Source organism: Ochotona princeps, chromosome 9 (assembly GCF_030435755.1).
Source record: "Ochotona princeps isolate mOchPri1 chromosome 9, mOchPri1.hap1, whole genome shotgun sequence".
NCBI classification, from domain to species: domain Eukaryota; kingdom Metazoa; phylum Chordata; class Mammalia; order Lagomorpha; family Ochotonidae; genus Ochotona; species Ochotona princeps.
This window is the reverse complement of record NC_080840.1, coordinates 858,611-980,525: the sequence shown is the minus strand read 5'-3', so window position 1 is coordinate 980,525 and position 121,915 is coordinate 858,611. Positions and strand designations below refer to the sequence as shown.

General features: G+C 60.4%; 2 protein-coding genes across 5 annotated transcripts; one reads left to right on the top strand and one right to left on the bottom strand.

The window, feature by feature from the left end:
* Window positions 1-919: 919 nt before the first annotated feature.
* On the top strand, window positions 920-37,335 carry DENND3 (DENN domain containing 3). 3 transcript variants are annotated; one of them, XM_058668431.1, is made up of 23 exons: window positions 936-1,192; window positions 5,430-5,712; window positions 5,973-6,088; window positions 7,099-7,238; window positions 10,103-10,214; window positions 11,944-12,063; window positions 12,487-12,705; window positions 14,933-15,054; window positions 18,901-19,056; window positions 20,361-20,457; window positions 21,540-21,643; window positions 21,810-22,030; window positions 23,332-23,853; window positions 28,240-28,499; window positions 30,055-30,225; window positions 30,314-30,443; window positions 32,041-32,148; window positions 32,576-32,715; window positions 34,837-34,997; window positions 35,403-35,536; window positions 35,969-36,087; window positions 36,162-36,299; window positions 36,839-37,335. In XM_058668431.1, the coding sequence occupies exons 1-23, from the start codon at window positions 1,091-1,093 to the stop codon at window positions 37,037-37,039; spliced, it is 3,876 nt and encodes a 1,291-aa protein (XP_058524414.1). In that variant the 5' UTR covers window positions 936-1,090; the 3' UTR covers window positions 37,040-37,335. The 3 variants fall into 3 exon arrangements, 2 of the variants coding, with proteins under 2 accessions (XP_058524414.1, XP_058524415.1); XM_058668432.1 differs by having other exon boundaries at window positions 35,969-36,088; window positions 36,166-36,299; XR_009246045.1 differs by lacking the exons at window positions 12,487-12,705; window positions 14,933-15,054; window positions 18,901-19,056; ... (12 more) ...; window positions 36,162-36,299; window positions 36,839-37,335 and having other exon boundaries at window positions 920-1,192; window positions 5,973-6,084.
* A 5,451-nt stretch (window positions 37,336-42,786) lies between these two features.
* On the bottom strand, window positions 42,787-95,896 carry SLC45A4 (solute carrier family 45 member 4). 2 transcript variants are annotated; one of them, XM_058668429.1, is made up of 9 exons: window positions 95,667-95,896; window positions 69,049-69,143; window positions 65,805-66,463; window positions 50,227-50,415; window positions 49,317-49,496; window positions 47,640-48,637; window positions 47,186-47,285; window positions 45,068-45,279; window positions 42,787-44,170 (listed from the first exon to the last, which is right to left on the bottom strand). In XM_058668429.1, the coding sequence occupies exons 3-9, from the start codon at window positions 66,046-66,048 to the stop codon at window positions 43,802-43,804; spliced, it is 2,292 nt and encodes a 763-aa protein (XP_058524412.1). In that variant the 5' UTR covers window positions 66,049-66,463; window positions 69,049-69,143; window positions 95,667-95,896; the 3' UTR covers window positions 42,787-43,801. The 2 variants fall into 2 exon arrangements, with proteins under 2 accessions (XP_058524412.1, XP_058524413.1); XM_058668430.1 differs by lacking the exon at window positions 69,049-69,143.
* Between the last annotated feature and the right edge of the window lie 26,019 nt (window positions 95,897-121,915).

Here is a 121,915-nt window from a genome sequence, read left to right as displayed (position 1 = left end):
CTGCCAAGCTCTGACTACCCCTGCACGGTCCCTGTGGGGCCAGGGCAAACAGGAAGCTGTGGCTTGGGGCCGAGAGCCTGCCTGTCACACGGCTAGCACACGGGGGCCACACACCAGCCCTGGGGTCTCCTGCTGGCTGGGGCTTCCCGGGTCACTGGCTCAGGTCCTGCCCTCAGACAAGTCGGGGCCGAGGCGTCCAGTCTCAAAGCCGTACAAGTGGCCTGGTCACTGCTCAGCAGCTGTGGAGGTCGAGGCAGCCCCGAGGGGGAGGGAGAGAGGCAGCCGGGACCCAGCCCCACAGGAGCCAGGGCCACGGCGGCCTCACCGGCTCCACCCGGGGATGTGGGACTCTCCTCACCCCCTGGGAATCCCTTGGAATCCCGGCTCCCCGGCTTCCCAGGTGGCCAGCAGGCAACTGTCTGACGTCACTGCAGTCGGCATTTCCGGCAATCGACTGAGGCCTACAGTCCTCTGCTTTCTCCTGCTTGTCTTAGAGCAAGGACCTCAGCTGGGACGCAGGGCTGGGTCCACTCCAGACGCCCGGGCAAGCTTCCAGGGCGTGCTCGGGTCCCCCAGGCCTCTTCCCCGCCGCTTAAGTACTCCACCTCTAACTCGACGCAGCCAGCTTTGGGTCTCGCAGGCCTGGCACAGGAGGGCTTCCTGGAGACGGTGGCTTTTGCTCCTCCCCCCCGCAGGAAACGGCTAGGGCAGAAAACCTTTGCGACCCCGAGCCCCGGCGACTGCATGACGTCACCGGGCACTTGGGGACCCCGCCCATTCCTTCCTCTGCTCTCCAGGAGGGGGGCCAGCGAACTGGACCCCGCGCAGCGCACGAAGCCTGCCTGCCCGGCCGCTTCGGAAATGACGCCCACCCGCGCCCCGCCCCGGCTCCGCCCCGCGAGCTCCGGCCCCCGCCCCCGGGGCCGAACCCGCCACTTCCAGGTGCCTGCCGGCCGGGCAGAGGGCAGCGGCGCGGTGGGCGCGGCGGGCGCGGGCGGCCCCCGGCAGGTGGCACGGCCTGGGCGCCGGGTCGGGGTCGGGTGGCCCGAGGCTCCCGAGAGCGCCGCGCCCAACGTGCTGCGGAGCCGCCATGGCGGAGACTGCGCCGCAGCACCTGTCGCTGCCCTCGGGGCTGCTGGAGCTGTGCGCTCTGCTGGGCGCCCCCCGGGAAGGCCTCCGCGGCCTGGAGCAGGTGAGGGGCCGGCTGGGAAACGGAGGCGAGGCGCTTCCTGGGCGGGGGCGTCCCGGTGGGTGCCGGGGGCCGGCGGGGCAGACGCGGGCGGTCCGCGCCCCTGGGGCTCCCCAGAGGGCCTCCTGCGCGCGGCTGTGTCCCGGGACCCGCCCGGCGTCCCGGCCTGCTGGGTCAGGGCGGCGCGCTCCGGGTCTAGGCAGGTCTGCTTGGCCCGGCGGGGGCCGAGGCCAGCAGCTGTTTCCCCAAACGTTGTCCCAAGGGGCTCCTTCCTGTGGTCGCTGGGCGCCTTTCAGCGGGCAACGCTTCTGGGTTTGCGCCCAGCGAGCCTAGCGATGCTAAAAGCGCTGGGGTCCCAGGGGCCTTACAGTGTGCTCCCTGCGGCCGCTCTGGTGCTGGGACCGAGGTGCAAGCAAGCGCCGTCACCGGAACCTGCCGACCAGAGCTAGGTGAGGAGCGGTAGTGGATCGCGTTTCGTGGCGTTCAGGTTTGCTGTCTCCCAGCCGGTGAAGTTCGGAGTCCTTGGGCTTCCCCCAGCCTCCGGGCGTTTGGCCGGGAACCTTCGTTGTTTGTCTGCCTCGAGTCCCCACCTCCACTCGCAGCCGGGTGACAAGTTAATCCGCGGGGCTGGGGACAGTAGCAGTCTTGCGTGGGTTTCATGTCTGTTGACCTTGGGTGGGATTCATGTCCGTTGAGTTTCCCCCCTTCCCCCGGGGTGGTCTGGCCAGGTCTTCCCTCTCTTTACAATGGATGGCATTGGAGACAACCCAGTGCGTGGAAATCACCACCAGCAGTTCCAAGTTGCTAAAATTAGCCCGGTGGATGTGTGCCCGGCTGGCTAGCTGGGCTTTGGCACGAAGCCGGCGCTGACGCCAGCGGGACAAGCAGCACCCGGTTTGCCTGCCACCTCTCCGTCTCACACCTCCTGCCAGCCCCTACTGGACAGTGGCTTCCATCTCCAGGATTCCCAGCCTGGGTTTGCTGGCTGCCTCCCTCTGCCCGGTGCTGAGGCCGCTCAGGAAATGACCTGGTTGGGTTGTGGTCCTCCTGCTGCTGAACTCGGCGCTAACCCGGCCATTACAACACTGCCTGAGCAGCGGGTGGCAGAGTGGCAGAGGCGTCTGGGGCTGGTGAATAGCTGAGTGTGGCTGGTGGTGCTTTCCAGAGCGGGTGAGTGCCTGCTGCCTGCTCTGCTCTGATTGGGGGGTTGGCAGGAGTGAAGCGGTCAAGGATTAGGGGGAGAGGAGTGCGTGGATGCACCGGGGGAGGTGCCTCCGTGACCAGCAATGACTTTGGAGGGCTGGGGTGAACCCAACAGCTGGGTGACACCGAGATCTTCCATCTGCTGGTTCACTCCCCACATGGTCCCCTCACAGCCGGAGCTGGACTGATGTGAAGCCAGAGGCCAGGAGCTTCCTCTGGGTCTTGCGTGTGGGTGCAGGGGCCCAAGCACTTGGGTCACCCTTCACCGTTTTCTCAGGTGCGTTAGCAGAAACTGGATGGGAAGTGGAAGAGCAGCCGGGACTTGAACCAGTGACCCGGATGGGATGCTGGCATTGCAGGCGGGAGCTTTAGCTACTGCACCACAGTGCCAGCCTCCTGTAAGCCGTCTTTGAGAGTCAGCACTGAGGTTGCAGCCAGCCAAACAGGATCTTCTTTACGGGGTTTTGTGTTTGGAATGGCCAAGGCTGTTTGCAGTGTTCTCAATGTGCTGTTTGAACCATCTTTGTTCAGGCAAGTCTCCTTGGGGATTCGAGAGGGAAAAACCCTGTCAGCAGGCGAGATCTGCGTGCCTGCCATCCCGCCATAGCCCGTGTTCCCCTTTTTTTTTTTTTAAGATTTATTTGTCCAAAGCCAGGGGCGTCTTCCTGGTCTCCCATGCACGTGCAGGGTCCTAAGGCTTTCAGCCATCCTCTGCTGCTTTCCCAGGCCACCAGCAGGGAGCTGGAAGGAAAGCGGAGTTGCTGGGACATGAACCAGCGTCCACATGGGATGCCAGCACTTGCAAGGGGAGGACTAGCTAGCTGAGTTATCAAGCCAGGGGCAGGACCAGGGCCTGTGTTTCATTTCTTAGGTGGGCTTGCCAATGGCTTTGTTGAGAATGTCCACCAAAAAGGCCATGCCATGGAGTACCTGGGGGAGGGCCAATTGTCATTGGGTGTTGTGGGGACTCAGCCTGGGCCCCCACCCTGGCCTGGTGGGAAGTGCTGGAGGCCTGGTTGCTGGGGTGGGTGATGCGTACTGTGGATCTGTGGGTTTTGGTGGAGAGCATCCGGGCTTTCAAATTCCAGGGCAGTACCACACGACACAACTTCCTGGACAGTGTCAGTCTGTGTCCCCTGGGGGCACTGGCCACTCACGGCTGCTGAGTGTGTGCAGGATGGTTTGGGTGGTTGAAAAGTTGATTTCATGTTTTAAGAACTTAAATTTCGGGGTTGGCGTGATTGCTTTTAATGGCTAAACCCTCACCTTGCAAGCTCTGGGCTCCTATAGGGCTGCCAGCTGCTCCAGTTCCCATCCAGCTCACTCACTATGGCCTGGGAAAGCAGTTGAGGATGGCCGAAAGCCTTGGGACCCTGCACCCGTGTGGGAGACCAGGCAGAGGCTCCTGGCTCCTGGTTTAGGATCAGCTCAGTTCTGGCTGATGTGGCCACTTGGGGAGTGAACCGATGAATGGGAGATATTTGTCTCTCCTTTTCTTTCTAAATCTGCCTTCCCGATAGAAATGAAAAGCACTTAAATTCTGCCGGTTACAGGTGCCTAGTGGCCTAAAACAAAACAAAAGCATCTTCTCTGGTTTATTTCCTTAGCATTGCCAGCCGCAGAGTAAAGGTGTAAGATGCCGGGTGAGCAAACAGGGACAGACTTCTGGCTCCTGGAACCTGTGCCGGGTTGAGATTTTACGTTCAAGTTAACTCTTGGGGAAAACATGAGTGATGGTTGTTGGGTGGAGGTTAATAAGTTAGCGTTTAGGAGAGGCATGCAGGAGCTGACTCAGTCACCGGCCCAGGATGGCCTCCGTAGTGTCCATGTCGGCAGAACCCGGGGCTGCACCTCACAGAGGTGATCTCCCAGGGTGCCCCTCTCTGGGAGCTTCTGCTACCTAAGGAATGGTTGTTGGGAGCAGGTGCACCTGAGATGGTGTTTGCCACTTCCTGCTGGGAGACTTTTGGAAGGGGAGTATGCACAGGTTCCTGGAGGGCCACAGGAAGTCAGCCCCGCCCTCCAGGTCCGGAGGCTCATAGGGGCTGCCAGTTACATGTGCTGGAAGTAGGCTGTTGCCCGCATGTCAAAGGGTGTGATCCTTGAGTCATGGGACCGTGGCAGGGCCTGCCCTTCCTGCCGTTTCCTCTTTTATTTCTATTGAAACGAGTCTGCATCGATCAGCTTGGGCGACGGGTTTCCAAGCTAAACCCCAGGTGTCGTGGGACTGCAGGTAGGCAGGGGGATGACCGAGCCTGCCTCTGAGGCCACTCATGGACCCGCTAGGGTCACAGGGACCCTAGCACTGCCTGTGCCATCCCTACCGGGACCCGGTGGGGTGTGGGTGTCTCCTCCAGGCTCAGTCCTGCTCACAGAGCTTTCTTCATGGTGCTGTTACTGAGGTGTTTCAGGGTTAGGGTTAGCACTTCCTTTTTTTTTTTGCTATATCTTTTTTTATTCATTGGAAAGGCATAACTGCAGAGAGAGCGAGCTTCCATCTGCTTGTTCATGCCCCAGATAGCCAGAGCTGAACCAGGCTGAAGCCAGGAGCCAGGCTTTCGCCAGGTCTCCCACATAGGCGCAGGGGACCAAGGACTTGGGCCGTCCTCTGCTGCTTTCCCAGGTGCATTTGCAGGGAACTGGATGGGAAGTGGAGTAGCTGGGACTTGAACCAGCGTCCACAGGGGCTGCTGGCTGAACCTGCTATACCCTAGTGCCAGCCCAATGCTTGCTAATTGCTTAGGTCTCCTGCCTCTTGGTGGCAGGGCCGTCCTTGCTGGGGAAGTTCCCTCAGGGACCCTTGGCCATCCCTCCTGCCCAGCTGAACGCCATTTTCTGGACTCCAAGTCCTAGAGAGCCTGCTTTTGGTTTTCCCTGCCCACTTCTCTCCCTTGGGCACTTGTCTGCCTGGATGGGCTAGGTGTGCTCAGCCCAGCTCGGGAGGAAGGCTGGTGTCCCAAGGCGTCGCAGACTAAAGCGGGGACGGGGCGGGACGCAGGTGGCCCTTTGAGGTGATGTTCATCTTCCTCTCTTTTAGGCTGCCCAGAGAAAGGGTGTCAAAAGGCAGTCCCTCCTCAGCCCCGAGGTCCTATCCGTCTTTGTGCCGCCCTTCGTCAGCAAGGAGGAGAGCACGACGGCGGGTGCCAGCTGTGCCAGCCTGGGGAGAGGCAGGAGGCGCTCCTTCAGGAAGCGGCGCGAGAAGCCCCGGGCAGAGCCTGGCAGGGGCCCTGCAGTTGAGCCCGGAGCGCCCACCGAGCCCGAGGACGTGAGCATCCCCGGGGGCGTGGACCTGCTCGCCCTGCCCCAGCTCTGCTTCCCAGGTGCGTCCCTGCGCACGCGGGGCTCAGCTGGCCCGCCCTGGGCCCTCCAGGTCCGCCTGGCTCCGTGATCCTTGGCTCAGAGAGGGGGCGGGTGGCGAGATCTGCCGAGAGCAGGAGCTGGGACGCAGAGATGGCCTGGACGCCCCGTGGCTGCTTCTGACCACAGGCCAGACTCCTTCCTGAGGAGTCGGCGAGGCGAGCAGGGAGCCTTTGGGGACCTGGTGTGGATGGAGTGAGCTGCCACCTTGTGTCCCCCACAGGGGGTCTTTGCGTGGCCACGGAGCCGCAGGAGGACGCAGTGCACTTCCTGGTGCTGACCGACGTGGGCGGGAATCGGAGCTACGGTGTGGTCGCCCAGTACTACCGGCCGCTGCACGTGCGTGCCTTTGCCTCTGCTTTCGCTGTGGGGTAGCACATGGGCCCTGCCTCCATCAGGGTCCAGGCGAGAAGGGACCGCACCTGCGCATGGGGTGACTGGGGGGGTACTCATGGAAGTGTAGTCACCACGGGCGTGGGAGAGCATGCACAACCCACCCCCATGCACCGCTGGTGGCTGTTCCAATTGCTGTGGGTCTCTGCCTTGCCTCCCGCTGGCTGGGTGGGCTTGGCAGTTCTTGGCCTTCTCCCCCCACGCTCCCGCACGCTGCTGGCTGTCATGTCTGTGTAGCTACTTCAGCCCTTGCTGTCGCCATGGGACCTGAGCGTGTGTGGGTGACCCCAGCCCCTACCTGGTACCAAGTGGGCTCCTGAGCCCTTGCTGTGTGTTACGGGTTTAATCCTCCCCGCTGCGAGCTATTGGTGGAACCACTGGTGTGGTAGTCCTGGGAGCTGCAGCCAGAGTTAGACCTCCCGTGAATGGCCTAAAAGCAGGCATGGGGTGGGGGTTGTGGGGGGTGCTGAGGCTTGGGCCACTACGCATCTGGGCTTCTTTCTGCACCTGACTCCTGTGAGAACCCCCACCCAAGTAGACCCCATTGCATGCCCCTCCAAGCCTCTCCCAACAACCCAGCCCCTGGGCCATTGGAGCCCCACAGCCCAGGCTGGGTGTGAGCCCTGTGGCGGGTGGCGCCTCTGGAACCTGTTGCTGTGTCTGGGCCCGGCCCACTGCTCCCTTGGGGCCTCGTGGTTTCCTTGGTTCCCAGTGGCCTGGTCTGTCTTGGGTCCTGTGGGTTCTGACTGTGGCCACTTCTCACCCCAGTGGCCGGCTCCTGTCACCTTTGCAGGCACTGCTGGAGGCTGTGTGTGTATGTGTGCATGTCCAGTGTGATTGTGTGTCTGGTGTGTTTGTGTGTGTGCTTGTATGTGGCTCTGCAGGCCCAGGTCTCCCCAGCGCAGGCCAGTGTGGGGAGCGGGCAGGAGCTGACCGCCACCCTGCTCTCCTTGCAGGACGAGTACTGCTTCTATAACGGCAAGGTGCATTGGGAGCCATCGGGGCCAACCGGGGGCGCCAGCTGCTTCGTGCCCTTTGCCGTGTGCGTGGTATCCAGGTTTCCCTATTACAACGCCTTCAAGGACTGCCTGTCCTGGTGAGCTGCGGTGGCCAGAGCGGGGCTGGCAGTATCAGGCTTCTGGGAAAAATCCGGAATCTTCTATAGATGGGCATGTGGGACGGGTGGAGCCCGACTGTGGCAAGGGAGGTGAGTGGGGGCTGCCTGTGTTTGCCCAGTGAGACAGAGCGCTCGGCTCCTGTTAGCATTCACTGGCCAGACGCCTGCAGAGGCGGGCTTGGGGCAGCCTGAAGCCACCCTTTACCGTCCCAGCTCTTCCTGGGCGTGTGGGCAGGAAACAGCGGGCAGGGGCTGCAGCTGGAAACCCTGCCCAGACCTTCAATAGGGATCCTGCTGGGTGCCTCGGCCCAAGGCTGACTGCCCCCTTCCGGGGAGTTAGTGGGAGTGGGAGTGGGTGTTTGTGTTCAGCAGTGAGGCACCAACATTCTCCCTCGGAATATCTGGGTTCAAGTCCCGGCTGTGCTTCTGAGTCTGGCTTCCTGCCAGTGTGTGCCCTGAGGGGCCGTGGTGCCCCAGGCACTTGGTGCCTGCCCCAGGCTGCGGCGCCCTGGTCCCAGCCCTGACTGGCATTTTGGGAGTGAGCCAGCAGATGAGAGCTCCCTGTCTTGGTCTGTCTCTGCCTTTGGAATGGAAAAGAAAAAAAATAAAATAAATAATTTATATAGATGGAAAACCAGGAAGCTGCTGGGCCTTCTAGTGAATTCTAATGACATTTAAAGAATGACCATTTTTGGGGTGGAACCTACAGCCATGTCACTGGTGGTACTGAGTACAAAGAATCCTGGACAAAGCCAGAAAGTGTCATACAGCGGGTCCTGGAATCCGAGGATGCCCTGTGGCGTGGGCCGCCGCACCCCCGGCGTGCGTGGCTCGAGCCATTTCCTGCTGTATCTCATGAAGTTAGGCCCTGGCGCCCGTCCTTGGTTTTGGACAACTGGGAGTGGGGCGTGCACCGAGATGGTCCTGCAGACCAAGCTGTGGCGGGGCATGGCTGTGGGGACGGACCTGTGTGTTCCCTGCCCGATGGCCAGGTATGTCGCCGCCCTGCAGCGACACTAAAATGACGAGGAATATTCTTGGGAGGGCCGGGAAAAACTGGCAAAAGCGGCTGCGTTTAAAACCTTTCTCCGCTGCTCCTGTCCCCGTCTGTCTAAGCTTTCCTACCTGCTTCTTCGCCACCCTTCCTCCCGTCTTCCACCACCCTTCTTCCCCATTCTTCCCGTTTCTGTGTCCCTCCCTTCCCCACGTAAGAGCCACAGAATGTCACGAACCAAAGAGAGCTTTATTGCTGAAAGCGAGCTGCTTAAATATAGTTCTTCCACCAATCACTTCTGCACGTGGTCCACGGGGCGCTATCTGATAGGCCAGTAATCGCAGCGAGGGAGAATTAGCCTATCCTTGTGACTTCCTGCCTGCCTCCTGGCGGGAACAAGTCCCGCCTCCTGGCACTCAGCCAGCCGCCATCTCGAAGCCCCTCATCCGTGTGGGGTCAGCTGCTCCCCACACAGGTAACCCATGGAGGTCTGAAGTTAACATTGGCAATGAACCTGACTCAAGTCCTGGCACTTCAGTGCGTTGCTTGCTGGAAGGGGGCCGGTAGGGGCCCAGCGCAGGTCGGGGCTGCATTTAGCTGCTGAGCTCTCACTTGTACTTGGTGAGGCGTCCGCAGGTTCAGATGCCCGGATATGTTCCCAGAAGCCAGGATGAAAGAGACAGGCAAGGTAGGGCCCCCTCCTTGGTTCTGGTTGCTAATCTCCTGGCTTCAAGGGAGGCAGCTCTGGCCTGCCCTCCAGGGGCCGCTAGGAGGCCATCCTCTCCCGCCTGCCTCAGCAGGTTTGGCCAGGCATGGGCCTGACAGGTGCGGCTCAGGACAGGTGCCCGCCGGGTGGACAGAGGCGGCTGTTAGGGGCCTCACACCTCCTCTCCCATTTTCCCATGTGACCGGAACTAGAAAACATGGCTCAGGAGGAGCACCTGTTAGATTTCAAACCAGGGCGACATCTGCATTAACATGAAAGAGAGACCCACATGGATCCAGTTTAAGATGCTTGCAGTGCAGGGGCCGGGCTGGGCCGGAGCTGGCGGCGGGCATCTCCATGCAGCTGTCCCATGTGGGTGTTGGAGCTGGGATCTATCTTAGTCACCATGTCAGGTGCCCGTAGCCCATCTTGGCATCCCGTCCTCTGGTTGCTTACTCATAGGTGGCGTCACAGCTGGGCTCGTTCGCAGTCACGCCCTTGGCCCGGGTCAGCGCAGGGGCTGGCACTTCGTCCCCCACGGAGTTCATAGGGTCGGGCGCTGGGAGTGCTTACAACGCTGCTTACGACACACATACCACATATATCAGAATTCCTGGTTCAAGTCTTGCCTCCTCTGCTTCCAATCCGGTTTCCTGCCCAGTGGGCAGTGTGGCTCAGGTGGCTGGGTCCCTGGGAGCCATAGGAGAGCTGAACTGAGTTCCTTGCTCCTAGGCAGTTGGAGGATGGACCAGCAGGTGGGCGGTCTCGCTCTCTGCCATGTATATGTTTAGGTGAAGTTGGTGGTTTGCGGGACAGGCTTGCCTCAGGACATTTGGTGGGCTGTCCACTCCTGTGAGCAGTCCTCGTTTGCAAGCCCAACAGCTGCCTCTCGGGGTGGTGTTGACGTCCCGTGATGAAGGTTGAGATGTGGGCACAGGTGGATTAGCCCCAGGTGGTATAGGTGCCCCCTCCTGCCGCTGCCTTGCTGCTGCGAGCTTGTGGGAGCAATGGGGGACCTCAGGGGACCCTGGCGGGAGTGGGACCACTTGGGCCGGCTAAGGGGACCCCAGCGGGAGCGGGAATGCTCGGGGCAGCTGCGGGATCTCCCACGGTCATGCTACAGACTCCGCTTTCTGCTTGCAGCTTGCTGGCGCACCTGAAGCTCTGTAAGGACTTCGAGGTGGACAACCACATCAGGGACTTCGCCGCGAGGCTGTCACTGGTCCCCGCCCCACCCCCGGGGCCGCTGCACCTGGTGAGTGTGTCCGAGATGACGCAGCATGCACGGAAGCCCTTTAATTACTCTTTTTATAGATTTTATTTTTATTACAGAGGCAAATATACAGAGAGGAGGAGAGACAGAGAGGAAGATCTTCTGTCCGACGATTCACTCCCCAAATGAGCCGCAACAGGCCGGTGCTAGGCCGATCCGAAGCCGGGAACCAGGAACCTCTTCCGGGTCTCCCACGCGGGTGCAGTGTCCCAATGCATTGGGCCGTCCTCAACTGCTTTCCCAGACCACAAGCAGGGAGCAGGATGGGAAGTGGGGCTGCCGGGGTTAGAATCGGCGCCCCTATAGGATCCTGGGGCGTTCAAGGCGAGGACTTTAGCCGCTAGGCCACGCCGCCGGGCCCTAATTACTCTTTTTAAAAGTTATTGGAAAGGCAGAGAGAGGATCTTCCGTCCACCGGTTCCCGCTCCAGATGGCTGCAAAGGCCAGGTTTGACCCGGTGCCTCTATGGGACGCTGGCATTGCAGGTGGAGGAGGCTTGGCTTCCAGTGTCCCACGCACTTGAGCGTCAGCCGAGTGGAGTTGTGTGAAGAGGCCCCTGCAGCAGCCCCAGCGCCCTCTCAGCCATGCAGAGAATTCACGGCGACGCCACTCCTCGTCTCGAGCACCATGTGCTTGTCTGGGAGTGAGTTCTCGCACACGCTGTCCTTGAAAGTGCCCGCTGTGTAGACTGTTGGTGGCTCCGGCCGGTGCCAGCGTGTGCTGTAACGGGCACGCTGGTCTGAGGGGCGTGCGTGCTGGCTGCCTCGAGGTTCCGGGGTTGGGAAAGCTCTCGGGTTGGGTAACTCCTGAGACGGCCGAGTGAGGCCGCTGGGCTCGGCACCTCTCACCTCACGCCACCATGCACGAGGCACTTCCTTTTTTTCTAATGGCACCCAGTAAACATTTTGAAATGTTTGGTAACTGTCAAGTCAGTTTTACTTTGCTTGTCCTTTCTGAAAGGTTATACAGATGAATCTGAGTCCTTCATATTAAAACAATTTATCTGTGCATTTAGAACCAGAGAGATTGATATAGAAGGAGGACCTGGTATGGTGGCTCAATTGGCTAATCCTCTGCCTTCAAGCACTGGGATCCCATATGGGTGCTGGTTCTAATCCTGGTGGCCCCACTTCCCATCCAGCTCTCTGCTTGTGGCCTGGGAAAGCAGTCAAGGACGGCCCAAAGCCTTGGGACCCTGCACCCGTGTGGGAGACCTGGAAGAGGCTTCTGACTTCGGATAGGCTCAGCTCCACCCGTTGTGGTCACTTGGGGAGTGAATCATCGGACGGAAGATCTTCCTCTCTGTCTGTCCTCCTCTCTGTGTATCTTCCTTTCCAATAAAAATAAATAAATCTTTAAAAAAAAAAAATGAGGCCGCTTCCAGAAGTTAGCAGCAAAGTGCAGCCATTTGCTAAGCTTGGTGCACCAGGCTTTCCCAACCCAGGCATAAGAGGGTTCTCCACGGAGAATCCCAGCTCTGTGCCCCAGAGGAGCTGCTGTGTCGGCTCTGTTTCTGCGGGACGAGGGTCTGAGTTGTTGGCTGGGTGAGCTGTGAGCTGTGCTGGTGCTCTGGCGGCCTTGCAGAAGGATGCTGTCCGACTCATTTATCCATGAGCGCTGATGTGCTGGGCGAAGGGCTCTGGCCCGTTCCGCCCGAGGCCTGCGGTGTGGGAGCCCGGCCTGCGCCACTGGTGACCCCCACCCTCCGCAGGTGCTGCACGCAAAGCCACTGCAGGTCGTGTTTCCCGCGCGCGCCGACCCTGACAGCCCCGTCATCGACCTTGACCTCCACCTGCCCTTGTTGTGCTTCCGGCCGGAGAAGGTCCTGCAGGTGGGTTTGTCCCTGGGAGGTGAGGAAATGGGCGTTGGCCCGTGGCCCTGAGCAGTCCGCACTCACTGCTGGGAGGATCACACGGAGAGCTCTTACGGGAGATTCATTCACCTGCACCCAGCTGTCCTTGTGGAAGGCACTGACACAGAGGGTCGGGGGTCAGAAAGAAGTCTTCCATTGTTGAGTCACTCCCCAAATGGCTGCCGTGGTGGGGGCCTGACCTGGGACTCTGCCCCCATCTCCCAGGCACGTGGGCCCCCTTCCGCAGCCTTCCCAAGGTGCCTGAGCAGGGAGCTGGAGGGAGGCAGAGCAGCCTGACTCAAGCTGGCGCTTGCATATGGGGGTGGCCCCGCCTGCTGGCCCGGGTGCCGTGTGGGGACCCCTGGTAGAGGAGGTGCCCCCGGCCTCTGGCTTCTCTCACAGATCCTCACGGGCATCCTGACGGAGCAGCGGATCGTGTTCTTCTCGTCCGACTGGGCGCTGCTGACGCTGGTGGCCGAGTGTTTCATGGTCTACCTGTACCCGCTGCAGTGGCAGCATACCTTCGTGCCCATCCTGTCAGGCCAGATGCTCGACTTCATCATGGCGCCCACCTCCTTCCTCATGGGCTGTCACCTTGACCACTTCGAGGAAGTCAGCAAGGTTAGGGGGCCGGGCTGTGCGGGTGCCGTGTGCTCGGTGGAAAGCTGCTCCCCGGGCGGATCTGTGCAGGAGGGGCCCCTGCCCCCCGCACCTGCACAGTCACCTCTGGGTGCCGCACATGTGGAGACACACACACACATTGACACACACACACACACTCACTGTGTACTGTCCTCTGGGTGCTGACGCACACACACACACACACACACACACCGTAGGATGTCTCCCTGTTCTCACCCTCCCACCACAGACCACAGGATGTGTCCGAGGCCAAGGCCGGTGCTGCCTGCCAGCCCACCTCGGGTCTGAGCAGTGCAAGTGTCTGTCGCTGACTTTCCAAGGGCAGGCCCCGGAGCAGGTGGGCTCGGCCTCCTTTGCTGCCTGCCCGCCTGCTTGGCCAGGTACCAGGGCCTTCCCCGTGGGCATGGTGGCTAAGTGTCCATGGTAGGGGCCAGGGCTTGGGGTGCGGGGAGTGTGGCTCCTGGGGCAAGACTGGGCTGGTCAGCCTCACAGTGATCACATTTCTTGATGTCTCTGATTTGGTTCCCATGGAAATGTGCATCTGTATGGGGCTGCGTGTCAGTCGACACTCCCATGAGTTCCTGCAGCCCTGCGAACACGGGCAGTTACACCCACCCTGGCCCTGGGGTCCGGACAGCCTCTCTATCTACTTCCTGTCTGGCTGTGTGCTTGCTCTGAACACTTTCCTTTATGGGGAGGTAGGGACCATCTGGCCACGGCTGCAGGAGGCCCTGGGTCGAAATCCCATGATGGGGCCCTGCCAAGGCAGCGGCCAGTGGGACTCGAGACCCCAGCAGTGTCCCGCAGGCTGATGTGTAGGTGAACCTTGCAGAAGTGGGGTCCTTAGCCCAGGCTCAGCTGGGGGCAGCCAGCCTGTTCACCAACAGTGCAGCTGGCACTGGGCAGGAAGGTCGCGTGGTGGATGTGTCCCGGGGGTGTCTGCAGACGGTGCTGGCAGGCCTTCAAGGCCAGGAAGGGAGTGCTGTGTGCACGTATCTTAGGGCCCTGAGTGGGAGGACAGGAGGCAGGGGCAGGCGGCCCCTGGACCTTGTCCGGCCGGCTATGTCTGGGACTCTGGCACATTCCTGGTGCTTGGTGTTTGGTTGCAGATCAGGCTTCCTGGGTGACACTCAGGTGCATGGCGGACATTCCAGGAGCGTGTGGTCACCTCGTCTGACATTCTGCCCAAGTGCTGGCCCCTGGGTTGGGCATGGGCTGTGGGGTTCTGGAATGTTCCCCCGGGACTCTGTGAAGTGGCACTTGGGGTGTTTGTACCAAGGTGGGTGAAAATTTAACAGCCGTTCTGTAGTCTGACGCCCACAGGAAGGCTGCCGGGTGACCCAGGGAGATCTCCGTGTTGTGGGCCTTTCTGCCCGGCCACTAAAGGGAGTGGCGTCCCAGACTCACAGTGACCGATCCTCATGGCATTATTCGGAGCAAAGCCAGCCAGGCAAGGGAGACAGGGCCATTCTAGCAGGTCCTCGGAGCAGCCTAGTTCTGAAAAGGAGAGGTGACCACCAGGGGCTGGGGTGGAGCGTGTGGGCCTGAGTCTGGTGCTGTGCAGCTTCTTGTGGGAGGTGAGAAGGTTCTGGAGATGATGGAGGACGTGGCCACACAACACTGCCCAGTGCCTGGGGACACTGCCCAATGCTTGGGGACACTGCCCAAAGCCTCATGACACTGCCCAGTGCCTGGGGACACTGCCCAATGCTTGAGGACACTGCCCAGTGCCTGGGGACAGTGTTCTGTGCTTGGGGACACTGTCCAGTGCCTGGGGACAGTGTTCTGTGCTTGGGGACACTGTCCAGTGCCTGGGGACACTGCCCAGTGCCTGGGGACAGTGTTCTGTGCTTGGGGACACTGTCCAGTGCCTCATGACACTGCCCAATGCTTGGGGACACTGCTGCATGCTGGGAACAGTGCCCCCGTGCCTGGTGACGGTACCTGGGGCTTAGTGCTGTGGGGCAAGGCTCAGTCCGTTGTAACATGTGTTTCACTTGTGATCAAGAAAACCCCCACTTTGGCCCATGTGCCTCAACTCTTAAGGCACACCGACTTGTGGAGACAGCAGGAACGCATGACTTCTGTGAAGGGCCGTTTCTCTGGGGAGCTGCCACCGTGGCGGGTGGGCCCGGATGCCGTGGCTGTTTTCCGCAGTGTCCCTGGCCTGCAGGGCCTCACGCTGCTCCTCGCACTTGCCTCCTAGGAAGCCGATGGCCTGCTGCTCGTCAACATCGACCAGGGCAGCGTCATGTACTCAGGGTCCCCCAGCCAGGGTGCGGCGCTCCCCGATGTTCCGCTTCTCGCGGCCCAGGCCTTCATCCAGAGGTAACGGGGCGTGTCTGCGTCACCCACACCTTCTCCCTGGCTGCTCAGTCCTCCTCCTCATCTGAGGTGACTCAGAGGTGTTTTGTGTATTTCTGGGCTGCAGGTTACCCAGCAGCGTGCAGCTGACAGTGGCTTGCCGCTGTCCCGTGCTGTGTGTGGCCGCGGGTCCTGCCCATGCCCCCGTTCAGTCATTCACGGGGTGTGTGCCCGACGCCTGCTATGGGCCTGCAGCGCACAGGGGTGTCTGAGCTGGCAGAGCAGGGGTGGAACTTGACCCCAGGGGTTCCAGTGGCTGTGACTTGCCACCCTGAGCGTGGCGCCACCTGCTTCTTGTCTGCCTCTCCTGGATTTGGTTTCATCCCTTCCACTGACCGTCACTGCCCAGGTCAGGCACCCACAGACCTCCTCCACTGACCATCACTGCCCAGGTCAGGCACCCACAGACCTCCTCCACTGACCGTCACTGCCCAGGTCAGGCACCCACAGACCTCCTCCACTGACCGTCACTGCCCAGGTCAGGCACCCACAGACCTCCTCCACAGGGCCTCACTGCCCAGGTCAGGTACCCACAGACCTCCTCCACAGGGCCTCACTGCCCTGGTCAGGTACCCACCTCCTCCACTGACCGTCACTGCCCAGGTCAGGCACCCACAGACCTCCTCCACTGACCATCACTGCCCAAGTCAGGTACCCACAGACCTCCTCCACTGACCATCACTGCCCAGGTCAGGCACCCACAGACCTCCTCCACTGACCGTCACTGCCCAGGTCAGGCACCCACAGACCTCCTCCACAGGGCCTCACTGCCCAGGTCAGGTACCCACAGACCTCCTCCACAGGGCCTCACTGCCCTGGTCAGGTACCCACCTCCTCCACTGACCATCACTGCCCAGGTCAGGCACCCACAGACCTCCTCCACTGACCGTCACTGCCCAGGTCAGGCACCCACAGACCTCCTCCACAGGGCCTCACTGCCCAGGTCAGGCACCCACAGACCTCCTCCACTTACCATCACTGCCCAGGTCAGGTACCCACAGTCCTCCTCCACTGACCGTCACTGCCCAGGTCAGGCACCCACAGACCTCCTCCACAGGGCCTCACTGCCCAGGTCAGGTACCCACAGACCTCCTCCACAGGGCCTCACTGCCCTGGTCAGGTACCCACCTCCTCCACTGACCATCACTGCCCAGGTCAGGCACCCACAGACCTCTTCCACTGACCATCACTGCCCAAGTCAGGCACCCACAGACCTCCTCCACTGACCATCACTGCCCAAGTCTGGTACCCACAGACCTCCTCCACTGACCATCACTGCCCAGGTCAGGCACCCACAGACCTCCACAGGGCCTCAGTGGCACCTTTTGAGCATGGGGCCCCAGGACCCACCTTCCATCAGCTGTCTCGGGTAGCTGGCAGGACACTGGGGCGAGGCCTGCTGAGCAGGGTGCCAGGGGTGATCCTGAACCTTGGCCCTCATGTGATTTAGCACTCGTGTTGGACTTCAGAGGTGTGGGAGCTGACAGCCAGGCCATGCAGTTCTTGGTTCCTGGCTTTGCCCGTGGTGATCACCAGACCTTCCCTTCCCATGATTTCTGCAGAAGCAGAGTTCAAGATACCCTAATCTGAAACATGAAAACCTGAGAAATCTAGAACTTTCTGGGCACCGGAATGGTGTTAACAGAGTAGAATGTCACATCTGGCCGCAGATGCTGGGTGAAGTCAAAATGCATGTGCGCCACCTGCAGGCACACAAGAAAAGTGTGTGGAACATCCCTGCAGTGCTGTCCCTGTGGCTGTGGTCCTGCGCCCCAGACACAATTATATCCACGTAGGTAGTCCTCCTTCCTCCCCCATCACCTCCCGTTTTAAAGATTCATTTATTTTTATTGGAAAGTCAGATATACAGAGAGAAGGAGATATATAGAGAAAGATCTTCATCTGCTGGTTCACTCCCCAAGTGGCTGCAGTGACCGGTGCTGGGCCGATCTGAAGCCAGGAACCAGGAGCTTTTTCTGGGTCTCCCACACGGGTGCAGGGTCCCAAGGCTTAGGGCCGTCCTCGACTGTTTTCCCAGGCCACAAGCAGGGAGCTGGATGGGAAGTGGAGCTGCCGGGATTAGAACCAACACCCATATGGGATCCCAGTCTGGGCAAGGCGAGGACTTTAGCCACCAGGCCCTCCTTCCACATTTTTATGTAAAGATGTATTTATTGTTACTTGAAAAGCAAAGTTACAGAGAAGGAACAAAGAGAGATCTTGCATGCATTGGTTTACTCCCCATTTGGCCACAAAGGAGCTGAGCTGATCTGAGGCCAGGATCATTTCCCAGGTCTTCCATGTGGGCACAGAGGCCCAAGGTCCTGGTCCATCCTCTGCTGCTTTTCTAAGCCACTCTCGGAGAGCTGGATGAGTAGTGGAGCAGTTGGGATGCGAACCAGTGCCCATAAGGGATGCTGGCCCCATAGGCAGAGGCATAGCTTGTATACCATGGCACCAGCCTACTCCCTCCTTGTAAAAAACCAAACTGTAAGGCCCCGGAGTGAGACTGTGTCCAGGGCTGGCCAAGCGTCTACTCCCTGGGTCACTGTGGTGGTATGGAGACACGTGGGGACCAGAGCCGTTTCCCTGTGGGATGGGCACTCTGGGCTACCCTGTTCCTCCTGGGAGCAACAGCTGCTTCTCCTGAGCTTGGAGTGCCATGGTGGCGGAGGGGTAGGTGCTGTGTGCCCGGGGGGCTGGCTGCACGAGGCTCAGCCTGCAATCCAGGTGTAGAGCAGCTCTCAGGACCCCAGCTCGGCGAGGGGCTGGCTGGGAAGGGGGCTGCCTTGCGGTGGTGCCCATGCTCCGAGCTGTTCTCTCTGCTGCACCACCTGTCACTTTGATGTGCAGTGTGCATCTGCTGGGGTCCCCCGCCACTGCCCCACACTCCGGGCTCAGTAAGTACTGGGAAGGTGTCTAGTTCCTGGTGTGAGCTAGCAGCCTGGTCCTCCAGGTCCAGCTGACATGGGAGAGGCCATGTCACTGCTTTTCTACCCTGTGTCTTGGCTCTGGGTTCTGTCCATGCCAGGCCAGTCTGGTGCAACCCAGCCCAATCTAGTCGGCTGTTTCCCTGAGCCTGGCCAGTCAGGGCTGCAGCCGCTACCATCCAGCTGCATTTGTGGCAAGCCAGGGTCCCCCGCTGCCCACATGGACCTGGGCTGGAGCATGTGGGATGCGTGCAGCAAGTCCACGCCATCGTGCACCCCATCCCCCTGCGCTCAGCTGTGGGCCTCTCGAATTTGCTGTCCCAGCTTTCAGGCTCTCTCGTGCCCCGTCATGGCTCCAGCTGGTGGTTCTGTCTCCTGCTGCTCTCTGCTGGGCTCAGGGGCGTGGTGTCTGGTGAGCAGTGGGTGCTCAAGGTGTTCGGGGACTTGTGGACTTCCTCAGAGTGTCCAGGGTCCCTCCCGGATCACAGCCTGGGTCGCCCCGGGAGGCCGGTGGTGTGACTGATGGCAGTTCAGTTCTGCCGGAGGCAGCTGTGGGTCCTGGCCCTGAGACAGACCCTCCCGCTGCTTCCCTGGCTGGCCCAGCAGCTTCGAGGCATAACACCTGCACTGTCTAGTGCCTGACTCCACGGCCCTCCGACCCTGTGGTGAGAAGCTGGGTGGGTCAGGAGGCAGCCTGCTCTCGGTACCCTGGCCATGATGGAGGGAGTGCACGCTGCCCAGGGCTGGCAGCAGGCATGGACCGACATGGAGGCTTCCTAGGGTTATGCCTGGGGTAGCCCCCCACTGACCTTCAGCCAAGGTACCATGGCGTGTGCGTTTGCGTGGTGACAGCAGGGCCACCCTGTCTGCTTCCTTGCAGGGTGCAGGGCCTCCAGCTGCATCATGAGCTGCACCTGGCTCACCTGGCCTCCCCCACAGACCTGAACGCCGGCCGTGCCTGCAGACGGAGCTGGCAGCAGGCGCTCAACTGCCAGATCCAGCACATCGCCTTGCAGTTGCTCGTGGCCATCTTCAGGTAGCTTCTGGAACATTCTGGCACCTGTGGGGAAGGTGGGTGAGCCAGGGGTCAGCCACACAGTGCCGGTGGGCCTACAGCTCAGGCTGGTGGGCCGAGTTGATGGATGGTCCCAGCCGGCGGGCTCGCTGGGGGTGGTCACTCCGGAGCCTGTGCATGCCTCCTGGGAGGCCACGGACCTTGTCTGTGCTGGCCTGTGCCTGGGCGGGGTGAGCGCACGCCCTCCAGCCCCGCTGGCCTCAGCCCTGTCTCTGCTTCTCTTGCAGCTGTCCATCTCTGCTTCTGCTTTCTCCCCGGCCTGCTAGCTGAGAAGGGCGCCTGGTGCCAGCCTCCTGGCTCGGTGTGGTTCTCAGATTTCATTACCTTCTTTTGATGTGCTTATTTATTTCTTAGAACAGAAACAGTGTGGCCCTGGTCCCCTCATCTCTTCTGTAAGCAGAACGATGGGTGTGGTCCCGAATAGCTCGTCTTCCTGGTCTTTTCTATTTTTAAGCTTTATTTATTTGACAGGCAGAGCTGGGGCAGGCATGAGAGGGAGGAGCCGGAGAGCTGCCCTCCGCTGATTCACTCCCCAAGTGGCTGCGGGGACAGGCTGAAGCCAGGAAGCCAGGCGGGTCTCCCGGGTGGGTGCAGGGACCCAGCATCCAGGCCATTAACAGGAGCTGGGGCGGAGTGGAGCAGCTGGGACCTGAATCAGTGCCCGTATGGGGCAGGGGACAGCTTAATATGCCATGCCACACAATGGGCCCTTTCCTTTTGTTCTTTAAAGAGGAGATCTTTCATGAGCAATGAATTTTAAAAAAAGATTTATTATTATTATATTTTCAAGGCAGAGAAAAAAGGAGAGACATTGTCCAGCCACCATTGCCCCAGTGGCCACAGCAGCTAGCGCTGGGTCAGACCTCAGCCAGGCCCCAGGATCTGCCATGCAGGTGCAGGGACCCAGCCCTCGAGCCATGCGCTGCTGCTTTCCCAGGCCATTAGCAGGGAATTGGATTGGAAGTGGAGCATCTGGGACTTGAACAGACACCCACATGGGATGCCAGTGCTGCAGGCAGAGGCACAGCACACTATGCCACAGCGCTGGCCCCAGGCTGGATTTTTGAAGATGCTTGGGGAGTTGAGACGGCAGCGGAAAGCATGGTTTCCAGGGGAAACACGTGACTTCTGAGATGAAGCAGTGAAGGGCCCTGGGCCTAGCCCGTAGCGAGGCTGCCAGCGTGCCCTGCCAGGTTGGGGGTTCTCTTTGGGGGACGACCACTGGCTGAGCCCCTCGGCCCTCAGACCATCTTCCTCCTCACCAGGGAAGTGAAGAATCACCTCAACTATGAACACAGGGTGTTCAACAGCGAAGAGTTCCTCAAAACCCGAGCGCCTGGAGACCAGCACTTCTATAAGCAGGTGGGCGTGGCGGGGATGTGCCTGCACAGCCACAGTCCTCCTCACTGGGCTGCCCCCGCACCTGTCTGGCCTGCAGCATCCCAGGGCCCCTGCTATCCCTCATTTGCTTGCTGGCAGGATGCTATGCCTGGGACGGTGCCGTAGCGGGGGCGGTTCTGTGGCTGACAGGATGCCGTGGCTGGGGAGGTTCTGTGGCTGACAGGATGCTGTGGCTGGGGAGGTTCTGTGGCTGACAGGATGCCGTGGCTGGGGAGGTTCTGTGGCTGACAGGATGCTGTGGCTGGGGCGTTGCTGTATCTGGCAGGATGCTGTGGCTGGGGCAGTGCTGTGCCTGGGGCAGTGCCGTGGCTGGGTTGGTGCTGTGCCTGGGGCATTGCTGCGGCTGGCAGGATGCCGTGGCTGGGGTGGACCTTGTGGCTTTCCCGTGTACCTGCTGCTGAGCTCTGGTTTTGTTTCAGGTTTGGCTTTCAGGTTTGTTCTGGCCTGCTGGGTCCCCTGGCCTGGTCAGTGTTGGCTTTTGCGTTCTCCAGTGGCTCCAGGGCAGCCTTGGACAGGCATCTGCTGGGTGTCCCCCAGCCTCTGGCGGTGACTTGCTGGGTCTGGCTTCCGGCCAGGATGCTCCACCGGCAGCACGTGGGTGCCCCACCGTGTGTGAGCTGAGATTGGCTCCTGGCTTCCCCAGGCCCTCTGCCCCATCTTGGGCAGTTTCATGCCTGTATGGGCCCTTGGGGCTTAGCAAGGTGTTTGGGGGCTGTCTGTCAGCCCGCTCCCTGCCCCTGGCTGCCCCACCTCTCGTCCAGGCTGCTTGTTGGTGTACCCTGTGTTTCTGCCCCTGTGGGGAGACCCTGGGGCATGCTGGGCTCCTGGCTTCGGCTTGGCTCAGCTCTGGCTGACTGGGGTGTGGACCAGCAGATCTCTCTTTTCACGTAAATAAGTGAATCCTGGAAGTGCTGCTGAGAATGGGAAGGCCATCTTAGGGGATGGAGCACTCTGGGCAAGCGCTGTGCCAGGGGGAGCTCGTGCTGGAGGGGCTGGGGCGGTTTAAAGGCCTGGTGTGACCCCTCTCTGTCTGCCCGCCGCAGGTCCTGGACACCTACATGTTCCATTCCTTCCTGAAGGCCCGGCTCAGCAGGAGGATGGATGCCTTCACGCAGCTGGACCTCAGCACCCAGTCGGAGGAAGACAGGTGCTCTGCCTGCAGGGCGGCGAGCGCTGGGAGGGAGGCAGGTCCCCAGGCAGCGCCCCAGTCACGCTTGACCACGTACATCCACTCCTCCCCTTCCCCACGGCTCAGATCACCACTGCCCTCCCCTCCCCACTGCCTCCGTGACCTCTCGGCCTCTCCTGCCCAGGATAAACGGGATGCTGGCGAGTCCCAGGAGGCCAACGGTGGAGAAGATGGCTTCGCGCAGGGTGTCGCCCCTGCAGGCCGCCCACAGGCGCATGGTGGTCAGCATGCCCAACCTACAGGACATCACACTCCCCGAGCTGCCGCCCAGGAACTCCTCTCTGCGCATTGTGGATAGTGCCTCTGCCAGCTGCAGGAGTGGCGTGGGCAGTGGGGCAGGGGCAGGTGCGGGACTGTCCACGGAGGGAGAGGAAGCTTGCGGGTGGGCGCACCGCGTTTCCCACACAGGGCCTGTGCTTGGCAAGCTTGTCTGCTAAATGTATATTGTTGGAGCAGAGAGAGAGGAAGAGAGAGGGCAGCTGGCTCACTTCCCAGGTGGCTTCCAGAGGCCAGGAGCTGGGGGGCAGCTACCCAGGCTAGGCCTGGGCCCCTGGCCTGCTGCCTCCTCCTCTGAGGGCACGTGGCCAGGATTGGAGCCCAGGGGCTGTGGCATGGGATGTGGATGGGCATTCTAAGTGGTGGCTTAGTTGCCATGCCCATTGTCTACTCTTCATTGGCATAATTTTGTTGAATTATTTGAAACATTTTTAGAAGATCCTAGAGGTTTTTTTTTTTTTAATTTCTTTATTTGAACATCAGAGTTACAGAGAGAACATGAGAGAGTGACCTTGGGTGACCGGCGGCAGGGCTGGGCCCAGCCAGGTGCCTCCGGGGCTGTCACATGGTGCAGGGGCCCAGCACTGGACCGTCCTCTGCTGCCTTCCTGGGCCATTAGCGGGGAGCTAGACATGGAGTAGGCAGGGCTAGAAAAGCAGTGCCCGCCTGGGATGCTGGTGCCACAAGTGGGCCGTGGTGCCATGGTGCCGTGGTGCCATGGTGTGGGTCCCGCAGGGTGGTCTGTATTTCCCATCGCCGCTGGTGCTCACAGGCATGCAGTTCTGGTGTCTTCAATGTGTATGTCATATGTATGTCCTGAGCTGGGGATTGTGGGAGACACACAGGGTCCCCCTGGCCCTGGGTCTCCATCTTTGCAAAGTGGCACAGTAGCATGCCCAGTTGCCTAGAATTGTGAAAGTAAAGGGAATGCCTTAACGCTGCCCGGCAAGCATGCCCTGGCTCGACTTAGCTGAATCCTGCGAGAAACCTCAGAAACAAATGTGTCCACCTGGTGTTGACAGTTTTCTTAAAAAAAATATGTATTATTTATGTTTTATTTACAAGACAGATTTACAGAAAGAAGGGGAGAGAGGGAGAAGAAAGAGGGGGCGTTTGCATCTGTTGGTTCAACAGGCAGAGGTGGGGTGATGCGGAGCCAGGAGCAAGGAGGTTCTTTCTGGCCCCGAGGACTGGGGCCGTCCTCCCAGGACATTAGCAGGGAGCTGGATCAGAAATGAGGCAGCCGGGGCACAAACCAGAACCTATATGGGCTGCTGTTGCTGCAGCTTAGCACCCTACACCATGGCACAGGCCCTACGGGTTCCCTTTTAAGGACTGCTAACCCTGCCCGTGTCCTCTTGGCCATTTAGCTCTCAACGTGACGCTCAAACCGACGTACACGTTCAAGATCCCAGAAATCCACTTCCCGCTGGTGGGCCAGTGCGTGCAGGCCTATTATGCTGACTTTGTGGCCCTGCTGAGCAAGGCCATGAGCTTCCTGGCCCCTGAGAACTCGCTGCTCTCGGCCAGGTACTTCTACCTGCGTGGCCTGGTCCATCTGATGCAGGGACAGCTGCTGAGTGCGCTGCTGGACTTCCAGAACCTGTACAAGACGGACATCCGTATCTTCCCCGCGGAGCTGGTCCGGGGCGTGCTGGAGTCCATGTCGGCGCCGCAGCGCGCCCAGGCTGAGCGCACGCCCGAGCTCAGGAGGCTCATCGGCGAGGTGCTGGCCAAACCCGGCGACGGGCCCAAGGCCGACGACGCTGTGAAAAACTTCGAGCTGCCCCGCACGCACCTGCAGCTGGACGAGTTCGTGAAGCGGGTCCAGGAGTCGGGCATCGTGAAGGACACCAGTGTCATCCACCGGCTCTTCGAGGCGCTGACCGTGGGTGAGCGTGCCACAGGGTCAAGTGGCGGGGCAGGAGGGGCAGTGGCATAGCGGGTGTTCCTGCGCCGTGGCATCGTCCCTTTGGCTGGGGCCTTTTCCTGGCCAAGGGCCATGAGGGCCATCCACACTGACCAGCTTCAAAGCCGGCTGCAGGTGGATTGATTTCAGGTCCCACTTGCCGAAGCCTTGGCCAGGCCAGATGAGGTGATTCCATGGGCTTCATGCGGCTGGGGGGCTAGACGTTCCCCACGCCAGTGGAACTGTGGTGCGGCTCAGTGTCTCAGCATCGGTGAGAGGCCCACAGCGGCTGAACGTTATAAAGCAGCAGGGTCTGTCCTGCCACACAGTTCCTGCATTTCACTGTCCGAGATGGAGCGGACCCCGGTCCTCTGGTCTCAGGGTGCCAGGGCATTGCATGGCCGATCCACGCACGATGCCTGCCCCCTGTGGGCACCTGTGAGGACGGGGACAGTCTCTCCCTGAGCCTGAGCTGTACGCTGCAGAGTGCACCTGCGCCTCTGGGGACAGGCGTGGCCGCCCGTGTGCCCTGCACTCTGCATGGACTCAGCACAGCAGTGTGGAGCCTGGGGCTGGGCCCTGGGTATTCATGGATTCCACCACCTCTGGGGAGGGTCGCTGTGCAGGGAGATGCTGCTACATGTGTGGTCTCTTCCCTGACCCAACACAGTGTGACAGCGTCAGGCCAGGTGGTTCCCAAAGTTCATGAGAAAGTGGAGTTCAGAGGTGACGCAGGGGCCCGCTCCATGGCACAGCAAGCTAAGCTGTTGCTAGCAGTATGAATCCCATTTCACAGAGCTGCTTGAAGTCCTGGCTGCTCTGATTCCAACTTAGTTCCCTTGTGATTCAAGCACTTGAGTCCCTGCCGCCCACGTGGGAGACCCAGTGGATTCCTGGCTGCTGGCTTCAGCCTGGCCCAGGTGTGCCTGTCGCAGGCATCTGAGGACTGAGCCAGTGAGTAGATCTCTCTCTCTCTCTCTGCCTTTGAAGTAAAACAAATACATAAAGCTGTGAACAATCAGAAAGTGGAAGGAGGTGCACCTGCTCCATACAGGGACCACCCTTTCTTCTGGGAGGGGCTCGAGTAGAGCTGGCTCTGGTGGCCACAGGGGTCTCTGGCCCCTGGGCTTGGCAGTTACTTCCCTAGCCCACAGCCCCAGGTGGGCAGAGCCAAGCTGCTTTGGAGTCACGGGGCAGGTGGGACAGTGTGCGGGGTGGACAAGAGGGCCGTCGCAGGTCTGTATGTGGCCTCAGCTGCCCCTCAGGACACCTGGGTCAGCCCTTCTGTGCAGCCTTCCCAAGGAGGCTAATCCCGGCCCCGTGGTTCAGCAGTGAGGTTGCAGTGCCGCAGCAGGTGCCTGATGTCAGACAGCCAGTGCCTGCCCCAGGGCACCTCTGTATTTGGCACTAAGGGAGCCCCGCCTCTGCAGGTGCATGCCTGAGGGCAGGGCCGTGTGTGTGGGGATGGAGGATGAGCCCCGGGTGTGGGGCCAAGGCCAGCCCCCAGGGAGAGGTTGTCCAGGGGCTGCAGTGAGCTGATGCTGCTGAGAGCACCCCCAGTGGCTCTGGTGTGATGTTTTCTTTCATTGTGGGCTGTGGTCTTGAGTCCGGGATCGGGTAGGCCTGAAGTCGTGTAAAGCGGCGCCAGAATACGCGTTAGCCACAGGGCCTTGGGCTGAAAAGCTGAAACCGTGGCCAGAGCTGAATCTTTATTTTAAAGATTTGTCTTCATTTGAAAGGCAGTTGCACAACAGGGAGAAGGAGAGTGCTAGCAAGACAGAGGTCTTCCATCTGCTGGTTCACTCCCCAAATGACCACAATGGCTGGAGCTGGGCCAGTACAAAGCCAGGAGCCAGGGGCTGCTTCTCGGCCTCCCGTGTGGGTACTTGCGCTTCTTCTGCCACTTTTCCAGGCCGTAAGCTGTAAACTGGTTGGGAAGAAGAGCAGCCTGGATTTGAATTGAGTTGGGATGCTGGCTTCAGAGGCAGAGGGTTAGTGTGCTGTGCCATCGTGCTGGTCCCTGAATGGCACTAAATCAAGATGAAGTTATGTGCTTATACAAACACACCTGAAGTTTGATTCAGAAACAGTTCCCGGCTTGTCACACGTTGTTGTTTTAAGAACTGTCAAGGCTGCTGGGGGTGCTGTGAGCACAGCTGGCAGGCATTGGGGCTGCGCTGTCCTAGGACTGGCACTGATGGGGAGCCCTCCTGTCTGCAGCCGAGCCAAGCTAGGTCATGGTGGGCTGGAGGGGTGTGGGCAGAGGGGAGCAGTGAAGTGGACATTTCTGTCGGGAACTAGAGGCAGCTCAGGCTGCGCATTGTGTGCGGGGCAGCCGTGTGGGGGTCAGGTGTGCCTAGGGAGGGAGTGCGTGGTGTCTGTACCCTGGTGCGCTGGAACCCTGCAGCGGTGAGCATGCATGCTGCTTCCTGCTGAGGGGGTGCCCTTGGCCTTGCTGTTCCTCTGCAGGGGGCTGGTTGGTGTCCACAGTCCAGGTCCCAGAGCCCTCTGCTGCTCCTGTTCCAGGTCAGTGCCTGCAGGCCGTCAGGCACAGCCATTCTTTCGGCTCTAGGTGGCAGGCAGCATTGCCATGAGCCTGATGCCTAGGGGCTGTGTCTGCAGAGTGGCTCCTGGCTCCGCCCCAGCACTGTGCTCCCTGCTCTCCCGTCCCCTCCCTCGTTGTCCTGTCTCAGAACTTCCTGAGCCCAAAGCTTGTGGCGTCTGGGTCAGCTCCCAAGTGGGCAGCTGCACTGAGGGCGGGTCTCCAGTCACCTCTGCCGTTGGACGTGACCCCCCTGCACAGTCCACCTGGTTGTGCCCCACCCTGCCCCATCCTCATTCTTCGGTGACTCCTGCCTATCCAAGAGTAGGGAGACCTCTTACCATTGTACCTTTTTTCCCCTGTTTGAATCTTTTGTCTTTGAAACATAAGTCTGTATTTAGTAGCCACTGTGACATGTTGGTCACAAGGAAAGAGCTCAGAGCAGCGCCCCTGCTGGCGGCTCTCACAGCCTGGTGCAGCGCCCCCTGCTGGCGGCTTTCACAGCCTGGTGCAGCGCCCCCTGCTGGCAGCTCTCACAGCCTGGTGCAGCGCCCCCTGCTGGCAGCTCTCACAGCCTGGTGCAGCGCCCCTGCTGGCAGCTCTCACAGCCTGGTGCAGCGCCCCCTGCTGGCAGCTCTCACAGCCTGGTGCAGCGCCCCCTGCTGGCAGCTCTCACAGCTTAGCACAGCGCCCCTGCTGGCGGCTTTCATAGCGTCCTGGTGCTGACACTATGGGGATGGGGACTGACTCCCCATGTGGGGTGAGGGACTCACCATGTGGAGTGAAGGGCAGGGCACTGCCTTCCAAACTCAACATGCCCTTGGTTGTCTTCATGTTGATCCCTGGTGACAGTTAGCAGGGGTGTGGCTGTACTGCCCACTGTTTGGGATCCCAGATTCTCGCCAGGCAGAGGGTAAGGATGTGGGTTCTGTTAGGGACCCCAAAAACCTTCTGCCTGACCCGGCCCTGCCTCTGAGGAGCTTTCCTTGCTGTGTGCCTCCATTTCCTGATGGATGGCACCTGCCTTGTGAGGTGCCCAGGCAGGGTTGGGAACATACTGAACACAGGGAATGCTCACAGATGCCATCCCTGGGGGTTCACCCAGCTGTTGGGGAAGAGCATGGGGTCTGGGGGCTTGAGGAGTGTGTGCAGAGCCGTCGGGTAACTTATTGTGGCAGGAATGGAAGTAGAGAGCCAGTGGGCAGGTGTCCAGGCAGGGAATGGGTGACAGGCGAGCCCCGCCAGGCAGGGCAGGGCTTAGCTGAGTGGGAGCTGAGGACCGAGCCCCCTGCCCAGAGCAGGGGCAGGCAGGTGCATGCATTGCCAACAGCATCAGCCTCACTTTGACACCAGAGCCTGGGATAATCGGCAACTGGGAAGGTAGCTGTCTCCACTACATTGGTTTTGGTTGCAAACAATCAGCAAATTCCTGTTCATGTCAACTGAGTGGTTGTCTTGAGCAAAGACAAGTGGACTGGGTTTAAGATGGATGGGCTTGGGGACAAATGGGGGCACCAACCGGATTTTTCAGGTTAGCTTCATGCTAGGATCAGATCCCCTCATGGCCCCAAGCTTCAGCAGTGACAAAGAACTTTGGTGCTGTGAGACGAGTGTGCTTGTCTCCGGACCCGAGAGCTTGTGGGAATGATCTGGTGTAGCCAGGACCATGCCGGGAACGTGGGTGCAGGCAGGGCGCCTGCAGAGGGGAGGTGGCCGTGGGTCTCCCGTCCAGGAGCCTGGGAGGCAGCGCCACCTGCTGGTGTGGTCGGATGGTGCCCCCATTCTCCACGGCTGTAAGCAGTCCCTCTCCTGCCCTGTGCCATCAAGGACACCAGAAACAAATCGACCCCGACACGTTCAGGGACTTCTATAACTGCTGGAAGGAGACGGAGGCTGAGGCGCAGCAGGTGAGCCTGCCTGCTGTGGTGATGCCGCACCTGGACAAGAGCGAGTGTGTCTACAAGCTGTCGAGTGCCGTCAAGACCAGCCGCGGCGTGGGCAAGATCGCCATGACGCAGAAGCGCCTGTTCCTGCTGACGGAGGGCCGGCCGGGCTACGTGGAGATCTCCACCTTCAGGGACATAGAGGTGAACTGCCCCTTGCCCCACTGCACCTCAGGGGCTCGGCGCTGAGCCTGGGGAGGGGTGCCCACCTCGTGGCGCGGGTGAGGGCTCAGAGGGTGAAATAGGGCATGAGCTCACACCGCACCTGTTCATCCACAGCTGGTCTTCCGCTTCCTCCTCTTCCTCGTCCTTCAAGATTTATTTCTGTAAGAGGCAGATTTTATAAAGAGGTCTTTTATAAAGATTTTATAAAGAGGTCTTCCATCCACTGGTTCACTCTCCAAATGGCTGCATCGGCCAGAGCTGAGCTGAACTGAAGGCAGGAGCTTCTGGGTCTCCCACATGGGTGCCACGTCCCAAGGCTTTGGGCCGTCCTCCACTGCTCTCCTAGGCCCCAGGCAGGGAGCTGGGTGGGAAGCAGGGCAGCTGGGACACGAACTGACGCCCATGTGGGATGCCAGGGCCACAGGGTAGAAGATCCACTTGCAGCACCAGCCCCTGTGCCAGCCCCCTGCCCTGCGCTCATAGTATTTGAATAACCACAGAATGTTTCTTTTCCCCCCTGAGGAAATCTGCTTTGGGATTGTAAGTCCTCACGTGCCATCCTGTGCTGCTCTGGGCGGCTGTGTGTGTCCCGGGGCTAGGGAGGGGCCAGCACCGGGGCAGAGCAGCTACTGCTGCCTGCGACACTGGCACCCTACAGGAGTGCTGGTTCGAGTCCCAGCTGCTCCGCTCTCAGTCCAGCTCCCTGCTGCTGGCCCTGGCATGGCAGCTTGGACCCTGTGTCCCGTGTAGGGGACCCTGCAGAACCTCCTGGTTCCTGGTTTGGCCTGACCATTCTGCCCATCTGGGGAGAAAGCCAGCAGGTGGAAGAGCTCTTTGTCTCTTGCTCTGTAGCTGGCTTCAAATGAATCAATAAGTAGATATCAAAAATAACTCGTGAGCCCACAGTGGTGGCCTGCCGCCAGCAGGAGGTCAGTTTTTCTCCCATTTCTTTTTCTTTTTACAAAGAGACTTACTCATTTATAAGGCAGCGTGACAAAGTGAGAATGTGGGAGGAATACCTCTTCCATCTGGGGATCCACTCCCCATGTGCTCATGTGAGCAGGCCTGGGCTGGGCTGAAACCAGGGGCCTTGGAGCTCCTGCTGGGGCTCCCGCCTGGGGCGCAGGGGCTAGGGACTTGGGCCGGTTGCTGGATGAGAAGCGGGGCAACCGGGGTGCAAGCTGGTGTTTCTCCAGCGCTGCTGGCCGGCCTCACAGGCAGCCGCGTCCCGTGCCACCACGCGAGGCCCTTTGGTGTTTATCCTCCTGTACTGTTTGCCAGGTTTCCTTCTAGAACTGTAGCATCAGGGACACTTGCCACGTGTCTGGCACTGTGGGCAAGCCTCTGGGCTTAGGGGAGCCTTGAGCTGCAGCTGCCCCTCACAGGTGCTGGCGGGAGCTCGCAGGTGTCAGACCGGGGCCTCTGCCCACGGCTCTTGGGGTGCTGGGAGGCTGCGCATTCATGCCCCATGGCTCTGGGGTGCCAGGAGGCCGCGCGCTCACCGGCCGCCTCGTTTCCCTCTGCCTTGTGGTAGGACGTGCGGAGCACCACTGTGATGTTCCTGCTTCTGAAGATCCCGACGCTGAAGATCAAGACGCTGTCCAGGAAGGAGGTCTTCGAGGCGAACCTCAAGACGGAGTGTGACCTGTGGCACCTGCTGGTGAAGGAGATGTGGGCAGGGAAAAGGCTGGCAGACGCACACAAGGTGGGCGCCGCGGGCGGGGCTGCGTGTCCTGTCCCTCTCGGCAGAGGCAGGCTGGTGCTGACCTCGGAGGCCTGTCCCTCCCTCGTAGGACCCTCAGTACATCCAGCAAGCACTGACCAATGTCCTGCTGATGGATGCTGTGGTGGGCACGCTGCAGTCCCCAGGGGCCATTTATGCCGCCTCCAAGCTGGCATATTTTGACAAGATGAAGAATGAAGGTACGGCTTGGAGTGGGCCAGGGGGCCAACCCACAGGGCTGCCTGGGGCGTACACGCTAAGTGACTTTGTATCACTGTGGGTGTCACATGGTCTCAGCACAGGGACGTCTGTGGAGTCAGAGCCAATGTCAGATGCAAGGCCTGATTTTTGATCCTGCCCTACCAGCTTATGACTGGACCCCCGCCTGTTGTCTTCCCTCCTCCAGCCTGGTGGCGTGCTCTGGAGCCCTGCCTGTCCTGGCCCGTGGGAGCCAGTGGGCGTGGGAGCTGTGGGCGGCTGCTGCCTTGCCCTGCAAGGGGTTGGCCGTGACCCTCAGCTTCCCTCAGCGTAGCTGAGGCTGTCAGTGGAAAGGACATCCTGGCAGGGTTGGGTGAGGTCAGGGCGGCTGGCTGAGCCCTGGGTTCCAGCGTGCTTCCCTGCCCCATGTGGACAGTGTCCCAGGTGGACTGTCTGGGCTCCTTCTGGGTGGCGGCCACCAGGTGGCAGCAGTGGACTCCTGGGACGAAAGTGACTTTCCTGTCACTGCAGCTTCATCTCCTGAAACTAACTGTGATTATGTAAAAAATGTGGAGGCCACAGAGGGCTCTGTGTTGGTGTCCGCACACCAGGCCACCAGCGGTGGTATGCCTGTCGCATGGTGGAAAATACGCAGTCTATCTACATACCACAGGTTGGAGTGAAGATGTGTTACTGAATCTGTGTGTGTGCCTCCCCGTGTGTGTGTGCAACCCGTGTGTGTGTATCCCGTGTGTGTGTGCATCCCGTGTGTGCATCCCGTGTGTGCATCCCGTGTGTGTGCATCCTGTGTGTGCATCCCGTGTGTGCATCCCGTGTGTGTGCATTTCTGCCTGTATCTCCATGTGTATAATAAGCATGTGTGCATGCACGTGTGTGCATGTGTGGCTGCATCTTGCTCATTGCTTGGTGGAGACGTGACTCCTGTAGCAGACCGTTTCAGAGGTGCCACCTGCCGCTGATTACCATGTCCGTGGGGTGGTAAGACCCCCACATGTGGAAGATCCAAGGACAGCTCCATCACCCAAGGAGGACACACCGACCTCAGGGTACCCACCTGTCTACCCTGCCCTGTACCACTGACCCACTCTGTCTGGGACTGGCACATTGCAGGCATGTCCCAACAGGTGCCGTGCTGTGGGTCCCACCGTGGCAGGGTCCCGCCATGGTGGGCCTTGCCGTGGCCCAGCAGCAGAGCCTTGCTGGGTGTGGTCCAGTTTGCTCATCTGCCAGTTTGAGGACTGTCTCCTCTCTTGCCGCTGTGTGCACACGTTCCTGGGTGGACGTGGGTTTTCTGGCCTCTTGGGGTGCACAGGCAACCCTGCTCACGCTCATCCATCTCACTGGACTTGTGAGCCGTGGAACAGTGGCATAGGGGGTGGCAGGCACGCTGCAGCATGGCCTGCGAGGCTGCCGTGGCCGAGGCCTGGGTGGCGTGCTGCCGGGGGACCAGATGGTACAGTTGGGGATCTGTCTGGAAACACTTTGTCCCTGCACCTTGGGCTACTTCCCCCGAGAGTCAGAGGTGTGCGACCCTGCTGAGTGGCAGCCATGTCCTCAGGGGTGCTGTTTGCTTTGCAGTGCCCATGGCGGTCCCCAAGACCACCGCGGAGACACTGAAACATAAGATCAACCCCTCGGCAGGCGAGACCTCCCCCCACGCCGTGGACGTGCTGCTGTACACGCCAGGTCAGCCAGTGCCTAGGAGCCACACTCAGGCCACCTGCCACGGGTCCTCAGGCATGTCAGCGGGGAGCTGGCTCCCAAGGGCAGCTCGTGCTGGGCAGCCATAGGAGGCGGCGAAGGCACTGCCCTGTGGGGACACAGGCTGAGCCCGGCGGAGCCTCTGGGTTTCCCTGTGGTCGGTAGACAGCTGCAGGGAGGGCAGCCCCCGGGGTTTGCGGAGTGGGGACTGATGGCCCTGTGACTGGCCCCTGGTGCAGCAGCGGCCCCAGAATGGCAGCATGGGGCTGTGCTCTCCCTCTCCTTCACTCCCTGTACCCTATCCCCTGTCCCCAGCAGGGCAGTGTGGGGCTGTGCTTGCTCCAGTGTCTGGGCAGGGCTGGCCAGTGGCCAGGTCTCCTACACACTTCCCAGGGTCGCTTTCTCTCCGCAGGGCACCTTGACCCAGCGGAGAAGGTGGAGGATGCCCACCCCAAGCTGTGGTGTGCCCTGAACGAGGGCCAGGTGATCGTGTTCGACGCCTCCTCGTGGACCATCCACCAGCACTGCTTCCGAGTGGGCTCCGCCAAGCTGGTGAGTGGCAGAGTGATGTGGGGGTGGAGGAGAGCGAGCGAGGAGCCAGCCAGCCCCCACTTCACTCCCTGGATGGCCAGCGCTCCCTCCCAGGAGCAGGGGCCCAAGGACTTGGACCAGTCTCTGCTACTTTCCTGGGCACGTTGACCAGCAGCGGTTCAGAAGCGGAGCAGCTAGGACTCGAACCAGCTCCCTGATAAGCGAGTCTTAATGTGGAGTCTTAACGTGCTGCCCCAGGAAGTCTCTCCTACCCTTGGGGTGGTTTTTCTGTTACTTAGCTTGGAGCACTTCAAAGATGTTGTCATAATAGGCCACTGTCTAGTGTGGGCACGGTGAAGCCCAGGGCTGCCTGTGGCCCCATGTCCACTGCCCTGGCCAGGCTAAGCTGCTAGTGGGGCCCCATGCCAGCCCAGAGAGCAGAGAGGTGCCACCTGCCAGCCTCGGGCAATTCCACAGCTGCAGGAAGGCAGGCTGGACGGCGCCTCCAGGGAATGCTGCCTCCTGGTGGAGACCCCCGGGCACCCGTTCCTGTCATATACGTTCTGTGTGAAGACAGGAGACACCATGAGGCAGAACAGTTCCCTGGAGCCCCAGGTTCAAATCCAGACCCCGCTTGCTGTGAACGCACAGCTGGGAAAGCAGTTGTGTGCTGGCCTGGAGGGAGCTCCTGGCTGCTGGCTGTGGAGTGACCAGCAGGTGGCAGCCCTCTCCTGCCTTTCAGATAACGTGGAGAAAGGGGAAAAAGCAAAGGCGCGGGTGGGTGTGGGGAGTGCGGCTCTGGGGGTGCGGGGCCGGCACGGCTGTCCTCCCTTCTCAGTGGTGGGGAGTGCGGCTCTGGGGGTGCGGGGCCGGAACAGCTGTCCTCCCTTCTCAGTGGTGGGGAGTGCGGCTCTGGGGGTGCGGGGCCGGAACAGCTGTCCTCCCTTCTCAGTGGTGGGGAGTGCGGCTCTGGGGGTGCCGGGGCCGGCACGGCTGTCCTCCCTTCTCTGACCTTTCTGGCTGGTCAGGGTTTTAGTCCTTCATTTGTGATTTTAGAAACTCAAAGTAGGGGCCAGCTTGTGGCGCAATGAATTAAACATCTGCCGAGTCACGTCCCAACTGCTCTCCCTTTTTAAAAACTTATTTGAGAGGCAGAGTACACACGCCACACACAGACACACACGGAGGGAGAGAGATCTCCTGTCCGCTGGGTCACTCTTTTGACGGCCACAATGGCTGTTGCTTGTCCAACATAAAACCAGACCCCAAGAGCTTCTCCCAGATCCCCCACGTGGGGTGTGTGCTACGTTCCCAGGCCATGAGCGGGGAGCTGGGTGGGAAGTGGAGTAGCTGGGTCTTGAACCAGTGCCTGTGTGGAATGCTGGCATTACAGGCAGCAGCTTTACCTGTTACACCACAACACCGGGCTGCTCCACTTCTGATGCAGCTCCAGGCTGACACACCTGGGCAGCCAACCAAGGGTCCCACCTGGGAGCCCAGATGGGGTTCCTGGCTCAAGGCTTCCCAGTGGTCCAGCCACTAGGGAGGGAGTCAGTTTGTGGCTGCAGGCCGCTCTCTTGCCATCATGCCGTCTTTCCAAATTAAACAGATACTTCTGGAAGTTAGCCACTGACTGTCCTCCTAAGCCAGCAGCCGTCGCCGCAGGTGGTCCTGGCCTGGGCAGCAGCCGTCACTGCTGAGGTTACTCCTAATCACCTCCCCCCAAATAGATACGGTGCCGTCTTGGGGCACACACAGACATGCGTGGCAAGAGACATTGAGGCCCCAAAGTGCATGTTCCCAGCTGAGCCTGCTCAAGGCCTTGTCACGTTGGCTTCTAGCACACAGCATGGTGGCCCAGGCCTGGTGCCCAGGTACTGTCCAGGGCCAGGGAGAACAAGCGTGCACTGTAGACCTGCCCACTGCAGAGCTGTCGCTGCGTGCCTGGCTGGGAGTTGGGGTGAAGTGCCTGTCTGCTCAATGACCCTTCAGCCAGGAAACCCAGGAGCCCCACCAGGACGCCCCGGCTGGGAGTTGGGGTGCAGTGCCTATCTGCTCAATGACCCTTCAGCCAGGAAACCCAGGAGCCCCACCGGGACGCCCCGGCCGCATTCATCTCACGCCCCGTCTTGTCCTCGCCAGAACTGCATGGTGATGGCAGAGCAGAGCCAGGTGTGGATCGGCTCGGATGACGCCGTCATTTACATCATCAATGGGCATAGCATGTCCTGCAACAAGCAGCTCACGGACCACCGCGCCGGGGTCACGGCCCTCATCGCGCCCGAGGACAAGGGCGCGCCCAGGTGCGGGGCGTGCAGGGCCCAACTGTGGGGAGCAGGGCAGGCGACCTGGTGCTGGCTGGGCTGCGTGGCACCGGCTCTTCCTGCTGGGGAGCACTTGGGGCGGGCAGGGGGCCTCAGACATTTCCGGACTCCTGCTGACGCCAGAGGTCAGTGTTTGTATGTGGCATTGGCTTGGCCTTTGCATGACCCCGTGACCCTGCACCTGCCTGACATTATTGGAGGGCAAGTTGTCCCAAGCAGCACACCAGGCCTTTGCTGCCCCGGGTCCCGCGTGAGGCAGCCTGCAGTGTGCCCCTGCTCTCCCTGCTAGCGGGAGGGAGCGGACCCCGTCCCGACGTGCCTGCTTGGCATCCCTGATGACAGGGTCACCCGGGGCTGGAGCTAATGTGTGTGTCTGCCCCACAGTGGGGTCTTCTCCTGCAGCAGGGATGGGATGGTCCTGGCCTGGGACGTGAGCACGCTGCAGGTGACCAGCCGCTTCCAGCTGCCCTGTGGCGGCCTCACATCCATGCGACTGCACGGCGGCCGTCTGTGGTGCTGTAAGTCCTTGGCGCCACCCCGTCCCCCTCTGCAGGGGACCCTGCTGGCTGTGCTGCCCGTGCCGGAGCTGCTCCCAGCCCCGCAGGCAGCCTGGGTGCTCTCCTGGTGTGATTGCCTGTACCAGATGACACACATGATGGTTGTGAACATGCTCTCAGCACGGAAGTGCATTTCACACACACTGTGGTGTGCAGCATCTCCCTGGCGGCTGGGACCCCCGGCAGGACCCCTTGTGGTGACTCAGTTCCTGGGTGGGCTTCCAGAGTGCTTGGGGGACGCCCTCTGCTCTCTTCATCCCTGCCCTGTCCCCGCGAGCGGCTCAAGGAGGCGTCTGATGCGTGGGGCAGCGTGACACCTGTGTCTGGTGGCGGGCGTGCAGGCAGCCATGCTGTGCCGTCCAGGCCCCTCATGCAGGGCCCCGTGTCCTGCAGGCACGGCTGGCAGCATCATGGTGATGACAACAAGTGGCTTCCTACAGCAGGAGCTGAGGATTGGTGAGAACTTTCTGGAGATGAGCACTTCCTTCCTGGACTTTGAGCTGCTCCCCGAGGTACCCCGCGGGGCGTGTGCGGGCATGAGGGCATGCTGGCGCCACAGCCACCTGCAGCGTGCCCTGCCTTTCAGCAAGAGCAGCTGTGGGTCGCCTGCACGGGGTACAGTGAGGTCTACGTCTGGAACCTCAGGGACCTGGCCCGGCCGCCCGAGAGGATCCCGCTGCAGGGCTGCTGTGAAGTCAGCTGCATGATCAGGGTGAAGAGGCAGGTAAGCTGACGGCAGGTGTGTGCGCTGCCTTGCCTGTGGCGGCTCCCCTGCCGTCTTCTCCCTCAAGGCCACTGGCATCATGGCATCTGCACGCCGGGCTTTCCCCGGGAAGCCACGTGTGTCCTGTGCCGGAGGCTGGAGGCACTGGCGGGGCGGCTCCCCTCGGGGGCTTGGCAGGAGGCCGTCCCTGCTCCTTCGCTCCGGGGCCTCCCAGCATCTCTGTCTCTCTGTGTTATCTCTGTTTCTGAGGTTCTGGGAGAAACCTGCATCTGGGGGACACTTCGCATCCAGTGGCTGTAGGTCTGTCTCCCTGCAAAACACCCACTCCAGGCCAGGGCCTCCCAGAGCCTCAGGCGCTGCCAGGACGACCAGCTCCTGTGGACAGATGGGCGTGGGTGTGGCCTGTCCTGGCAGGGGCCCTCGTGGGCCCAGCGCTCAGAGGCTGGTTCCCTATGGAGCTCGAGGGGAAAGCCCACGGCTGAAGCAGGAGCCCTGGCTGGGGGACCCCTCCCCGACACCCGCTGTGCTACCTCTGCCAGGTGTGGGTGGGCGGCAGAGGCCTGTCGCAAGGGAAGACCAAGGGCAAGATCTACGTGCTGGATGGCGAGAAGAGGACGGTGGAGAAGGAGCTGGTGGCCCACGCGGATGCTGTGAGGACCCTGTGCTCGGCCGAGGACAGGTACGTGCTGAGCGGCTCGGGCCCCGAGGAGGGCAAGATCGCCATCTGGACGGTGGACTAGGCAGCGCAGCGACGTGTGGACAGACCGGCGCCAGGCGAGCACCCTGCGCGTCCGGCACGTGACTGTGTGCGTGACCACCTTGACCAAACACCCACCTGTGCTGTCTAGAAGGTTCTGGAATCCGCTACCAGAGGACAAGTACAGGGGCCAGCAGCTGGGCTGCCCAGGACTTCTAGGTCTCTGTCTTGGCCTTTCTCCTGCTTGTCTAAGAAACACTCCTCGTCATTCATTGGCGCTCTCAGGCCCCTGGGCTGGGACCTGGCCGGGAGCAGGTGGGCTGCGGCCTCATGCCCACTTCCTGGTCTTGAAGGTGCGTCTGTGTCTGGGCTGTGACCAGGGCAAGTGATCGCAGCGTGCGCGGGGAGGGACCATGTTCTGACTGTGTGGACGGGCTGTGCCGGCCCGGGGCGTGCGCGGGGAGGGACCATGTTCTGACTGTGTGGACGGGCTGTGACCAGGGCAAGTGATCGCAGCCTGCGCGGGGAGGGACCATGTTCTGACTGTGTGGACGGGCTGTGCCGGCCCGGGGCGTGCGCGGGGAGGGACCATGTTCTGACTGTGTGGACGGGCTGTGCCGGCCCGGGGCGTGCGCGGGGAGGGACCATGTTCTGACTGTGTGGACGGGCTGTGCCGGCCCGGGCGAGCACTGGCCACTTTCTTGGTTTTCTTTTTGGTGAGTGTGAGTGAGTATTTGCCACGATTAGCCTGGGCTGGCAAGCCTGTGTGTGGCGGGCTACCCGCCGGGCACTCACGGGTATGGGTGGACTCTGCGAGTACACGCTGCGAGTGTGTGTGTGTGTGTGTTGCTTCCTTATTTAACTGAAAGAACTATCCACTAAAGTAACTAAATACTTGCCACAACCTCCCCACAACTCCCTGTACTTTTTTTTATTAAACTGAAAATCCCACTCCTGAATGTGTTTTGAACATGATTTTGGCTGGGACTGTGGGACAGACAGTGTGTGTGGTGGGCATGTCTGGTCAGCACGTATGGCTTGCCCTGGATCACAGCTTCAGGGCTGGGGTCCCCCTGCCATGGCCCTGCTCACAGCAACACTCTGGGCAGCAGGGTCCTCAGCCAGGGCTGGGCTCTAGAGCACATGTGGCCTCACCAGGGGAACGTGGGGGCTGGCCCAGCCAGGCCTGCGTGCCAGATGAGCCCATCACAGGCCAGGGCCTTCCCTGCACCAGGTTCCCTGGGCATCCTGGGAGTGTCCTTCAGGAGGGAGGAGGTTGCATTCTGTGTTAGCAGCACACACGAGCTCAGGCTCACAGCTGCCACAGAACCACGTGCGGGGGGTCATCTCCCCCTGTGGTGACAGCGCCTGCTGCTGTTGCACACTCTACCCGGGGGATGAGCTCTGCAGATAGCCCAGAGCCACCGTGCACCTGGGTCCACTTTTCTTCCCTCTAGTTTGTGGTCAGAGCTTCCAGATCCTCCATGTGACAGCAACCGAGCCAGCCAGAGCAGGAAAGCCACGCTTCTGGGGGAATGGTCCTTTACAGCGGGGCCGGGCTGAGGCTGACGTGTACTGGGCAGGCGAGTGTGTTGAGCCCACAGCTCCTCTGCTTTGGCGGGACCGTGTTGATCTGTTGCGGGGAGCGCTGGCGCAACCTGGCTCTCAGTGAAGGGGCAGTGGTGCCCTCCCTTGCCCTGCTGTAGGCAACCTGTCACCCGGAAGAGAACATGAGCAGACCAGGCCCCGGAAGCCATCTCTGCTCACATGATTGTGGATGCTGCTGCACCTGACGGTGAAGAGCTTGCACTGGGGGCGCCAACAGTGCCAGGTGATAGCCCAGAGCTCCCGAGGACTCCTCAAGCCGGGATGCTCACAGCTGCCTGGTACTGCTGTGTCCACGTGCTCTTGGAAGACACTCGGAGGGCAGCCCGCGGGCAGGAGTGGAGATGAGCGCATCCACTCCTGGACTGGGCCTAGGGCCAAGGGGCGCAGGAGGGATGCACTCGCCTCCCCCCCAGCCACCCACGGAGAAGCCTTGATGGCGAGGGCCCACGTGTGAGGCACCGGTGGGCTGCGACAGGGTGTGTGGAGGGAGCTGAACTTGAGCACTGCTCGCCCTCCCGGCATGGTGGCCGCATCGGATGTGCTAGACAGGGGACTGGCAGCCAGACCACAGACCGAACTGGTAATTACAGGAGAGCTTTACATGTGACACACTTTCAAGTGGTCGCCTCAGTGATAGACTAAGGGTACATGATGATAAGATGACGTGCTGGGTGACTATGCGGATGGACTAAATAACCAACGAAAAGGCACAGGTCAAGTGGGGTCTGCCAAAACATTCATCAAAAAAGCCTATTTGGAGAAACTATGGATTTCAGATAATTTTGCACCAAAATATATTTAATTGCACTTTTCCAAAACCCGCTGACGTGTGTTTATATGTCAGATACAGCTTACATATGACAGCACAAAGGGATAGGACAAGGTGTGACAAGCACACCAGCACCGCCGATGAGGCTAGTGCAGCTGTAAACACCAGCGGAGATGGAATCCGAGCCGTTTGACGGGAGACAGATGGCCCACGTGGAGATGCGCCAACTGCTAGGATACAGGTGCACCTGGCGGGGGCGGAGCTGTCAGCTTGCGGCTTTAACCTTTAACTGTCCCTCGAGGGACGCATGGAAAAGGCAAGTGGAAAACCAGTGAGGCTGCGAAGGACACCACTCGGCCCTCCACGCCCAGCAACGGCAGAACGGGGTTCCTGCCGGGTGCCTGTGGGGTGCTCACCACAGTGGCCCTCTGCAGGGCCACAGGACGCCTGCACCTGACCACCAGCACTCCCACCCCCCAATCAGTATCAACAAAACCACCAAGTTTAAATGACCCACGAGTCCGGGAGGACAAAGTGGTGTGGGAAGTGCGGCCATTCCTGAGTGGGTGCCAAAACCTGGGGCGCTCAGCTGCGGCGGAAGCACCTCTATAGCGCTGAGTGTCTGTCAGAAGGCTTAGTTGGACATTGGCTAGGGGCTGGCACCGTGGGCAGCAGGCTGAGCCGCTGTTGCAACCAGGCCTTTCCCACTGGAGGTCGGGCTGCTCTGCTGCTCAGCCAGGTGTCTGGACGGCCACGTGGGAAGCCCCCGAAGCAGTCCCAGGCTCCTGCATTCAGCCTGGCTGTCGGGGTGGGGGAGAGGTGTGAATGAAAGGATTCTACCTCTCTCATTCTGTTATTCGTCAGTCAGCGGACGGGAACTTGGACCCAGCAGACCAGCAGGCGGTTCTGTGAGGGGTCCAGGCAGCTCACGGACCCTTTGCGGGCAAAAGGGCACCCAAGGAGTGAAGCCATGTTTCAGAAACAACTCTGTGAAACCAGTACGGGGAGGAGTGGGGCCTCCCAACCGAAGACTTGCCCCAGAAGCTTCCAGAACCAGGTGGTTCCCAAGCACACAGTGGTAGAACTGCGCAGGGACTTTGTCAGACGGGGAGCGTGCGTCCCACCGACCTGGGGGGACCGGCCTGTCACACCTGACAAACGGGCCTGTGGATTCTCGCCAGGAATGCTCGCAGTGCATGTCAAGTTCCCACACCAAATGCCAGCACATTCGAGGCAGCAGTGCCACGAGCAACGGGCTGGAGGAGCTGAACATGGCAAAGTGAGCAGTGGACGGCTCGCAGGTCGGAGTGCTGGGGCCAGGCTTGGCCCCTCTGCGCTCAGCATCCCAGACGGGCACTCTGACGGTGACTCGGCCGCTTGGCCGCTCCATGGGGACTGGGCCATGCTTCAAGCACCGGCTTTTCCCAGACCCAGTTATGGCTGTGGGCATCTGGGGAGTGAAGTGGCAGGTGGTAGGCAGATAGAGGAGTGAAGCCAGAAATTCCAGAAATAAGCACAGGAACAGTAACCGGGTAACCTTGGGGACAGTAAGGGCATTGTTTTTTTTCAAGAAATAAAAAGGCTACAGTAGCACGCCGAGCATCGAGGTGCAGTTGCTACTGTTTGCTGTGGCCCCGTGAACCTGTTTGTTTCTTGAGATGAACCAGTGTCAGACTTCATCACAGCAGGTGGGTAATTAAGATAGAAACCAACAAACAGAAACAGAGATGGAAACCAGTGGGGCGGATACTGCATTACTGCATGGCAAAAGGACTTCAAGCCAAAGCCGCATAGAGGCCAGGACAGTGGTCAGCTCGGGTGAAGGTGGGCGAGTGGGATGAAGCGAGGTGGTGCCCAGTCTGCAGACAGGGGAGGCTGTGATTACAGCTGAGCCGCCCACTGCTGCTCACAGAATGGCTGAGGACGGTGGCAGGGGGCAAGACCACCTGGGGGTGAGGACAGTGGCCAGGGAGTGGGGCCTCCAGCCTATAGCTACCTCTCAGCGCGGGGAGAAAGCATGCCCACATGGTGGCCTTCCCAGGAATACATACGGCCCAGGGCTGGCCATAGCTGGACATGTATGGGCCCAGGTGAGCCTTCACTCTGTGCCCAGCCCCAGCAGCCAGCCCGAAGGCCACACTAATTTTGCAGCCCCTCAATTTTGCTGGAGAAAACTCACCTACAATCCGACGTTTGCAATGCTACATGGATCTGACAGGCTGGGCACATCAGCTGCAGAATTCAACAGTCTCCCTTTCCAAGGTTGGTTGGTCCTGGGCGCTTGCGCTGTTGACTCTGCTCTGCCGTGGGCCCCGAGTGGGGCCCCCTAGTGACCAACCTGTAAGCCTCCTGCTCCCTCCTCTCGGCCATCTCGCCCCAAATACTGTGAACTCATCTGCCCCAAACCCTCCAGTTAGGTGATCCTGGGGCCCCAATGTGACCCCACAAAGATGGGCACAGCGGCTCCAGCTCCCGGGCTCCAGGGGACAGCTCAGGGTGGTGGGGGAGACAGACATGCCACCTGCTTTGTCTTTGGAGCAGTGGGTACACAGTAGCCACTGGGCTTGCAGGATGGGAACTGATCCCTGAAGCCACCAGGGCTGGGACAGGGGGCAGGAGAGTCCTCCTGGGGCAACACTGCTTTGCTCCAAGTCTTAGCTGTGAGTCGCAAGGCCACATGTGCCACCCAGCTGGCATTGTCAGAACCACGAGAGCTGCTCCAGCATCTTGAACCCACAAGGTGCCAAGGAGGTCGTCTGGGCCAGCTTCCAGGAGACGCTGGGGCTGCCCTGAGAAGATGCCCAGCTTGTCTGTGGGTACCGAGCAAGGGACAGCAGCTGCGGGGTGGGCGGGGGTGTCCCCCGTGCTAACTGCTGGAAGCAGTGTGGTGACCCTGTGCTGCCAGCGCGGACCTGAGCCAGACACCCTGTCCAGTGAGACATGTTCCACGTTGGTGCCACCTTGCAGTTGTCCCACTGCTGGCAAAGGATGAGGACAAAGGGGCTAGCTCCTGGGGCCTCCTTGCTGCCTGGGCCTGTTAATGCCCACGTGCAACACTCCCAGGGTCCGGACCATGGACACTCAGCACCGGGTCATCTCAGATCACGGGGCCCCATGAGGGCAACCCAGGTGGGCAGTTGTGGTACCCTTCCAATTGGGGGTTGCCCTGCCTCCCCACTGCTCCAGCTCATGGATGGCAAGATGGAGAAGCAGCCAGGATGGATGCTTGCCATGGCCCTGCCAACCGCCAACCTTCTAGCCGGGAGGGACCCATCGGCAGCCAGCTCAGATGTGTTGTCACCTGGGCGGAGACACCCCCATGTGGGCACTGCCCTGGATGAGCGGGCACCAACTGCTGCCAGGTGCCACCATGGACACGAGGGACACCATGCAAAGGCATTCCTTCCGACACAGGAAGTTCAAGTACTTTATTGAAAAACAGCTCAGTATCATCTTGAAATATAGATCTCTCTGCCAGTATACACCTCAGCTTGTGAGCCACCCGACAGCATGATTCCCGTGCGTTTGAAAGAACTTTATTTAAAAACATCAACTTGAGGCAGCAAGTGTCAACTGTCCGACGCAGTCTTGTGTCCGTGCCGCGGGCAGGCAGCCGGCCCTGCTCATCCATGCCGCGGCCGCATACACTGAGGTAGCCGTGCCCACCGGGAGCTCCGTGCCCAGGGGTCCCCGGCGCGGCGGGGGGGAGGCAGTCCAAGTGCAACAGCAGGGGAGGTAGCCCCAGAAGGAGACCTGTGCTGGCACAAGCGGGTGCCAGACAGTCTGAGTCCCGGCCTGTGGCTGGACAGGCATCTCGTCCACTGTTTGGACTCTGCCTGTGGCCGCCTCCAGCTTTGGTGTGGGCCGCCCTGGGCATGAAAGCTGTCCGACTCGGAGGGTGAGGGGCAGCTGCTCGCCCCTTGGAGGAGCCCTGGGGGGAGCTCAGGCACCAGCTGCCAGGCGAGCTAGAGGGCAGAAATCGTCCATGGCCGTTGTGGCCGCCTCCACGGCTCTGGACGTTTGTATGGGCTGGGGCTGATGATGTCAACAACTTCTTGTTTGACTCGAGTTTGGGGAATGCAAAATCGGACTGTTTTGTTCTGAACTGCTTGTGGGCCTAAGTTGCAAATGTTTTACAATTTGGAAAAAAAAAACATGCAGAATAACACACCTGTGGAATGAAAGTGGAAATTAAAGCATCTTTCTCAAATTAAAAAAGGACTGGAAATGATTTCTTTCGACTGTGAACAAAGTAGCGCAGTGTGGCGGTGTTGCCTGGCGGTTCGAGCCTAGCCTACACCTACCAAACCCCTATGGTGTCGGGCAGGGGGCCCGGCGGGCACTGCCCCAGGCAGTGGCTGCACCTGCCAGCAGCCGCTCTCTGCCCGCCAGCCGCCCGAGCGTGGAATGTGTGAGAAGGCGTGTGGCTCAGACTGCTGACTCGGTCTCCACGGGGCCCTGCAGGCTCTCCTTCTGTGACAGCTTCAGCACCGTGGGCCTCTCGGGGTCCCCCCTGTTGGTCCCGCCCTCGCCAGCTGGCGCAGGTGACAGGCCCTTCTGTTCCTCCTTGGCCTCCTCTGACACCTTGGGGTAGATCACCAGGAACGTGGCTGTGAGGAAGCCCAGGAAAGAGCCCACGGAGGCCACCATGGGGATGACACGCACGGTACCCACAGCGTCGACCACGCCCCCGAGGGCGGATGCCACCAGGATCTGCGAGATGTAAACCTGGCAGGAGAGGATGGCACAGTCGATGCCGAATCCACGCTTAGAGTTGCCAGGGCTGTGGTGGACGTACTGCAAGGGAAGGGGGCACAGGTGAGGCTGCGCCAACGAGTGGGGCCCAGTGTGAGGGCACAGTCAGAGGGGAGCCACGCCAACAAGCAGGGGCCCAGTGTGAGGGCACAGTCAGAGGGCAACTGCGCCAACGAGCAGGGGCCCAGTGTGAGGGCACAGAGTCAGAGGGCAACCATGCCAACTCCTGCCCACCCCCACATGGGCAGAGGACAGGGAGGGAGGAGGCTCCAGGGGCCTGCAGCCTATGCCCCATTGGCCCAGTGGGCAAATGGAACCTAGACAGAGCGGGAGCAGGAAGGGGGAGCGGCAGGTTCCAGGCCGAGCCATGCATACACGAGGCGGCTCTGTGCGGCTCCAGGAGGGACACGTGTTGCACACATGATCCTGTCACGCTGAGGGACAGAGGGCTTGGTGCCAAGTCAGACCTCTCTCCTGGGGTTGTCTACTGCCCCAACCCCAAGACCGGAAGTGATGTCCACATGGGGTGTGGGCCCTGTGCACAGTAGCCGGTGAGGAAAGGTACCACCCAGTGGGGTCCTTGGGGCTAGGGCGGACATGCAGCCCTGAAGGGGAGCCAGTGAGGAAAGGTGTCCACCCAGTTAGGCCCCTGGAGCTAGGCTGGACAGCCCACATCTGCAGGAGTAGGATGGACAGACCCATGTCCACGGGAGGTACAATGAACAGGACCCACGCCCATGAGAGCCATGATGGATAGGCAGGCAGGGCCCACGCCCGTAGGGCCTGACTTGGGGCAAGTAGCAGCTCTGTTGGCCTCGAACACATAGAGCAGTGCCAAGGACAGGCTGAGTCCGAGTGACACCCCCACCCCCCAGCCTGAGAGGAGCCACCCTGCACTGACCTGCCCCCCATGCCACCCCAGCCTCTGGCAGGACACACCTCCTTGATGTCGTGGTAGTGGCCGAGCAGCGCGTAGGGGCAGTAGGAGATGCTCATGGAGACGATGCCCATGGTGCTGATACAGACCATGGCGACGTGGACGTCAGGGAAGATGGCCATGACAGCCGTGCCCACGGAGAAGCCCAGCGTGCCCAGCACGTAGATGACCCTGATACTCAGGTCGTAACTGTCCAGGTACTTCTGTAGCAGGGCTGCAGAGACACGGCCATGAGCGTGCGCACACACACACAGCAGACACAGCCATGAGCGTGCGCACACACACACACACACACAGCAGACACAGCCATGAGCATGCGCACACACACACACACACAGCAAACACGGCCATGAGCGTGCATACACACACAGCAGCAGCAGAGACACGGCCATGAGCGCGCGCACGCACACAGAGCTGCAGAGACACGACCGTGAGCACACACACAGACACACACACCCAGAGCTGCAGAGACACGGCCGTGAGCACACACACATACAGACACACACACCCAGAGCTGCAGAAACACGGCCATGAGCACACACACACACACACACCCCCAGAGCTGCAGGGGCATGACTGTGAGGAGGGCCCCCCAAGCAGCCAGCCAGCATGCACCACACACAGATGCAGGGACATGGGTCGTGAGCAGGAGAGCTCCCCACTCTGCCCTCCCCAGGCAGCTAGCTACACAAACCACACACACACACACTCGCACACACAGCCAGGGCCAGCCAACACACACACAGGGCTGCAACATCTCACACACCCAGCCCTGGACCTTCCAGCAGCTTCTGGGGCCTTCCTGACAGGCACTACCCAGGCCTGCTCCGTGGTGCTCTGACCTTTGACCACATCCCAGGAAAGCTGGGGCAGTCCTTCCTCCCGGCACCTCTACTCCTGCCCGCTCTCCTGTCTTGGGGGCTCACAGGACACCTCTTTCAGGAAGCACTTGTATCCTCACAGGGGTGTGGGGCATTGTGACCTAGCTGGTTATGCTGCCAAGTAGGAGGCACGTGGTCACAGAGTGCAGCCCGAGCTCCAGCCGCTCCACTTGCCACTTTGCTGCTTGCCATGGAGAATGCCCACAGTGCTGGGCCCCTGCGCCCACATGGGAGCCCTTGGCTCCCGCCTCTGTGGCCTGAGGTGCTGGGGTCCGTGTGATGGGTGTGGAAGACACAGAGGTGTGTGGAGTATTGTTCCATTGCAGGCAGGGCCGCAAGGAACTTCCCGCTGCACGGCAGAGCCCAGCGGATGTCTCTTCGACCACCTGAATGCAGCTCCGCCTCCCTGTGCATGGACACCGGACCACCCCGCTGAGAATTCTGTAATCTACTGAGCTATTGCTGCCACTGCAGAGTTAATGTTTACTACCAATGTGAGCTTGGAAGTTGATGCTACTGAAGGTCCTTTTACAATTCCTGCTGTCTCTGTCCCTGTCTCTGCTGCCCCCGTTGACCATCCTTGATCTTTAGGCCCCTCCTTCTGTGATACAGTTCCTCCCTTAACTGATTCAAGACTAAGCTGTAGGATGAGGATTGTAGTAGGAATGTGTTACTGACTGATATGCACCATCTATTGAGAACTTCCTGACCACAGGGTCAGGATGGATAACATCCTGCTTTAAGGTGAAACAAAGGGCAGAATTATCCTCGGAAACACCCACTTGGCCATGACGTAAAAAGTCTGAGCCAGAGTTTGACTGCTTCTGTATAAATAAAGCGGACAGCTTTCCCGCATGGTCCATTAAGATCCTGGAATCCTAGTGGTCCATCTATTTTCTCTACGCCTCATCCACGCACCCTTCTTGAGTTCCGAACTCGGCTGGAGCTGGACTCCGGCACTGAGGGCATTGGGGAAATGAACCAATGAATGGCAAATCTCTCTCTCCCTTCTTCTCTGTCACTCGGCCTTTCAAGCCAATCTTTCACGGTGCAGACGCCCTGAGTTGCGTCACGCTGTTCCTGAGAGGGAGGCTGTCATTCCAACCCCACCCTCCAAGGCAAATGATGCCTGCCAGGCCCTGGCTCCTGTGCTCCGAACACGCAGGATGGGGGCTGGCTTCCCACGGGTGTCCCCACTGCCCCCCGCCCGGGGCTGCATCCACGGGCACCACGGCTCACCTGAGCAGATGGCACCCGTGGCAGCGTAGATGACCAGGCCCCAGCAGCCCATCTTCACGCCGGCGTTGTAGTTGTGCCAGGCTGTCGAGTTGGACGGCTCCTGCTCCAGAGAGGCGGGGTTAGTGCCCACTTCAGCCTTAGACCCGGTCCTGTGCACACCAAGGCCACTGCCCTCCTGACCCCATGAGCCAGGGTCCATGCCGGGGACACAGCTCGCACACTCATTCAGGCATCGCCTTCTGGACTCATATCAGACAAGGCAATGGACAGCTCCAGCCACCCCTCAGAGCCCACAGGCCGACACGGCACTACAGGCGTGTACACACTGGCACCGCCTGCCTGCAGACCCTGGTATCCTCGGGGTGCCCGGGCTGGGCGTGGTAGGAGACACCAAGGCTTCCCTGCTCTCAGGGCCTGTCCCGGAGCAGAGTGGTGGGGACCCAGGCTGGCTCACCTTGGGGTTCCCTTTGAAGATGACGTGGCCCATGAAGTCGGTGTAGAAGACAGCCTCGGCAATGACAGAGAACCAGGTGAGCAGGTGGCATAGGCAGAGGCGCGTCAGCTCTTTGGGCATCTTGAGCATGGAGAGCCAGAGCAGGCGCACGGTGGTCTCGCCCTCTCCCTCCTCACTCTCCGTGTCCCCGCTGGAGGTGGTGGCCCCACTCTGGTGCCGGTGGCGCTGGCGCTGCCGCTTCTGCAAGTCATACAGGTCACTCATGCTGCGCGATGGCTTGATGAGGACCACGGCGTTGGCCCGCCGGTGCCGATAGCGGTGGGAGCCAATCTTGCCATAATAGGAGAAGGTGCTGGAAGCCTGCCGCCGGAACACGTGTCGCCGTCGCCTCATGGAGCCCGGGCCTGCTGGGGGCTTCCGGCCGAAGGCATCCACTGGCGGGGAGCTGCTCCCGTTGGGGACTTTGGCGTCATGCGCGTGGTGGTCGAGCAGGGTGTCGTCCTCCCGGACGCCCTCCCGGAGCCGCGGGCACAGGCGAGGCAGCCTGGTCCTGGAGAGCTCCTGGCTGGTGCTGCGGGGTGTGCTGGGGTAGGAGGCGTCGTGGAAGATGGACGGCTCGATGTCATGCAGGAAGAGCAGTTCCGGCTCCAGGTCCAGCGCCGCGTCTGGTACATGCAGCACAGAGTCGCTCTGGCTGCGCACCATGTCCACGGCCAGGTAGTCCAGTGGCAGCTCGTGTTCTGACTGCACCTCGTCTGGGAACAGGGGGCCGCCGTGCTGCTCGCCGGGGGCGGCGCTGGCCTCATCGGTGGCGCTGCGGTCCTGCTGAGGGTTGTACTGTTCCTCCTTGATGCTGAACAGGTGCAGGCCCACCGACACCGTGAAGACGATGGCCGCGAAGAAGAAGAGCACCTGGTTCTGCGTGCGGAACCAGTCGCCCAGCACGGTCTGCGTCCAGTCCAGCCCGCCCAGCACATAGCCAATGGCACCACCCAGGCCTGAACAAGAAGAGGGACTGCTGTAACAAGTTAGGATGGAGCGAGTGAACTGGGACCGGAGCACTGCCCTGGCTGTGTCCCTTCCTACTACCTGCTGAACCCCAGCCCCAAGGCCCAACAGGTAGCCCTGTACGCCCCAGCCAGGCCCCACCCTGTGCCCCCCCAGCCAGGCCCTGCCCTGCCCCCGCCAGGCCCCGCCCTGCACCCCCCAGCCAGGCCCCGCCCTGTACCCCCAGCCAGGCCCCACCCTGTGCCCCCCAGCCAGGCCCCGCCCTGCACCCCCCAGCCAGGCCCCGCCCTGCGCCCCCCAGCCAGGCCCCGCCCTGTGCCCCCCAGCCAGGCCCTGCCCTGTCCCCCCCAGCCAGGCCCCGCCCTGTCCCCCCAGCTAGGCCCCGCCCTGCCCCCCCAGCCAGGCCCCGCCCTGCCCCCCAGCCAGGCCCTGCCCTGCCCCCGCCAGGCTCCGCCCTGTGCCCCCCAGCCAGGCCCCACCCTGTCCCCCCCAGCCAGGCCCCGCCCTGTCCCCCCAGCCAGGCCCCACCCTGTGCCCCCCAGGCCCCGCCCTGCGCCCCCCAGCCAGGCCCCGCCCCCAGGTCGTCCCCCCCAGCCAGGCCCCGCCCCCCAGGTCGTCCCCCCCAGCCAGGCCCTGCCTGCCCCCCAGGTCGGTCCATGCGGGTTTTACCGGCTGAGAAGGCATGGATGTTGAGGGCCATGTCTTGCTCCTCACTGTCCACCACGTCCAGCAGGTAGGCACGGATAGGGCCCTCGGTTGCATCAGCACTGAAGTCCAGGACCACCACCCCCAGCACAGTGAGGACAATGCCGATGGGCTGCCGGCTTGGGATGTCACCAAGGGCCAGTCCTGGACAGGCACACAGTTGGGCACTCAAGGCCACAGCTTAGCATCCTCACAGTGGCCGCAGGGCATGCTGGGCAGCTCCTCCCATGCCCGCAGCCCTAAACCCTGAGAGCTCCCTCCCCTTCCAGACTTCCCAGACTTGGGGGCAGCTGTCCCCAGGGAATAGGAGTGTCCACTTTCTCTTCGCCAAGAGCCACCCCCCAGCAGGCCGTTGGCCTGGGAGGCCCCTGCAGCTATCACTGGGGCCTGCTGTGCAGCTGGGCCACAGGGCATGTAGTGAGAAGGGACCCAGCCCTTTTAAATGTACTGCAGGTGCTGGCTGCATCCCACCCCAGCGGGTTGCCTTCCTGCACCTGGACCAGAGGTGTTGGGGGTAGAGCCAGACTGCCTGTCCCAGGTTGGGGGTCAGGAGCTCCCAAGTAACTGCATCTGGGGCACACGGGCAGCACTGCCCTCATGGCAGCTACCTCATGACCTCTGTGCCTGGCCTTGCTCAGGGAGGCCACATGGGGTGTTCACTAAATGGGGGACCAAGTGGGCTCCTGGGGTCTCCTCCCCCTGCCAGGTGACCAGCCCAGAAGCGCTTCCCACCCTTGGGGCTTTAGCAGACAGTGGTGACCCACTTGGTCGCTGAGACAGGACAAGATGCAGAGGGGGTGTTTGTAAGCACACACACAGGGGTCAGGGACAGACACTCCGGGGGCGTGGCGCTGCCTCTGCCGGCCCCGCTCACCTATGGCCGAGCCGTTGAGAAACAGCGCCACGCCGAAGAGCACGCCCACACACAGCGCCAGGATAAAGGGGCGCCTGCGGCCCCAGCTCAGTGTGCAGCGGTCGCTCGCAGAACCGATGAGTGGCGTGAAGATGAGGCCAAGGATGGGGCTCAGGAACCAGGTGAGGCTGTAGTACTGCTCTGGGAGGCCTGCGGGGACACGGGGCGGGACAGGCGTGAACACACGGGGTGGGGACACAGGTGAGCACACACAACATGGGATATGAGGATACACATCAGTACGCGGGCAGGGACACGTTATACACCTAGAACACACAGCAGTTCCATGTCTGAGTCCAGACACACAAAAGCACATACGTTAACACAAACTCACACACACAATTGTACAGCGTGCGCAGGGACATGTGATGATCATACATGGGCACGCTCACGTGGGGACACACACCTTCTGCCTTCTCAAGAGAGGGAGGCCTGCACAGACTTCCTGTCGCCATGGTGGGTGATGGGTGTGAAGTCAAACTAACCCCACAGCAAGGAAGGGCTTCCGTGGGCAGGCACCCCCGGAGGGCCTTGACCCAGCCTTACATAGCACGTGCTGGAGGGGCAGCAGTCCCGGTACCCACTCACCATGCACGGCTGGCACTGCAAGGCACTGAGCCCCGCAGCTGGGGTGCCAAGTCCAGGCGTTGGACCAGGGGCAGCCGCAGCTGCCTACACTAAGCATGTGGGCCGTTAACCCGAACCCAGATGCCCAGCAGAGGGAAGGGCTGACAAACCACTGGGGCACAGGCCAGCCACGGCATGCCCATCACTGGGCAGAGGACAGTCTGCTACAGTGGGCTAAACCACCACTCGCTAGAGTCTGGTCCCTTATCAGCCAGCTCCTGCTGAGCCTCCTGGGGAGCCTTGCGCCCTGCATGAGACAGTTGGCAGGAGCCCTAGGTGCCTGGCTCAGCCTGGCTCAGCCCTGCGGTTAGGGCTGTTGGGGAAGGGAATCAGTGGATAAGTGCGTGCTTGCTCGCTCACTGCGTGTTTGTTGTCAGAAGCTGGGGTGCCATTGGGAGGGGGTCATGGCTGAGGGACAGGAGGATTCTTGCAGGAATGTCTGGCAGGAGACTTCAGCCTTGGCCAACCCTGTCCACCGCTTCAACGGAACGACCACACTGCCCCACCCCTGGCCGGGGGGAGTGGAAGGCTGGCTGAGCCAGTTAGAAAAACACACCTGCGTGGGAGGAGGAACACTTCAAGAGGGAGGGAGTACTTTGCCAAGGGCCCGCCAACCTGCCTGTGGAAACACGGACATGCCTGGCCAACAGGCTGGATTCATCAGAACTGAGCAGCGGGTCAGAAAGCCACAAGCATGGCAAGGGGGAAGAAGCGGCCACCCGGCTCTGCCCACCCCACTGGCCACGACACAGCAGGTGTCCACCCGGCCCAGTCGGCCTGCTGAGTGCGGTGTGTCCACAGCTGCGCTGCCTCCTTGCTGCCGGGACCCCTAGACTGCTCCTCTTCCTAGGATGCTGAGACTGCTCAGGCAGCCAGAGACCCGACCCTGACCCCTGGCCCACCACCCTCTAACTCACCCACCCACGGCTGAGGCCTTGGCCCTGGCTGGCCTCCACCACCCGGCAGACCTCGGCGGTCCCACCCATGCTGCCATGATCTAACAAATGCCCACCAACATGGGGCCTGGCCCCGGGGCAGTAACTCTAGACATGCCACCTCATAAGGGATGAACCCCTGCAGGTGGGCAAGTGTCCCAGGGACCCACAGTGTGGAGGAGCTGACAGGGTGGGAGCCAGTGAGGCAGGACGCTGTTAAGACAGGAGTGGGCAGGGCAGAGTGGGCACAGCAGGCACAGGGCAGGCCCACAAGTCAGGTTGTTCACTCTGTTCAGGGACTGCCTGCATGGTGGAACGGGGGCCACACCCCTACACACATGCCCGGCCTCCCAGGCAATGCTCTGGCTCAGGGAGCACGCGCTTCCAGGCACCGCACAGGTGGGTGCGAGCAGAGGTGGTGGACAGGGGCGGGGCAGTGAGCCAGCCAGTGCCACCAGGGCCCTTGGGAGTGTGACAGGTGCTGCTGGCCTGGGCTCCTCCACAATCATGACTCTTCCCCCAGCCCACAACTGTATTGCCTGCCCATTTGACCTGACACCAGCATCCTGCCTCGCAGGGCCCGGGTTCAAGTCCCACCTGTGCTCCCAATCCAATTATGCCGGAAGGCAACAATAATCCAAGAGCTTGGGTCTGCTACCCATGCAGGAGAGTGGATAGAGTTCAGGTGCCCTGGCTGCTGGGACCTTTGGGAAGGGACGCAGGGGATGGGAGACCTCAATCTCTTCCTTTCAAAGAAACGTAAATGAACAAACTCAAAAGAGGACCTTAGGATGTGGCTTGAGTGCAACCAAGGCTGGTTTCCTCGTGGACCCTGGCAGGTCATGGGGCCAGAAGCCAGGGCCGCCTGTCCACAGCACAGGTCTGTTTGCATGGAGCTGTTGGAGCTGCTCAGCTACCCACAGTTACTGCTGCTGGTGGCTGCCCCGACGCCACGTGTACCGGATTGGGTCACTGCCCGTCTGCCTCACATACCTTGAAGCCCCATGCTGAGACCCTGCCTGCTCCGCCCCCGCAGTACGTCAGGGCCAGGCCACCCTTTCCTTCTCAATAAGCCAACTTTCTGTAACTGTGACCAAAGAAGGGTAGAGGTGTGGGGCTGGCTAGTGGGATAGTGCTTAGGCCAGGCCTGCCGGATGCCAGCACTGGCATCAGAGTGCTGACGGCTCTGCTCCCATAGCACCTGGCCAGGTCTCTGTCCGCAGTCCATTGGCACATGCTGCCATGATGGTGGGGGCATCTTCCTCATACCTCACCCACAAACCTCACAGCTGCCCTTGGGGGTGTCTCTAGGGTCACCTGCCTACCAGCCCACCCAGTCAGATGCTTAGGGGGCAGACACCATTAGCCCAGCGCCAGCTCAGCAGGCACCAAGGCTGGCCAGCGGAGCCTGCTGCCCAGCCCTACCTGGCCCTGCCCCGCAGCTCACAGGACCTGGCTCTCCCTCCACATCAGCATCTCTTAGCCTCCACTGGGATTCCTCTAACCCCTCACCCAACCCAGGACCCAGTGTGGTCTCCTCAAGGCACATGGTTGCCATGGATGCGGGCACCTGCAGGTCTCAGGACCCAGGCAGTGGGGCATGCAGCAACCTGCTGGGCCGTGGAGGTGTCTTTCCAGGGCTGGGCCCACCAGGAGGGTGACCTTACCACTCTGCTCAGCCACTCCAAGAATCATACGGGGCAGGGGCGGGGCGGGGTGAGCGCTGTGGTGTAGTGGGTAAGCCTTGCCTGAGACACCAGCCACCCATATCAGTACCAGTTTGTCTGGCTGCTTCACTTCCCATCCAGCTGCCTGCTTGTGCCTGGGAGAGCAGGGGAGGACGGTTCAAAGGCTGGGAACCCTGCACCCGTGTGGGAGAACCATAAATTCCTGGTTCCAGTCTGGCTCAGCTCCAGCTGTTGTGGCCATCTGAGGAGTGAACCAACAGACAGGAGATTTCTCTCTACTTCTCTAACACTGCCTTCCAAGAAGTAAGAAGTACATATTTTAGAAAGTCACGCAAGGTCACTAGTCAAGATGCCACGTGCTGCGGGTGCCAGGCTCAGTGCCCCACACTCCATGGCTTTCAAATACCTGCTCACGCAGCCCGCCTGCCCTGCACCGTGTGGCGCCGAACGCCATTCTCACAAGGGCCAGCGCATCCCTCAGGAGACGGCCCCTCATTCCATGTGGCCTGGGTGAGGGCCAACGCTGGCTTCCGGCCGAGGTCACGTCCCAACAGTCCACTGGCCCCAGCAGGGCACCTGGGAGAAGCAGGGTGCCCAGGATGAGACGGCTCCCCCTGAACACAAGCTCAGGCCTGACACTTGCCGAAGAGCTAGAATCCCATTGCCGAGGGAGGCAGGCGGGAGCAGGTGGCTCGGCCCAGGGGACACTCCTGGGAGAGCCAGCGCAGAGTGGATGCTGCCCAGAGCTGCCTTGCCTCGTCCACCCCAAGGTTGTCCTGCTGTGCCAAGACCCAAGCCACCTGCACCTGGTGGGCCTGCAGGGGCTGGCTGCTGGCAATGGGTCGCTCCCTGCCACGAGTCGGAGGGGGGTGGCTGCTGGGACGCCTCGGCTGGGGACGTTCCCAGCAAGACCTGGAACAAACACAACACCGGTCTCCAGCAAATCATTTTTGTTTTTTTTCCAGGCAAGAGTTGGACAACAATGGTGGGACCAGGAAGGCTGGCTGTGCACAGGAAACCCTGACTGTGTCACGGTGCGTCCGTGGCTGTGTGAGGTCACGGGCGACGCTTGGGTCACGTGGGCAGCTTCTATTCACACAGTGGGGCTGATGGATGGGAGGGGGAAGGCAGGGGTGCCAGGCAGCAGCGGGAGCGCAGCCTGGGAGCGATTCACACGGGTCGGAGCCGGGGACCGGGGCCCACATTCTTTCTTTCCGCAGACAAAGCCTTCCGCGCCAAGATTACGCCTGCCTGGGCTCCTGGAAAAATCCGCGATAACAAAATGCGTGAGAACTGGTGCCCGTGGGAAACAGCGGCCATCCTCGGGTGACCCGAGCCTCAGCCTGCCGAGGGCCACGGCCGTGGAAAGACTCCAGGGCCTGGCTGGGCTGTGAGGCAGTCTGTGGGGTGCAGGGAGAACCCTGGAAGGCAGGAACATTCCAGAATCACAGGGGCTGCGGGGAGGTGGTAGTGGGCCAGCTCAGGTGCTTGCCCCAGCTCCACCTGAAGCCATGGGGCCCCCACCAGCCCTTTGCCTTCCCGGGCAGAGGCTGGGGGAGAGCCAAGAGCAGTCCTGGGCCCGGGGAACAGCCACGTGGTGTCCCTGGGGTGAGCCAGCCAGGACAGCCTCTCCAAGGTGCTGTTGGTTCTGCCCCGAGCATTGGGGAGAGGACCATGCTGGCCATGCTTGTATGTCCCTGTGGGGAGGCTGGCCATGATGTGTGCGGCCGTGGTCTTCAAGCTGACAGAACCCTCCACCCCTCTGGGAGGCTTATCCTATTGGTAAAATAACACTCCTACCTTGTGGTCCTGGGGTGAAGCAAAGGCTCCAGCCACCCTACCCTAACTGCGCACCCCCCACGGCCTCCCTGGATGCACACGGCTGACCTCAGCTGGGCACTGCCCCTCACAAAGCCCGTGGAGCCCTCAAATCCCGGCTCCAGAAGACTCCACTTTCCCCACTGGCTCTGTGCCCCAGGTACATACCTAGCTGTCAGCTTGGAATTCCAGAAGCTTCTAGTCCTCGCACACACCATCCCCTCCCACTGGCCCCTCTCACCTGGTGGCACAGTATTTCTTGCCCCTTAAAAGAGCTGCATTTGGGGGCCCACGGTGGCGAAGTAAGTTAAACCACCACCTGTAATGCCCATATCCCCCAGCCCCTCCACACTGCTGACAGCTCCAGGCTAGGGGGGTGGCAGACCGATGGCCCAAACACTTGGTCCTTGCCATCCAAGTGGCAGACCTAGCTGGAGCTCCAGCCTCCTGGCTTTGAGCTGGCCCAGCTAACATTGCTCTGGACATTCTTGGGTGTCGGGCAGTGGGATTTTCTTACTTTCCAGGTATAGGTGGCCATGCTCCTGTCACTCTGCCTTTCAAATAAGAGAGTAAGCCCCATCTGGTTTTTAGAGACGCACTGTTCCGTGTTCTGTGTGAGGGCACCTGCCCACAGCCAGCAAGGCCTTCCAGGCTCCAGCCCTCTGCCCCCAGTCTCAGCTGGGGGTGTCCCCCTGAGGTTCAGCTAGTTTCTTCCCCTTGTCTGACTCACCTGTCCCCTGCTTCCTGCCTGAGTGTGGATAGCGAGGCCTGGCCCACTGCCAAGCTGCAGAATGTTCTAAACAGCAGCTTGCTGAGTGATACAGGCCGGACCAGCACTGCCCACGCAAGCCCTGCCCTGCATAGCAGCCCCCAGGCCGGAAGTGCCTCGGGCCCCTCCCACACACACCTGCCCTGTGCAGCCCAGGCCCAGAATCCCCAAGAGTGGGACGGGGACTCAGCCGCCCAGTTCCCCTGGGTTAGAAAGCTCTTGATATATCTTCATGGTCTGGGCACTGGATCGCCTACAAACGCTAGTGAGCTGTGTCGCCAGCACCAGCTCCAACAGGACCCGGGTGCCCCCAGCCCACCCGTGTCCTGAGGCTCCCGTGGAGGAGCTGCCCACAAAGGCTCACGCTGGCAACTTCCACACCAGTGTCACCATTTTCTGGAAGGAAGACCTTGTAGCATCTTCCTGCCCAAAGTGCACAGGCTGGTGTCACGTGACACAGGGCAAGGGGGATGTTCCCGGCCCCTGCCCCATTCCATCCTCTGTGACATGGGGAAGTGTCGCACCCAGCAATAGCTCCGGGTAAGTCACCAGCTGCCCAGGGACCTGCCAGGCACATGAAGGTGGAAGAGCAGGGCTGGCCAGGACAATGACAGCCCAGACTCCGGCCCTGGTTGGGACAGGGGCTTGGGATGACGCCGACACCAGGGAGCTGCTCTGAGATGCAGCAGTAGGGTGGAGAAGGCAGGAGGGCAGCAAGGCTCCCAGACCAGGAACAGTGTGATGAGAAAGACAGCTCTGCATGCAGTGGGCACCGAGGACGCACAGGCCCCAGGCGAGGACCCTTGCCTCCCGGGGATCCCAGCACGTGGGGTCAGGTCTGACTCTGCTCGTGCCTGGGGGATCCAGGCCCTCTCCGTGGGAACAGGGCTGTAGCCTCTGTGACAGCGGCTCCAGGGGCTGTGCCCCAGCACACCCACAAGACAGGTGCAGAGTCCAAAAGAAAGGCAGAGTTACAGACGGAGAGAGATTATACCCCATGTACTGGCCCCGTCCCCTATGGCTGCAAAAGGATCAGCTCTGGGCCAGGCTGAAACGCCGAACTTCACCCACGTCTCCCACCAGGTACAGGCACCAAAGCACTTCTTCGGCTGTTTCCCCAGGTACATCAGCAGGGAGCTGGATCCGAAGTGCAGTGCTGGGACTTGAACCAGTGCCTATATGGGATGCCGGCTTAAGCCCCTGTACCCAATGCCTGGCTAGACTGGAAGTCTGATGGTGCTGGTGCTGTGCCACGGTGGGTAACCTGCCGCCGGTGACGCCAGCATCCCATGTGGATGTCAATTAGTGCCCTGGCCACTTCCAGTCCAGCTCCCTTCTAACGGCCTGGGAAAGCAGTGGAGGATGGCCCAAGGCCTTGGGCCCCTGAATTTGGCCTGGCACAGCCCCGGCCACTGTGGTCATTTGGGGTGTCAGCCAGCAGATGGAAGATGTCTCTAATTCTTAACTTCCAAATAAATAAAATTTTACAAAGAAATAAGATTCGCGGTGCGTTCTCACACTCCCAGACACACCTCACATCTTCCTGAGGCATTTCCTGCCGAATTCCTCAGGGCAGGCACAGCCGGACAAGCTGCCGCTGGGAGGGCCTGCCACTAGCCCCATCTACACGGTTTCAGGCCAGTTCCCACTAATGCGCCTGGGAAGGGGGCAGAAAATAGCCTGCGTGTGTGGGCCCCTGCTGCCCGCACACACAGGGCAGAAACCAAGGGCCCGAGCCTCCTCAAGCTGACCCACCTGCTCCCTGCTTAGGCAGCTCCCAGGATGGAGGAATACCAAGATTTTGTGATTTGAATCAGGGACAGGCATGGAAGGAAGCCAGCTGCCGCCCTCATATACTGTTAGTGACATCTCTGACTCCAGTTGATAAATGGCGGTAAGAACTGCTCCTTCCGCTGCTCCCCAAATATCCAGGTGAGGGAAGGGCTAGGCAGCGGTCCATGACAGGTGCGCTCGGGCGAGAGCCGCTCAGCCTGCGGCCAACCCCACCACTTGCTACCGGAGCTGTCTTGGGGAGCCTGGCTCCGGCCTGTGAGCAGCTGCCCCCTGAGGCACAGGGCACCATGTAGGCTCTCAGGATGCACTGGCAGAGTGGCGTCAGCTCCCCGCTCCCACCTCATAGCCCTCCAGCCCAAGCCATGTCCCTGGGCCCTCTGAGAAGACCCGGATGCTGCCATGGCCAGACAGGGTCAGGTCAGCTCTGGCAGTGGTGCACACACAGAGGCCAGGGCCGAGCCCTCCATGCCAGGCTCACTGGAATGTGCAGGGTCCAGGTTGGCAGTGGTTAGGTCTACCCAGCTGCCCCTGTGCTCTGCTGTCTGTCACTGTGCTGTCTCTGAGTGATCAAGGGCCATGCTCATGTGGCCTGGATCCCCCAGGCCTGCAATGGAGAAAGTGCTGCAGGGTTCAGGGAGGGGACGGAGAGAAGTAGCAGTCGCCCACACCTGCTACCTGCCTAACAACACACGGTGGAAGCGAGGGTGAGGAGTACCACACCAGCAGCATGCGCTGAAGAGACAGGTAGGAATGGGTGGCCGCACCGCAGCTCAGGAGCCCTCGGAATGGCCCCTTGTGGTCGTCTCGGCACGGGATCCTCTCTGGCCACACTGCACAGAATCTCTGGTGGCTCATCTCGTGTCTGGGGCCGAGTCTGGTGAGCATAGGATAAAGGGGGGGCAGACACCCAGTGCCAGGGGCTGCAGCTCACAGCTGCTGTCTCAGTACAATCATCTGAAACACGAGGAAGCCAGGCCTGCCACGCTGACACCTGCCACCACACATGTTATCACTTGGGAACTTCTCAAGACGCCCAGTCCATGTCCCTGTCTCCCAGGCCCTGGCTGGGGTGGGCCTCCCACGAGGACCCTGGAGGGCATGCATGCCTGCTCGCTTGTCTTCCACTGGACATAGGTGGCCCTTGGAGCCTCGGCCGGCAGGGAGCATGACGTAGCTGGAGTCCTCCAGGGCTGTCCAAGCTTCTCCCAGCAAGCCCTTCACTATGCACAGAGGGCTCCTGGGACCACAGGCGCACAGGAATCCTACACACCATCACCTCCATGCGGCGGCCTCGCCCACCCTCCTCACTGGCTCCTAGTTGGTGCACTCGGGGGCCTTTAACCTTTCCCTCCCACGGTGTTTTCTAGAGGGACAGGCAACTTCTGGGTTCCCCGGGACGCCCACTCGCACGAGCAAGCCTGGCACTCAGGATGAGCGCAGGCCACGGTCAGCATGCTGCTCCCTCAAGGCACCCAGACTCATTCCTGGACAAGCAACACCGCTCAGCCCCTCCCCAACCTCACAGCGAGCAGGCAGGCCACGCCGCCACAACAAAACATACTTTTTTTTTCTCCTTTCATGAGCTTTTCCTTCTCCCCAGAGTTTACTTCCTGAACCAGAGGAAACAATCAACAGGACGGGGAGGCCAGGCTTCTTCCCAAGGGAACAAGATTACCCGGGAACAAACATCCGAGCAGGGGGGCCCGGGGACCTTGGCACGTCCAGTCCCAGCTCCCCACACCTGCTCCGCCCCAGCTGGGGCCTGGGACCCGGGACTGTGGAGCCCGAGGTGGCCGCGGCTGGCATGGGGCTGGCCTGACTCAGCAGCCTGCCCTCAAGGTTGGCTTTCCACACCCTTGGGCAGCCAAACCCAACAAGGACTGGGGTGCTTCTTAGACCCGCCTTGACCCTGGGACCAAAGCATTCTCTCAGTCTCTCTCACATAGACTTTCCCCCCTATTCACTCAAAAGTTGGACAGAGAGGCACCCCCATCTCCTGGCTCACTCCTCAAATGCCCTCAACAGCCAGGGCTGGGCAAGGTTCCAGAGCCAGCAGCCTGGAATCTGCAGGGTTTTTCTCCCCACCAGCCCTAGGTGGGCAGAGGACCACATCCACTCCTCCCCAGAGTGCAAGCCAGTGGGAAGCTGGGGGTGGGGAAGTTCAGACGTGCAACTTCAAGGTCGTGTCCAATGCCCACCCTGGGACCACACATTCTTTGTGAGGTGTCCTCTGGGAGTGGCATCACTCTGTCCACCCAATGGAGTGGGTGAAAGTGGAGCAGGTGACACAGGGGGCGACCTGGAATGTGGGACAGGGGAGCAGCACAGAGCCATCCCTGTCTCTGAGGACAGGAACCGCTGGGGAGAGGGGCGGGTTGACGGGCACAGGAGTGGAAGAGAACCTGTCTGCCCTACTAGGACTTCTGAATTTGACTTGAACAAAGTGGCATTTATGTTTTAAACACAAACAGTGGTGTGGCCTAGCAGCTAAAATCCTCGCCTTGAACGAACCTGGATCCCATATGGGCACCGGTCCTAATCCCGGCTGCTCCACTTCCCATCCAGCTTGTGGTCTGGGAAAGCAGTCGAGGACAGCTCAAAGCCTTGGGACTCTGCACCTGTGTGGGAGACCTGGAAGAAGTTCCTGGCTCCTGGCTTCGGATCGGCGCAGCACTAGCTGTTGAGCTCACTTGGGGAGTGAATCATCGGACAGAAGATCTTCCTCTCTGTCTCTGCTCCTCTTTGTATATCTGACTTTCCAATAAAAATAAAATAAATCTTTAAAAGAAAAAAAAAAAAACAGCTTCCCACACAGCTGAGGGCCCAGGAGCTGTTGGGGGGAGGTAAGGGGCAGGGGCAGTAGCAGGGGTCTGCCTGTCCCCCTCGGCACCAGGGGTCATAGGCACAGGAGTGGGAAGAGGGAAAGGTGCCACCAAGGGTCTGGTCTCAGTGGAACCCACTTCCTCCTTGCCATCTGAGGAGGCACCGTTCCCTGGGACCGGGAGCTTTGGCATCTGTCCCCACCAGCCCCAGAACCAACTTGAGTGCTGGCTCCCTCAGAAGAAGGGATGGTCGCTGGAAATAGGTGGGACTGAGTCCCCCCTGATGGGGCAGCAGCTACCGAGGCCTAGGGCTCTGGGTACGCCGGGACAGGTGCCGAGGGGAGCAGCGCTGAGTGCAACAGGACCCGGTCACAGGTGTGGGAGGACAGGAAGCCAACTCTCCTGGGGCATCCCCCTCAGCAGGTGCACAACATGTGTGCAGGCGTGACCTGCCACCAATACAGCCCCCGTAGGCCGCAGTCTGCACGCCTGGGGCACACTGGGTATGGCCCCAAGGCCCCAAGCTGCCTGTCACCCAGCTCGCTTGGGACACAGGCTTCTGGCAGGTGCCCTATCGGGGGGAGCCTGTGGACACAGGTGCACAGCCCAGCACCAGCACGAACATGGCACTGCTGCACAGTGACTGGGGTCAGACACCTCGAGGGTCCCTGGCTTGTCACTTCTCGAGCCCCACGGGGCAGTGGCCAGGCTGTGCCTGCATGTGCGCCTCAGCCAAGTCTGGTTTCCTTGCCTGGCAAGCAGGTCAGTGATGGAGGAGACTTCTATTGGCATCTCTACTCACAAGCCTGCATTGGGCAGCCACATGCCAGGTGTGCCTCTGCCCTGAGCGGACAGCTAACGTGGGCCCTGGGGGACAGGTTGCCCAGTCCAGGTGGGCAGTGTAGTGGACACAGAATCCCCTGCCTGAGCTAAGCAGGAACAGCTGAGGCCTGGGTGTTCAGATCCCAGCTGCGTCAAACCGCAAAGGTGACGGTCAAATGGCAAACACCAAGCTGCCAGTCCACAGCGGACCCTAAAACCACAGTGGGAACTCTGAGAGAGGAGGGCAGGGCCTGGCTACGGGCAGGAGTTGGCACAAGATGCATGTGCCACGGGAGCACTTGTTTTACAGTAGGGAAGGGTGTGGTGGCCCTGACACAAGAAGGGGGTATGGCTGGCGCTCCAGCCCTGCACCTGCTTCCCAGCTTCTGGCTTGGGTGCTGACTGGGAGGTTATGGTACCTGCACTGCTGGCTCAGCCTGGTTCAGGTAGCTCACCGCACCTGACCTCTGTACCCAGAAGCCTCAGCCCGTTGCCAGCTTCCCTCCAGGGTACCTGGAGCCCCGACTGGTTCCATATCTGTCATCCCCAGTGTGTGTGTCTATGTGGGGCTCATGTGTGTAAGGGGGTGTGCCTTTTTCATTAGGCTGGTATGGGAGCCCGCTGCAGGGGAATGGAGTGGAGCCAGGTCCCCCAGTGGGCAGCGGGACAGTCAGAGGTGGCAGACTGCAGCAGTGTCTGGGAACTGGAGTTTAGCTCCAGTGTGACTGCCCTGCCCACGGCTGACACCCATGCAGGAAAACCCAGGCACATTGTCAGCCACATGCCAGTGCAATGCCACAGTCAGTGTCACAGAAAACGCTCTGGCGTGAGCAGACACTACTGACCACTTAAGGACATGTGTGCAAACGCTGGGAAAACCAGGGCAGCTGCCCGGCCGCCATGCTCCCACAGGATTAACACCTCACAGTCCCAGACACCATCTACGACCCGCCACACCAAGCTGCTCCACTGCCCATGCGTGGCCTGGTCACTCGCCATGCATCCTGCCCAACTCCCCCAGGGGTCCAGATGAGGCAGGTGGCCCCAGAGCAGCCCAAGACCTGACACGGTTCTGCCTGGAGCCATGAGGGCTGTAACACCCACTGTCAGGGCCTCTTCCTGAGTTCCAGCAGCAGCCCCACCCGCCTGTTCTGCCTGACGGTCTCCTGTGTCAGCAGTGGGCATTTCTCCCTGCCCCCCAGAGCAATGTGTAGTGCTCAGAGGCTTGCAACACCCAGCCGGGGCTGGCAGGTGTGAGGCAGAGTAGCCTTCATGACTTTACAGCCTGGGCCCTGGCTGCTGGGGTTGCACAGTGCTGGCGGGAGGTCCCCAAAGAACAGCCCAGTCGCCAACACAGCTAAGCCCCTCACAGCCGTGGCCCCCCGCTGCCCACTTCAGCAGCTCCAGAGAGGCACTAAGGTTGCTGAGGGTGGAGGGAGAGGAATGGCGTGGGGACAGGAAGCTGCCCTACCTCTTGGCACCTCACACGGGGCACAGGAAACCCATATTAACCACTCTAGCGAGTGATGGAAACAAAAGAGAAACAGGGGCTGGACCCCGAGGAAGGCTGCACCCCAATGAGCCTGACAGCAGGAGGCTCGTGGCCTCCCCGTCCAGCCCCTCCAGACTCCTCACGTCTCACCCCGACAGCAGGCAGCTGTGCCGCAGGGTGGCCTCCCCGTCCAGGCCCTCCAGACTCCTCACGTCTCACCCCGACAGCAGGCAGCTGTGCCGCAGGGTGGCCTCCCCGTCCAGCCCCTCCAGACCCCTCACGTCTCCCAGCCCTGGGCAGTGACAGAGGGAGACCCTACTCTCCAAGCAGTGGCGACTTTCAAGGGATCCCGCCAGCTCAGCACCAGAGGCAGAGCTTCCGGGATTCAGCGGGGGACTCCATGACCCTGCCTGGCCATGGAACTTGGCGGACCAGCCGTGCTGCACCCCAGGAACAGTCAGCCACCTCTGGGCTAGGACACGAACACCTGGGGTACAGGGGACGGGGTGGTCATGTGTGGAGGTCTCCAGCTGCTGAGTATCCTCAAGCTGCCAACAGGCACTCCCTCTGGGCGAGGGCAGCCTCGCCGGCATGCCCGTGTCAGGGTTCCACACGGGGTTTGGCTCTCACCTGCCACCAGGTCCCTCCCGCCACTGTCACACAGGAGGCCTGCACGGAGTTCCTTGATCATGTGAATCAACACACAGGTGGCTGTCTCCAGCTCCCTGCTTTCTGATTTAAATGACAGAGCAAAAGCCTCTCCTAGGGTTTGCGATGGGAGGGCTCCAGCGAGGTTACTACCGGCTCTTCTCGGTTCCCTGATGCCATGAAAGAAAAGGGGGCGACACTGGGCACACCAGACTGGACGACCAAGCTCGTGGCTGCGACAGTCCTCAGCGAGGGCCAGCGGGAGGCCTGCCAGCCGTGCTGTCTGCAGCTAAGACGGTCCCCGCACTCACAGCCTGTCTTGGGGGCGCTGCCTCATTACACCTTGCTCCCCCAGGCCAGCGTTACTGGTCTCATGTCTCAGTTCTCCCATGAAGAAGCTGCCTCCCTGTGTCATCCCTGCCGATACCAGCAGCTAGTGTTGAAGGGGGCCCAGAACCGAGTCCTGGTGCCCCATGTCCCACCACCTGGATGCCAAACGCTTGCCCATGTCACAGACATGTGACAAGGAGCCTCTTGGCATCGTCTCCCCGCACCCACTGGGCCTAGGAGGAGCCATGCCCACCAGCTTGGGGTGCCTGCTGGTTTCTGTTCCCATGGCTCCTTCAAAGTGGAGCGGGCAGGTCAGATCACTGTCCCCCACCCCCGTCAGCACTCTACAACCTTTTCAGGAATGGTCAATGAAGACAAAAGACGAGACAGGCAGGGCGCAGAGGAAGTGTCAGGCATGAATCAGGTGGCACAAGATGTGCCCTGGTGCCACTGACGGCCACCAGCCCCCACGGAAGGAGCCACCTCTGCATGCTGCACACTACACACCTGTACTGCTCCCGGCCCATGGGCGCCAGGTGGGGCCTGGGAGATTTCTGAGGGAGGAGAAACCTGGCATGGCACAGCAAGACATGGTCCTAAGCCACAGCTACGGGGGATTCAATTACCTTGCCTAGTGCAGCCAGAATTCTAGAACAAACTGGGCTTGGACATGGTGGTCCCCGAGGCCAGCCAGACAGCACACAGGGCTAGGGAGCTGGAACACATCCTGACAAAGTTCCAGGGGCTTCCCACCCGGGGCCTGATCCTGACACCATGGACGGTCACTCAAGCAGCAGAGGTGAGGCCAAGGAGAGGCTCCAGATCAGCCTGGACGGGCCCGGTGCTGCAGCCTAACGGCTAAAGTCCTCACCTTACACACCTTGGGATCCCATTTGGGCACTGGTTCTAATCCCGGCAGCTCCACTTCCCAGCCAGTTCCCTGCCTGTGGCCTGGGAAGGCAGTCGAGGACAGCCCAAAGCCTTGGGACCCTGCACCCGCATGGGAGACCCGGAAGAGGTTCCAGACTCCTGGGTTCAGATCTGTATGGCTCCGGTCATTGCAGCCACTTGGGGAGTGAATCAATGGATAGAAGATTGTCCTCTCTATATGTGTGACTTTCCAATAAAAAATAATAAATAAATAAATCTTTTAAAAAAAGAAAAAGACCAGCCTGGATGTCACAGGCAGAGAATTCAAGGGTCATACCCAGGGGACATGCAGACTCGCCCAGAGGGAGGCGGTCAGTGGTCACCAACTGTCATGGCACGAACTGTTCCCTTCACCCACAACAACAGTCCCAAAGGCTCAACCAACACTCGTCTGCCAAACCCATGCTTGCATGCCAGTATCGAAGGCTCCGCACCCGAGGAAATAGGCTGGCACTACGGTACAGCAAGCAGTCACTGCCTGCAGCACCCACAGGCTGCTGCTCCAACTCCAGGCCGCAGGGCTTCCCAGCCAGCTCCCTAGCAATGTGCCTGGCAATGCAATGCAACACAGCTGGCCTGAGCTGCCTGGGCCCCTGCCACCCAGGGAGTAGACTCCGGGGGTGTTCCTGCCTCCTGCTTTCGGCCTGGTCCAGCTCCTGCGGTCACGGGCATTTGGGGAAGAGAAGCAGCAGGTGCGAGATGAGCCTTCCTCCCAACTATCGCTCTGCCTTTCAAATCAATACTTCAAAAAAAGTAAGAACCAACAGACAGGAGCACCTGCCCCAGCAGGCAGAGCAAGACACGCGCGACCTGTGTCAAGGGCTTCTGGGAATGTTTGCACACGGTGCCCGGCGCAGCACTTACCGATCTGCAGCAGGATGGGCGTGACCAGCGCGGTCTCCATGGCGTAGCAGAACTCCCTGCCAAACATGACGGCCCCGTGCATCACCCACAGGCGTATGGGGATGCGGTCTATGGAGCCCTCGCTGAGGGTCTCGTCGCGGGGCTCGGCCTCTGGGCGCCCTGCCTTATGCAGCTCCGGCACGGACACGGGCAGCTCCTGAACTTGCATAGACTCGGAGTCGGCATTCTGCGGAGCCATTCTCATCACCCCCGAAAAATAGATGTGTGTATATATATATCTCGATATATATTTACTCTACCTACATAAATAACACTAACATATATCTTCAATGATAAATTAAGACGTCTTCTCTCTGCTTCGGGGCGTTCCTCAGGCAGGTGACACCGGTGTTCCTCTCGGTTTGGCCAGCGATCTCACGGCTTGCAGTCGCTTGAGGCGTGCAGTGGAGCGCGAGGGTTTCTGGTTGGACTTTGGACATATGGCTGGCTGGCTGGCTTACTGCAAGTTAGAGTTAAAAATCCATAATGGCCATTCAGTTAATACCAGTTTCATCATCATTACGGAAGAGGTGCTGAAGGCGCTCTTCTTGCTGCAGTGCGGTGGGGAGGCGACAGACACAGCAGGTGCACGGACGATCCCCATCGAGCGACTGGAGGATCTGCAAGAGAGGGATGACCGACGGTGGTCAGGGAGCTGGCACGGCCCTGGCCACGGGGGCCCAGCGGAGTGTGGTGACTGGGAGGACAGGACTAGAGACCACGGCAAGCCTGGTCCTTCGCCCAGGCATAGGATCACCCGTGGGTACTGTGGCACATGAATGTTCCAGCATGGGTGGAGTGCTGGGCGGTGCCCTCACCAGCCAGCAAACACAGCAGGAGGTGGAGAAGACAGTGGGTCAGGCAAGGGGTGCTCAAGAGCCCGCCTGAGACTGAAACCTCCCTCCTGTAGGGGGGCAGGGCTTGGCCATGGGCTCCTTGCCCAGCTCTCCCTGCACTGCTTCTGGCTGAGGCCAGAGGGTGATCCGTGTGCACACCCTCAGTGCCAGGTGCCAGGGCCTCTGGTTGCCTGTTGGCGCCTCTCCCATTTCCTACAGCCCCAGTGGAGCATCCTTCCAGAGGCACAAGCCCCATCCCACCCCCCCAGACCCAGTGTGGGAGTGTGGGTGTGACACTGTAGTCAGCATACCCGCGGGGCAGCGGGGGATGGCTAAAACAACCAAGCTTCCCCTCTGACTTAAGAGTTGTGGGGAACAGGGAGTGAGTCCCCACCTCTGCCTTAGGCGGGCTTGCTCCCAGCTGTGGTGGGTACCTGGAGGATGGAACCCATGAATGGGAGAGGGGTGTGTGTGTGTGTGTGTGTGTGAATCCCTGGACAAAGGAGCAGCCTGCAGGGACCATTTCCCAGCTGGGAGAAAATGAGTCACTTTCCTTTCTGGCTCCAACATGGGGCTGGATGGCCAGGGACCGCCCCAGGGCAATGCATGAGGACGATGGAGCTGTAGCCGCAGGTGCCGAGAAATCCCATCTCATCTGGCAACACTCAGGGCTCTATTTGTGGCCTCATGGCCCTCGCTACGTCAGCCCTGGACATGAGTAGGCTCTGCCCTGAGTCACTGCAGTACCAGCTACGGATCAGACCAGGCAGTCAGAACACACCCGAGTCCTCTCATGACAAAGGTGGAGCTCCAAGCACGCCTCTGTTGCCACAGTGGGAGGCGGACAGGGGGGGAGAGGGCACTCAAACAGCAGGCACTGTGGTGGCCACTACCCTGGCACCAACAGCTCCCAAGGCTCAGAAACTGCACTCCAAGCTCCCTGTCAACAGGGAAAGGCTTCCCTTGAAAAGGTTACCACACGCTGAGCCAATCCAGCTACCTGACTTCCTGCTAATGTGCTTGGGAGGTGGCATGTGATGGCTCAAATATGTGGGCCCCTGCCACCTGCTGTGGGAGACCAGGATGGAGTCCTGGGCTCCTGGCTTTGGTCTGGCCCAGCCCTGGCAGCCTTGGCCATCTGGGGAGTGACGCAGCAAACAGAAGAAACCTTTGCAGCACCCACATTCTGCCCTTCAAATAACTAACTAAATGTCTAAGTCCTGTGAGCCCGTTTCTGCTGCCTCTTCTCCATTCTGTCTGGTCGCTCCACCCATGCTCACAGCAGGAGCGGGCCCACGGTCACAGCCTGATGACCTCAGAACAGGGTGGCGCCAGCAGGTCTCCAGAGTAGCCGTGGAGTAACAGTCCTCAGTGGTGACGGCATGGTGGGGAAGTTACTGGCAGCCACCTGACCACTACTCTGCTCCCAATCCACTTTGCCAACCTCCCCCAGGGCACAGCTGGAGAGTGCCTGGCCAGGTCCCAGCCACGGGAAGGTGACTAGTGAGGCTACAAGCTCTTTTCCAGTGCCCCCGGCTGCATCCCAGCCCACGGCTACTGCCGGGGGTGGGGGGTGCTGTTCTGAAATGCCAGGCTTTTCCTGCCAGATGCTTGGGAACTGCCCCAAGGTGCCTCCCGGAAAGCAGCTGTCTAGTCCACACCCCCCCAGAGCCCTGGGTCCAGCTATGCCCACAGGTCAATCAGGATGAATGACAGGACAGCTTGGGCAAAGCAGCCTCAGGAGTCCATGGACGCAGGACAGTCTACAGGTGATGGATGCCTGCAGGGCCCAGGTGTGACCAAGATCACGGCCCGGGATGTGGGTGCTGGGCAGCCCAGCTCCGCACTCTGCACCGTCCAGGCTCCGCAGAGAGGGAGAGGTGACCCTCGCAGCTGGGCACCCACCGCTGGTTGCCTGTGTTCCTCACACTCTCCCCAGCGCTCACAGGGAGACCCCACTTCCCCGCAGCCCTCGGCGCCCTGCCTCTCTGCCTCTCCTCTCCCACAGCTCAAGTCACTCATGGCTTTTTGGATGGGCTTCTCAAGGCTCCCAGGGGCCCCTGAGAACAGGGTGGGCCTGCCACAGCTGCGGGAAGTCCCGCATTCCCACCTCTCTGCTCCTGGTGCGGGTCCCTGAAGGCGCCTGTAGCCTCCAGGCCTGCCTCACCTACATCCCCGCTCCTGCTCTATGGCTGGCGACCCTGCAGGAGCTGGGAGAGGTTTGCTGAGAGCACGAGGATTTGGACGGATGGCTGGCCGGCCACCTGGCACATGCTGAGGGGCTGCGTGCAGGGGAGGGCTGCCTCCGCCCTGCCGGCTGGGCCTGACAGCAGAGCCGACAAGACGGGCAGGAGGCGGTGCGGGTTTACCTGTTACTCAGGAAGTCTGGGCATGAACACAGCTCGCCTTCCTCTAGCAGCACGGATGCGGCCAGCAGATCCTACGCAGGCAATGCCACTGTCATCTATAGCGACGAGAACGACAGAGTGTTAGCGTCCTGCATGCGGGGAAGCAGTGGCCAGCAGCATCCCACAACGATGGCCTTCTAGAACAGAGGACTGCGTGGGCTGACACGGCACCCCTGCAGACATACTCTGCCTCAGCGCCTGTGAGGGTGGCTCACGTGGGTGTCACAGAGGAACAAACACGCACGTTAGTCAGGTGGAACCGCTGCAGGAGGGAGGGAGAGGTGGCGGTGGCCCGTCCTGAGAGGAGAGCTGGGGGTCAGGGTGGGCAGCCAGGAACCTTACCCCCTCTCCCACCACCGAGTGCCTCCCTTCACAGCCATGGCTAAGTGGGGGTTCCCGGGACCCAGAAACAAGTGGGATACACCAGCACCCTTTGGTGCTTCCACAGGTGTCTTTACACCTGGAAGGCCCAGCCAGCTGTTGGCTCCCCACAGCCACGTGGCGGCTCCCTGGGCGCATGCGCAGCACTTGTGCCAACTTTGCCTCCACAGTGCCTGTCCTAGGCAGAAAGGCAGTCACTCGGCTCACTTGCCCTGCTCCCCAGATTTTCCTGGTCACCCCGAGTCCAAGTCCAAGCACTCGCAGCATGTGAGCTGCTGACCTGCTCGGGGCAAGGTGCCGTTCAGGCCTCCGTGACATCCCTCAGGGGCCTCCCAGGGGCTGGAAGCTCCGCATGCTTCTCCAACCCACTCACAACTTCCCCACATCACAGGCGCTGTCCAGCTTCTGTCCCGACTGGCTGGTCTGGACACACAAGAGGTGGCTCTTGGCCTCAAGCCTGGGAACACACAGTAGCTACCACGTACACGTGGGGAGCTGCTCCCAGATTTGCCGGAACCTCGATGGCTACCCCTTTTCTGGGTGAGTCCCGGGAGTCTGTGTAGCGAGTCTGGGCCTCCCCTACTGCTCGCCATGTGGCTTGAGCTGGGGGGAGGAGCCAGGAAGGGTGAGACTGGGGCCCAAGGACTTGAACCTCCGGCAGGCAGCTACCTCGCTGCCTGCCGGGGGGCCTTGGGATGGCCACGCCTCAAGCCTGGGAACACACAGTAGCTACCATGTACACGTGGGGAGCTGCTCCAGGGCGCCCGGTCAGAGAGTTTTTGACTTTTGGTTCATTGACCTGCTGCCTGGGAGGGTCCCTCCTGAACCCACAGTGCTTGGGGCGTGAAGCACTGTGCTTGCTAGTAACCTGATCTCTGAACACCTCAAAGTCTCTTTGGGGATCCCTTCAATCAAAATGGAGGAAACAGAAGGCTGGCAATGAGGGAATCCCAAATGAACTTGAGGCTTGCACCTAATGGTCCTCAGAGCAACCACGGGCAGGTGCGTGATTTACGGCTAGGAACAGGCCCAATCTGGGAGGTAAGGGGACACCACAACTGGGATGAGGCTCCCACCAAGGAGTGTACATGCTGGAATGGGGGCTGCGTTCTATCTAGGAAACAGTTGTAGTCACCCGAGGCACTAGTGTGGGCTGGGATTGGATGCACCAGGCCAGGCCAGACCCCAACATCATCTGGTGTTATGGAGAACCAGGGTAGATGTGGGACTGACTAGGCTGGGTCTCACTCCTCTTCTGAGCCATGTGTGAGCTGTATGTGGGTATGGACGAGCCATGGCTGGGCTGAAGCATCCAACAAGAACCAGAATGGGGTGAAAGCCAGCCAGGAAAAACCACTGTTCCTGCTAGGACAGGAGGTGAACTGAGTAGGGTTGGCTCAAGAACCCCCTGGCAAGCGCAAAATCTGGCATTGGGAGGGGTTCTGATGGAGGAGCCTGGGCAACTCCTCTGGCAGGACACAGTCCCTGCAGGTAAGCGCAAGAAGCATGATAGGAAACAGCCCAGAATAGGCCATGGAAAGTTTCCCACTGGCATACATTCAGCATGGGTCAGGAGCAGACCGGGCTGAATCAGTTCATGTCAACCACTGGCAAATCCGATCGCCAGAACAGAGTGTGGGATGGGCCGGGTTTGGTTGCGACAAAACCAGTACACATTATGGAATGCCAGGGCGTGGTTGCCTATACTGGATATGAATGCAGCACCCATCCAGCACACGTGAGATCTAGGAAGGAAGGGGCAGAGCTGGCGGGGGGATTAAGGGGCTGGTCCCCTCGCCGGTCAGCTACTCCCACTGGAGAGTGTTGGCTGGGATAGACAGACCCGACTAAGCAAGGCTATAACACCTGTGCGCTGCACGTGGACTAGTTCAGGGCCGCAGCATCAGCTGGCAGAAGCTGGCACTGGGGACTAATTCTGTCAAGTCAAATCACAGGACCACCTAAAGAGTGCATAAACCGGGACAGAGAGACCTGGGAGGGAAAAGTGGGTTCCCCCTTCTTGGGTCACTATTCCCGTGGGACGGCATGAAAACTAGGACGGGGGCTGGGATGGCTAGATAGAGAGGCACTCAACATCTGTGAGGGCTGGATGGTTGAGTTGGTTAGATAGAACTAAGCTTTAATACCCATTGACAAGTACCAGAGCCAAATGGGATGGGGGACAGACTGGTCTTCTGCTACACATACTGGCAAACCAGGGTAGGGGGCGGGCTTGGTGGGGGTTATTGTGGGTCGCCCCGACTAGGCTGCAGCTCCCACTGGTTGATGTAAGGGCCGAACCAGACTGGACTGCAACACCCATTGGTTCCAGTGCAACTCGGGACTGAAAACAGAACCAACACAGCAATTGCAACCACCAGCTGATCGGGGTGATGGACTGTGCCGGGCCCTGTGCTTGCTAGAACATACAAGAATCTAGTCTGGGAATACCTCAAAGTATCTTGGGAGATCTCCCCAATCGAACTGCTGGACTCAGAACTCTAACCAAGAAAAGACAGAAGACAGAACAGGACAATCCTTCATCTCAGCTATATGTTGGCAGCGAAATACTGGGCAAATGAGGACTCTATGATGGACTGTGTCAATCAGTGGACGACCTCATCGAGCGAAACTGGCAGCGATTCATAACTGGAGAACTATTAACACCACTCGAGCACAAATCTCAGAGCATGCCCCACATCCGGGACTTGAGGTGGGCGGGAAACCGGGTGGGGCTTCTCCCTCAATATCCCCCTTTACCTCAGATACATGATGGAAACAATATGGACATAATAGCATTACCCACTTCCCTACACCCCCTGAACCTTTTTTTTTCTTTCTTTCTTTCTTTTTCTTTTTTCTTTTTCCTTTAACTGTAATTAACTATGTAAAGATTGTCAACAACAATACAATAAAAAAAAAAAAAAAAAAGAGGTGGCTCTTATAGTTGCGCAGGCACCATCGTGGTCGTGCTCAGTCCAAACCAACTCGGCTCCGGTCCGTTCCTGGGGACTGGCCAGGCTGCCCCTCCCCAGCACCAGGACGCTCCCTATGTGTCCTCCCAACATGGACCCTTCCCAGGAGCTGTGGGAAGAAAAGGAAGGAACGGGCAGGCCAGCAGGCGCCAGACACTCCAGCATTTTCAGAAGGAACCCTTGGCCCCCATAGGGCGGGCTCACTGTGCACAAAGTGATGTCTGTGAGGCCATCTGCCCAGGGTGTCACAGGAACAGCTACAAGTCTGTGAGTGGTCTGTCCAGGCACAGGGCTTAACGTACCCTCATCCTTCACCCCCAACTCTGCAGGCCCAGGAGATTACCCCCCTCCACCATACCCCCAAGCTGCTCTGAAGGTAGAGAAGCTAAGAGTTAGCTGCGAGCCTTCTATAATCTTCTATCCCAGAATCCAGTGCTCTAAGTCCAGCTTCTCTCGGCACAGCAGCAGGGCTCCTCAGGGAAGCTGTGTGCGACCTACTCCAGGGATAGCCCCATCACTGTCGCTGGGACTCATGGATGCACCCGCATGAGCAAGGCTGGGGCTGCCGCAATGAACACACGACTTCCTGCCGCATGCATGCCGCCCTGCGGGGCAAGGCCTGCCTGTGAACCCTGTCTCACCCAAAGGCTTGCCGGGCAGATCTGGGTTCAAGTCATAGATTACTGAGAAAGGAGCATTCCAGAATGCACATACTTCCTGCCCTGACAGCACAGGCTCACACCACCCTGAGACCCCTGCCCCTCCCAGGGGTGGCCTGCCCTCCAGATCCCACAATGGCCACAGTCGCCATCCTCAACTGGTGGGCGATAAAAGGGAGGCAGCGCTGAGCACAGCTGACCTCCAGCGGCCCAGCTCCAGGGCAAACTTGTGTGCTCACAACCCGAGAGTCGGGGTGTGTGTGTGTGGGGGGGGGGGCGTGCCCACCCAGCAGGGCCACAGAGAACAAGACTTTGCCAAGTACTACTTCTCAGAATGGGTCCTAAGCATATCAGAGGGCTGAAAGGCTGCAGGCGGACCCCGCCCCTGCCCAGCCTGGGACTGCCCGCCCTGGCTTTCTTCCAGAACGACCTTGGCTCTGGACCACAGCCATCTAGTTCAGCTTCTACCATCTGGGGGTCCCCATCTTGGCCAGCCGATTCTCTCAGCTGCCCAGTGCGCAGGGTGAAAGTGGTGGGATGGGGGTCAGCCTTAGGTCAGGGACCACAGGGGGGCCAGAGAAATGAGCCAGCACTTCATCAACACGGTTGGCTTCCAAGGCTGGGGTGTTCACAAAGCCAAGACTGAAGCAGCTGGTCTGGACGTGCCTAGGAGGAGTTGCTAGCTCCCTGGTTGTTCTGCTCCGAGAGGCAAGAAGAGAATCCCACAGGTTTTCCACCTTACGTTGACGAAGGTCAGCAGAATGAATGGGGCACAAGCCTCAGACAGAGAAACCCCCTGCACAACCACTGCAGCCCCACATACACAAACAAGTCCCAGGACTGACAGGGAGACGGGCATCCACATGCGGGTCCACTGGCAGGGCCTGGCTGGGGTCCTGGCTCCTCCACGCTAACACTCGTCCTGCCAGGTGGCAAATCTGTCCAGCTGAGTCCCTGCTCCCAGCCCCAGCTGCTGTGGACATTCAGGGAGTGGGCCAGAGCAGACCTCTCTCTGTTGCTGTGTTGTGGTACGGCATGTTGAGTGCCCCTCAATGTCAGTATCCAACATGGGGGCTGGTTCCCGTTCCAGTTGTTCAACTTTTTTTTTTCTTTAAAGATTTACTTATTTTTATTGGAAAGTCAGACATATAGAGAGGAGGAGAGACAGAGAGGAAGGTCTGTGTCCGCTGATTCACTCCCCAAGCGGCTGCAATGGCCAGAACTGTGCTGATCCGAAGCCAGGGTCTCCCAAGCAGATGCAGAGTCCCGAGACTCTGGGCCGTCCCTGACTGTTTTCCTAGGTCACAAGAAGGGAGCTGGATGGAAAGCAGGATCGCTCTCACTTTTGATCCAGCACCCTGCTAACGCTCCTGACAAAGCAGCTGAGGATGGCTCAAATGCTCAGGCGCTGCCACCATGCACGGGGTACCTGCATTGAAGTCAAGGCTCCTGGCTTTGCCCAGCCCCAGCCATGCAGCTATCTGGGGTTGGGCTAGCAGATGGAAGATACTCTCTAACTCTGCCTTTCAAATACATTTTAACAAATACTAAAAAACAAAAGTGTGATTTAAAAAATTTCAATTTAAAAATAACTCACAGTTACTCAACAAGCACTTTGCAAAAGATAATGAGCAAAGATGAGCAAGTAAGCCCATTAGAAGTTGCTCAAAAATCACGTCACCAGAGGGTCACAAAAACTCAAAACAATGAATGACACCACACGTTCCTAAGCAAGGTCCCGAGCGCAGGACGCTGAGCACAACAGACGCTTGCAGGGACCAGGAGGGGCAGAACGGTCGCTCGGCATGAGCAAGCTCACCGCGAAGACATGCTGGCCACTTCCTCTGAGATGCCGGCGTGCTCGGCACGGGGTCCAGTGCCCGAGCCAGCAGGAACCAGGGGCCCATGCAGCAAAGCGCGGCTTCACCCTGGACGGCCTGCCTGTGAGCACAACGACAGCAGGACCCCCAGCCACAGAGCAAGCAGTGGCAAGAACGCAGACCACGCTGCTGGCGTGGGGGGTGTCACCAGCAGTGAGGACCCTGGGAGAGATCCCAGAGAAGGATATGGCGTCACACTTCTCTCATACGCTCCAGGGAACACAGCAGAACCCATGACAAAGGGTCGCACTGGCGGGAGGGACCAGCTCTATGCTGCTCCCAGCGGGAACGTGCGCTCCTGTTTAGGAAGGCAAGGTTGTGTCCCTGTCCTTGACCCCACACCACGGCAGGAGCTGTGCTATACTTGCCACTCTGCACCTCCCCCCATGTCACCTGGTCACCTGCAGAAACTGGGGTGCTTCCCTGGATCAAACACCACGCGTCCAGCTCACAACACGTGGGCTTAAGAGGCACGAGCTTAACTGGAGCTTAAACCAGGTGTGCTGGTGTGGGGTCCCTAAAACATGGGCACATCAGGCCAGATGGGGGAGCAGCTCTGGACCCCCGAGCTGGACTCCACTGGACCTGGAGGGCTGCCCAGGCTACTCCGCAGACATGGCTCCATCTCCCCGGCAGGAGAGCTGCAACAGGTGCGTGTAGACACTGGCTCACTAGCTGATGCTGCAGCACACTGCAGACGGGAGTTCATGCACACACACACTCGTACGTGTGCACACACTTAGAATCACCAGTGTCTCTCTGCAATCCTTCAGCCTTAAAGACTACACAGAGCCACGGAAATGCCTTCCCAGCTACCTCTAGGACAATCATGGTTGTGCAAGCAGCTGACAGGGCTGGACAGTCCCCCAAACACAGAGGCCACAGAGGCAGATGGAGTGAGCGTGGGGCCCGTCCGTCCATCCCTGGCCAGCTGCTGAGCGCCTCGGGATCCGGTCAAGGACAGCCACAAGAGAAACCCTTAGGACACGAAGCGCATCTGCACTGGCTCCTGGCCAGATCCCCAGGCCCTTCCACCGGCCCCCACCCATCGCGCCCTCGGTAGCTGCCCCACCTCCTCTGACCCACAGCTGCGGATTAAAGCCCCAAATGCCATGGTTGCACAGCGAAGTCTGGTGACGGGGCACGAGACGGCAAGCATTTGATTGCGTATCATTCTGTTTTCTGAAGTTAGGGCTTTAGTCTGCAACAAAACACCTGAAACAGTTGCCCAACATCCAGGGAGCCAAGACGCAGCTCCCTGTGAACACGCTCTGACCCCAAGCAAAGGCCGCCCCTGCCCCCTTCCCCGGGGGAAAGCCTGGGAACCACTTGGCTTCCTCACCATGGTCCCGGAGACCCCCCTTTGCAGTCAGCTGAGCAAAGGCAAGTGACGCACATCTCCCTCCCCTTATTTCTAAGGGTTCCTCACACTGCCCTCATGAGTTGCAGGAAGTGTCCGCTGCCATAGAAACAGCAGCAAGCTCTTCAACGGGCTGGCCTGCAGGCCTCCCCCTGCCCACGCTAGGAGTGTGGCTGCATCAATTCTGAGTGTACAGCTGAGGCCGGAGGGTCTGGGGGAATTCGCATTCCTACTGGTCTCTACCTACGGACGAGCACAGGGTGTCTTGGTGGACGAGAGAACAGGCCATGTCCAATGTCACACCCGACAACTACGTGCCATTAAATCACAAGAACAGAAATTCATCCCAGCACACTCTCACATGCGGCAGGGAAGCCGCTCCTGGAGCTGGGATGAGCACAGCTTGCAGACCCATTCCATGTGCAACAGTACAGCCACTGGTGCACACGGGCAGTCAGGCACACTGACACGGCCTGCCTCCAGGGCCACTGTGGCCACAGCCCCAGCCCTCCCCGCGGCAACTCAGCACTGACCATGTGCTAACACTGGGGCCTGAGCTCTGAGACCCAGGTATGACAACAAAGCAAGCAAGAATCGCATCTTCCTCCTTGAACTCCACCAAGACCCGGGCTCACTGTGGCCTCCGCTTTCTCTCTGCTTTTAGGCAGCACTGAATGGCTTCTCCCTCCACACACAGCAGCATCACAGCCTTGGGGCGGTTATGGATGGGGGAGCGAGGAAACCAAGGGCGGCTCGGCACAAGCGGGATCTGGGGATAATCCTAAACACAAAATTTCCCTCCGCTGGGACTGGGTTTGTTCTCAGGGCCATGCTCCCCCATCCTCTCCTGGGCCGGAGGTCAAGGTGAGTCACCTACACTGTTGGCCACATGGTGACTGTGCCATGTGCCACCATGTGCACAGAGGGTGTCTGACGGGCTCAACTCAGGAGCTGCCACCACCTCCAGCCCCCAGTCCCTGCTGCCCACAGGACTGAGGAGCGAGGCCCGGGGCAGTCACCTCCCCCTGCCTCCAGGCAGTACCCACATAGCAGGTGTATGGCATCATCAACCCACTGCCTGCATCAGGCTGATACTAACACTGTGCCTCCCCAAATCTGACAGCCCCCATTTCCTAGAGGTGCTGCTGCCCTGAAGGCGTGGAATGAGCTGTGACCAGCGCTGGAAGCTACCAGACCTCTGGTCAGCTTCTTTCCAGAAAACAAAGCCACAGGACTCCTCCCTTACAGCACTAAAGTCAGAAGACCATCATCCCCAGGAGGCAGACGAAGCCCTCCGCCAAACCAGCCTGTGTGCTCCCACTGGCAAGAAGTCCAGTGTGTAGACAGGTGTGTGTCGGAAGTTTATTTAAAAGCAGGCATATGGACTGGCGCAGTAGCCTAGTGACTAAAGTCCTTATCTTGCATGCACTGGAATCCCATATGGCACCGGTTCTAATCAGCTGCTCCACTTCCCTTCCAACTTCCTGCCTATGACCTGGGAAAGCAGTGGACAATGGTCCAAAGCCTTGGGATCCTGTGCCTGTGTGGGAGAACCAGAGGAAGTTCCTGGCTCCTGACTTCAGATCAGCTCAGCTCCAGCTGTTGTGGATGCTTGGGGAGTGAACCAGTGGACAGAAGATCTTTCTCTCTGTATCTCCTCCTCCGACTTTCTAATAAATAAGTCTTAAAAAAAAACCAGCCATAGATGAGTAGAAATGGTTCCTCATGTGCGACCAGAATTCTCTAGGACGCAAACTCTGCTTGGAACTGCGAGCCGAACAGCTGACCTCAAAGGCAGGCTTTCTGGCCTCCCGCTCCAAGTCTCAGACATGAGCTTAAACGCCACAGAGACGCTGGCGGTCCCGCTCAGTTGACCCAGATCCTCAGCAGGTGACCAAGAAACAGCAAAAGCAGCAGGCCCTGCCCCACGCTGTCAGCACTAGCTGTACCCCTTATCTGGGTGCCTGGCCCTTCACCCAGCTGCCGCCTGCACACCACAGGGCCTGCCATGCCCACAATGGCATCTGTGCTGTACCCCACGGCCGCACAATGGCACTCATCAGATTCTCATGGGACGCACTGCCCCTGTGGCTACCCGGGGCTCAGCATGGGACCAGGCAGCCCTGAGGGTGGGCTGCCGACAGGCCACTGCAGTTACGCAGTGCTAGGGGGTGATCGTCAATGTCTTGCTCACTGTCCAGGCCAAACATCTCATGTGGACTTCTTAGCAGAAGGCACCAGGGGCGTCAGGTGACTGGGGTTTGTGTAGGGGGTGGGGCAGAGGTAGGGCCAGGGGAGGCAGTGCAGGGGTCTCTCCAGTGTGACCAACACAAGGGGCACCACAGCATGTCACACTGGCCCAATGCAGACCCACATGCTATGAGATACGTGTGGACACCCGGAGGTGGGGAGGGACTGGCCAGCTGTGAGACGCATGCGGACATCTGGGGTCGGGGGAGACTGTTCCGTTTAGACGCCACAATCAAGTCAGACCAGGAGCCCAGGCTGAGCCCACACAGAGTGCCACGTTGAGGCCCTCTGACCTTTGCCCTTGTTAATGACCCAGGACTGAGCCTTGGGTCCCTAGAACTTCAACCTAGGCTGATATGACTCACAGACTAATCCTCCATCTCCAAGTACCAGTATCCCACATGGGCACAGGTTCACAGCTCAGCCGCTCCACTTGCCATCCTTCTGCTTATGGCCTGGGAAAGCAGAGGAGGATGGCCCAAGTCCTTGCACCTTGCACCTGCAAGGGAATTCCTGGCTTCAGATTGGCACAGTGGCCACTTGGAGAGTGAACAAGCAATGGAAGATCTCTCTCTGTCCTCCTCTCCATAAATCTGCCTTTCCAATAAAAATAAATCAATCCTAAAAATAAAAACAACCTGAAACCCAAGACAAGATGTGCCACACGTATGAGGGAACTGACTGTCCCCTGTGACCCCAGGTCCCTCCTACATTCCTGCTTTTGTGGCACAGCACTTCCCACCCATCACGCCGATGGCTCCAGCACACTGCACGGAGCAGGTGGGCTTCCCCTGTGGACCCCCAGGTGTGGGGTGGGGGCAGGAGGACTCAACCCTGCAGCTCAGAGCTGCCAACCACACCCAGAGGGGGCAGGGGAAGAGAGGAAGTGCCAGGCAGCAGGAAAGCCGAGTCAGCTGAGTAAAGAGGAAGTAGCTGGCCTCCACCAGAGCCTCAGCAGGGCAGACACACTCCCCCACTCCGCCAGGCCCAGAACCGAGGTGCCAGAGCCCCCGCAGCAGCGGGCAGCCCCTCTCTCGGCCCTCAAGGCCAGGTGGCCAAGCCCACCTGGGCCTCCGCTCTGGGCTCAGTCCGCCTCTGGAGGGTTCAGCTGCATACCAGCCCCAGGAAGCAAAGTGGAGCACAGGGGCCACCTGCACCCTGGCTAAACCAGGAGGCCATTTCCTTGGAAAGCCAAGCACGGGCATCAGGTCAGGGTAGGATCTGGAGGAGACCACGAGGTAGCTCAGGAACATGCCGTGGCTGCTGTGCCCCCATCGGAGTTGGAAGCCCTGGGGGACCCCGGCTCACCCACCCCTTCCCATCCTGGCAGGCCCCCGAGGGTCCCTTTCCAGGAGTGCACCCCAACCCCGATACCTACCCACGACACAGTGAGCAGCACACACAATCTACACAGGGGTCAAGAACAGCCTGAACAACCCTGTCCGTTAGCAGAGACGGGCAGCCGCACGGAAGGCTGCAAGTTTAAACACAATCCGCCCATTGTCAGTGGGGCCTCAGTTTATCAGCCCAACAACGGCTCCCTTTCAGAGATTAATGAAGTACTTGCACTCCGGCATTTTTAAGATACTTTGCAGGATAAATATTAGCTTGGGACTCTCGCCTCCACGAGAAGTGAAAGTTGCCAAAGAAGCAGTTTTAGAAGGGGAAAAAATGGTGTCAGCTGAGACCGCAGGGTGGGGGGTCTGGGCTTCAAACCAGCTGCCCCTGCCCACGGAGGCCTGGGGTCATCAGGCACTCAGGGTGGGCCCATCTCCTGAGGGTCAGCTCAGAGGCAAACGGGGACAGCAGAAATGGAGTCAATTCAAAGGAAAAGACCTGAGATTCGGGCTGGGATGCAGGGCGGCGACCCCTTGATTGTGGCCTGACTTGTACTCATGTCGGAGGTGTAGGGCCCCACAGGGAGGCCGTGACCCCCGCTGGCAGCCTGCCTGTCGGGGCCTCCTGATGCCCGGTTGATCGGGGGCCACTACACCTGCAATATTTCCACAGCCCATGCTCACCTGACTCCCAGTTCTCCAGGCTGGGCTTCATCTGCATGGAATCCTAGCTGGTCCAATACATCTGAGGGTCCAGAAGCCAACCTGAGTGCCCTGGGGCACAGTTAGGCCCAGGCAGCACCATGCTTCCCAGCGGACAGCAGCATAGGTGCTCACACACCGAGCTGCAGCCACAGGGTCCCACCAGAGCTTGGGAGGGACCCACAGCCACCCGCCATCACGCTCAGGGACGTGGAGCCAAGCGCCAGCTCAGCTGGCCGCAGAGCTGCATTGCACACCACCACCGGCCCTCCTCTGCACGGACGGCGGCTCAGCCTGGAACGTGGGAGTAACTTCTGGCAGAGTGCCTCAGAAGACGTGCCCGGTAAGGCCACCACTAGTGCCAGGAGGACCTGCATGCACCCGGGTGTGCACAACATCCAGGTAGCACGGGTGTCTTTGTGCTCAGTGGACACCTGCCTAGGCCTCCCCCAGGCACCCAGACTCCAGCCCTGCTCACACAAACCCCTTGGGTGGGCAGCAAGACAGAAGCCAAAGTCAGCTGGGAAGGGCCTGGTGCCTGGTGCGATGGGGGCCAAGGCGTCCATCACACGACAAACGAGCAGGAGGACTTCCGGGACCAAGCTGAATCCTGCATGCCCGGCCGAGACCTCAACAGAAACACCTGATTCTGTCCCCCAGATGCTGGCTTTCAGGGCTACATCATCTATGTGAGGGGTGGCGCCTGAGACAGAGGCTTCCACCACTGGTCCACTCCCCAGATGGCTGCAACGGACAGAACTGGGCCAGCCCCAACCCAGATTCCCAGAGCTTCTTCCAGGTCTCCCACCTGGATGCAGGCACCCAAGCGCTTAGGCTACCCTCCATTGCTTTCCCAGACACATTAGCAGGGAGCTGAGTGGGAAGTGCGGAAGCTGAGATTGGAGCCTGCACCCTGATAGGGATGTTAGGGGAAGTTAACTCGGAAAGACTGGTTGCTATAATATGCCAGGGTCTCCAAACCACAGGAGTGGTGGGGGGCATCAGCCAATGTCCTGCTAAGGCTCTGGGGGAGAGGCTGAAATTCCTCGGTCTAATCCCGAGGTTTCCATCGAGGTCGAGAAGTCAGCACACTGAGTGTGTAGTCCTCCTGATGGGCTCTCTCCACGGCCTGCCACCTTCACAGGTACACGCGGGCAGCCCTGGGGAATCAGGGGCAGACTGTGATGATGTGCAGGAAGGAGCCATGGTCCCAGCTGCCTGGTCACCACCCTCTGCTACTGCGACCTCCATGCTTCAATGGAAGCCCCGTAGACCCACAAGGATGCTGTCTGTGCCTTGACAGGGCTCAGGGGCAGGTCCAGGGTGCTTGTGGCCATCCCTGGGCACCTACTGCCCCCAGGCTCCCTGGCAGCGAATCTTCAGTGACTGCAGGCTGCACCCTCCCAGCCCTGCCTGGTCTAGAGGCCGCTCAGTTCCCCGCTCATCCCCCCAAGACCTGCAGTCTCCGCGCCCTGGACGGCTGTGTCCCTGTGGCTCTTGGCCTCCACCCTGCTGCATTCTCACCATCGCTTCCCATGTCTCCACAGTCCAGGTCCCTAAGGGAGCCTCCGGCAAGTCAGCCACACGGCCCTGGATGCAGTGCTTTCTGGTCTGCAGCCCTCCTCCTGGGCCAGCCAGATGGCCACCCATCCACAGGCTGTTTCCCCTGTTCACTAGCAGTGACCACTGAGGCATCCTGGCTGCTCTACAAACTCCAGGACCCACGTGTATGGCAGGGCGCTCCCAGGGAGCCCAGGATGCACAGAAGGCTCCCATGGGGCTGTGGTGAGTGGGTCTCGGCCTGTGGGGATGACCACATCAGCATCCCTTACAGCTCCTGGCCTTCTCACATACCAGCGGTGCCCAAACCACTGGCCACAGCCAGTCAGGCAACCCGGCATTTATGAGGGCACACAGGTGCCCAGGCAGGTGTGTGCCTCGCCTGGGCCTGAATGCCTCCTGGATCCCCACACTGTGCGGGGCTGCAGGAAAGCCATTGGGAGCTGGCACCCACAAACACTTCCTTTCTCGGCCAAGGCCACACAGGTGCCCAGGCAGGTGTGTGCCTCACACGGGCCTGAACGCCTCCTGGATCCCCACACTGCGCGGGGTTGCAGGAGAGCCACGGGGGCTGGCACCCACAAACACTTCCTTTCTTGCCTTATTTGCTGCTTGGGACAGGAACTGCCCCCACGAAGCAGGACATGGGGGCCAACCCTCTGCGGGCCTTCTGCAGGACACAGGGACCCCGACACGGAGGTCGCTGCAGCCAATTACTCAGCCCGTGGACACTGTTGCTCCCCTGGCCAGGGCAGGAGCCCCTGGGGCCTCCCCCAGCTCCTGTGCTGCTGCTACTCCCAGGGTACGTCCCACATCCACCAGGCGGGCAGAGCTGCTCCCCCTGTACCACAGACTCACAGCAAGGCCAGCCATGCCAGCCCAGGCTGACAGTGGGCACTCCCTGCCATGCCTCGAGCACCTTCCTGGGGTCCCCTCAAGTTCCTCCCAGTGGCCTAGTTGTGTTCCACGCTGACCTCTCAGCCATGCAGGCACCAGCTCGGCTGCTCCCAGCGGGCTGTCCCACACTCCCCAGAGGCCCTACAGTCTCAGTGCTAAGGTGGGCAGCTTCCTCCTGGGCCACCCTCACTGAATGCCTCATGAGCACGGACAGAGCACAAGGTCAGACTGGACACTGGCCCTCGCAGGAATCCTGACATTGCCTCCCCTTACCTGGGGTCCCCAGGAGACAGGGCTTGTGCCCCCAGCCTCTCATCTTCCCAACTGGACCCTGGGAATGGAGAGAGGCGCAGGCAGTGGGAGCTGACCACACATTCTGAAGATGCCGCCAGCCACTCCCCCACACTGTGCTCTGCGACACATACACAGGGCCCATGCCCCCTGCGAGTCCCAGGGCTTGCACTGCAGCTGCCAGGAGGGACTGTGCAGCTCTACACGGAAATGCAAATGCCCTAACTGGGAAAACCTGCTCGGCTGCAGGAACACTCACTTCCTCAGACTACAGTCTCAGGTGGCAGGGGTCAGGACGCCTGCGCCCCGCCTGCTCACGGCCCCACAGCTGATGGCTTCCGAACACAGCAGGCCACATACACGTCCACAGATACATCGGGGGACATGCAGGTTAGGCTGCCACCTGGGATACTGCTGCGTCATACTGGGATCCAGTCCCTGCCACCCAGCCTCCTGGCTTCAGCCTGGCCCAACTTGGCTGCTGTGGCCATTTAGGGAGCAAACCAGAAGATGGGATGTCTCTCAAATAAATGCAAACTTAAGTGTAAAACGGTGTCCTAGAGGCAGCAGCTTCACGTGGCTTAGGCCCCCACATGTCTGGACCACACAAGAGCCCAGGTGGGGACAGAGGGGTTGACCCAGTCACGAGGTTTGCATAGCCCTGCCTCGAGGCACTGGGGAACCCCAGATTTAGGAAGCGAGATCGTGTGATCTGCCCTCCAGGCGCCAGCCCTGGCTCGCACCAGCACCCACCCTTCCCACGGAGCGCAGGAGCCAGCAGTGGCTGCTCTGCACTGATCCACCATCCACTGTGCCTTCCAATTAGCCTAATGGCCCACAGCCCACCTGGGGCTGTCTCTACCCCACCCTCCTGAGTGTTTCCATCATCTGATACGGGTACCATCACCGAAGACAGGCCCAGAGCCGGAATCCGAGACCTTGGGCAGGGCAGTGACCTTCTGCAGGCCCTGGGGTGTGAACAGGGCTTCCCCAGTTCCTTCCAGGTCTCTCAGCTCCTAGCTGTGCGCGCACACACACACACACACGCACACACACGCACACACGCACCACGCAGGACAAGGCCTGCAGGAAGCCTGTAACACAAAGCTGTAAACTCAGCACCCCTCCCAAAACCCAATTTAACAGGCAGAAGCCACGCGCCGGCGCACACAGCCTGTGACTCAGCACCCTGAGGGTCTGAGAGGGAGGGCACCAGGTGTGTGTGGACACCCAGGGAAGAAACAGCAGCCTGCACCGGACGCTGGGGGTCTTGCTGGTGAGCTGGCATGCGGACAGGAGCCAAGCTTCACCCACCTCCGTTCACCATACCACCCTCTCCTAGGCCGCGGGGGCAGCAGGCTCCCTGCTGGGATGAGTCCCTGGCCAACTGTTGGCAACTTCTGACAAACCCCAGGAAAGGGGGATGACCAGCACGGGGGCTCCAAGGTGTGCCCCCAAAGAAGTCGCTCCAACTCCTCACAGCCAGCTCCTCCGATGGGAACACCCCTCACCCTTCCCACAGGTAGGTGGTTACACCCTTCCAGGCCATCCACCCCTGCCTGCTGGCCTCTCCAGCCAAGGCCTGCCCTGGGTGGGCCGCACAGGGCCTGTTTCTTGTTGCTCCAGGCAGCCATAGTTTCCCACAGTTGGGAAGGCTTGGCTGGGCCTCCTAATGCCAAGACGGCAGCCAGCACCAACAAGCACTAGCCAGCGCCTCCCAAGGACCTGGGAGTCCTTGCACTCCAGTGTCCCAGGCTCTCCCTGGGCACTATCTGCTGTCCTGCCCCAGGCTCCTTGTAGCTGACGCTGGGCCTTGTAACAGGGCAACACGAGCTCCTGTTACACACTCCATTCTACAGGCGGGAAAACTCTCCAACCGTGCACACAGACTGGGGCCTCCGGCAGGGGACACACACAGGGAAGCGGTGAGCTGAGCCGGCTCGAGGGCAGAAGGAAGTCAACTAAGCTCACAAGCTCTTCTCAGCCAGCACCTGCCTTCCCCATCCCGGAACAGAGGACGTGGCCCAAACACACAACCCCAAAGTCACAAAGCACATGTTGGCTAACACGACTGGATTGCGGGTGGTGGGAGAACAGGGTTGAGTGTGGGATGGGGAGCCAGGAGCAGCAGAGTCAGCAGAGAGTCCGGGGTCACACAGCACCCCAACAGAACCTGACACACATGGGCAGGTGTGAGGAACTCAGAGCCCACGGACGAGGAGAAGCCCATGGCTCTGAAGACACTCCAGGTTGTGGCCAGCCCCCATACAGACGCCGGCTTCCCAGCAGTGACTAGCTGGCCATGAGGGCCCAGCCTGCGGCGCCCGGGGACCCCCTTCCTGCAAACTGCCCGGGCAGCTACTGCAGGCATGCTTCCCCACACCCAGGCCTGGTGTGATGGGCCACAGCACTGCCCGTTTCCCTCAGCTGTAGCCTGCAGCCCAAGCTGGACGCCATCCGGGTGTTGGGGGAGGCTGCCCCAACTCCTCATTGCAATGACAACAGGGCCCTGGGTGCCACGCCCCTGCGAGAATCCTCAGGCCAGTAAGGACGGGCCTAGCCAGTGGACTCAGTGGACGCCTGGTAGGCAGAGGAGCGACCCAGCAGGAGAGTGCGAGGCTGTGAAGGGGGCTCCTGGGGATGGCAGGGGTGAGACGGAGAGGGTGGGCAGCTCCCTGCGTAATGATGGCCATTTAGAGGGAGCCACCAGCGTGTCCCCCCAGGCTGCAGCCAGGGGAGCAGCTGACTGGGCTGTCCCCACTAACACGCATGTTTTTGTTCACGCTCCAAGAATGCCGAGCGGGTCCAGCCGAGGGACCTGAGCACGAGGGGCATCCTCAGCCCCCTGGGATCAGAGCCAGTGTGGCCTCCTGCCGCGGCCCAGAGACAGAAAGCAGGAACGTGCACTGCGGGGACTGCAGCACTGACACGCAGCCACATGGGGGTATGGATCAGGACACGGCAGGAAACCGGGACTTCTCTGCGGCAAAGCCTTCCCCGTGGATGAGGGCCGGGCTGCCTTGGGAAGCTCAGTGCAAGCAGCGGCCACCAGAGTGGGGTGGGCAGAGGGCTGGCCCAGGCAGGGTCCTCTCTAAGGACTGCAGAGCCAAAGAACGACTCCCAAAGAGAAGCATGGCTCGGGGCCCGGGGGCCCGGCCTCCCACGGCGGCGGCTGTGCGCAGGGTCAGGGACAGCACGGGGCCCTGCCAAGTCTTTCCTCTGACACATTTTTCGGCGTGACATTGCTCAACGCTCTGGACAACCTTGACTCTGCTAATTTTAGTTCCCTGGCACTTGCCCACAGGGCGATCTCGAGGGGCCTCGGGTAAGGCCTGCCCCGGCTGGCGGCCTCCTGCTTTCAGCCTGTGCAGGTGAGCACAGGGCCTCGGGAGGCAGACCCAGATGGGAGAATCAGAAAGGCCGGGGGGCTCTTCCTGGGTGGATGACTGATCATTAGGACCCTGACGCTGCCAGACACCGCACCTGCAACAGTCTGAGAGAAACAGGCTGCAAAGGGACCCCTCGACCTCGGGGCACCCAAGACCACCACAGGCCAGATACACTGCGCGCGGACTTCCTGCACAGCCGCGGTTCACGGGCATGGGGAAGTCACTCTCCTTTGTTGCTGCCTTGAGAACGTGCCTGAGCAATTCAGGGTCAGGTCAAGGAAACAGAAGGGAATAGCCCCTAGTGCTGGGGTCAAACTCAGCACACACCTGGGGGTGGCTCAGAGGTGGCCGGCACACTGGCTTTCTGCACGGAGCTGACACGGACCACCACGCCCTGCCCTCCCTGCGGGTCCAGAACGAGCCAGGCGGGCAGTGGGTCGGGGTAAGTGGTGTTTTCTTGGCTCACTGGGGTGGTAATGAGCTTGTTTTGAACCTCCCGTGTGTGGCATTAGCTCATACGTTTTGAGAAGTAACCCAGGACAGACCCAGCCGAGCAGACAGGGCTAGAGAAGGAAAAAAAAAAAAACAAAGAGTCAGCAAAACACTGGTTTCACATTTCATAACCAAAACACAAGCCACAGCCAGATAAAACGCTAACGCGCACGTTAGCTTTCAGCCAGGCCTCACCGCCTTCCCTGGGTTGCAGAAAGCTACCCTGCCCCCTCCACTGGGGGATGAGGCCCCAGGAGCCCCGGTGAGAATGCTGGAAACCAGACCCAGCCTCTGCCCCGAGGCCGCCTCAAGGTCAAGGCTCCCCCAGTTCCCTCCCTCGCCAGCATCCTACAGGCCTGGGGTGGACGCTCCCTGCTGCTGCCAGGCCCAGCCCCACCTGGCTCTGCCCTGTGGCTCTTCCACTGCCTCCCCTCAGTCTGTGTGCTGACTGCCCTCAGGATCTGCCTGACACGCTAACATCATGCCATGACACATGTGCACACACACAAGTTCCAGCAGTAAGTCATGTATAACCAACACCCAATTACAGAAGACCGGGCTGAATGCGCTCGGTAGCTGTACTATCAGAGAGGGAGTGAAACCATCAGCCCACACTATGGTAGCAGTGCCATGCACCAACCACAACGCTCCCCCACATGTGGCATGAGACGTGGGTACACAGCATGGCACAATGAGCTCTGAGAGACTGCTTCACCCTGGCCCAGTGGGTAAGGCAGACCCCTATCTTTCAAATAAATAAAAGAACTTTAAAAGCAATTTTTGTTGGGCCCGGTGCAGTATCCTAGCAGCTAAAGTCCTTGTCCCATATAGGCACCAGTTCTAATCCCAGCTGCTCCACTTCCCATCTGGCTCCCTGCTTGTGGCCTGGGGAAGCAGACAAGGATGGCCCAAAGCCCTGCACCCACGTGGGAGACCTGGAAGAGGCTCCTGGCTCCTGGTTTTGGATGGCTTAGCTCCAGCCACTGCGGCTGCTTGGGGAGTGAATCAACAGGTGGAAAATCTTCCTCCCTGTCTCTCCTCCTCTGTATATCTGACTTTGCAATAAAAATAAATAAATCTTTAAAAAATTTGTTATTGTTTTTAACAAGGCTGTGGCTTCCAAACAGAACCAAAGCCAAAATCCCTGTGAGTTCACGCTCCTCCTCGCTTCCCATGCCAGGAGCACCCTCGCCGCGCACTGCCTGGCCCTCGATGGGGGTCACTGGCCTGGGCTAAAGATGAGCCAGGCTCTGAGATAAGCCCACCCCCAGTCCGGCCCTGTGGACCAGGGGTGGAGCTGCCCAGGCCCAGGTGAGGAGAACTGGGCAGCTCCCGAGTCCCCTTCCGCTGAGCCAGGTCCACGCTCGTGCCACACCTCAGGGACTCTCGAGGGTTTGTGCAGCTTCAGCCCTGCAGGGCGAGAGGCCACAGATGGGCCCGGCTCCACCTTGACTCTCCCCACTGAAGCAGGCCCCGACAAGTGGCCCAGTGACCTTGTCACTCAGAAACACGGGCACCCACGCCCACAGGGTTAGCGGGGGGCTGCAAGCTGCTGGAGCTGTCAGCACTCTTGAGGCTCACCTCTCAAGTTTGGCCTCGACGGGACCCCTGACAGAAGCTCCAGGTTCAGTCCCCACGGCCCCCTCGGCCTGCCACACAGTGGACACCACAGCTGCCCCTCCCTACCACGGGAACCCCATCAAGGCGGCCCAAAGCGTGCGACTCTTCCCCGCGCTATCAGCCGGGCAGAGCCCTTGGCCGCCCTCGGTCCCACAAACTGATTCAGAACCCTATCTGCCGGGGCCTAGCACAAACCGGTGCTGCCCATGGGCCCTTATCACGCCCAGCCCCCGCCACGGAGCACCATGGACACTGATAACCCCCGGGGCCGGGTCATGGGGCAGGGAGTGGACACGGACCACAGAGCCGGCTCCCTGCTCAAGACACTGCATGACCGTGGACCGGCCACTGCCTGGGTCACTTGTTCAAGGGTCCCGCCAGTTCTCTGCGTTAGAGATGACCTGTGTCCTGCCACTGCTCATGTCCATGGGAGGGGGATACCCCGGGTTCACACAGATCACGTGGGGGAGCTCCATAGCAGGGCAGTGGGCACCCACTTCCATCCCAGGTCCCATTTCCACTCCCACCTCCCGCCAGCCACCAGCTCCTGTTGAGGTGGCCGCCAGCAGACAACTCAGGCACTGGGATGCAGGGATTGGGTGGTGAACTGCCAGTTTTAGCCCAGCCCAGGCCAGCCCAGTCCTAGCAGTGGAGGGCAGGCATCTGGGGAGGGCCCCGGAGCCGGGGACTTCTCTCTGGCAGCCTCTTCCTCTCAAATAAATAAACAAAAGCTCAAAATCAGTAAACTGTTGAAGGCAAAAACGCAGTTCCAAGGACCTGCGGATGCATGGCAGAGCCGCACCAGCTTCCCGACCTTCACACAAGTCGGAAAGCTTTAGGGACGGCCCATGGAACTTGGGCACCCACCGATCCCGGGCTTAGGAGCTCTCCTCGGCACCCTGGGCCTGAGGGCAGCGCAACGCAACACACCAGGAAGGCCTGACAATGGCAAGCACCAACAACGGACACTGAGCAGACCCAGCCAGCTGGCCAGGGTAGGACACAATGCCTGTGACGCCAGCATCCCATTGGAACACTCGTTCGTGTTCCATCCAGCAAACTGCGATAGCACCCAGGGAAGGCAAGCGAGAATGGCCCCAGTGTTTGGGTCCCTGCACCCACATGTGAGACGTGGGTGGAGTTCCGGGTTCCTGGCTTCAACCTGGGCACTGGGGCCACTGGAGAAGTGAACCTGGTGTTTCCCCCTCTCCCTGGGGCTCTCCCAAATAAAGAAGAAAATCTCTACAATAAACAGTGGGGCTCACAGGAGGTGGCCCAGCTGTACCCAAGGCTGTAGGAGAGCCGGAAGCCTGCTGGGCCTTGGGGATGGCACGGCATGGGGCCCGTCCACACACAACACCATGCAGACAGGGACGCAGGCGTCAGTACTTTCTGCCTCTCTCTAAAGACCTAAAGGTGCCATGTGGCCCTCAGGTCCCCACACAAGCTGAGGCTGTGGTCACCAAGTTGTCCCCAAACCAAGGCCAGTCAGCACTGCAGGAGATACCTGCAGAGACCCCTCCACACACCCCTGCACCAGGCCCTGCCCAGCAGAAGTGGCCAGGCAGAGCCTGGGTGAAGGACCTCCAACCCAGTGTTTAGCGTGCATGGTTTTCAGACAGGGCTGGCAAAAAGCACTCAGGGCCACCTGCCCCAGAGCCGGAGCCCAGGCTAAGATGCCATGGACCTGTCCTCCCCAGCCTACCCTCTCCAGGCGGCCATTCTGGGGTGCAAACCTCGGGACTTGAGGCCAAGCGCCAGGTGAGCGTGGGCAGCAGGGGGCCCAGTCGCCAATTGCTGTCCTGTGGGGTACACACCATGGTGGTGGGCCAACCCAGGGCACGCCTCCTCCCTGACTCCCTGGCGGTGGCCCCTGGGCGGCAAGCCCCAAGGCCACAAAGGCGGTGGAGGTCTGCAACTGACCCAATGACCAAAGCCTTGGGAGCTGGGCGAGCCACCCCAGTCCTGGGCCTCTCCTGGTCACCAAGCCAGCCGCCCAGGGAACGTGACAGACGCCGGAATCACCTGAAGTTGATATTAATTACTAAACTCATTTCCTATCAAATTCCAATTGACCTTTAGGCTAAGAATAGCCATTGTTGACACTTTCATGTGCCCTCCTCCAGGCTCTGGGACACACCCACCTTTCCCTCTGCCCCTATCTTTGGCCCTGCAGGGAACAGAGGCTGGGTCTACTGATGGGGGAGCAGGGGGCCTGGGACACCAGCCCTTCCTGTTACTCCTATGCCATTTCAGACACAGCTTTCCCGACCAATTAAAGTTTAACTCAAGGCCCAAGTGCACAGGCTTACACTTTAACCCAACCCAGTCAAAACACTAAGGGGGCCGGGGACTTCCAGAGAGGGTAATGTCTCCTGGCCCTTCTCACGCCCCAGTCGGCCCTGCCACACACGTGGACAGGGATGCAGACCACGCAGGAGCAGGCCTGGGGCACAATGCAGGCATCCACACGTGCCTCAGGGATGGGGGACATCCCATGGGGTCACCCTGTGCATACCCGGGGCTGTCTTCACTCTCCCTCCCCCACCTGCAAGACATGGGCTGAGGGTTGCTCCTGGACTGCTCTGGAAGGCTCTGGAAGGCTCTAGCAGCGCAGGTGCAGCAGGGCACTTTAAATGGAGCCCATCCGGCGGCATGGCCTAGCGGCTAAAGTCCTCTCCTTGAAAGCCCCGGGATCCCATATGGGCGCCGGTTCTAATCCCGGCAGCTCCACTTCCCATCCTACTCCCTGCTTGTGGCCTGGGAAAGCAGTTGAGGACGGCCCAAAGCTTTGGGACACTGCACCCGCGTGGGAGACCCGGAAGAGGTTCCTGGTTCCCGGCTTCGGATCAGCGTGGATCGGCGCGCACTGGCCCGTTGCGGCTCACTTGGGGAGTGAAACATCGGATGGAAGATCTTCCTCTGTCTCTCCTCCTCTGTGTGTATCTGGCTTTCCAATAACAATAAAATCTTTAAAAAAAAAAAAATGGAGCCCATCCAGTTCTGTAAGAGGACACACCCAGTTCCAGCGCATTTGGGGGTGACTTATGGACCTCTAAGACACAGGCACACTTTAGCGATGGATGCTGCGCCGACGCCAAGGAGAGGAGGTTCTGCCGCACTTGAGTTAACATTGCCTAGATCACGAAGTCTTAACTGCGAATCACATTAGACAAAACCTTGGGGGGAAGCGGGGTGTGCGGAGCACCGAGAGACGCGGGTTCCACAGTCTGTGGTCTCATCGCCCCTGGGTGCAGCATCGGCTGGTTACCGTTTTCTTTCCACACACTAACTGAATCCTTTACAGCTACAGAAAATTAGTATGAAAAAGCGTAGAGGATACCTCGGGAAAACACGCTTTCAAATTTATTCTACACAACAAGCAAGCCAAAAAAAAAAAAAAAAAAAAAAAAAAGGCTGAGGGCCCCCGGACTAAAGCATAGGACATTCGTATCTAACCCAGCGCTGTGGGGAAGACAGGCCTACCTTCCGCCAACCCTCAGCCAACACTCCCTCACACACACACACGTCTTATCTCCTCCGAGACACAGCTACAGCAAGCAGTGTACACTGGTGGACTCCACGGAAGGTGAGCCCCAGCTTTCCGTTTCCTGCTGCCCCCTGGGCCTGCACTAGCAGGAAGCAGAAGCCAGGAGCCAGGAGCTGGACTCAAACCCAGATACTCCAGTACAGGGCTGCTGGGCCACACCACACGCTGACCCCTAATGCATTCTTGAGAAGCAATTTCATTCCCAGCACCGCCCGTCAAGAAAAAAAAAAAAAAAGGAAAAAATATCCTCTTCCTATGACAAACCAAAAATCATACTTGTCCGCATAAATACCTTTGCTTAAAGAGATGACTACATGTTGGCAGCAGGCTTACAGTCTGCACATGACCACTTACAATTGTGCAATGTGGTTTGTACACAGGAGCGCAGCGGGCAACCAGCTGGGCTCCACCCCTCACGCTCATCCACCATAGCTGCATGCTTTCCCCAAGAGACGTTCCTCTCTGTGAGAGGAAAAGTCCATTTGCCGACAGACCCAAGTGGGCTCCAGGCCTCCTGAGGGAGCTAACGGCAGCTGACCGATGGACGCCTGGGGCACCTGACGTGCCTGGGCGGGGGCTTGGGGTGGTCAGCAAAACCCTTCAACACTCAGACCCAGGTCTGAACTCGGCCTCCCTGGCTTGGGGCCAAGCATGGTGGAAGCCAAGGCGGACAAGGAGAGGAGGAAGTGGGTCAAGGCCCTCAGATCTCACACCCCAGGCAGCATGGTGTAGGACCCCTTTTTCACCCGACACCCCAGAACTACACTAAAGAGCTTAGGGCTTCCCTCTCCAACACGAGGGATCCAGAGACCCAGCAACGTGCTTAACTAACAAGTGAACCCTATACCCCTAAGGCGAGTGCAGCGCCAGCCCGGCCACCACGGGCAGACGGCCACCTGGCTACCCGAGTTTACAAAGAAAACTCTCGAAAGGCTACGGAAACAGCAGCCAGTGGGCAGCTACTGCTCCGTGCCGTCGGTGGCTGTCTTCATCTTAAAACGCTTCCTCTCTCTCAGACACCTGCCGAGGCAGCAGCTTCATGAACTACTGCCTGGCTGGCTGGCTTCTCTATCAGTCAGGCCCGCATGGCAAGGGAGAGTGACCACTGGGTAGCTGAGTGCAGCCCAGCCCCAGCCCAGCCCCAGCCCGCCCAGGAGAGGTTCCTGGGAGACCCAGCTTCTCCAAGATTTAGCATCTGATACCGAAAAAGAAAAAAAAAAAAAGCTACTGGAAGCACATTTTGAAAGTTGCACGCTTAAAAAGATCCTTGTTCATTGATATTTGGTGGGGTAATTAAGCTCATCTAAACAAGGGGACCTTGTCTAGCAAGTGAGTGGGGGAGGAGCCACAGCCCTGGCTGGGCTGCAGACACCCGCACCCACCAGGGGTTCAGACCACTCCTATCACCCACTGGGGGCTCTGTACCCAGCCCCTCGCCCTCCGCGCTTCCCGGCCTGGGGTCTCTCCCTGCCACAACCATGGGGTCACCGCAAGGGTTCCAGAGACAAACCTAAACAACCACAGCGGGCGAGCCTGCAGCCATGCCCGTGCCCATCCTTGGCAGAAAGCGGGCTGCCAGAACATTCCAGCTCCGCAAATTACAGACGTGGCCATACCAGGGGTGTTCCTGAGGAGGGCATGGGCAGTGCAGACTGTCTGCCACCTACTGTGGCGGGCCTTGAGGCGGTCAGTCGCAAGCCTTCCCCTCCCCGCTTCCCAATACACACACTAACCATCCCGGGCCTGGGAAGAGGCAGTGCCCAGAAAGGTGTGGCAGCCGGCCCTTGGCGCTGTCCGTCCACGGCCTGCCCGCCTCCCCTAACAACAGGGATCCAAACCAACTGGGCGCCAAACGACCTGGCCCTGCCCGGGCTGCTCTCCCCTGGCCCAGCAGCCACTGCCGCAGCCGCCACCCCTCCCCCACAGCCACGGCCCGCCAATAAGCAAACTTGGATGGTGTTAGGAGCTGCGGGAGAGGCACGGTGCAGATCACCCGGACCAATCTCCGATCCGCTTCTGCGATGTGGCAAGGGCCAAAGCTGCGGCACACAGGGTGCCCGCACAGGAAGTGGAGAGCCCCCCCGGGGCCCTGGGCGCCAGCCAGGTGCCAGCCGCCACCACCACCACCACCACCACCACCAAGGTCACCTGGCCCACAGGAACGCACCCAGACGCGCTTTAAACACTCCGATCCTTGCCTCTACAGTCGCAGCAGGCGACTGATGTCCCAGATTCGGGGTTCCGACCCAGGGCCCCCAGGCACTTGCCCCCAGGGACGCCCCCATCACAGCAACCTCTCCGCACATCCAGTCAACTGCACACTCCCTCACTCCCAGGCTGCAGACCCAGGAGGGCAGGGGGAGTATTTACACTTTTTGGGGCCGCGTGTGGGGGTGCTCTGCGTTCTCACAGTCACCCACTTACCCAAGCCTACCCAGATTCCCACTCCACCCTACCTGGGGTGTAAGGCCAGGCCGGTCGGCGGCCAGGGCCCTCCAAGGTGCCTACCCCCACCCCAGCCAGCTCACCAACCAGCCTCCCTGGGGCCCCAGTCCCAGGGCCAGGGCTGCGGGATGAGGGAGGCCCCGGCCAGGAACCTACAGCCACACTCCATCCGCAGCCTCCCCGGCAGAGACACACAGAAGCCCGCTCCTGCCTGCCCCCTCCTTCTGGACACCTCAGGCCCTCGCGGGGGCTGTCCCGTCTGAACGCAGCTCCGCACAGGACTCAGGCCCGAGGGGCAGAACCCACCCCCTTGCAGGAGAACGGGTTAATCTGAGAGGCGCGCGTGCACTGGAGGGCGGCGTTAGGAAGTGGGGGGCTCCTCCGCAGCCCGGGCTCTGCACCAGGGGCAAGGTGGGCCTCAGGAAACAGAGGGCTCTGCAAAGCCACGGAGGGAGGCCCGGGCGGTAAGGCAGGCCCCGAGGTGTGCGGCCGGGGCGCCCGGGGACGCGGGAAGTGTGCAGGGTCGGGGCGGCAGCGGGGTGCAGGGCGGTCCAGGCTCGGGTCTGCCAAGTTAGACCTGGGGGGCCGGGGCGGCGCGCCGGGGGCCGAGTCCCGAGCCAGTGCGCGGCCCGCGGAGCTGCGGGCTGAGGCCGGGCGGGGGCAGGTGCAGCCCCGGGCACCGGAGGGCGGCCGGGCGCGCGGGTGGAGGCGGGGAGCAGCAGGTGCCCGGGTCGGCACGGCCCAGGTGCGGGATCCGCGGGGCGGCGGCGGGGCCGGGCGCGGCCGCTCACCTGTCTCCTCGGGCCGGGGCTCCGGCGAGGGGGAGCCGTGGGGCGGCCGGGGGCGCGGGGGGCGCGGGGGCGCGGCGTGGGGAGGGGCGGGGGCGGCGGCGGGCTGCTCCCTCGGCCGGCCGGCCGGGCGCGCCGTCAGGCAGTCAGTCAGCGACGCGGGCGCGGACAGAGCACGGCGAAGATGCGGCCGGCGCGCGGGGACAACGCCGCTTTATCGGGTCGGAAACAGCCGCTCGGCGCCGCTTCCGCTGACGCAGCGCCGGCCCCTGCGCCTCATGACTATGCAGCAGCCGCCGCGGCCGCGGGGCGGAGCCGGGGGCGGGGCCCGCCCTGCTCCCTCCCTGCGCCCTCCCATTGGCTGCCTCCGCCCCGGCCCGCCCCGCGGGGCCCCGCCCCCTCGCGGGCTCCGCCCCCGCGCCCTGCGCGTCCCCCGGCCCGGTGGGGGGCGCTCCCACTCGGCCCGGGGCCCCCAGGAAGGGGCCCCCAGGAAGGCGCCCCCTGCGCGCCCCTGGCCCTTCCGTCTCCCGGCCGACGGAGGGGTGGGCGAGCTGCGACCCCACCGCCCCGAGCCGCGGCGTGGCCAGGTGGTTCCGCCCCCAGGTGCTGCAGCCCCCTCCCCTGCCGCGGGCACTGTCCCGCCTCCCCTCTACTTCCCAGCCGGGCACTCCCGCAGCCCACGGCCGGCTGCCTGCAGCCGACCTGGAGGCCCAGGGGAGAGGGCTGCGAGGCATGGACTCCCACAACTCCCAGAACCTTGCTGCCCCGCCCCGCGTGCAGCAGAGACCCCCCGGAAGCCTGTCCAGGGTGCAGCAGGGGGAGCTGTGGGTTGCACGGCCTCCTGCCTGGAATCCGACAGTAGCAAGTGTTGGCACGGCAGCGGAGCCACTGGAACTCCGGGGCTAGCTAGAAGTGGTGCCCGCGCCTTTGGGGCCGCCCCTCAACTCCTTGGTGCCTGCAGCTCCAGCCCTGGACGCATCCGCTAACACCTCTCCATCCCCAATGCTGCTGTCCATAGCAGCCCCTTGTAGGGTGACCCTACCTGGAAATTGCAACTACTGCTGCAGGTGACCCCCACACGGCTGCAGGAGTGTGTGTGTGTGTGTGTGTAGGGAAGGCAGGACAGGGCTTCACCTGGAAGGGAAGAGTGTCAGGACCAGGCGGGGGGCTGCTTGCACCCCACCCATACTCCATGGCGGTTTTCTCAGTTTGTCCCTCAGGAGAGGCTGGTCAGACAGAGCCACCCACCCCTCACCTGCACGTTAACCCGGCTGGAAATTGCCCCTGCCGAGTGGTTGTGAGGCCACGGCTGCGCACTGACGGCATGGCATTAGGGCGTCTGCTGTGTCCCTGCTGACTGCAGGGCCACTGGCGTGGGTGTGGGGGCTGTGGCCACTGCACAGCCTCCAGCTAGCTCTGGGGAAAGCGTGGAGTACAGTCTGATGAGTGGGTGGTTTCCACCCCATCATGAAAACTCCACGCTGGTAGGGACCTTCCATCTCACCTTGTGACCAGAGGATTGGGCAGTTGTGCTTAACTGCTCACTGATTGCCGGTGTTGCTTGCCCCCGGGCCCCTGAGTGCCTCGCTGGACTCAGAGGTCGGGCTGGGAACGTGATCCAGGCCCCTCTCCTTACCGATCCCACCGTGGGCCCGCTGTTTTGACCCAGTGAGGGGTGGCTCTCCCATACATCAGGCTCCTTGTGAGCAATGTTTAGGAGATTCTGAGAGAGCGAGGATTGAATTCTGTAAGCCAGAGTTAGAGATCAGACGGAGCGAGGTCACAGCAAACGCATCTGCACGGTGCCTGCTCCCCCGTGCTGTGTGTGTGCTGCGTCTCCGCACAGCCCAGCTACCCAGGCTTTCTCCTCAGCTGCCACTCACCTAGAAGGGGGCAAAGGACCTGTGTGGCCTGTGGTCTTTCTTCTCCCCGCTGTACCCCCTTCTGGAGTGGTGAGCCCCCCATCTTGGGAGGAGCAAGCCTGGCTCAGAGAAGCCCTCCTGGCTGGAACCAGAAGATCTAGACGATGACCTGGCTACAACCCAGGGCCAAACTGGGCCCTCAGCTGCTGTGGGCAGTGCCCTGCGCCTGGCTGAGCAGTGTTGCCCCATCTTTAACGGCTCCCACAGACAGAGCAGCAGATCTGTGTCCTTCCTTTGTAAGCGTGTCCACCACCTGGGGCCTGGGAGGGGCCAGCATGCTGGTGCTGTTACGTCTGCTCTCCAGCTCACATGTGGACATTTCAGGGCAAGGCTGCACCCCTCCCCACCATGGTCCTCGGTCAGGTGTCTCCTGCAGATGGACAGCTGGGACACAAGAGGTGTCCTGCACCTGCTGGAAGGTGGCGGAGCCAGGAGTTTCTCCTGGGCTCCATGTGGTCAGGTGTCGGTTGCCTAGGTTTATAGATGAGTGAACAATGCCCACCAAGGTACCTCTTTGCCCTTGCTCGGAGTCCTTCCCTCCCTGCCCTCTGCACACTTCGTATCCAACACTGCTTTTGCTCACAGAGGAGCTGAGGCCGGGGGGGGGCGGAAGATCTGGAGCTGCAGGACGGGGGGAAAGATGCAGGGTGGAGCCATCCTGCCCCATGCCTCTCATGTCTCCCTGGCTGGCTAACCGTCCACTCCTGGATCTTGGGGCCTGCCATGTTCTCTTTCAGGAGCATCTCTACCGCGACCCTGCCAAGTGTGTGATAAGCATCCAGGGTTCTGGACAGGAAGGAGGTGATCGCCATGCTCTGGCTTGGCACCAAGAAATTCACCCATCCCTTTTATTTAAAAAAGGCTTATTTATGTGAACGTCAGAGTTATAGAGAGAGAGAGAGAGAGAGAGACAGAGATCTGTGTGCTGGTTCATTCCACAGATGGCTGCGGTGGCCAGTCCTGGGCCAGGCCAAATCTAGGAGCTTCATATGGGTCTCCCACTTGGGGTGCAGAGGTCCAAATACTCGGGTCATCTTGCTCTGCTTTCCAAGACACATCAGCAGGGAGCTGGATCAGAAGTGGGTCAGTAACCATAAAGGATGGTGGCACAGGTGGCAGCTTCACCCATGCATGAGTCACAGAGGGAGAGAGAAGGATTTTCAACCCTTGGTTCACTCCCCAGAAAGTTACAATGGCCAGCACAGGGTCAGACTGAAGCCAGGAGCCGGGAGCTTCATCTGGGTCTCCAGACAGTTGGATGCAGGAATCCAAGTGCTCGAACCATCATCTACTGCTTCCCCAGATTAGCAGGGAGCTGGGTTGGAAGTGGAGGAGGCAGGACTTGAACTGATGTCCACATAGGGATGCTGGAGTTGCAGGTGGCAGTTTTGCTCACTACCTCACAGGGCCAGTCCCAGCCCACACTTTTTTTTTAAAGACTTTTATTGGAAAGGCAGATCAGATTTATGGAGAGAAGCAGAGACAAAGAGAAAGATCTTCCATGAGCTGGTTCACTCCCCATATGGTCACAATGGCTGGAACTGAACTGATCTGAAGCCAGGAGCCAGGAGCTTCTTTCAGATCTTGCATGTGGGTGCAGGGTCCCAAAAAAGGCCACCTCTACTGCTTTCCCAGGCCACAAGCAGTTAGCTGGATGGAAGTGGAGCAGCTGGGACACGGAGTGGTACCTGTATAAGATCCTGGCTTTTGCAAGATGAGGATTTAGCCACTGAGCCATTGTGCCAGCTCCCGCCTCCCCACTTTTAAACAAATACAGAAATCCAATCCATCAGCTAGCTAGCTGATGTACAGGACTTTCTGTTCACCTGCTCTGAGCCTACCCTGCTCCCCGCTCACCTGGTGCTGCTGTCCCTACTGCCCTGGTCCTGTGCATCTGATTCTGTGTCTGTGGGGCCAGAGAGTAGAAAGGGAGGGACAGAGTCCCTGCTTCATGACCTGGGGGAGGGGGGCGGCCCCCTGCAGTACAGTTGGTGGGTCCAGGCCCTGTAGGACCCACATGTCCAGCAAGGTCATGCCTTCAACTGTCTCCTGCCCGACAGGAGCGTGCTTGTCAGAGTGTAGCCGCTGGGGTCAAGTTCAGACACCGAGTGGGACTGTCAGGCCCAGGGCTTCCCGGGATCACGCAGCCCCCACCCGGGTTATGTGGCTCCCTGAGCACCTGCAGAGGCACTGAGGCACAAAAGGGGAGGGGGTGTGAATGTGTTTGCCACCAGGCTATGCCTTTCTCCCCTGTCTTAGACTTTACGGTTAAATACATGCAGTAAAGAAGCAATGACCTAGTACCTACCTGGTCTTGGTGGTAAGGGCCTCAGATCAAGTTCTCGCCTAAGAAAAGGGGGTGGGAGTAGGTCTTAAAGATGCATGACAGACTGTGCACACATGTGTATATGTTGGGAAGGGGGTGATTAGGGACAGAAGGGTGAGCCCTGTTGGGCTTGGGCTGCCTGAGTTGGGTGATTACGGACAGTGTGCACAATGCACACAGAGCAGCCTGGGAATTCCTGAAGACGGCCTTTCTTCTTGTCCCCACTTGGCATTTGTGACCGGAACACCTGGGTGTCCTGCTGGGGTTGCAAGGCCCACGGGAGAGCTCTGTAGCCACTGTGGTCCTGGTGTCCTGGGGAGCCCCTGGAGGGTCCACGGAGCCTGGAAGCAGCTGCACACAGGTGCATACACGTCCCCAGTCGGCTTGGCAGGTGTGGTCATTTCCAAGCCTGGCAGAAAGGGGGCGCTGGGGCCCAGGGACTCTGGGAGGGCTCCAGTAGGACAACTAGGTGTGCACCAGCCTGCCTGGGTCCAGATGCCAGTGCTCCTGAGCCCGCACCCCCAGGAAGGCAGTCTTGCCCCCACAATCCCCACACCCAGTTTCAAGTGCAGCTGTTGCCAGTCTGCAGCTCCTGAGCCAGGCCAGAGCGTCACATGGCTGCCCAGGCTGTGACTGACTCTCCTGGTCTCCACTGGGACTCAGAGTTTCCACATCTGTAAAATGGGTCAGAACGATGCTCCTCTGCCCGAGCCTGGCAGGGGCTCTGATGGTGGTGATGATGAAGGCAGCGGCCATGAGGCACCGAACACCAGCGAGGGCCTTGCCCAGTTCAGGGTGTTCCCCTTGCAAGGGGCACTTGCAATATCTTTCTGCTAAGGAGGAAACGAAGGAATAAGAGAGCAAGTGTCAGGCAGCAGGTGGACCTGAACACGCGTGGTCTGGCTCTGAGGCCTTGAGTTCCCTGCCCCTGCGTCACGGGGCCTCCCAGGAGCCAGTCTGAGGGGCAGGCAATGTCCTAGAGCAAACATACCTGGAAGAGCGAATTTAGCGACCCCCTCTGTGGGGCTCCCCGACCCCAAGTGATGTGGGGAGGTCACTCAATAGTCTGAGGGGAGAGACCTTGCAGTGTCCACGTTTCTAGTCCACTGGCGCAGAGGGGCAGATGATTGGAGTGGCAGGGTTCCTTCAAGTCGCACCTGGTACAGGAGCTCACAGGCGCCCAGGATGACCTGCACGGAGGCAGGGGGGGAACCAGGCTGCCAGGATGACCTGCATGGAGGCACGGAGCCAGCCGCCTGTGGCAGGTGACTAGGTGGGGCGCCTGGCGCAGGGTGCAGGGTGTAGGCAGGTGATGTGCGGGGCCACCCTGCCTGCTGGCGTCAGCACAGCAGGGCAGCTCCCACGGCGCTCCCTCCTCCCTGAGGGGCCCCAGGGTCACCAGACCCAGCTGCATGTCTGTCTCTGGATGCCTAATCGTGGCCCTGCATCCTCGGGGCTGGCTCTGCCTCCCGCTGCCCATGCCAATTCTCCTACCAACTGAACCCCCTCATCCGCAGGTCTTCCTGTCTGACATGGGCCTTCTCCAGGAGGCCCGCCCAGACCACCTCTGTTACCTCTGACACCAGCCCTTAGCGATCACATGTGCTGTCCTGTGGGACGGAGGCAGGGCCAGGAGGCGAGGGGTTCCCTGGGCACCCCCATGGCAGGCGCCCAGGTCTGGCCAACGTAACTTCATTCATGCACTCATTCTTTGGTCGATGGTGTCTGAGCACCCACGGCACCATGACCGCCTGCTGTGACCTGAATGGATATGGTGAGTTAGAGGGTGACAGCGGCTGTGGCAAGACTCTCCAGGAAGGGGCTTTGGGGAGAGGTCTGAAGCGGGGGACAGGTGGAGGTACAGAAAATGAGTGACCACAGAAGGTTGTAAATGCCATTGAGTGTGGGCAGTGCCCTCGACTGAGTGCACAAGGACTCCAAGGGCACTGAGCAAGAGCAGACACCAGGGGAACAATATTTTAGGAGGTCCTCGAGCAGCTGCTGGACAAGACCTGGGGTCAAAGCTGTGGGTTACCTGCTGACAGAGCGGGGAGCTGGTGACCTTAGCTACAGCATGGATGTACCATGAAGGAGCTGGGGATGGCCATGAACACATATGAAAAACTTCCCTGGGCCTCAGCTTTGAAATGTGTGAAATCTGTGAAATGGGTGTTATACAGTCATAGCTTTGAGAGGAAGACAAGGCCAGGAGTAAGTGCATACAGGTCCCATCCACACTGGCCACTGCTTGAGGTTCGGAGGAAACCACAGGAGGTGGGGGGGTCCATGGCTATGGTGAGGGCAGGGTGGGCTCTTGGCCAGCCAGTAGTTCAAAACCTGTTGCTGAGGGGATGACTCAAGTCCAGAGGCAGCAGCTGGCCAGCTGCCCCAGGCCTGTCCTGCCTGGAGTCTGCTGGACTTCCCCAGCCCCAGGGAGCTCCCAGGGCTGGGCCAAGCTCCCAGCGTCATCTCCACTGGGACCACGGCAGCAGTGGGTGGGGGCTGTGCCTGTGCCGCCCTGGGCCAGCTGGGAAGGGTGGGACGACAGGGTGTGTGTGAGCAGGGAAGGTGGCCCAGTCGCCCTGGATCTGCAGTGTGGGAAGCTGCTCTGGGCTCACCTGTGGGCTGGGCTGCGCTGGGGGTGGGTGGGGCTGGAAGCAGGGCTCCCGCACAGGTTGGTAAACAGGGTCAGGCTCAGCAGGGGAACAAACAGGGTGTGGCTGTCTACAAAAGCAAGCCAGGCCTAAGCCAGGGACCAGGGGTCAGCATTTAACCGAGGCCGGGGGAGATGTCTGAGCCAGGGGCTGGCGCGGCAGCTCAGCAAGTTACTCCTCCACCCCGTGGCATCGGCAGCCCATATGGGCACTGCTGCTCCACTTCCCAACCAGCTCTTTGTTTATGGCCTGGGCAAGCAGTGAAGGCTGTCTCAAGTCCTTGGGACCCTGCACCCATGTACGGGACACAGAGAAATCTCCTGGCTCTTGGCTTCAGATGAGCTCAGCTCTGGCAATTGCAGTCATTTAAGGAATGAACCAATAGATGGAAGACCTTCTCTGTCTCTCCTCTTTGTAAATCTCCTTTCAAACAAACATAAATAAATCTTTTTTTAAAAAAAAAAAGGGCTCAGAGTATGGGCAGGGTCAGAGTGTGGGCAGGGTCAGGGCTGGCCTGTAGCTAGGATTTGATGTTCACTGTGGGTCACCCTTCAGGCTAGGACTGGGATCAGGGCTCTGGCCAGGAGTGAGGATGGGCCTCAGCCAGGCCAGCTGGCAGCTCCATCTACCTTCCTCTCTTCTGGTCAAGGGCCGCCTACCAGGCAGCAAGCATCCCTCCACAGATCAAAGGCTTCATCACCTGCTCCTGTATCCCCCGCAGCCCGGTCAGGACAGAGTTCCACCTGTGCACCCACCCAGGTGGCTTCCCGGGTTCAGCTTAGATCCTGGCTGCCCAGGCCAGTCCTCGATCATGTCAGAAGCTGCGCCGACCACGCGCAAATGGACTGTGGCACTGTGAAATGTTTCGCACCAGCCTCAGCTGGATGCAGGAGACCTGGTGCTCTCTTTGGGCTCCTGAGGCGGTCCCAGCCAGTTCCCACTAGCTGTTGGCATGATCACCTGAGCAATCGGTGGGCACTCCCTGGAGATCGCCCACCTGGGGTGGGACAGAGCCCAGAAGACAATGTGTGAGGCAATCAGGGATGCCTGGCAGGGAGGGGGCGGACAGGTATGCGGGGGAGGGTGGCGGTCAGGGCAGCAGAGCGTGCTAGTGGAGGGAGTGACCTGGGAGAAAAATGGCCAGCAAGGGGCGCGCAGGGCAGGGCTGGGCCACACAGGTACAGGGCAGCTGCTTTCCTGCAGTGCACTCAACTGGGGCTGCTCCCGACCGAGGCCCCCTTATCTCTAGCTCGGAGCTTCTCCGTGGGGTCCCTGCTAGCCCCCAGCCATCTGTCCAAGGGTCTGCAGGCTCAGGGCTAGAGTTGACCTTGGCCAGCCTGCCTCCTCCAGACTTTGGCTGCCACTTTCACAGGCTTTCCGGAATCATCTTTTAAACCCAGCAGTCCAGATGCTGCTCCATACAGAACTCTCCCACAGCCTGTACTCTCCCTGCTTAGTCCAGAGGCCCCCTGCCCTCCTGGAGGCACCAGTTGGCCTAGTCAGGGCAGGATTGGCTGTAGGGCTGGGGACAGTGAGGAGAGAAAGAACGCTGGATATGCAGGGGCTGGGGCTGGGCTCTCCGGGGGAGGCTGTGTCGGTCGACTGGGAAGGTGCGGCTGAGTGGAGGGCTGCTGGCCAGGGCTGGGCTCACCAGGGACAGCTGTGCCAGCCAACTGGGCAGATGCAGCCGAGTGCAGGGCTGCTGGCTGGGGCTGCACCCCATGGCAGGTCATTCAGTCTCCAGGCTGCTTGAATGGACCATGTGCTATTATTATCCCCTTTACTCAGATGGTGACGCCGAGCCCTGCCACAGTCATGCCATACCCGAAGTTGCCCAACTGAAGTGACAGACCCAGGGCCAGAGTCCAGAATTTTGGACCCCAAGAGCTATGGTCAAGAACGAGACTGGTGGCCCGCGTGTTGGTAGAGCTGAAAAGCTGCTGCCTTCGGGGCCAGCATCCCATATGGGCACCAGCTCGAGTCCCAGGCGCTCCACTTTTAATCCAGCTTCCTGTTAATGTGCCTGGGAAAGCAGCAGAGGGTGACCCGAATGCTCAGCCCCTGTATCCACGTGGAAGACCCAAAAGAAGCTCCTGGCTCCTGGCTTCAGATTGGCCCAGCTCCAGCTGTTGCGGCCATTTGGGGAGTGAACCAGAGGATGGAAAGATCTCCCTCTAACTCTTCCTTTCACATAAATAAAATACATCTTTTTTAAAAAGCAGAGTGAGCCTGGTGCTGTGCAGAGGGCCACATGTGGAGAGCCACGACTTCTCCCAGAAGTGACTGAATCATGGCAGGGGGCAGCTGGGTCATTCCCCACCCCTCTACCGAGGATCTTCATTTCCTACCTGGCTTCTGCACACAGGTGTCTCATGATACACAGGCCCCCTGAGGCCGCAACAGCGCTGTGGCTGGCACTGATAGAGCCGCTGCTGCGTGCCCAGTCCTCTTAGGCCCTGGCTCACCTGAGAGCACCTGCCATGTGAGGGCCCACACTGACCTCAGCCTCTCTGCCAGCTGCCCCTAGGCTGTCCTCAAGGCCAGAAACAAGGTCACCTGTGCTGCAGGGGGTGCGGCATAGGTTAGGAGGCCCACCCAGTTCTTGCCCAACCTGCTGGATCGGTTTGACACCCCACGCCCCATGGAACCCTCAGCTACGCCCTCAGCATTTGGGGACTCCAACTGTCTTGGCGTACCCTCCTTTTCCTCTGACAAACCCCACGGTCCAGGACCCCTGCTGGATCAGTTTGACACCCCACGCCCCAGGGAACCCTCAGCTACACCCTTAGCATTTGGGGACTCGAACTGTCTTGGCGTACCCTCCTTCTCTGACAAGCCCCACGGTCCAGGAGCCTGGCCCTCTTTTCTCCTAGCCTGGGACTCGGCAGAGCATTGCATGGTTCCATACCTGCAAGCCAGGCAGCGGGCCACACACCTAAGCTGGCTGCCGACTTCCTGGGTCCTGCTCCGGGCATACGGGGCACAGGAGGTGCTCGCTGGCCACGGGGGTGCACGCAGCTCAGGCCACCCGCACCCCCCGGGTGGTGGGGTCAGAGGGCCAAAGCGACAGTCAGAAGTCAACAGCCCCTGTCCCCTCTGTTCTGAGAGCTGTGGTGTCACACAGCCTGTGTTCACCTCCCAGGGCTCAGTTGACCCGTGTGCGGGGTGCACAGCATAGACACTTGTGAGCACCTGACTCCAGTGCCGAGAAGGGAGACCTGTAGGCGGCCACGTGAGGCCCCAGGTGGGCACTTGTGGGCACACATGCGCCTACCTCATGCCCTGGCCCACGGTGAGCATGCTTACACACACGTGCAGGCACACACACATCCCCTACTAGGGCATGTACATGTGCAGGTGGGACACACCTCAAGGGCAGGGTGGGAAGAGCTTGGGTGTCTTACTGTGTCTTCTGCCCCTGCCCTCAGATGCCTTCCTGGCACAGGGGTTGGAACAGTCTCAAATACACAGGCCCTGGCCCTGACTCAAGGTCACCCGGGAACCCTGTCAGCACCTGCTGGCAGACCTAGCAGCCTGGGTGGGTCCCTGGGTTACGCTTAAGGAGGCCCCCCCTTTCTGTTTGCAGAGTGAGGGAAGATGGGGTGTGGCGTGGCCCGGCACTCTCGGGACCCCGGAGTGCTCGGGGCCCGGCTCTGAGCTGGCTCACTCGCCGTGCCACGGGTGCCTCTGAGCTCATTCCCACGTGCACTTGCTGGGCCACAGGAAGTTGGGGATGGATGTGACCAACCCCACAAGTGCACCCTCTAAGTACAGCTGCTCCATCTACCAAGGCCAATGGCACCTTGCTGGCAGGCCCATGGTGAAAACAGGACCCGAATCTGGTGTTTGGACACCATTTTGAAAGAGACATCAGCGAGAAATCTTCACAATTGGGCTTTTTTTTTTTTTTTTTTTTCGTTTTCTTTCAAATATTTATTTTACTTATTTGGAAGATAGAAAGGGAGAGAGAGGTCTTCCATTTGCTGGTTAACTCCCCAAGTGGTTGAAATGGCTGGAGCTGGGCTGGTCTGAAGCTGCGAGCAGGGAGCTTCTCCCAGGTCTCCCATGTGGGTACGGCAGCCCAAGCGCCTGGGCTGTCCTCCACTGCCTTCCCAGGCCATTACCAGGGGCTGGGGCTCAGACTGGCTTTAAAGACTCGAGTTTTAAAGAAGTTTACTTTGGATCTAGTCCGTAGCTTTGGTCCAGATGCTCAAGTTTGCCTTGAAATGCCTCAAACCTCTGACAATTGCGCAGTAGCTGAAGCTGTCCATCTGAGGCCTTGACCTTGAGGCTGCAGCTGCGTCTCTGGGAAGCCGGGGCTGTCCATGGCGGAGGCAGTAACGGTGTTGCAAGCTCTGCTCACCCCCAAGAAACTCCTAGATCAAGCCTCGTGAGCATTTCCTCAGACCCCACCACCCACACCCACGCATGAGGCCCCTACATCCCTAAGGGTGGCTACAGTCCTGCCTCCTCCTTGTGGTGGGAATCCAGAGCCAGAGAGAGAGGTGGAGGAGGTAGACGAATTAAGAAACAGGGTTAGGTGTTTTGTTGGAATGAGGAAAAGGGAGAGTCCTGTTGAAAGTGTACAGGATGGGGCCCAGCGCAGTAGCCTAGTGGCTAAAGTCCTCGCTTCAAATGCTCCAGGATCCCATATGGGGACCGGTTCTAATCCCGGCGGCCCTGCTTCCCATCCAGCTCCCTGCTTGTGGCCTGGGAAAGCAGTCGAAGATGGCCCAAAGCCTCAGGGTCCTTCACCTGTGTGAGAGACCCAAGAGAAGCTCCTTGCTCCTGGCTTCCAATTGGCTCAGCTCTGGCAGTTGCGGCTGCTTGGGAAGTGAACCATTGGATGGAAGATCTTCCTCTCTGTGTATCTGCCTTTCCAATAAAAATAAATCTTTAAAAAAAAAAGAAAGTGTACAGGATGTTGGAGCTGGCATCCTCTATGGACTCCAGCTCTAATCCCAGTTCTCTGTGCCCGATGCAGATCCCTGTGAATGCACTTGGAAGGCTAGTGAAAGATTGCCAAGTCCGTGGGCCTCTGCGCCCACGTGGGCGCCCAGGAAGGCAGGGAGTGAGCCAGCAGACGGATGCTCACTCTAGGTCTCTCCTCTCTCTAATGCTGCCTTTCAAATAAACACAGATAACTTTTCCTGAAGTGTGCAAGACGCCAGTCCCCCCACCTCCTCCCCTCTGTCCCCCCCGTCCCCCCCTCCTCCCCTCTGTCCCCCCCGTCCCCCCCTCCTCCCCTCTGTCCCCCCCTCCTCCCCTCTGTCCCCCACCTCCTCCCCTCTGTCCCCCCACCTCCTCCCCTCTGTCCCCCCCTCCTCCCCTCTGTCCCCCCATCTCCTCCCCTCTGTCCCCCCCCTCTGTCCCCCCTCCTCCCCTCTGTCCCCAACCTCCTCCCCTCTGTCCCCCCACCTCCTCCCCTCTGTCCCCCCACCTTCTCCCCTCTGTCCCCCCTCCTCCCCTCTGTCCCCCCACCTCCTCCCCTCTGTCCCCCCCGTCCCGCCTCCTCCCCCCTGTCTCCCCCTCCTCCCCTCTGTCCCCCCCGTCCCGCCTCCTCCCCCCCGTCTCCCCCTCCTCCCCTCTGTCCCCCCACCTCCTCCCCTCTGTCCCCTGCTCCTGTAGCCTCTCAGGCCTGCCTCTCTCTACTGACCCACACATGTCTAGCTTTACTCAAAACCGAGTCCCCAGGGCGCAGCCTCCAGACGCTATGCAGGTGCAGCCGGAATGCATGTCTGGAGCGGCCCTGCCTGTCCTGGCCGCATGTGGAGCCCGGGGTGGAGGCAGCTCACGTCCGCTTGGCCGGGCCTCTGCCAGCAACATGGTGAAGGGCCTGCGCGGCAGGGCCTGGCTCCATCACCCACCGCGGGCTGACCATGCTGCTGTGTGATGGGAGTGGTGAGGGCACCAACCCTCAGAGGCTGGAGAGGGTGGGGCAAAGGCAGAGGGGATCCCCCTCGTTAGTCTGACGCAGGGCAGGCAGCAAGCCCAGGGACAGCTCCAGTGCCCTCATGGTGCCCTCACCCCCACCCTGGCTGTGGCTGCCCCCTCCCCGCCGAGCCTCGGGCTCCCGGTGTGTAGGATGGGCTGGCTTGCCAGCTGCAGGGTTTGTCTTGGACCCGCAGAAGGTCCTACAGGGTGTGAGACCCAAACTCTTCACCACTGCCACCCATCACCAGGCCACAGTACCCCTCAGTCAGGAGATGCTTCCAGAAGCTTCCTGGCAGAGGAGCTTCATGTGACCCGCTCAAGGCCACGCAGCTGGGGGAGGGTGGGAGAGGCCCATCGGCCCCTGGCCAAGGCCAGGCGCACCGCCTTGCTCATGCTGTGCCTTCCACCCACGCTGGGCACTCCCCCTGACTTCTCCCTCTCCCCCTCCCTCTTAATTCCAGATTAGGAGCAAAGCCACAGTAGACGGAGGCCCAGGAGGCTCAGGCACATGGCTTCCCGACGGCTAGGACCAGGGACAGGGAGGGCTGCGGGGGCCAGGAGAAACTGCCAAGCTCTGGGTTAGGGGCCAGACTGGCACATGCCCTGCTCTGCCTGTGCCAGCCACAAGCCATCAGGCCTCGCTGAGCCTGCTGCATGCGCTCTAAGGACTTGGGTTCTTGCGGGACGGGAAGTGGACAACGATGCAAGAGTTGTAGGTGGTAGCTTCATCCACTGTGCACAATGCCACCCGGATTTCTCTAAATGTTAGAAAGACTTTACAAAATTGCCACCCTGACCCCAAGCACTGGGCACAGTGGGTCTCCAGGGACTTACCTTTTCAAAGCCAGTGGCATCCCAGAGTCCCACGTGCTGTGGGGTTGTCAGTTCCTGGATGCAAATCCACTTTCTGCATCAACACTCCCATTCCACAGGTGGGCAAACTGAGCAGATGGTGTGGGGGTCTCACAGCTGGACAGCAGCAGGGCCGAGGAGCCAGAAACTGGGCCTCGGGGTGGGGCGGCCAGGCGGGGATACGCTGCCAGGACTGCTGCCCAGGCTGGGTGAGGCCTGGGGAAGAACCATTAACACACCCGGGGTGCCTGCTGCCAAGAAGTCAGGGAGGAGGGAGCGGTGGGGGGAGGAGGACTAGGACCAGGCTGCTGTTGCAAGCTTGGGTGTTGAAATGTGGCTCGGGGGACCTGATTCAGCTCACGGGGCCAGTGACACCACAGCCGCCTCTGCACGGGCGCACACCACACCAACACAGAGAGGCTACAGAGAGAGCTGGGGGCCTCACAAGACCCTGTCCATACCTCTGTCTGGGACCCGGGACCCCTGGGGCTGGGAGAGAGCATGGGCAAATGGGGTCAGCAAGGTCAGAGGGGCGGGCTGAGTCTGCAGCAGGGGCGCCTGCCTCCACCTCACCGGGTCAGGGCCAGGTTACGTCCCTGTGCCGGGCAGGCTGCGAAAGCAGGACTCCAGAGGACCTCTGGGTGCTGGGCATGGGCCCCAGATGGTGTTGGTGAGGGCCAGGATCCAGGGGACACCGACCCCATCGCTGGCAGCTCCTGTGGGGTGGGGTGGGGCTTATCTGGAAAGGGCCAGAGTGAGTGTTATCTTCTCATGGCCACACGTAGCTTTGCAGTGCAGCTGCGGTACAGCCCTAGACGGCGGGCATAGCGGCGGGCATGTGCTCCTGCGCCCAACTGTTAGCGGGCAGTGAGGTTTCAGTGTCATTTGTCCTTGGTCCACTGTTCAGCAGCCTCCTCCTTTCCATTTTCTTCATTCACTTGGAAGAAACTGGCTTGAGGGCTGGCCAGGGACAGGTGACCGTCCAGGTGTGGCCTGAGGGCTCTGAGTGGACAGAGGGCACCCGGCCTGGGCTCCTGCTTTGGAAGCACTTGTGGAGTTGAGGAGGTGGGCTCTTCCAGGGCACTCTGTGAGACAGTTTATACACCTCCCCCACGGGCTCTGCCACCAGCCTTCCTGGGCCCAGCAGGCCAGCGGCTGCCCTATTGATAACCCAGGTTATCGGATTGATATTGCAGGTGTGGCAATCCGAGGGAGGCAGGAAGCCTGTGCACCGGGAGCCAGGAGCCATGGCAGTTCTGGGTTTTTCCTTCTGGCGGTGGCCACATGGGAAGGCCCAGGGGTCTGTCAGGCTGCGGCAGGCCAGGCTCTGGTGAGCACTCTCTCCGACCCTGCCCTGGGCCGGCCTCGGATTGCTCCCCACCCCACTGCAGACTGATGTGGGGCTTCCTGTCCCAGCCCAAGGGTGACCCGCAGCCTGACCCCGGAGGCCCCAGGCGGTGAGGCCGGAAGGAAGGCCTCCCCCATGCCGGGCCTCCTGGGGAAGCACTTCACACTCTGCCGGGCGCCCAGCCAGCAGCCAGCAGCTGCAGGGGACCGGTCTGGGAGGGCCCTGGAGTGGGTGGAGGTCTAAAGTTCTGCAGGACAGCCCCCACAAGATGGCCAGAGATGCTGAGTTCCCGGCAGGCTGGGGCCAGCGCCTCTGCACCCAGGTCCCTGCTCTGTGCAAGGACCGGGGCACAGAGAAGGGCTTTTCACCTGTGTGTTACCCATGGGGTGGGGACACCAGGCTGCTCCCCTAAGACCAGGCGGGGAGCTGCTGAGCTCACAGCATGCTTCCAGTGACCCTAAAGCAGACTGTGGGGGCTGGGAAAGGGCCTCAGGCCACAGCTGTCTGCTCCCCACAGGCCTCTGCTCTGAGCTGAATTTGGCTTCCAGGAGCTGTCTCCTTCACCCAGGCTCCCTGATCCCCTTCTGATGGGCTAAGGCCTTCTCTCCCTCCACACCCCTGCCTTTTCTTCTTGTTATATTTATCGAGCACCCACTGTGTGCCTGGCACTGCCCTCCTGCAGCCCTGAGTCTGGGGCAGGTCTGGAACAGGTCTGCAGGCAACAAGTGCAAAGTGGTGGCTGTCTTCAGCCGGACACTCGTGGCTGGCCTCAGGAGGCAGCCAGCAGAGGCCTGGGCTCAGGTGGGTGACTGTGGGCCCCAAAGGAAGCCAGGGAGAGTGGGAGGGGACTGCAGGGGCTGGGGCAGCCGTGGGCAGGGACGGAGTAAGTAAGCCACCCGTGTCCATGGAGGGAGCAACCCCTGCAGGGGTGAGGCAGGAGTGGCATGTAGGGGGCCAATAGATTCACTTGGTAACTGAGGGGGAGCAGAATGTGAGGCTGTCGCCAGGACTGGAGCAGAAGGGAGAGGACAGAAAAGGGGGGCAGGAGGTGTCCTGAGAGGTGTAACTGCAAAGACCTCAGTTTGAAATGGATGGCTACTGGGGCAGAGTGCTTGCTCCTGCCTGGCCTTCTCTGATGAGCAGGTGCAGGAGGAGGGGCTGGGAGCTGGTGTAGCGGGTAGCGGGCTTCCCTGTGCCTGGACTGGGCAGCCAGGGGAGCATGCTGGGTCCCTTGCAGGTGTTTGCAGGAACTGGTCTGAGAACAGAGGATGGCTGGTTGCATGGGGCCCAGCAACTGGAGGCATGTCCTGCCCCAGGCCTCGCTCTCCCCATGAGGCTGCAGGGCCCAATCACCCAGCCTGCCACAGCCCCCGAAGTTAGGGCTCACCTGGGCTGCCGGAGGCTTTGTACCTGGCTCCCTTCACTTCCCCAGCCACCGTAGTTAGGGCTCTGTGATTTTGCCTTCAGCTTCAAAGAGCTCAGACTTCATACCATCTCTGGACCCTGGACACTGGGAAAGAGTTGGAGCGGTGGTCACAGGAGTGGCAAGATGCATGCAGCGCAGCTGGGGTGTGGGCATAGTGTGCATGCCAGCTGCATGGCAAAGGCGGTGGGGAAGGAGTCTACTCTGGAACGGCACCTAACTTGCCCGCCTCGTGAGGCCTCTGGGTTCACACTCAGGCCGAGGAGGGCACGGTGTTGGCAGACTGCCCTGTGTATGGAAGCAATGACTGGGAATGCTGAAGGGCTTCCCTGTGGATGTGGGGGCTGCTGCTCTGGGCCCCATGGCCATTGCCAAGTCATTACTTAGCTGTCGAGGGGGCAGGAAGGCCAGACCAAGCACAGAAGAGAAAGGGTTGCAGATTCCCTGGGCGTAAGGGTGTCCGTTAGCCCAGTGGGGAGGTGAGACCTATCCCGACAGCCTGGGATCTCCTGACCTGGAGACCCCCACCCCTCCACTGAGCCGACAGATTACCTGCGGTGGACGCTTGGCCAAGGGGTCCCGTGGTACAGGCCCGGCCCTGAGCCTCCCATTGGCGGTTCTTGTTTATTCAGGAAAGAAACCCTCGCGATGTCCCATGCCAGCTCTTAAGGTCGGCCAGCTCGAGGTAGGGCAGATAGAGACTGTGGGTGGGGATAGCAGGTGCCTCTGAGGCCGCTGAGATGGAGGGTGTCCACAGTTCTGGAGTTCAGCTCTGCTCTGCCCTGGGTCACCTGTGATGCCTGGACCGAGGGATAGTGCCCTGGGAGCCTCTTAGCAGGTGGCCAGCCTGGGTGGTGAGCAACCCAAGCTGAGGGGTTGGCCTGTGGGTCGCCGGCGTGCTAGCAGGGGCCAGGGTGATTGGCAGACCGCAGCTCTGCCCTCTGAATTGGGCCCCACCCCTCCAGACTCTGACACTCGTGAACTTGCCTCTGGTTGGGACAGCAAGGACAAGCACCCACTGATCTCCACCTGCACAGTGAAACCAGGATCCCCCAAACCTGAGGGTACAGAGAGCAATCCAGGACCACCCAAGGCCAAGTGCCGCCTGCCTTGTTCTTGGCTTCAGACAGACTGAGCTAGACCCCGCACTGACTGGCACGTGAATCAGGTCTGCGGTTACCTCTGGTGAGGTGTCTTTGGGGATCCCTCCCAACTGGACCACGGGACTCAACTCCAGCCACAGGGAAAACCACGGATCTGTGGTCTGACCGTGGAGCGCATGTGTCATAACTGGGTTGCCTTGGCTGCTGAGGCCTATGCAGCGGACGGCATGTCTGGGTGTACACGGGGACTTGCCAAATAGTTCACTGAGGTCTGCAGTAGATCTAGCACCATAAAGGGCAGAACAAACTGGACAGCTCTCCTGGTCAAGCTTTGGCAGCGAATATCTGGGCAAGTTGAGACTCAAAAGTATACTATCGGGCCCGACGGCGTGGCCTAGCGGCTAAAGTCCTCTCCTTGAAAGCCCCGGGATCCCATATGGGCGCCGGTTCTAATCCCAGCAGCTCCGCTTCCCATCCTACTCCCTGCTTGTGGCCTGGGAAAGCAGTCGAGGACAGCCCAAAGCTTTGGGATCCTGCACCGCGTGGGAGACCTGGAAGAGGTTCCTGGTTCCCGGCTTTGGATCGGTGCGCACCGGCCCATTGCGGCTCACTTGGGGAGTGAATCATTGGATGGAAGATCTTCCTCTCTGTCTCTCCTCCTCTCTGAAGGATTTCCACAGCCTTGGAACAATGAAATCAACAGCCTCTCAGGACTATCAAAGCCACTTGAGCAGCGCCCTTGAACATGCTGCACATCGGGGACCCTGGGATGACATGGGGGCCCGGCCCCATTCCTGAATATTGACGCAGTGGGGCTGCTGGGAATGGCCCTCTCCCCTTCCCTCCCTGCCTTCCTCAGATTCAGGGAGAAAAAAGGAGATTGGAGGCAGCTGCCTCACCTCCTTCCCCCCTTCCTCGACCCTCCCCACCCTAATCAGTGGTCCACATCGGCACGCGTCCTTCTCAACTATGTAAACATCAAAAATAAAACGAATTGATTATTAGAAAGAAAATGTTACAGTGGGAGACCCCACTCACTCCCATCATGCACCTGTTGCCATGACGTTCTGCTATTTCATACAAAGGGCAGTGATAAGACTGCCTCTAACCTCACCCCGGAGATATTCCATCAGGCCCGACCCCGGAGTCACGCTCTGTGCCTCTGGTGGGCATGCAGGGAGGGCTCGCCTTGGAGGGCGTGAAGGGAGGGCTCGCCTTGGTGGGAGCTTTCACTGTTGGTGGGGGTTGTTTTGGGGGTTTCCACCCGGCTTGTACTCCCGACTTGCTCCAGGTGAACGGTCTGTCATGGGACTCTCCATGCCCCCCACCTTTGTTTCTTCTCATGCTCAGAATCGCGCCTGCAGGCATCCCAGCTGGAGCCCTGCCTCCGCAGCAGGTACATAGCAAGCACTCCTGGGAAACTGCCTCCCTCCACTGTGGGTCTGTCCTGCCAGCCTTCCACCCAGTGCTGGGGTGGGGACAGGTCCAGGCAGCTCTCCTCCCCATGCAGGCTCAGCAGAGAACACACATGCCCAGGTCTCAAGGTGGGGAACCCCAAGGACCCCCTGGGATCTGCAGGCCTGGCCTGGGCCAGGGGATTCAGCTGTGGCATCTATGTGGGCGAGATTGGGTGCAGTGTGTGATCTAGCCAGGGCTCAGAGTGTGAGCAGGCTCAGAGTGTGAGCAGGCTCAGGGTCAGAGTGTGAGCAGGGTCACACTCAGTAAGCCACCAGCTCAGTACCCTGTGCAGCTGAGCGTCCCACTCAGGCACCTACAGCCAATGCGTTGGCTCAGCAGTCAGAGCATCGTCCCACAGGTGCGCCGTGCCTGGGCCTGGTTATACAGCATCAATCACACTTGGGGTGTTGTCCTCACTCTGTTTTCAGCTGCCTGCTGGCAAGGCTCCCAACACAGCTGATGACACAACTTCCTACTCAAACCTGAGCCATTCTTCTCTGTCAGCCATTCTGCTGGGGACCTGAGCTGACCCTGACCCAGCATGACCTGCAGCCTAACCCGGCTCACTCCCAGTCCCTTGGAGGCTGGGGATGGCCAGACGCTGGGGCAATTAGGGGCCTGCAGGTGTGCCTGCTGGCCTCTGGGGGGTATGGCTGGGGGAGGGTCCCGTCTGTCCACAGCTGCAGCAGGTCTGCTTGTGTCTCTGTTTCCTCTTCAATGGCTTCAGGAGACTGTGTCCTGCACTTAGTGAGGGAGTGACCCTTCTGTGGAGGCCCTGGGGCAGATGCAGGGGTGAGGGAAGGAGGCACCCAGGAGCAGGGGTGAGGGAAGGAGACATCCAGGAGCTGTCTGTGCACTGGGGACGATGGATGTGAGCCCGGCTCCCTCCCTCCCCCTCCACCCCAGCAGGGCCGTGGCTATGGATGCTGGGACAGGATGCTCTGGTAGTTGGGGACACAAATGTCTCCTTGACTTGGAGAGGTTCAGTGTTAGGCAAACATCCAGACAAGATGTTGGCCAAGCTGCGGGAGGATGAGGAGGAGCTTGCCGGGGAACGCCGTGTGAGCAGCAGAGCCAGCAGGTGCAAGGACCCAGGGCATAAGTGAGACGTGAGCTGAGCAGGCCTGGGGAGCAGACTGGGAGAGGTGTATCCTAGCCCGAGTCCCCGCCACAGGACCAAGCCGACACGCATGCTTCAGGCCACTGTCTCGGCCTGCAAGGAACAAGCGGCCTCTGGGCGAGTGCCCAGCCCCTGCCGCATCCCATAGCAGAAGGAGCCATGACTCCCATCACCAGTTCCTCCCTCTAGCCTTGGCCCAGGCCTCCATCCGTGGAGGCCTTCCAAACCAAGGACAATACTGGAGCCTCCTAACCGGGCCTGCCTGAGTATTGATGTGGTGCCCCCATGTGGGACAGGCCTGGCAGCTGGGTGGGCAGCAGGCACTGGAGTCCCCGCCCAGGAATAAGCAGGGCCAGGCATGCTCTCGGGGTGTCAGGGTGTCTGTCAGCCAGCACCCCCCACCTCCCACACAGCCCTGGGACCGTGGCTGTGGGCACACAGAGCCCATTTCCTCCCTAGGTGGAGTAAAAGGGCCTGGCAGGGGTGGCCACTGTCAGCACAGGGGTGGGGAGACTGCCACCCCACACCACTCCCACTGGGGCTCAGGGAGCGTGGCATGTCCGTGCAGAGTGAAAATATGAACCCACACCAACAGCGCAGGGAAGCAGCACAAGGCCTGTGGCAGTCGGGCCGTGCTAGTTTTACCAAGTCCACTCACCTGGCATGCTGGACGCTCCCCCCGCGCTCAGCTGGCGAGGGTGGCCCCACCTGGTGGATGTGCTCAGCATGGGCACTGCAGTACCCAGCAGGGCAGCGGGCAGAGGCAGGCAGCCTGGAGCCCCGTGCAGGGGGCAGCAGTCCTTCCAGGCAGCTGTTAGAATGCACACCGTGGCAGCTGGCCCTGGGGTCCCTGACTGGAGACCTTGCCCCCAGAGGGAGGGACCGACCCCGAGGCTGGATGCTGGCAGTGAGGCTGGTGCGGTCAGCCATTGGCAGGCCCCGGAGAGCTCATCTGTGAGTCAGCGGTGATGGGAACACAAATTTATTTGAGTGGCTGGCACGGCCAAGTTGGGAAGGACAAGGGGCACTGGACAAGGCCAGGGTGGAGGAGGGGTGGGGTGGGAGCCAGGGACAGGTCTCTGGGGCCCCTGTTCCACACCCTGGGGGGCTGCTCCAGGGTGCCAGTCCCCATGGAGCCACACCCAGGAGCAGAGCAAGACTGTAAGAAGGAAGAGGGGGCAGGGAGTGATGGACCCTGCCCAGACTGGGAGAGGCAGTGGCTTCCTGGCCGGCTTGGCAGCAAGGGACCAGCCAGGGGTACCGCTAGTGGGGGACGCTGGGCGAGGAATAACTCCGGTTTGGACCCCCGCTCACTGTGTATGTCCAAAGATTGGTCACTGCTCTTCCTGTGTGGCCACGGGCAGGCACACCTGGGGGGTGGGCAGGCCCATGGGCTGTGGCCGGCTGGGGATACCCAGAGAGTAGGGGACTATCAGGTTTAATCCCCACCCCCCACCCTGGCCCGATACTTGAGGCCTAGCCGGAGGCAATCCTAGCGCCCTGAGTCTGTGTAAGGTGCAGGGCCCTGGGGCTGGGTGGACATGGAGGGTGCTGCTGGCCAGTCCTGGCCCAGCCAGGCCCTTCTGCTGTGGAGAGCGGGACTTTGCCCCAAGATGGCGCTTGTTATTGTCTTCTCACGGCACAAAGGCAGTAAACAAGTTTTAGGAAGTTGTAGAGGATTGGTTCAAGGTCTCATGCAGTCTGCATGGTGTGCGCGTGATCAGAGTTGTGATTGGTGTGTGTGTGTGTGTGATCAAGGCTGTGATTGGTGTGTTTGATGCGTGGCCAAGCAGCCCTGTTGGGATTGGCTGTTGATAGGGTTTTAACCTAAGTTTGAGAGAGAACAAAGAGGAGTAGTGGTAGAGTAGTAGTAGTAGTAGAAGAGGAAGCCTGTAAATATGCTGTAGTTACTGCCCTTCTGTATTATACTTGGATTTCTTGTTTTGTTATGTTATGTAATTAGTTTGTCCTTCAATAAATCCTCATAAGAGCAAGCACCTGTGTTGGAGCTCCACTCGCTGGACGAGGGACCCCGTTATTCTGCGACTTTTCCCAGTGTGACTCGGGCTGCCTCCTCCTGGCATGCGGCGATGCCAGGAGCAACACGGGCAGCCTTTCTGCTGAATGCTCAGGGCCACTGCTTGGGGAGTTGTCCTTCCTGGCTCCCACATCGGGACATTTTAAAATAGAGCTTTTAAAAAACATTAGGGAGGCGAAACCCACATCCCCAGACACTGGCCATTTAAAGGGACTGACACACTGCCATTCACTGGCATCTTGTTCTAGAACAGTCTCACCGGCTCTAGGAGGAACCCTGGGCCACTGGGCACTTGACGCTCAGCCCCCCATCTCTTTGCCCCCTGTAAGCGGCATCTCACGTCCATGTCTCGGAGGAAACCTCATCCCAGGGTACACATTTGGGCTCCTCTAAGCCAGCTTGGTGATGCCCAGGCCAGGGGGAGCCCCCCCGTGAGAGGGGCTGGCAGGGCTGGGGCGGGAGCAGGCAGGCCTGATGGAGTAGTGGGCTCTCTGGGGCTAGACTGGGGAGTCCCTTCCTGAGCCAGCAAAACCCGCCATTCTGAGGCACCTGCTTTTGGCTCTGTGGATCTTTACACACCAGGAAACCAAGAAGTTGCAACTGAAGGGTGTCCTTCACTCAGACTGGTGCCATCCACAGAGCCTCTGCTGAGCCTGCCTCTGTGCCCACCTCAGAGATGCTGGCAGGAGGGGGACTGAAGCTGGGGGAGGAGGAAGTATTTAGGCCTGGGAAGCGTGACCAGGCTGGCCAGGGCCACCCATGTGGGAACGGATAGGCCCCAGGCCTGGAAACAGCCGGATGGACAAAAATAACCTGGCCTCCAAACAACGTGGAAAACCCAGTTGGGACCCAAGCTGGTGCTGCTGGGGCACTTCCGCAGCCTCCGCCATTGTCTCGTGTGTGCGGGAAGCTGCCTGAGGTCCTGTCGCCAGCCTCTCCTCTCGGAGCCTGGCGCACCTGCCTGCACCTGTCCTGGGGCTCTGGCAGGAGACGGACTTAGGAGCTGTGCCTTGGTACACACTCCCACCCAGCCTGGCGGGAAGCCCTTCCCACAGATGCGGCTGGGGACAGGTGCCAGCACTCTATGGTTGGCAATGCCTGTGCCACCTGGGGAGTGCTGCTGTCCCAGCCCACACATTGGGTCCCACTGCTGGGCTGTATGGCTTGGGACAGGCCTCCGGCCTCTCTGGGCTGTGTTTGTCTACCAGGCCCCCATGCAGACCCTGGCATGTCCAACTCCCCTCCTGGCAGGTGCGGACACAGGGTCCTGGGTGGTGGAGACTGTGTTCCAGAACCCCCATCTCCCTCTCCCGTACCACCCTGCTCCCCAGGAAGTCCTGCTGGCTCACCAACACTGGGGCCAAGCCACCCCCTACACACAGTGGACAGACTGCTTGGCCGCTTCTCCCAGCTCAGCATTGCCACCTGGTGGCTCAGGTCCCAGCAGCGGCAGGAGGCAGGGCCAAGTCAGAGCCTGGGAGGATGACTCCTGATCGGCCTTGTGCCAGAGCGTGCCCCCTCAGCTCCACCCCCACATGTGTGCAGGTCCCAGGGAAGGCCCAAGGACTCAGCAAGAGCGGGGTCTCCACCTTGTGGTGCCCGGGCTGCCTTGTTTTGGGACAGAAGCCTCCACTAACACATGGCACAGAGCAGGAGGAGACAATAAATGTACCAGGGCATGGAGCTTCCTAGGGCGGGAGCTCGGCTTACTCACCAAGGACTGAGTGCTGAGTACCATGGGAAGACACACACAGACATTGCACACAGACTCATGGACACACACGCGAATACACAGCCACACGGTCCCCCTGCATGTACACAATACATCACACAGACTTACAGATTCACATAAATGTGCACACAGACTCACACACCAGACCCTTGGCACCTGCTGGTGCGCACAGCCCACTGGAGTCTCCCCAACACCCTAACGGCCTGCCCATTGCTTGCCAGGCGGCACAGCCTCACTGATGGCCCTCAGGCCAGGTCTCAGGGCAGTCCTTGTTTGGAGACCGGAGGCCAGGCACGGGATCAGGTGTTGGTGGAGCTGTGATCTGTGGTACACGGGCCACGCCTCCCTGGGCTGGGAGTGACTGGGGGCTGTGGGACCCTCGCCTGGGAGCAGAGGGCGCAGGGCATCACGGGACACTTCTCCCTTGGGGGGCCTGGGTGGACTTCGATCCTGACTGCGCAGGTACGCTGGGCAGAGGGTGGGATGGGCAGTGGACAGGCCAAGGTGGCCCCAGCAGGAGCAGAGGCTGGATAGGCTGTGCTGGGGCCCTGGATGTGGTGGTGATGGCTGGGAGACCCTGGGGGTGTGCAAGGGACAGGTGGTCTCCTGCAAATGGGAGACCACGGGAGAGGATGGTGCTGGGGTGCTTGGGGCTGGGGTCAGGAGTGTGTGATGCCTGAAGGGCCTCCCAGGGCCTCCCAGTCCCCTCCCCCAGTCCCCTCTCCCTGCCACAACCTTTCTGGAGCTCCTGCTGGGCTCCAGGTGGGGAGGGGTGGCCTTGACCCCAGGTCTGGCAGGTCTGATGGGGCATTCCAGCTGCAGTCTCCATTTTCTCCTCTGTGAATTGGGGTCAGTGGGTGCTGGTGATCAGGGACCCGCCAGGGGTGCTGGGGCAGGGGAGGCAGAGCCCTGGGGGAGGTACCCTAAACCGTGGTCTGGGCAGAAGGAGGGGCAGGGGTCCCAGGGGTGTGGCGTGCAGTTCAGTCTAGCCCCACCTGGGCCCCAGGCGTGGAGGAAGCGGCTCGCGCCCAAGGAGACACTTCCTGCTATTAATGGAGTTTCATCCAAACAAACCCTAGTGTTTATCCGCCTCCTCCAGCCGAGGTGCCAGAGGCAGAGTGAGGGGCCCCACCCGCTCTCCCTGCAGGTGGCCTGGCTTGGGGGTCCTCCCACACCAGGACTGCCCCCCCATACCGTGTACAGAGCCTGGGAATAGACAGGGTACTTGGCGCCTCCAGGCCAGCCGCGCCCACCAGCCTGGGAGCCCAGATGAGGGGGCGTGGCGGCAGCAAGTGGCTTTAATGGGGCTTCCCATACAGAAGGCTGTTTACACGGCCATTAATACCTTCCTCAGCTCAGTCACCAGGGCTTTCGGAGAATTCAGGAAGGGAACAGGCAGAGGGAACCCAGGACAGCCTCCCATCCCAGCCACTGGCTATGAGGTGGAGGACAGAGGGGGTGGCATGTGGGGGCACTGAGGTGGAGGGCTCAGGGTGCAAGGACAGCTTGCAGGGAGGCTCCCACCTGGGCCTTGAGCCCTGCTCCCCACCTCGTCTCCCCAAGCAGTTGTATGGGGGAACGTCTTGACAAGGGACTTGTCTCACTGCCCGCCTTGGAGACCCTTCTTCCTGGGGTGCAGAAAGTCACGACCCTTCTGAGGGCAGCCAGTCACTCAGCGGGATGAGTTCTGGCGGCAACCAGGATGGAGATGAAGAGCGGCAGTGATGGAGGGGCTGGCAGAGGGGTGGGGGTCTTACAGGGGACCAAGCAGGCAGCTCCTCCCCAGCTCCTGAAAGTGCCCTGCCCAGGACACTCAGTGCCCACCTCAGTTGGAGGTGGGCATCTTGGAGAGCTGGGGCAGAGGCCTGGGCCAGGGCGGGGGGACCAAGGGCCTGGGAAGGAAAAGCCTTCAGCAGATAGGAGTGGGTGGGGCAAAGCGGCTCCGGAGGGTGCAACCTGAGCAGAACTTCACCTGCCCCCACCAAAGAGGTTGTGTACCTGTCCAGGAGCCCACTCCCAGGAAAGAGGGCTTGTGTTGGAGTCCCTGGGGGGGTTGGCATTTCCCTGTCCCTGGCTCTGCAGGGAGTCATTGCTCGGTTCCCAGTATCATGCCTGTCTGTGGCCAGGATCAGGGATGCGGGGGTATAGAGACTCCAGGCAGGAGTCCTGGCTCCGCCATCACCCTCCTGCTGGCTGTGCCTCCCAGGCACCCCTGGGAAGTCCCCTGCCCACTCATCCCATCCCCACACCTTGTCCGGGGGTCAGAGGCGCTGACTCGACGGGGTATTGGTCAGCCTGGTGTGTCCCCAGTGGTCATACCATGATGTCAACAAGCCTGCCAT

Excerpts from the sequence above, each read along its gene's own strand:
- SLC45A4 (XM_058668429.1), bottom strand. The coding sequence starts at position 66,048 with ATGAGAATGGCTCCGCAGAATGCCGACTCCGAGTCTATGCAAGTTCAG. Across the intron at positions 48,638-49,316 it reads CATCCATGCCTTCTCAGCCG|GCCTGGGTGGTGCCATTGGC; the intron begins GTAAAACCCGCA and ends CTTCTTGTTCAG. Across the intron at positions 44,171-45,067 it reads ACTACCACGACATCAAGGAG|TACGTCCACCACAGCCCTGG; the intron begins GTGTGTCCTGCC and ends CTTCCCTTGCAG.
- DENND3 (XM_058668431.1), top strand. The coding sequence starts at position 1,091 with ATGGCGGAGACTGCGCCGCAGCACCTGTCGCTGCCCTCGGGGCTGCTG. Across the intron at positions 20,458-21,539 it reads ACCAGCACTTCTATAAGCAG|GTCCTGGACACCTACATGTT; the intron begins GTGGGCGTGGCG and ends TGCCCGCCGCAG. Across the intron at positions 28,500-30,054 it reads CCACCTTCAGGGACATAGAG|GACGTGCGGAGCACCACTGT; the intron begins GTGAACTGCCCC and ends GCCTTGTGGTAG.